The 144179-nt window shown below is 41.1% G+C and overlaps 2 protein-coding genes and 1 long non-coding RNA gene across 8 annotated transcripts; 1 reads left to right on the top strand and 2 right to left on the bottom strand.

Moving 5' to 3' along the window:
• Window positions 1-5141: 5141 nt before the first annotated feature.
• On the bottom strand, window positions 5142-21871 carry LOC311606415 (uncharacterized protein). Of its 4 annotated transcripts, none has more exons than XR_014782343.1 (5): window positions 21404-21871; window positions 9468-9542; window positions 8769-8871; window positions 8045-8335; window positions 5142-5894 (listed from the first exon to the last, which is right to left on the bottom strand). XR_014782343.1 is itself a non-coding variant. In XM_084797735.1 (4 exons), exons 1-4 carry the CDS (start codon window positions 21459-21461, stop codon window positions 8236-8238), a joined length of 336 nt encoding a protein of 111 aa, XP_084653861.1. In that variant the 5' UTR covers window positions 21462-21871; the 3' UTR covers window positions 7526-8235. The 4 variants fall into 4 exon arrangements, 1 of the variants encoding a protein (XP_084653861.1); XR_014782344.1 differs by lacking the exon at window positions 5142-5894 and adding an exon at window positions 7526-8016 and having other exon boundaries at window positions 8138-8335; XR_014782342.1 differs by lacking the exon at window positions 9468-9542.
• A 15909-nt stretch (window positions 21872-37780) lies between these two features.
• On the top strand, window positions 37781-89240 carry MTX2 (metaxin 2). 3 transcript variants are annotated; one of them, XM_084798912.1, is made up of 10 exons: window positions 37781-38005; window positions 60100-60147; window positions 61160-61206; window positions 76530-76602; window positions 81353-81429; window positions 83299-83391; window positions 83822-83860; window positions 84250-84375; window positions 85303-85379; window positions 88821-89240. In XM_084798912.1, exons 1-10 carry the CDS (start codon window positions 37966-37968, stop codon window positions 88990-88992), a joined length of 792 nt encoding a protein of 263 aa, XP_084655038.1. In that variant the 5' UTR covers window positions 37781-37965; the 3' UTR covers window positions 88993-89240. The 3 variants fall into 3 exon arrangements, with proteins under 3 accessions (XP_084655038.1, XP_084655039.1, XP_084655037.1); XM_084798911.1 differs by lacking the exon at window positions 37781-38005 and adding an exon at window positions 38089-38283; XM_084798913.1 differs by lacking the exons at window positions 37781-38005; window positions 83299-83391 and adding an exon at window positions 38084-38283.
• LOC311607227 lies at window positions 65095-72045 on the bottom strand. The gene is made up of 2 exons (XR_014782561.1): window positions 71548-72045; window positions 65095-71513 (listed from the first exon to the last, which is right to left on the bottom strand). It is a non-coding gene; the product is annotated as an uncharacterized lncRNA (long non-coding RNA).
• Window positions 89241-144179: the final 54939 nt, after the last annotated feature.

Consider the following 144179-nt stretch of genomic DNA (forward strand, 5'->3'; position numbering starts at 1 on the left):
TTAACCTTAAAATCCTGTAGTATCCAAGGGAAGGTGCCACAGGAGGTCATCACTGTAGTCTTGGAGACCAGTAGCAGCCTACTCTTTTTCTATTCTGTCCCTTTCTCATCCTACTTCTAATCCATCCCTTTCAGGAACAACCCAGAGGGGCCTTTTTCACGCGGCCAGAAGCATAGGCTCCTTAACAGACTGAGACCCTTTTGCTTGGCTTCTGCTGTTATGTGTGCTAAGAGAAGTTACTAAATCCTGGTCCTGAAGAATAGTGAGCCATGGACTTGAACAGAGGATCTTGTGTAGGCTTCCATTTGAATGACTAATGTGGGAGGTAGCATTGAGATGGCCTCGAATTCTTAAGTGTGGGCTGTATCTAGAAGAGTGTGCATCTACACTACACAATAAGGAGGGGGAGGGGAGACTTATTCTGATGCAGAGATGAGGTAAGGAAGAAATCTTCTGTTGAGACTACCCCGGTTGGCTTTCTCTCATGTGCTTGCTCTGACGAAAACTAGCTGCCTTGGGTTTTGTTTGTTTGTTGTTTTGTTTTGTTTTGTTTTAGAGACAGGGTTTCTCTCTTTTAGCCCTGGCTGTCCCAGAACTCCCTCCGTAGACAAGGCTGGCCTGGAGCTCACAGAGATCTGCCTGCCTCTGCCTCCCTGAGTGCTAGGGCCACCGCCCGGCTCTAGCTGCCTTTTTAAAAAGCTGTCCTATGGAGAGGCCAAGGGACAAGGAATGCAGATAGGCTGCTGGATGAGAGCGAAGGAAGAAATGAGTCCCCTACCTGACAACTACTTAGGAACAGAGTCTAGTCAGTTCTTCCCATGATGCACCTGGGAAGGGACACACCCTAGATCCAGCAGTTGGAAGCTAGGGAGAGCATCAGAGAGTGTTGTCTGTCTGGATTCTACTCACAAGCCTAGGAAAACGCATGCTCATCAACGAAGCATCCAAAGTTTGGGGTAATTTGCTCCATAACTTCAGATAAGCAATACAATGAAAGGGTATTGCAGGACCCTTAGAAAAGAGAGGGCGGGAAGCTCACAGCTCTACCATTTAGCCACAGGCCCCACTTTATTCTTGTGTGCTTTACTTCAGTCTGCACACATTTACACACATTTGTATACTGTTGATATACACAAGGTTAATAAATTTTTGCATCTTATTTTTTTCAGTTAACATTAAGCTATAACATTTGCTATGAAATCTCCATTCTTATGATTCTTACTGGCTGAACAGTATTCTCTCAAGGGAAAGTACTGCAACATAGCTAATTTCTTCTTTATTATTGGACATTTCAGTTGCTTCTTCTTTTATTTGCAATTACAAATAATGCATCCAGCCTCTTTGTTTATGGGCTACTGTCTTTCTTCTCTTTGTTTTATCACCACTTGCATTTCCCCACACTGGTCTCTTCCTTGGGTACATCTCCCAATTGCTGTAATAACTCTTTGAATAACTCTCAGTCGTTGATGGGTGGCAAAATTTGATCACATTGCTCCAGAAGCTATTTTTATTTTCCCTACTTCCCTATTCTTCTTCCTTCCTCCTTCTTTCCTTCCATCCCTTTCCCTCCTTCCTTTTTCTTTTCCCTCTCCCCCTCCCTCTCTTCTCCTCTCCTTCCTTGTACATTTCTTTTACTTGCTATGCAAGACAATTCGGTTTTCGATACAAAATTCCCATCCTTCCATATGTGAAAACGTCAAACTTTTAAAAATTCACCTCTAAGTGCTGGAGCACTGGCTCAGTGGTTAAGAGTGCTCGCTCCCTTGCAGCAGACTGACATTTGGTTTCCATCACTCACATGACAGCTCACAACATCTGTGACTCCAGTTCCAGGGGATCCAATGCCTCTTCTGATCTCCACAGGCTCCTGCATGCACACAACACACAGCACACATACATACACTTAGGCACACACGTCCATATAAATAAATAAATAAACAAACAAACAAATGAATAAAGTTTAAAAATTCATCTTTTGAATAAAAAAATAGTTTAAATGTTTTCTGGCAATGTGAAAATACAGAGAAACAAGATAGACAATATATACCTATAACATTTAATTTATCATTGTATTTAGGTGTGCTTAAAGCAACATATCCCCTCCCCATTTTTTATAGCTGAAATGCTGCTTTTGTTGTTGTTCTTACTGAACTCTAGAAGCTCGTTTTGTTGTGGTAATAATACATAGGATAAGATTTGCTCTTCTGCCCATTTGTAAGAGTATTTTCAGTGAGGTAAGTGCGTGGTTATTGCTATGTCTAGCCTCATCACAGTGCTAGCCTGCTTTTGGATTTGGGAGAGCATTGGGTCAGAGGGTTTGAATCCTGTGCTCTATCCTCAAATTTCAGAATACTATGGTCTGTAAGCATCCAAGTCCTGAAGCTGAGCATGTTTTACAGTCATTGGGAAGACACTCAAGTCACTGTCAGGCTTGAGAGGGAGGGGCAGGGTGGAATGGGAAGGAGAAGGAGGGAGAGACTCTTACAGGGAATATGACCTCATTTCCTTTGGCTAAGCCTCGCCCCTTAAAGGACTCGCTAAATCCCAGTAGCACCACGGGCTGGCCACCAGCATTGAGCATATGGGCCTTCGGGGAGCATTGGAGACCTGAATAAAGCACAGCAACCGCTCTCATCCTCATCATTGCTAGTACCATAATTGCAGTTTTTACGGTTATTCCTCTAATAGTGTGGCTTCTGGTGTTTTATTGTTGCTGTCACATATTGAACTGCAATGAGGTTTTGAACAATCTTTGTGAACAATTTTGCTTTTCAACAAATTGTGATCAAGTTATGAAAGATTTCATTGGGGGCAATTCAGCCTAAAATCAAAAGATTAGCTTTTACGAAGTCAAGCAATAGATGTGACAAACATGGAATTAAAACCACAGAAGTCTTCACTGAACGCCCACGAGGCAGATTTCAATATCAGGTAAATACAGAGAGAAATGAATAATAAGAGAACCAGAGAAGCTCCTTGTTATTAAGCTATTAAGGGAAGTAATTGCAATTTTTCATAAAGAAGGTTAACATACAACAGAGTATCAAATATTCTCTTTATTCTTAGGAGACAGAGGTGAACAGACAAGCAAAGAAGCCTACATGCAGAGAACTGACTGTCCCCAGCACCACACAGCACAAGTGGGACCAGAATTCAGGTCCCAGTTCTGTAACTTGGTTTGTTTGTGATTTCTGTGTTAGCTTGCATAAGGATTAGCTCTACAAGGAAGACCTTAGTGCCCGTGAGGAGAGGTCCTCACATAGACACAAACTCATGAAGACTGCATGGAGTAAGCTCTTCTGGAAATCTCCCTCTTGCCCCTAGGATCCACAGCCACCATTCTGCAGCTGTCTGTCTGTCTGTCTGTCGAAGGAATCCTCACCTGTGGAGACAGCCAGCATCAAAGGCCCCTCACCCTTTAGCTTCCCATTGGCTCGATGAGGGACATTCAAAGGGGAGAGCTGGTAATTAGCTGCCTGTTTTCCTCTCAGAGATGTCATCAGTTGGCTGTGCCATGGCCACAGACCTTGTATACAGCCTTGGTGTCTTCAGATTCCAGTGACTTCTCTATACCCCATGTCTACTGGTGAGTGGAAACAGTCTGAGGGGACTGTAGTACTGTCCCTTGCTAGCGGGCTCACACCAACCCTTTGCCAGCCTCCCCTCAGCTTATTCTATCCGGAGTGTGCTGCTTGCTTTCTGCTGGGGTTCTGACTGACACCCAAGTTCATTGTCAATAAGCAGACCTGGTGACATCTTCCACCATCAGTCTGTAGAGTATTATTATTGTTGTTGTTGTTATTTTGGGTCAAGGTTACAACTGAATCTGGAGCTCACCAATTTGAGCTGACCAGTGAGATTTGGGGGAGATTGTTTGGGCTCCCTCGTCTTCCCTTGTCCATGCAGGAATTATTACAAAGCCTCCCACCACGCTCAGCTTCTTATGTGGGTGCTGGGGATCCGAACTCACGTCCCCAAGCCCTTGCTGTATGTCTGTGTATGTGCAGAGATGCACGCATGCTGTGGCCCAGATGGACAGGACGAAGGACAGCCTTGGGGAGTTGGTCCTCTCCTTCCTCTGGGTCCCAGGGATTGAACTTCACCTTGTGAAACAGGTGCCTTTTCTCTCTGAGCTGTAGTGAGAATTTTGGTGTCTTAGAAAACACAGTTAGGGGCTGGAGAGAGATGGCTCAGAGGTTAAGAGCACCGTCTGCTCTTCCAGAGGTCCCGAGTTCAATTCCCAGCAGCCACATGGTGGCTCACAACCATCTATAATGTGATCTGATGTGCACTGTATACATAATAGATAAACAAATCTTTAAAAAGAAAAGAAAACACAGTTAGGTTACATAAACATGTTTTTGCTTTAATCCCAGGTGTGGAATATGGGGCTGGGGCTGCTCCAGATCTTCCACAGCAGCAGATTATTTGCTTTGTATGTGCTCTGCCGGGATCATGATTCTGCCAGCTGAAGACAGTTTAACTCTGGGGACTCTAGAGAGGGTATTAAAAAAAAAAAAAAGACCAGCGTGCCAAGAGAAGAGGCTGGCTGTTCCTCCTGTTGGTTTCTGCTGCTGCTGGTGGTGGTGGTGGTGGTGGTGGTAGTGATGATTTATCAAGTGGTGGAGAGAAAAGAGACAGGAAGTGGGAGATATCCTTAGGAGATGATTGGATTTTCCCCCAAGGAACTCAATGCCCCTAATCAGGTGTTGGGGAGTTGGAAGGGATTGGGGTGGAGAAGGGTGGTAGATATAAGAATCCAAATAAAATAGATTTTTTAAAGAAGGCAACACTGAGCCATCTTGCCTGTCATTCCTGGCTATTTTAAGGACCTGAAGAGCTCAGCTGTCTCAACCAATATAGTCTGAGATTATTTGGAAATGGTTTATATGGACACCAAGCTAATTTTCAACCTTTGTCAAGCTGGGTGTGCTGGTGTACACATACAATCCTGGCACTAGGGAGTCTGAGGTAGAAAGATCCTCAAAAGCTCAAAGCCCACATGCACCTCATAGGAAGACTCTGGCTCAAGCCACAGAATGAAATCCTAACCTTCTTGGTCTTCTATCGTTTAGTGAAGATAAGTTTTATTGACTGACTGCTTCAGGGCCTTCATGATGGGATCAGCTCTGGGCAAGGGCCTGTGGTGGCCACTTGGTAATAGTATTACCTCTTCCACCTAGAGACCCTCACACCCAAGCTAATCAGCCATATCAATGATTGAATTATAATGACATCGATAAATTTTTTCCAAAACTTTAGTTTTAATGTGGTGAGATCTGTTTCTTTCTAATTAAACTGTGGTATTTGGTGAGATGAACAGGACTGTAAGCCCACTTGGCTGGCTGTGGTGGCACATATCTGTCATCCCAGCACTTAGGAAACGGAGAGAGGAGGTGCCCGAGTCTGAGGCTAGCAGAGGTGCAGTAGTTTGGGTGAGAAATGTAGCTCCATTGTCTTGGACAGCTGGTGGCACTGTTGGGGAGGTCTAGGCGGTGTAGACTTCTCTGAGGAAGTAGGGTCACAGGGCTTTGAGATTAAATCCTTCTGCCACCTCCAGTTTGTCCTCTCTGCTTTGTGCTCCACTGTTGAGATATGATCTCTTAGCTCTCTTCTCTTGCCACCATGCCTGTCACCTACTGCTGTGCTTTCTGGCCACAATGGACACTACCCTTCTGCAGCCGTAAGCCCAAATAAACGTGGTCTTCCATAAGTTGCTTTTGGTCATGGTGTTTTATCACAGCAACAGGAAAAAAACAATAAAGCATTGGGCTGCACAACCAGCTCAAGGTTAGATGAGCTCCACAGTTACGACCCCTGCCTCAGGAATCTATATTGCTCAGCAGTAGAGTACTTGTCTTCCATATGTAAGGCCCTGGGTTCAACTCTCAGCTCTGCAAAACAAAAAGATCATCTAGTGGTGACAGGTTGAAATAAGCCAAATTCTTCTTAGTACACACACACACACACACACACACACACACACACACACACACACACGATCTTCACAGCTATTATGCTACTATTTGCAGCTGCTGTTTTGTTTAAATCATTTTTATCAATAAGATTAATTTTCTGGAATTGTGTAAAACATAATTTTTCTTAAGGACTTGCTAGAAGAAGTAAAGCAGGAGAGACGACTCGATGCTTAAGAGTACTTACTGCTCTTGCAAAGAGCAGTAGGTTTGGCTTCTAGCACTCACATGGTGGCTCCCAACCACCTGTATCCCAGTTCCGGGGATTTTCATGTCCTCCTCTGACCTCTGTGGGTACCAGGCACACATGGTGCACAGACATACATGAAGGTACTCAAAATATACATAATCTAACAAAATAATTAAAAGAGTAAAAAAAAAATAGAAGAGAGATTTATTTGTTCTTAATTATGTGTATGCCCGTGTGAGAATATTTACACACACAGTACTGGTGTCCTCAGAGGCCAGGACCAGGGCATCTGATCCTCTGGAGCTGAAGTTACAGGTGGTAGTGGGCAGCCTGATGTGGGTGCTGGGTACCAAACTTAGGTTCTTCCGAAGAACAGCAAGTGTTCTTAACCACTAAGAGATTGTTTCAGGCCCAATTTTTTTAGGGTATAGAAAAAAGGAAGAAGTATTAAGATTGGATTCACTTAGGCAGTGGACCAAGAATGGATAGTAATGTGTTATTAGTTAAAATTAGATGTGGATGGCTACAGTATATGAGCCAAGATGGAGTTTCAGTTTTCATTCATGTAGAAATCGAGAGGCAGGTAGTAAATTGAAGTCATCAGGGAGCTGGACTCCTGCTATCCTTCTGTTTTTTAATCTTTTGTGCTTCATTTGATGGTTCAAAGTTGCCACTGAAGGTCTAGCTGTCACGACTGCAATTCAGCCAACAAGGAGGAGCGATACCATATGCATATTTTTGTATTACATAAAACCCAGGCCATACTGTAAGCTGAGAAAACGTCAGTTAACGGTTGGCTATCTCTCAGCTAAAAACCCTGAGCACCCGCTGTGAGGCGGAAGGAAAGAGCTGAGGAGCCAGCAGCAACTGGAGCTCACTAGCAGTAAAGAGCACGCAAGCGGCTCCAGAAAACGAGTCCCTCAGAATTTGTCTTCCAACATCGAATGGCTTTAAATACACTTTAAATCATTTTTAGGAACGTTTTTATAATCAGACCAAATGCACGACTCTCAGGAGCCTCGTATCAGGCGCTCATCACGAGTGCTCTTAACATCGGTGCCGGGAATGAAGAGTGAGTGAAAGCAGAAAACAAAGGGCCTGGGAGTGAGGGACAGTGGACTCTGGAGCCCGGCAGCAGCCGACACAGCACGAGCAGAGGCTTTGATCATTGTCAGTGGAGTTCCCCCATATCATAGCTTTGGGACTTGAGGACTTTCATCTTGGTCCGATTTTGCTAAATAGTATCTCCACACTTGGTATTACAAATCAGGAAAGCTGAAATTCAATTCACAAGAGTAACAGCTTCTTTCTTTCTTTCTTTCTTTCTTTCTTTCTTTCTTTCTTTCTTTCTTTCTTTCTTCCTTCTTTAACCAAAGGAGCATTTGCTCTCCCAAATGAGCCAGTTCCAACCCCTTTTTGCTATTTCCTGCAGCAATAACCTATTTGTCCAGTGTTGCTTTAAGTTAACGGTTTGGTTTGCCATTAGGGAGTGATTTATGTCCATGAAAAACAGAGCTTTTCTAGTATGTGTGAAAAGAACCTCCGAAGACCTTTCCCTATGAACAGCCAGCCATCACATTTGGCCCCATGCAAAATTCTCTGACTTCGCCCCCTTGAAGGTGGAGACACTTTCTTTCGCGCTGTCTCTAGCGCATGTCACAGTGGTTCTCATAGACAGAACTGGTGCCCCAAAAGTATTTATTCAGAAATTCCGAAGCTGGCGCATCAGACACAACGTCAGGAAAACTGACAAAAATGAACAGCGGCTTCTGGTTAGCCAGTCATCTCTACTGGCTCTGAGAGTCAGTCCTCAGTCCTCAGTCAGGCGGCACAGGGGAGTCTGGAGCTTTCCTAAGACGTGAGAAGAGAAAATATTTACCGTACTTGACAACAGCTCTGCGGTGTGAGAAATCCACATCTGTGAGCCATAGCGAAGCAGAGGCAGCCCCGCGGCTGGGCCTAAGCATTTTACCACGCCAGCTCGGAGGATGCATCGTCGTTCCTTTTGCTACGTCTGTTGCCAGTTCTGCCCATTTGCCAAAATAAAGATGTTCCCTCGGCAGCCAGACCTCAGCTGCCAGGGCGAACTAATGAGTTCAGGATGGGAGGCAGGGCTTCCTGCAGGAGTCCCTGGACAGACCAGAGCCATACATCAGGCCCCGTGGGGTTCCTGTTTAAGTGGAGAGAAAAGTAACTTACAATTACTAACAGATAAAGTTAATTTTTTTTTCTTCCAGTCTTTCACTTGACTTACAGTGCTTTTTTATGGGTGTGTGTTTTTAAATTCATTGTGTTTTTCATTTTTTAAACTTAAAGCTTCTCTAAGTAAATAAAAAATTGAATTTAAATGGTTGTCATGATTTTTTATCATTCATCTTTACATTGTGAGGCTCCAATTTTAGATGTTAAGTAGAATATTTAACCTGTGTGCAGAATCACTGAAATTATGTAATTTATATTTGCAATACATATATGAATATTTAATTTGCTCTTAAAAGAACTTTGGAGAGAAAAAGAAAATAAAACCTAATAACAGGCTTTTATTTCACCTCTTGGCACATGTGCATCCTGTCCCCTACCTTATAGAAATTATAGATGCTTACCTTGGACACACTTTAAGCCTTGCCTGCTGTCTTGCTGGATATGCATGTAGCACCAGAAATATTATATGCATCTGGGTCTGGCACAGCGGGTCTGTAATCCTAGCTGTTCAGGAGGCAGAAACCGGAGGAGTTCAAGGTCAGCCTAGGCAATTTAGGAAGACTCTAATTCAAATTAAAAGTAAAAAGAGACCTGAGGATGAGGCCCAATGGTAGAACACTTGCCTAGCACGCACAATGCCCTAGGTCTGGTCCCCAGTACAGAAGGAGGGAGGGAGAGAGAGAGGGGGAAGGATGGAGAGAGAGAGAGACAGAGAGAGAGAGAGAGGGAGAGGGAGAGATTGAACACAAATAGCATATAAGCAAGGACTGGTGGATACACTGGTGTTTGTCTACTCACGCACAAGCACCATTCCTTTCTGAAAACTTCACTTCCAAAACACTTCCAAAATGAAACCCCCCAAAACGGCAACCCAACTGTGGCTCTGTCTTGAACCCTGTGTGCCTGAGCAGGTCAGATTCCCAGGAAGCCAGCCCAGAATATGAAACCAAAGTAAATGTGACCTTTCTTACTTTTTCCTCTTCACAAATTTGCAACATCAGTAATCGTTTTAAGCACATGCTGGCAGGGAGCAATAGCAGTCCACTTACAGAGGATTCGAGTTTGGTTCCTAGAACCCAAGATGGGCGGTTCATAATCACCTATAAACTCCACCTTTGTGGGGGTCTCTGTAACTCCTGGCCTCCGGGCACTTGCATGCATATGGTGAGCGCACCCTTAAAATAAAATAAAACATGCTAATAAAATCCGTATTAAAAATAGTATGGTGAGCTAAGGAAACAGCTGAGTTGGCAAAATATCTCTCTAGCATTCTTGAAGACCTGGGTTTGAGCCTTAGCAGCAAATAAATCAGGTGTGGTGGTGCACACCTGTGATCTGACCACTTGAGAGGCAGATGCAGGTGGATTGGAAGCTCAGAAATTCAAGGGCATCCTTTGTTATATAGTGAGCTCAAGGTTAGCCTACACTACAGATGCCCTGTCTAAGACAGAAAGGGGGGCGGGAGGAGGGAGGGAATGGGGCACGGTAAAGTCAGGCTTTCCTACTCCTGTAATCCTATCATTGGGAGTTAGAAACTGTAGTGAGGCTTGGATGAGAATGGCTCCCCGAGGCTCATATGTTTGAATGCTTGGTCCCCAGTGAGTGCAACTGTTTTGGAAGGATTAGGAGGAATGGACTTGTCGAAGGAGGTGTGTTACCAGGGGTGGGCATTGAGCTTTCAAAAACGCATGCCAGGCCTGATGTCTGTCTGTCTGTCTGTCTGTCTGTCTCTGTCTCCCCTCCCCCACCCCCACCGCCTGCTCTTTGTAGATCAGGATGTAGAACTCTTGCTGGGTATGGTGGTGTACACCTTTAATCCCAGCACTAGGGAAGCAGAGGCAGGTGGATCTTTGTGAGTTTGAGGCCAGCCTGGTTTACAGAGTAAGTTCCAGGACAGCCAAGGCTACACACAGAGAAACCCTGTCTCAACAAACAGACAGACAGACAAACAAATAGAAACAGAATTCTCAGCCTTCTGCCTGCCTGCCTGCACACTGCCATGCCCCCTGCCATAATGACCATGGACGGACGCACTGAAGCTGTAAGCCAGCATCCAGTTAAATGCCCTCTCTTAAAAGTCGCCTTGGTTGGGAACTGGAGAGCCGGCTTAGTGGTTAAGAGCATTGCCTGCTTTTCCAGAGGACCTAGGTTCATAGCAGCTCACAACTGTCTGTGATTCCAGTTCCAAGGGATCTGACAGCTCCATACCAATGCACATAAAATAAAACTAAATAAAAAGTAATTTAAAAAAGTTGCCTTGATCATGGTGTCTCTTCACAGCAATAGAACAGGAACTAAGACAGAGACCACCCTGGGCTACATAGTAAGTTGTTCAAGGCCACCCTGAGCAATACAGCCCGAACCAAAATAAGTCAGAATAAAACAAAACACATAGTAGTTGACTGAAGCTTTAGAGGAGTCTGAAATGCTAAAAGAATTATCATGACAGAAGGAACTGCTAGCCAATGTTGAAACTGCTGTGTGGAAAATTAGTGGGTTCAATTTTTAGAAACAGAAACATACCTAGTTTTTGCCACAAACCTTAAAACTTTTGAAAAATGGAGGTTAAAAGTCACAGAAATGTGGTATTAGAAACCTGTCACAGTTTTAATATACTTTGAAAAATCTGTTGCATATGTCTATAGCGTAACTATTTCTACTCCTATCTCAAGCAGACGACACTAGAATAAATAAAGACACTAATCTTGCTTTTTTCTTTTCATGCTCTGAAATTCTGTATTCCTTTGTGGATGCGAGGCAGCGCGGTAATAGCCCCAAAGGAAAATCTATTTAGGCAATTTCAACTTGAAAGGCTTAAATAAACAATGATGAATAAGCTATTAGTTTGCTTTTATTTTAATGTGTCTTTTTTTATATCAGGGTGAAAATTCAGCTTTATTTTCAAATGATCAATAAAAAAAAACCCTACAAGAATGTTAGGGTGATGTGAAAAATCCTGACAAAGGGACTGTGACTAAGCTGTGTACTTCTGGTAAATGTGAGTTGCTATAAAATAAAGATCTATCTTATACTCATCAATAATAGTTTCTAATAAAATGAAACAAAAGTCAGATCATCCTGTGCTTACTCAAATACTCTTTTTAAATGACTGACATGTATGCACATGTGATCAAACATTGCTGAACATACACTCAAGAACGTGAAAATAGGCGGTCAGTGGTGGCACACGCCTTTATTCCCAGCACTCGGGAAACAGAGGTAGCTTGTGAGCTTGAGGCCAGCCTGGTCTACAGAGTGAGTTCCAGGACAGTCAAGGCTACACAGAGAAACTCTGTCTCAAAACATGCAAACAAACAAACAAACAAACAAACAAACAAAATAGAGTGCAGATGTGGTAGCTCTGTGCCTGTGATCCTAGTACTTGAGAAGCTGAGGTAAAAGCAGCCGAAGTTCAAGACTAGCTTCAGCTACATAGTAAGTCTGAGTCTGCCTAGGCTACATGATGCCCTGTCTGGGGTGGGGCTGAAGGGGGGGGGAATACATAAAGTGAGAGAGATCTGGTATTCAGAGCAAGAACTTTTGCTTTTTGCCTTTCTCCAAATTCTGTACTACTTGAACTTTATTTTTCTCTTAACTTCATTTCTTTCTGTTTCTTCTTCTTTGGAGGGGGCATGAATATTATTTTATTTGAATAATTTAAAAGTTTGGCTAATTAACAACTGAGGTCACTCAGAAGGTGTACTGTGATGCTTATAATTCTTGGCTATCAACTCGACCGGAACCTAGAGTCACCCAGGAAGAGAGACTATCATTTGGTCGTTGGTGCAGAGGGCCCACTGTGGGCGGAACCATCCCTAGGCGGGTGGGCTTGGGCTACATGACAGAAGAAGCTGACCATGAGCCTGAAAGCAAGCCAAGAAGCGGTGTTTCTTCACGGCCTCTGCTTCCATTCCCGCCTCCAGGTCTCTATTGGGTTCCTGGCTGTCACTTGTAAGCTGAAATCAAGTCCTTCCAAAGTTGCTTTGGGGCCTGGTATTCATCACGGCAATAGAAAAGCAAGTTAGAGCGTCTGCTGCAAGCTTGTGCCAGTCTGTCCACAGCACATAGAGCAGGTGTGTATGCATCACGCTTGCCTTTTGTTGTTTCAAAGCATTAGAAAATTTTTAATTTGAACTGGCAAGTTCTAGTTGTATATTTATAAGGTATGAGGTAACATGATGGTTTACTGACACAATGTGAAACAGTTAAAGCAAGTTAATTGTCATATCAATCACTTCAAATACAAGTCTTCCTGTGGTGAGGACACGTGAAACTTGTCAGCAGTTCTGAAATGATGATTTGCTCTTTCTGACTATAATCACTATCTTGTGGACTGGCCCTAGAGAAGCCTCGCTCCGCACACCCACCCGAGGCTTAGGTTCTGAGGACGCTCGCTTTGTTCTCCCACCAAGCTTCTCGTTACTCAGGCTGCCCTCTGCCATATAAATGCAACCGTGTTAGGCTTTTTGTTTGTTTGTTTTTGTTTTAAGACAGGGTTCCTCTGTGTAGCTCTGGCTGTCTTGGAACTCACTCTGTAGACCAGGCTGTTTTTGTTGCTTTTGTTTTTTTTTTTTGCTTTTCTTTTTTTTTTAACTAAAGTTTCCTTCACAACTGAAGTTTTCTCTTCATCTCTAACAGTTGTATATATTTATAGGACATAATGTGATAATTCAACATATACTGTATATGATATTCAAAATAATTAGCATTTCCTTCTCTTTCAGTGTCCTTCCCTTCCCTCTCTTCCTCTTCTTCCTTCCTTCCTTCCTTCCTTCCTTCTTCCTTCATCAACACTGGAGATTGAACGCTGGGCTTCATGCATTCCAGGCACATGTTCACCATCGGAGCTACATCCTCTGCTTCCTCTTTATAGTTTTTATTTTGAGGAAGGGTCTTATTAAGTTGCCCAGACCAGCCTTGAACTTGTGATCTTCCTTCCTCAGTCTCCAGAGCAGCTGGTATTACAGGCCTGGGTTGAAACTTTTTTTAAAGGAGAAAACTTAAAACATATGTAAAGGTAGGTACTGAGACTAGTAAAGTGAATCCCCCACATACTTAACAACCAGCTTCAAACAATTATCAATTTATGTTCAGTTTTGCTCTGTTTATACTCCCAAATAATTCCCTACCAAGTGAATCATTATGGAGAAAATACAAGTATATTTTTCATCTAGAAGTATCTTATTACATATTTCTAAATTTTTCTGTTGTTGTTTTTGAGACACAGTCACGCTGCCCTGGAGCTCACTCTGTAGACCAGGCTGGCCCTGAACTCACAGAGATCTACCTGCCTCTGCCTCCCAAGTGCTAGGATTAAAGGGGTGCACCACCATATCTGGCACATATTTCTAGAAAGACTGAAAAATAAGTAGCTATGATGTTATTGCCACATCTTTTTAAAAATAACCACTGCCTTCTTAGTATTGTTACTATAAAGTCATTAGTCAGCCCAAAGCTGGCTAAGAAATGCATTTCTCTGAAAACAGCTGAGTTCTCTAGAGATGATACTCTGCCTTTCTTTCTGGTGGCTGCTGACTTCCTCTTTAGCTTATGTTTTGCTGTCTTAGCCCTTATCGGTTTAAGACCAGATAATTTATCTGTGGCACTTCCTCTCTCTCTCCCTTCAACATTTTAAAATTTTATATTTATGGGTGTTTTGCCTGCCTGCATGCCTGGGCACCACTTACATGCCTGGTGCCCAAGGAGACCAGAAGAGGGTGAGCAATCGCTTGCAACTGGCATTACAGACAATTGTAAGCGGCCATCTAGGCTCTGAGAATCCAACTCCGGTCCGCTCGAAAAGCAGCCAAATGCTCCTAAAGTTCCGAACCATCTCTCTGGTGCCCTTTCTTTATTTCTTGTGGTTTTTATTGTCTTTCTACTGCTGAGCTATATTCCAGCCCTGTAGGATTTTTGCAGCCCAGATTTTGATGCTTAATATGCTTTCTTTCCCCCAGGTTTTCCATAAATTAGTAGGTAGAACACTTAGGTTACACAGCTTCTATTTCGAGGAAAGGCCAGTGCTCAGTACACATCACTCCAGAAGATGCGTTATGCCCACCTCTCTATCCCCACCTTTTCTGCATGTTAATATAGATGGATAGTGTCTTAGGGTTTTTATTGTTGTGAAGAGACACCATGACCAAGGCAACTCTTTTAAAGAACATTTATCTGGGGCTGGCATACAGTTTTAGAGTTTTAGTTCATTATCTCCACAGCGGCAAGCATGGCAGTGTCCAGGAAGATATGCCACTGGGAGAGCTGGGAGTTCTACATCTTGATCTGAAAGCAGCCAGCAGGAGTCTGTCACGCTGGGCATAGCTTGAGCTTATATATGAGACCTCAAATCCCACCACACCTTGCCACACTCCAACAAGGCCACACCCACCCCAACAAGGCCACACCTCCTAAGAGTGCCACTCCCTATGGGCCAAACACTCAAACACATGAGTCTATGGGCGCCAAACTTATTCAAACCACCTCAGATAGCTTAGCATATGTCCACATAACATACTGGAGGTCTGTCCTCACTGGTGCCTTCTCTTCCCTGGGTTTGCACTTCATCAACTAGCGTGCTCCTTATGTTGGGTCTGAGCTGTGTGATGGCTGAGTAGTTCCGTTGATCTTGGCTGGCTTGGCTACAGGATGTCTCAGGATTCTGCTAAGCCCCACACAGCCGACAGCCCCCTCTGGGACAGCCCCTCTCCTCCTGGTCCTCATTCACAACAGGCACATCCAGCCAGGACCATCTGGCGAGCACAGGACTCCAGGAGTCTTCCATATTTAGAGCATCTGAGTCATTATGAGGTTGTTCGTTCTTAGTAAATTCTTCATTAAACTTCCAATTAGTTTTCAGTATGAGATTCAATACAGATACAATGTATGATAGATCTGACCTTTCTGGAGCTATGGCAGTTCATTCTGTCTCTTGTGAAATAGGAGAGGCTTTGTTATTAACGTTTTCTACTCCTTGTACTTACACAGTTTTATAGACTTTCTGACGTGATTAAAGGTCTTTATCATTTTGTTCTTGAGCTTGTCAGTTCAATCCATACCAGAATTCTTTATTTCCCCTAATTTGTCTCATTGGCTCTTTTACTTCCTGCATAATTTTTCTTCTCTTCTTTCTTTTGACAGCCCAAGTGGATTGACAGATGGTTCTGTTTAGCTTGTCTTTTGGGGGTGTTCAGAATAAACCTGGGGGAGTTAGTGTTTGTAAGCTTTTGTGGTATTTTCTTAACAAAGGCACCTTGAAGAGATCAAAGTAGCCATTGACTGAGTTAAGAAAAGGGAAAATAGAGGGATGCCAGGTATGGGCAGATGGAAAAGTTTCTCTGGGATTGCTATAATTTACAGTATATTTTGCTTTTCAAATATACATATGTGTGTATATGTATACACACACACACACACACACACATATATATATTCTCCCTTGGCTTGACTAAACATAATAGTGAATATTTTATTTAACATCTTATATTCTACAAACTATTTAAAAATATTAATTTACCTAATGCTAATAAAATCTTGCAGGCTAGCTTGAGAAGCACTAGATTTAATTTATAGAGGTGAATATGATTAAAGTACATTATACATGTATGGAAATCTCATAATGAAACCCATTATTTTGTACAATGAATGTGTGCTAATAAAAATGTCTAAAAATTTAATTTATCGATGAAAACATGCTAAAATCAAGAAAGTGGTTTTTCTCTGACTAGCGGCAAAGCAGAGGACTAGCTCTACAGCCTAACTCTGTCCTCAGAGAGAGTCCATTACTCCTTAATGAAGAGGAGGCTAGCTCCCACAGGATGCCACATGATAACTTCTGAGGGTTAAACTTCACCCCCAACTTGAGTGGATCTGCAATTGCTTAGTACACACCTCCAGGTTGTCTGTGAGATGCTTCCAGGAAGACTTAACTGAGGCAGGAAGACCGGCTCTGCAGGTGGCCAGCACATACCATAGCCTGGGGTCCTGGCCCTAATAAAAAGAGGGAAAATGGGACTGGAGATATGCTTCTGTGGTTAAGAACACTTGCTGCTCTTTCCGAGAACCCAGGTTCAGTTCCCATCACCCACAGCCAGTCCATTGGGCATCAGGCATGCATATAGTACATGGACATGCATGCAGGCAAAATAGTCATACAGGAAAAATAAGATATTTAAAAAGGAGGAGAGCAGGGAGATGAAGTGTGCACTGCTTCCTGAGTGGGGAGTCAATGAGACCAGACACACTGTGTTCTTGCCTTCCCACACCTTTGGACTGTTTCCTGTCTTAAACCACAAGCCCAAGCAAACCGTTCTTCCCTTAATTGATTCTGCCAGGGATTTTGTCAATAACAAGAAAAGTACTAATATACATCTCCCTCCTCCTCCTCCTTCTTGTTTTTCAATACAGGGTTTCTCTGTGTAGCTGTGGCTATCCTAGACTTAGTCTATAGACCAGGATGGCCTCAAATTCAGAGAGCCACCTGCCTTGCCTCCCGAGTGCTGGGATTAAAGGCGTGCACTACCACCACCCAGTTTAATATGCCTCCATAAGAATAAAATACACAAAGTATTTTGCTTAGGAACTAAAATGTGAAAGCAGTGGATGAATTTTGTTACACAACAGAATGATCTCTAGATGTCAAAGACACAGCAAGTAAAAAGATGTTTTGTTTGTTTGTTTGTTTTTTGTTTTTTTCAGAATGTGGGACACACCTGTGATGGTGAGGGTGCATATGAGCAAAGTACCTGACACGCATGTGTGAAAATGTCATAGTGAAATGCATCATTGTGTGCAATCAATATATATGCTAATTAAAAAAATACCTTCTTGAATATCATTAGCAGTAGCCATGCAAAATGGTTGCCAGCTTTACACTAAGAACTAGAACACTGTCAGCTTAAGGATAGTTCTTCAGTGTTTTAACACTATGCTCAAAATGTTTTCAAAGCCTGCAGAGGGAGAAGAAACGTGTCCTGAGGACTGGTTCTGGAGACGGGATTTCCCTGTGCAGCCCAGGCTGGCTTGAAACTCATAACCCTTTGGATTCAGCCTCGGATAACAGGCATGTCCTGGCTTACAAAATTCCCAGTAACTTAAATTCTAGTTACTTCTCGTTTCTTATTGTGTATATATGCATGATGAAGACGATGACGCATGATGTATGTGCTCACGGACATGGCATGGTGAGCACGTGGAGGTCAGAGAACAAGTTCCTGTAGTCAGTTGTCTCCATCACCTTTCATGGGTCCCAAGGATGGAACTCAGGGTGTCAGGCTTTCATGGCAAGCGTCTTTGCCCACTGACCCATCTTGCTGACCCCACCTAGCAGAGTAACCTCTGTTTTTTAGATTTATTTATTTTATATGTATGAGTGCTTTGTCTGCATGAAAGCTCGTGAGCCATGTTCATGCAGTGCCCATGGAGGTCAGAGGAAGGTGTCGGATCCGCTGAAGCTGGAGTTACGGGCAGATGTGAACACCCACATGGGCTCTGGGAACAGAACGTGAGCAAGAACAGCAAATGCACTTAACCACTAAGCCATCTCACCAGCATCTCTTTCCAGGAACTTTTTAAAGTGGACAGATTTCTTTCCAATTATAGATTCTCAAAAAAGAAAAAGAGATTTATTCATTTTATTCTTAGGTACATGAGTGTTTTGTACATGCTTGCACAGTTACTATGTGCATGCCTGATGTTCAGAGAAGCATCCGGATAGAGTTAAATAAGTTTGTTAGCCACTGTGTGGGGAGAGGGGGAGGGGGAAGGGAGGAAGGAAAGAGGGAGAAGGATAGAGAGAGAGACAGACAGACAGGCAAACAGAGAGAGAGAGAGAGAGAGAGAGAGAGAGAGAAGGAGAGAGAGAGAGAGAGAGACAGAGACAGAGACAGAGACAGAGACAGAGACATAGAGGAAGGGGGGAGAGGGGCAGAAAGGGGGGGGAGGGAGACAGAGGGAGAGAGGGAGAGAGACTCAGAGCAACATCTTTGAGTGGAAGGGCTTCTACTAGGAGTATGCCAACTGTCCTTAAGCACGAGAACAGTAATATATATTGACACAGATATTGTCAGACAAGAAGAAATGACACAGAGCTTGTGAAAAGTTCTCTCGTGATCCTTTCAAGCATCTTGGTAAATCAAAGTCATCTGTTGAGATGAGAAAAGATGAAGGAGATTTGAGGAGAGAGAAGGCACAGAAACAGCACCACTGCATAGACTTCGGAGACGTGTTACTTAAGCAGTGTACTAGGTAGGGTTTCTAGTGCTGTCATAAAACACCATGAGTAAAAGGACCTTGGGAAGGAAAGGCCTTTTTAGCTTACAAATCACAGCTCACACCTCACCACTGAGGGAAGTCAGGGTGACAACTCAAGGCAGGAACCAAAGTGGAGGCCAAGGGGAACTCTGCTTACCAGCTTGCTCTTCCAGGCTTGCTCACCCTGCATTCTCATACACAGAGCCCACCTGCTCGAGGGTGACACCGCCTCTCAGTGGGCTGAACTACCCACATCAATCATTAATCGAGAGAATGCATTGCACGCTTCTCCACGGGCAATCTGATGGAGACATTTTCTCAATTGAGTTTTCTTTTCCCAGATAACTCTAGTTGTGTCAAGTTGACAAAAATCCAACCAGGACAGGTAGTGTACATTTTAATACAGGCTGATAGATGTCCTTTTCCAGGATCTTACCAGATGCGTGTAGTACTCACCAATCATCAAGGAAACTTCTCTTCACAACAGAGACCATTACTGAAAACCATGACCAATCCAAACGCAGAGCTGGGGATCCCAGTCCCAGTGGGTGCACCTACAGAACACTCCCACACCTGAGGCTCGGGGGAACATTGCAGAGGAGGGAGTGAAAAGGCTGCAAGAGGCAGAGGATCAGGGAGTTTGCTGTGAGGTTGTGTCTCCTAGGGACGTCAGAAGCTACAGCCATAGAGTTTCACTGACTTAGTCAAGTCTGAGCTGAGCACGGACAGTAATAAACATGCTACAGTGGCTGGGGAAAGCCCGTGAGACCTCAGCCCGACACAAAGGACCACAGGCAACTAAGAAGAGATGAGAGCTGGGGCGAGAGTCCCCCTGGGGAGGAGAACACCAGCTAGTTATCCAATAGAAGATGGCTATTTCTAAAAACGTACATAGAAGTGACATTACATCGATGGAGAAAAGTGTGTTTACATATTTAGAAATATATATACATACACATACATTATGTAACAATAACTAATGGAAAAAGAGGCTCTAAGCTTGAAAAATAGCAAGGAGGAGTAGACACGAAAGGGTTTGGAGGGAGGAAAGGGGATGTGATGTAAGTATATTTTGATTTTTACAAAATAAAAGGGAGAATTTTTTTAAAGTTCAGAGAATGACAATTGCAGGCCCCAACAGAGGTCTGTGGAAACCATTCATTATGTCTCCTCTTACGTGAAGCTCACTGCGCCCTAAGCGGCAAGGTACTGGTAGCTCCACCACAAAAGGAAGAGTGAGAATCAAAGGGAGAATCTTCTGTGTGTATGAGTGGGTATATGTAACGTATGTATGTGTGTGTGCATGCGTGCATGTGTGTGTGCGTGCATGTGTGCATGTGCGTGTGCGTGTGCATGTGTGTGTGTGTGTGTGTGTGTGTGTGTGTGTGTTTAGAGGCCAACTTTCGGAGTTTTCTTCAATCACTCTATCTTATTTTTGGGTACATGATTTCCCACCAAACCTGGACAGATGGCTGCAGCAGTTCCTTTCAGACAAAGGCTGTGTTGTGCTGCAGTGTTGCAGCCTACGTGGAAATGGAAACAAGCTCTGTGAGCACCTACTGAGCGAAAGGACAAGGCTGAGCATCAGTGTGAAGGGAGGACTGCTGCCTGTACATTGGCTGGGCATCAGTGTGAAGGAAGGACTCCTGCCTCTACATTGGCCGCATCAGCCTCTTCTGCACACATCGGCGTAATTGCTATGATGGGCACCCTCTGGGAAACGCAAAGCTGAAATACCACGTACTCAGAGACAAAATTAAAATTTTATATCTATACTTTAGAAATATGAGTGTTTCACAAATACAAGCCATTAAGATGATTTAGATTTTTACAAAGTAGATGGAACTGTTTTATCAGATTGGTCTCAGAAAGCTCACAGACTGCCAAAACAATAGCGCCGAAAAGGAATTAGGTGCAGACCACTGGGGGAAGCTGTGTATGCTGCCAGCTTGAACTTCTCTTCTGTTCCCACTGAAGCATGTTTTGGAAAATCTATGTATGCATCCTATTGTATAGAGAACTTCAAAAGACTGAAGTGGACCACTGCAGAAACCTCAAAATATTGTCTGGAGAATACTTCACATATTTTCAAAACACATCAGCATAAAACATCTGCACTGTGAGTTAAAGATGCCAAGCGGGTTGCCAGTAAAGGCAGAGTTTAATATTCCCAGATGTTATTATATAGTATCTATGATCTGTTGGCTGAGCAGGGTACGCACATTTGTACATCACAGTATTTTTCCAAAATGTAAATGTAGTCCCTGAAGATATAACAAGAGCAAGGCTGAATAAATTGTTGGGAAAGTAAAATTCATATTGCTTTCTTATTCTTAGCTTAAAATATGGGGGAAGGGAGAAAGCAAGAAAACTAATTTCTCCATTCGATATTGAGCTACTACCTGTAAGAACTCAGAAAACATATGCACATCTAAAATGAGCAACCTTGCCAGACAGTGGTTTCGCAGACCTTTAACCCCAGCGCTGGGAGGCAGAGGCAAGCAGATCTTTGTGGACTCCAGGCTAGCTTGGTCTGCAGAGCAAGTTCCAAGATAGCCAGGGCCACACAGTGAGAGCCTGTCTTAAAAATCTAAAAAACAAACAAGCAAACAGACCAAAAACCTTATGTTTCATGATAATTGATTGAATTCTATATAGAGTGTTTAGAATAAAATAAAGCAAGGTAAATTTACAATATTAAATAAGCCATAACTCCATTGGAAAGTATTTTGGAGGATTTAGTAATTTGTAGCAACTTTGTCCTTGTGAAAGTTGGTAGTATACTTACCTGGCAGGGGAGATACCATGATCACGAAGGTGGTTTTCCCAGGGCGAGGCGTATCCATTGCACTCCGGGATGTGCTGACCCCTGCGATTTCCCCAAATGCGGGAAACTCAACTGCATAATTTGTGGTAGTGGGGGACTGTGTTCGCGCTCTCCCCTGAAAAAAAAAAAAGAAAGTTGGTAGTAAGGACAGAACAGTGCAAATAGTTTAATTTTCATTCTATTAGCAGTATATATATTACTTGTATAAAACATGAGCTTCATTATGACGTTTTTCTACATGTATGCAACATGGTTCAATTATATTCAGTGCTTTCATCCTTTCTTTTAGCACTCCCTTCTTTTTAGCCCTAATAGGTCCTCTTATATTTTCATGTCTTTTTAAAAGAATAAGCTAGGTTTTGCATATAATATCAAACATGTATATCTGAGAATTCCTGCTTGGGAGCCATACTTTGAACCCTGCTTTAATTTGAGGTCTTAGGTTGAGAGTACCACTTTCCCAGTGTTTCCATGTCTACTAGGTCATCTGTGACCTCATGAGTTCTTTAGTCCCGACCAACAATGGGCTGTTAGGTGCCTATTATTTTGCTCCACTGTGTTAGGCAAGAGAGGTACTAAAACATTTAAGGTTTCTCTCCAATCTGAGAAGATGGGCTCAATAGATTAAAATTAATGAGGTAGGTGGATGCACACCCAGAAGGGACCGCGTATTTGAGAAGCCCTTCACAGACAGCACTTGCGAAGGGTGAACAAGGGACAACGGGGACAAGAGCTTGACAGATGGAATAAATGAAGCCACCAGAAATACAGGAGCTGGAGTGCTCAGTGGCCATCTTAGAATAATGAGGAGGGCAGTTTGCTTGGAAAGAACTGTATTATTATTTAATGAGCCTTTAATCCCAAATTGTGTACAGCAGTTTAGCTGTTATTTTAGCGAATGTGGTAGCTATTGTTGCTATATTTAGCCAGCCTTTGGCATATCGGACTATCCAAGTGTTCACAATTACTTCTATTAGCCCTAGGGAAATTACCGACGTGTCCCAGAATGCAACGCAGACACAGGACAATAGGCAGATACTTATTTAGTCTATGTGGTGCACAACTCTGTGGGGTGTCAAGTTGCGTTGGCAAGGTTCTTACTTTAAGGGAAGAAAGTAGTTGCTCTCACACATAGCTGCAGGGGAGCCACAGGATGACTCAGCAGGTAAAAGTGCTTGCTGTGGAACTTGATACCTTGAGACGGATCTCTGGCATCCACACAAGCAGCTCCTACAGCTCGTCCTCTGACCTCCTTACGTGTACATGGCACGTGTGTACCCCAGAACGAAGTAATGAAAAACCAAGTACGATCGTATAGCCAGTTCAGTGCTTTAAAGGAAGCTTCCAGTGACTCATACGCTGAAAAATGGTTTCCATACCCAACATGGGAAAGATTGTCTGGGTACAATGAAGACCCTAAACCTCTGGGGCTGGTCTAGGTCCTTTATCCCCACAGGCTCTGGGACAGTGTTCTTGCTTTTCTTTGCCCTCCACCAACACACCTTTTCCTAGTGTCCCCAAATATACTAAACTTTAAGTGTCAATCTTTCTCTGTCCTCTACAAGTAAATATAAAAGTCGCAGGAAACACTTTGATTGCTACTTCCTTCACATCCGTCCTCCCTACATACCTGTATGCACAACATTCACCAAAACAACAACAATAAACAAACAAACATAATCCCAAACCAAACCATCCCTTGCGGATCCTACCTTGGCAAGTGGTAAACACAGCAGTCACCAGGTCAGATGTTTTGAGCCCTGAGAGGAGGGCACAATGAGGTGAGGTGAGGGGGTGTAAACAGGAGGCAGCTTGGGATAAAGGGCTCCCCTGAAGCTGAGGCATGCGTCTGCCTTACTCACTGCACTTCCATAATGTCTGCTACAGTGCCCAATACTTGGTAATCGCTAGATAAATGCTTGTGATTTGAGCAGAAATTCACCTGAGGATGGGAATGGAAGGCAGAGGAAACACAGGCTGTCCTGCTCTGTCCTTTTCTGCCTTAGTGTTTTGAGACCAGGTCTTTTGGTGAGCCTGGAGAAAGCAGGGCAGTGAGCGAGACACAGGACCTGACAAAGAGTTGGTTAACTGTCAAGATCCAATGAAAAAGGCATGTCTGCAGGATATATATCTCCACACACACACACACACACACACACACACTCACACACACCCCCACATGCACAGGCACACACACATTCACAGACACACACTCATACACACTCACTCACACATACCACACACACTCACTCACACACACACACTCACATGCACTCACACTCTCACACACATACTCACATGCACACACATACACACACATGCACAGGCACACTCTCATACACACACACATACATGCATGCACGGGCACACAAACACACTCACAGAAACACACTAACACACAGTCACTCACATCACACACACACACACACACACACACACACACACACACACACCCACATGCACAGGCACACACACACTCACAGACACACACTCATACACACTCACTCATACATACCACACACACTCACTCACACACACACACTCACATGCACTCACACTCTCACACACATACTCACATGCACACACATACACACACATGTACAGGCACACTCTCATACACACACACACACACATGCATGCACGGGCACACACACACACACTCACAGAAACACACTTACACACAGTCACTCACATCACACACACACACACACACACACACACACAAACACACACACACGAAGACCACCTGCGATGCAGACTAGGCATGTAAAAAGACAGACAACAGTGAAGACAATTTAGGTTTTGAACTATGGGTACCCAGATACCACATATAGAATAACAAGACCAATTCTGCACGCCAGTCCCCATGGGAATGGAATTCCCAATATGCTCTGGGCTTGCTTAGAATTTCCCAGAGCTTGAACAAACTTACAGCCTAAAATTGGAAGGATTTCCACAGGACAGGCACTGGTACAACTACCTATATTTATGTGCCCACTTATTTCTAGACTTCAATGCCTTTCAGCCTTAAAAAATAAAGAGCCTTACATCAGTTTTGGATAATAAAACAATTGTCACCTCTTTAATTTACTACAAAATATCATGCAAAACATTTCTTGCTGTACCGCCACAACTTCTGCGTAAGCGAATGACATTCTCAGGGAACACATTTATGATAAATCCATTCAGCGCTTTGCTACCTGGCTTCCATTGTCACTATAATTTCTTTTAAGGTACTTATGAAGAAAAACACCTTTTCCTTTGCTGATAAAGGAAAGTGGTTTTTCATCTTTGAAAAGGTAATTTTAGTGTTTTTTTTTTTTCAAAGAGTTGTTTTCCCCAAGTTTGGGCTGTTTTGATTTAAAAAGTGGTCTGCTCTGCCCGACCCTGTGTGTCTGCCAAGTTATTGCCCCTTTGCAGGGTCTGTCTAGACAAGCTTTTGCCCCTCTGGAAAGCGCCTGCAGGAAGTGCCTTCCTCCTCAGGTGGACAGGATGCTTCTGAGAACCACAGGGTCTTCCTGACCTCCAGGATCAAGTCTACTGGGAACTGATACTGCCAGCTACGTCAAGATTCCAGCCGGCTCTGGACCTTTGGCTTAGTGGCTGCTGATGCTCTTCCCTGCACCAGCAGGCTCTTTCTTCCCTTCCTCCTGCCTACCTCTGGCTGACTCATCTCAATTTCTGGAGTTAGAAAGAGCCTGGGCTCTGTTAGAAATAGCACTGGAGAGATCTTCTGGCGTTAGCAAGGGCTGTTTCCTGTAAACCCAAAAGGACATTCTTAGCTGCTGTGAAACCTTTGAAGACAGGGAAAAGGCTAAAGAGAACTAGTTTTCTGTTTTCTAAAATTTCTGGAATGTGTTCCAAGATACGTCTCATCTCAAGAAATCTTTTTGGAAGAAAGGGTTGGTTAAGAAGTTTTAGATCAGTTGGTCAAAGAAGTGCCCACGCCTTTGATCCCAGCACTCAGAGTGCACACGAGCCTCGGGGAGTCTGAGGTCAGCCTGGTGTACACAGCTCCAGGCCAGCAAGGGCTACACAGTGAGACCCTGTTCTCCCTTATGCCCTGGGGGGGGGGGAGGAAACAGGACTTGGTGAGAAGGCTCAGGTTCAATTCCCAGCACCTATGTGACAGATCACAACTGCTATAATTACAGATCCAAGGGCTCAGACACCTTTTGGCTTCCACAGGCACTAGCCATGCACCATATGGTGTATAAACATAAATGCAAGAAACAATAACAACACACACACACACACACACACACACACACACACACGGAAATGTGTAGAATTCTGTGTAAGGTTCTTATGCATAGAAAGCCATAATGGAAAGAAGAACAGTAGTAGCCCTGAGAAGCCCTGCAGTTAAGAAATCTATTTAGAGTGGAGGGTGTAGCTCAGTGGTAGAGTATGGATTTAACGTGTGCAAGACCTGAGTTCAATCCCCAGCACCAGAGGAGAAAAAGAAAATAATTTAGGGTCTTCCAAATCTGATTAAAAGAAAAATTTTAGTAGTATTTGCGAGTGTGGGATACGTGAGAGTGCACGCAAGATACAAGTATGTGTGCGGGTTGGAGAACAGCCTGTGGGTGTTGGCCTTCACCTTTCCACCTTGTTCTGAGACGGGCTCTGCTCCTTTCTGGGTGAGCCAGGCTACTGGCCCTTTTGTTTCTGTAGATGCTCCTGTCTCTTCCTCCTACTGCCCTAGTGAGCTGTGATCACTGCTGCTTGCCGACTGAGTCCAGCTTTGATATGGGTTCTAGGTCATCAGCCTTGTGTGACAGGCAAGTGCCTTTACCCACTGAACCGAGTCCCTAAGCCATGCTATTTGAATACTACTACCACCTCCAAGGAAGTAGAACGCGCAGAGTTTCATGCAGAAAAATACTAGCGTCAACTAGTGCCGGCATTGACTATATTCACTTGCTTTGCTGTCACGGAAGTGTTTGCTATCAAGCCCTGTTTTTGTTCCCTGAGCGGTCCTTCCTTAGCTTTTATTTTTCTGATGCTCTGCCTTCTTCCACTCCGTGTTCCTGCCTGGGTATTCTCTACCATTCAGGTTTCATCTCTCTTATTTGTTTCTTTTTCTATTCCTTCATCCTGGGGAATTACATCTTGTTTCTAATTTCGACTATCATCTGTATATGGATTTGAAAAAGTCATCCTTGTGTGCTGGTTACTTTTAATTGTCAATGTTACACAGTTCAGAGTCGCCTGGAGAGAACTTCAGTGAGGTTGTCTCGGTTGGGTCAGCTCGTAGGGGACTGTCTTCATTATGTTAACCTACAGGAAGACCCGGGATAAAAGTGGGTGGCACCATTGTTTGGGTCCTAGACGTAAAGAAACAGGAGAAAGTGAGCTAAGCACATGCCTGCCGCATTCGTGTTCTCTCCGCTTCTGCCTATGGCTGGGGTTCATCCTGTGCCTAGTCCTGTGGCCCTGACGTCCCCCAAATGACGTATGTAGCTGGAACTGTGAGCTACACGAAACCTTTTCTTCCCCTAAGATGCTTTCGTCAGGCATTTTGTCACAAGCGCCAGCACCTTGAGGTCTCTCGTAGATCTAGGTCTGCATTCTAAATCGGCGCTAGACCCTTTGCTCTTGCACTGCTGCTGGCTTCTCAAATTTGACACATTTATGCTTCTCTCTCTACAAAAGACCGCCCCCTTCTGACTCCCCTCAAGGACCTGTTGCTAGGATTTTGAGTTTCTGTAGAAAATGTATTTTTATTAATATTAAGTAAAAGCTTCACTCAAATAGAAACCTGTCTTTTACCATGTTTCATTGGTTGGGACGCTATGAGAAAGAGTCATTTGAAACTCAGCGGTGTCAAGCCTATACAATGTACCGCAGGTACCAGACTGTGGTGGCAGACATGATATCATTTCTAATTCTGCTTTTATCACTAAGAGTCAGTACTATTTGGTCACCAGTCATTTTAAATGTAAAATAAAATGTCAAACATGAATAGTGTTCATATAGATGAACAATAACCACTTTCATCCATAGAAGTTAGAGGAAAAACCCATCTTAGTGGTAATAAAGAAGATTAAATGCTTGGAAGTAAACATAGAAACAAGCACACAAAGCCTAGATGTGAGCATCTTAAAGCACCCTGCCAGGCAGAGGCAGAGACCAGCAAGTGCAAAGTCGTCCTCTGGTCCTCCCGTCAGACAGTCAACATTATAAAGATGCCAGTTCTCCTTAAATCAATTTACAGAGTTAATGCAGTTCCAATAAAAATTCCGAGAGGCTTTTTAAAACAGAGCTATAGAAGTTGATACAAAGTTCACGTGGAAGAATAAACATGCGAGAATAGTCGGGACAACATTGAAAAACAAAAATTACGAGAAGAGAAAGACATTGAAGAAGATAAAATAACTCAGGCAAAAAGGAGAGGGATTTTAAGAAAATAAACATTTATCTACTCACTTGTGCTGAAGATATTCACAGAAGATAAAGCGGAACAGGAGGCCGGTTAGGGCAGGGAGTAGAACGGAGTGGGGGTGGGGACAGCGCACAGCAGGAGTTGGGGTGGGGACAGCGCACAGCAGGAGTTGGGGTGGGGACAGCGCACAGCAGGAGTTGGGGTGGGGAGAACGCACAGCAGGAGTGGGGGGCAATGGTACTTCTGTATCAATCTTTTGGGGTTTTGTTTGGTTTTGTTTTTTAAAAAATAAATCTTAAAAGTTAGCAAATAGAATGAAGGGCATCATTATGGTTTTCAAATATGCATGCCATTATAAATAGCTCTTTTCTGCAACTGGTTCTTAGAACTATGGCAATGAGACACATATCTCCCTGTCTGATAAATAAAAGTAACTTCAGCCAGGATGTGAGGGAAACCAGAGGCAGAATATGAAGGGGAGGAAATGAACTTAAGCATATTAAATGAGCAATATGTAACACCGAAGCAGATAAGGAAAGAAAGCACCAACGTGGAAAATGATACTAAAACTATAAACTGTAAGACAAACCAACACTTATCTTTGCATAGGGTCTGGAGAGATGGCTCAGCAGTTACGAGCGAGGACTGCTCTTGTGGAGGATCCAAGTTCACTTTCCAGCGCCCAAGTTAGCTGGCTACAACAACCTGTTATTATAGCTCCAGGGGATCTGACACCCTCTTCTGGACTCTAGGGAATCTACACACACACACACACACACACACACACACACACACACACACACACACACACAAACATACACAGAGAGAGACAGACACAGAGACAGAGACAGATACACACACATACACAGAGAGACAGAGACAGAGATAGATACACACACACACACACACACAGAGAAAGAGAGAGAGAGAGAGAGAGACAGAGACAGGCAGAGACAGAGACAGAGAGACAGAGACATGCACTGGGTCGGGGTGGGCAGGGGAGGCTTAGCAATAAAGAGCACTGGATACAGAGGACCAACATTTCAGTCCCAGTACCCACATGATGGCTCATAATTGTCTGTAACATCAGTTTTAGGAAATCTGATGCCCTTTTTTGGCCTCTGAGGGGGCACCAGGCATGCACATGATATACAGAATACATGCAAGGGAGGCAGCCCCCTATATATAGTAGATATATCTATCTAGACCCCTAAATACACTCAAAAGACTAATTAGTAAATTAGGAGAGAGTTTTAGTTATCAGTAGTAAGTATGTACTCAAGAATTAAGATAAAAATTATTACAAAAACTTTGATATTAAAGTTTTGATTCATTGTGGTATATTTTTATCTGATTTGCACTTCATGTATTTTCTTAATACAACATAACCTGGGAAAGCTAGCATGCTTACTCTTTTTGTTTTGTTTTCATTTATTTGTTTTTGTTTTTTTCTTCCAAGACAGGGTTTCTCTGTCTAGTCCTGGCTGTCCTGGACTTGCTTTGTAGATCAGGCTGGCTTTGAACTCACAGGGATCCACCCACCTCTGCCTGCCAGAGTGCTGGGGTTACAGGCCTATGAGAATTCATTCCTTCAGATATTCTCTTTACTCATTTCAGCTTCATGATTATTTGCATATTAACATTATTTACATGTACCATATTTTTGTTTTGCTTTATTATTTTTCTTAAATAGTCTCATTATGCAATCTAAACTGGCCTTGAACTCAGTATTCTACTGCCTCAGTCTCCTGAGTACTGGGATTATTAGCCTGACCACTGGTCTGGGCTAACAACTAATTACTCTTATATAGATACCTAAACTGGTTTTCTTTGCTTTGCTTTGTGGGAGTCTGGCTACAAATCCTCTGAAGAAAGCTGAATGAGGAAATTATTCAGAGAGAGTGAATTGTTTTATCTCTCCCTAAGAGAGATAAAGGTCCCCTCTGAGTTTTTTCATATTTTTTTTGTTTTCATGTATTTTATATATTCTATTAATTTTTTGTTTAGCATATAATCAAATGGGTTTCCTCATGGTGCATATGTGTGTGTGCATGTGCGTGTGTGTGTGTGTGTGTGTGTGTATGTGTGTGTGTGTGTATGACTTCTTTTTTGGTTTGTTTGAGGCAAGAGTTTTGGTATATATCCTAGGCTGGTCTTAAATTCAGTCTCTTAAGGCCTAAACTTCCTGGGTACTTACAGCTACATGTGGCTTTGAGGTTTTAAATTCTTCAGCCTTGGCCTGAGCACCTATGGGCTATGAGTGCCCTGCTCCTGTTGTCTGATTGAAGAAGTAGGTCTCTAGTAGCCTGACTGCAGTATTACATAATACCACTTGTATCATAAATACAACTTAAAAAACACCAGAGGCATCAAACAAACAAACCACAGCAGTGGCAGAGTGGTATTTTTACTTAAAATTAGCTTCTTTTTTTTTGTCCTAAAATGTACACAAAACTAAGAAGAAGATCTGGATAGAGTTTGTGTGGACTTGTGTGAGTGACAGCTCAGCAAAGAGAGAAACATCCAGCCACTTAAAAAGATTCCAGAGGGGAAATGGGAGCGATGGCCATGATTCGTCAAGTGGGTCTCTCTATAGCAGTGGCCATGATTGGCAGGTGAGTCCTTTTGAGTTTTTGTATTTTATTTCTGAAAAAGTTTTTTAAAAGGAAAGCTGGCAAGACATCAAAATATTTCACCCTGATCATCTTAAAATGATTTCTTTGGATGGTTTTGAAGAGTTATAGGGTGTGATGTTTTCATTTTATGTAGTAAGGGGGAAAAAAACCGCTAAAGTGTTATCATGAATAGAAGCATGTTGTGCCTTTGAGGGATTGTGAGGTTCGAGGGCTGTGCCCAAGTAAGCTGTTCACTCTCTCTCTCCTCAAAGGCTATGGCTCCTGATGCTCCTTCAGGTCCCTAAAGACATTCTCGGCAAGGCCACGCACTTGGTTCTTAAACACCACATTTCAGAAGGGCGTTTGTATCTTGGAAAGGGTGTTTCACTTGCAAGAGTTGTGTTAGCTTTTGCATCATTGCAACCTCCACCATGTCTTAGGGAACACTGCCTGTAACCTGCATGGGCTCCCATTTTCTCTGGCATTCAATCCACTGCATGGAAATAGCCTATTTGCATCTCCCTCTTTTTTAACTGTACTGTAAGCACCTAGGAAGCAGACACTAAATGCTATTTCCTTTAGTAACTCTAGAATCTGAGGGCCTACCACTGAAATGGGAATGAGTGAGTAAATGAATCTTATGCTCTAACATAGATTTGATTTGAAAAGGAGACAAAGGAAAATGGTGGTGTCCATGTTGTTTGGCATTTTCTTCTGGGTGACAGCTTTACACCAGAGGTGGCCTATTTCTCCATCATGGGGGATTTTCCTCAGAGGGACTCCAAGGGCTCCAGTGTCCTTTCAGATTTTAAAGTCATAGGGTACCTTAGTCGTCATCACCATCCCTTCAGCTTTGTTAATGAGCTTAAAGGTAAAGTGTGACAAGGCGATTAAGAGTTATAATGCACACCAGATCCCTGCCAAAGCAAGAGTGTCTACAACTGGTTTACAAAGCTCGTCAGCTTCTAGATCACCCACTATTCTCCCCTGTTGGTGGGGAGTCTAAATAAGGATTTGTAATCACGAAAGGATGCACTTTGGGTGTTGTTATTTCTGAATATTCTTCTCTTGTTACTAATGTCGAAGTGCATCTCTGCCTCGGGACATGGAGCTGGTCTAAGGTGGGACCTCAGCAACATGATTGATGAGACCTGCATCCATCATGCAAGACTTGGAAGTGGAATGGTCCAAGTCCTTCTCATATTAGTCATCTGCAGGCATATTTTTAAGATCTATTTTTATTTTGGGTTCTCTAAATCTCTTTCTCCCTACTCTACCCCAATCCCTTCCAACACCCCAACACCATGTAGGAGAGAAAGAAGGTTAGTGGGGAGAGGGGGCATAGTTTTCCTTAGCCATTTCCTGTTGTTCAGGGTAGTTGGGTTCCTTGGGGGCAAGTCCAAACCTTGTTTCAGGATAACTCCAACTTCTTGTCAAACTGCATCAACAACAACCAGGAACAGAAGGGAGGAAGTACCAGAAGCCTTCTTCTTTCTTGGAGCTCCTAGCCTCTCTGTGGGTTTGGCTTTTAATCCTACTGACAAAGACCACACCCCTGGATGAGGTAGTTCACAGCTGACAAACATCATGTGCCCTTTCAGGAGGCAACTATTAGCTGAGGACAAACTGGAGCAGCCCTATATCCCACACCTGGGATAAAACAAAAACATGTTTACCTATAAACCAAAACTTCCACAAAAGTCACCTTCAAAGAAATTCTAGCCTGTGTGATATAAAAGGGTTTTGTTTGTTTGTTTGTTTTTTGTTTCTTTTCTTGTGTTTGAGATTGGGTCTTAGTATATAGCTCCACACGGCTTTGAACTTGTAATTGTTCTGCCTCAGCCTCTTGAGTGCTGAGATTACACATGTGTGCTGCCATGTCTGATTAAAATAGTTTTTTTTAAAGTGGCACAAAAATATTGTAGAAAATTTAGAAGAGAGCAAAGAGTTAAAACACCCAAATCTTATCCCCTTCTGTAACAAGACTTTTGAGAGAAAAAAAAAAATCATTGCACTTTTTATAACTATGTCTTTACATAATGAAATTCACAATAAAATGCTTTTTTATTCTGCTGTTTTTGTTTAATATTCTACCATTCTTACTGTTTTCTATGAGGTTATCTGGACTTTATACAGTCTAACTATAGATTTAAGGAGGGTATATCGTTGCTAGCCAGGTCTGTTGTTCTATTGCAGACATCCTTAGCTCTGTTCCTTTTAGTTAATACAATCATCTGAACTCCTCTTCCCCTCTCCTGTGCTAGGGGCTGCAATTAAGGCATCATTACATTTTACAGCTTCCTTTATGGAAGTGAAAAATATTAACGAGCTTAAATGACTCATCTAAGTTCCAAAACAAGTGATAGCCACAGTGTAGCACTCCCTGCATTCCTACTGCGCACAGTGAGTTCTATTGTTTTGGCTGGCCCGCATATTTTCTCCACTTCCCTTATTGTAACAGGCCTCCCCCCTCCCCCCACCTGCTCAGCCGTCCCATCCATTCACTGGGACAAAGTACTAAAAGTGGGAGTGAGCACGTTCCATCGAGGACAAGCGAAGCTCTTCTAGGGTACCTTACAAGTTGGGAGGATGACAAGTTGGTGCTGCTAGCAGCCATTTCTCAATGGAGAAGATGCATTTTTAGATTAAAAAGAAAAAAACTGAACAGAGATGAGGATGGGGGAGGGGGAGGAAGAGACAGAGAGAGGCAGAGAGACAGAGAGAGACAGAGACACAGAGAGAGACAGGTTGCTGGAGCCTCAGCTTCTGCTCCCAACAGGCCTTCATTAATTCTGTGAATTATTGCTTTATCTTTTCCATCACAATGGGACAATGAACTTAAACTTGCTTATGTTTAGGCTTAATTGTGTTTTTATAACTTGCAACTACAGAAATCCTGATTGACATAGCTCCCATGACTGTAGCCATCACTGTCAGCGAATGGTAGTCAGTAAAACAAAAAGACAGTTCCCAATCACAGATTATGAAAGTGAGCCAGAAGACATTTAGAAGAACATGTTGAAAACTTAGCATCTTAATTTATTTTGAAAATCAATTAATATTTGAAAAAAATCTTTGTCCATAACAATCAATCATGTAGCAATTTCTCAAAAAGTAGTCCAATAAGCTTGTTGCTCATGTAATGGGGTGTGGGTCTAAAATAGAAGGTGTTACAGTCACAAAGTAGGGGTGAAAGTATAAACTTGACAGTCTTCATAATTATAGTCCTCAGGTGTTCAAAAAGGTGAGAAAGGAATGAAGGGTTAAGGATGAACTGCCTACATTTCTGGACCCTTTAAACACCTGTGTAAAGCCAGGCGCGGTGGCCACGCCTTTAGTCCTAGCACCTGAGGAGAAGGTTTGAGAACAGCCTGGGATACACAGCAAGCTCGCCTCAACTTAAAGAAGAAAAAGAAAAAGAAAGAAAGAGAAAAATTGCTTGGAGTGGCTTGGCGCTATCTACAGCTTATTGTCTCCTAGCTGTATAACATCCTATTTGGGTTGAATGAACTAGCCATAGTTAAATCTGTTTATAGTGGAAGAGGAGCCTAACTTAGGAAGTCTGGAATTTACTATTTTATTATCAAAGCGATAGAATCCTTTTGAAGGAATCGTGGATAAGTTTTCCCTTGCAGACATCTTTCAAAAATATTTGCATTAAAGTATTAATAGTCTGTCAGAAAAATGAAATGTAGATAAAATGCTCTAATAGTTTAATGTTTACATACATCCATAACAATAACTGAACATTTTTTTACTATGTACTACAGTAACATAAAGTCTAGGTTAGAGTCATGCAACTATCCTATGATGGAATAATTTGGCAAGTAAGTGATTTTATTAGGTCAAACAACAAGACTGCTAATGTTGTGCATTAGTAATTTATTTAAAATAATTGTGTGACTATACTTTTAGTAACATATGGATTTCTCGGCACTTTTCTTTTATAACCTCATTCTTAAAAATTCCAGTGGCTTGTTTTCTTGTATTTCCCTTAATTGTGGTGATCTTAAACAGATCTTCAGTTTTAAATCTGCCAGTTGTTCTAATACAGATGCGTAAGTACATTTTCTCCAGTTGGCTCTTTATTACAAAGAAAGCTTGTTTGTGGGCAGCGTCAGGACATCTGCATCTTATTGGATTTAATTTTTGGTAATAAAGACCTCCCACATTACACATTCTTTTCAGCCTAAATTTGCCTGTGTGGGAAGCAAAAGAACTGTCAGTCAGAGAGAAAAAAGTAAATCCATATGCTGTGGAGGATTCAGCTTCCATGACTACAATAAAAAAAAAAAAGTTGAGTACAGACGGCGCCCTAGCAGATCTCAGTTTTAATTTTTTTTTTTTCAAAAGGCTAGCTGCTGTGGTCTGAATGCTGGTAGCCCTTCAAATTCGAACGTTGAAACTCAATCAGAAATATCATAGTATTTAAGAGAGGGAGGCCTTTGGGAGGGTTCCTTCCTCATGTATGGAATTAAAACCCTTATTAAAAAGGCTTGAGGGAACTTATTAGTCCCCTTCCTCTTCTTCTATCTGAAGGCAGGAGAAGGTACCGTCAATGAGGATCTGTTTCTCTCACCACACATTAGATCCACTGAAGCCTTGATTTTGGATTTCAGAGCTTTGTAAAATGAGCAGGAAATCTGCTTGCTGCTTATAAATCATGCGGTCTAGCCGGGGGTGGCGGTGCACACCTTTAACCCCAGCACTCAGGAGACAGAGGGGGTACAATCTATGAGTTTGAGGCCAGCTTGGTCTGCATAGTTCCAGGACGTCCAGGGCTATGCAGAAAGATGCTGTCTCAAAAGCAAACCAAAGCGAATTACCCAGTCTAAGGCATTTTCTTCTAGGGTCTATGACAGGCTGAGACACTCGCAAAGGTGGGTGTGTCCTAGCTCAGTACTTTAGAGGTATCCCACGTCCCTTGTGTTTGGGGCGGCTTGAATAAAATTATGTGGAAACCGCTCTATTTGTCTCACTCAGGCTCGCTTGTTCCTGCGTATCTCCCCAGTCTCTGGCTCTAGCATTGTTTTCCATTTTGGGGTTCACCTCTACCCATTATACTTATTTATTGGTTTCATAGTCTGGCTGTCAGGACTGTTGTCTACGAACGTTGGGATAGGACTTATGGGATGGAACACTAAATCTGTCCAAATCGACAGACCATAGAATCTGCAGCTGGACAAAGGCAACAAACAGAAGAGGCTAGCCCAACTTGATGTATGTGGCATTAGACTTTCAGGGTTTCAAAGCTATACATAACATTCCCTGTGGAGAGGACAAGAATGGAAAACTTGATTGGCAGGAAGATACTTGGAACAGCTCATTTCTTTGGGTAAATATCAACCATAGGGAGAGGAGAAAATTGGGCCCCGCTCACCCTACTATTGGTGTTTCTTCCCTCAGGGCAAACACAAGCAGCCTACTATCTTCCTTGTGTTTCTGTAAGGCTTTCATCAACCCTGAACTTTGGCTACAGAAAAGATGCTTTTAGAAGTACTTTGTGTATATTCAAATGAACGAGTAAGCTGAAATTTGGCTTAACAAGCTTATTTGCTGTGGAGGGCTACATATATTGCGATGGCCAAGTCTTCAAAACTTTCGACCATCTTATGCTCTTTGAGAAGATGCCTATATCCTAGCCTCTGGTATTTGTGGATGTGGCCTTGTTTGCAAATTGGCTCTTTGCAGATGAAATTTAGAAGAGGTGATTTTTTTTTTTTAAAGACAGAGTAGGCCTTAATTTAACCACTGATGCCTTCATCAGAAGAGGGAATTTGGGTCAAAGACACACAGGGAAAATGTTATGTGATGATGGAAGCAGAGGCTGAATAAAGTCATGGAACGCCACGGAGCACAGGTAATCCTAGAAAAGTTAGGAAGAATGCTTATTTCTACATCCTTGAGAGAAAGCAGAGTCTTGCCAACACTTTCACTTCAGACTTCTAGCTTCCAGAACTAGAGAATAAATACATGTATTGTTTTAATCACCCTGTGTGTGGCAATCTGTCCGGCACCTTAAAGAAAGCAATTCACTACTCAAGTATATGAACAATTAGTCGTAATGGAAGGCCAGAGACCTATGGACATAAAGAAAGGAGACATCCTTTTCTATTCACAGACTTCTTAAGCTATGTGATTTTTTTTTTTTGAGGGCATGGTACTGAGGAAGCTCAGTCTCAAGCATGCTAAGCAAGAGTTTTACCAGTGAGTGAGCTGCTCAGCCCTGACTTTTTCATGTACTGTTAATAAAGTAAGTCAGTCTTTTCCAGGTTGGGGTGATGGATCAATGTGTAAAGCCATTGAGAGACTTTTTTTGGGGGGGCAGAGGGGGATGCCCTAGCTTTTCTGCAAAAGGCAGGCACAGTGGTAAGCCCAGGCTTGAGAGGGAGGTGGGCAGTGACAGGGAGAGCTCTGAGTGTTGTTGGCCAACCTAATTCTTGTGCTCCTGATTCTAAGTGAGAGAGCCTACCTTTTTTTATTTTTAAATTTTATTTATTTATTTTTGAGAGAGCTTATCTTAAGGTGGAGAGTGACTGAAGAGGAACCTAGTCATTGACCAGCGGCCTGCACAAATTGCTGCATGTGTATGCGTGGCCTAGGCTGCCAAGCCTGAGGACGTTGAGAGTTGGATCCCTGGAACCCACATGGGAGGAGAGAACTAAATCCCAATTTGTCACACACACAAAACCTCACCTCTCCGAGCCATTTTCTCATCAGTGAAAGGGGGCTTTGGCTCCCCAAATGACCTCTGAAATCTATTCAAGTGTAACTTCATGCTTCTAATTCTGTAATAGTTATGATTTTTCTTAAGTTGTAACCTGTAATTAAAATTTAAAAAAGATGAGGGTAAGGCGAAAGACTTATGGGATCTGGTGCCCTTCCTTTATTTGTACCCTTTACACTCAGAAACAGGAAATTGAAGTTTTGTTTGTTTGTTTTTTAATTCTCCAAGCTTCATTTTGGGTGCATGGAGTTGAAAGACAAATTACATTTCAGCTCACAAGCCGTTCAAACCTCCTTCTCGCTGGCGCATTTGAATAAATAATTGACACCAATGTCTATCTATGGGCCCCAAACACTTGCAGTTGGTGGAATTGAGGGAATTCGTAGGTTCCTGGCCTCAGCCGTTCTTGAACCTCGTTTCTATCTTGGTTGCTTTCTAGAAAAATGCAACTAAATTCAAAAGCGCCAATGCATGTGTGAACATATGTACCTAGAGATAGTCCACAGAGAAAGAGAGGCCGCTCTTCTAAGGTTCACGCGGGCCCGGAACGCGCGGGGCGGAGCAGCCGGAAGTGCCGGCTGCGCACTGGCAGCGACGCCGGAAGTCCTGGGCAGGCCTGGCGGTAACCTTGTGAGCCTGGCCGCCGCTGCTGAGGTGGGCTCGGCGGGTCCGAGCGTTGGCCCAGCGAGGCTCGTTAGCTGCGCGGGGAGGGGGAGCCGCCAGGGTCGCGCGGGAGGGCGCCGACGGCCGCGGAGCGCAGGCGCGCGCGCGCGCGCAGGGCTTCGCAGCCGACATGTCTCTGGTGGCGGAAGCGTTCGTCTCCCAGATCGCAGGTAGCCCGCGTGGGCGCGGACGGGGCGGGTGGAAGTGGGGAGGGGGGGGAGAGGCGCGCGGCAGCGGCGGGGAGCCGCGTGGGAAGAGGGCTGGAGTTGGCCTGCAGCCGTGGATCGAGGGGTGCTGAGCCTCACAGCTCGGGTGGAGGCGTCCATGGAGGCTTGGCCTCACTTTCCGGATGTGGAAACTGAGGACACATGGCCAAGGTCACCCTGCAGGGACAGAGTCCTGGCCGCACTCCCTCCGCGGCGCTTTGTTCCTGTACCCGGCGGTTTGGGTGTGTGGCGGAGCCCCCCCCCCCTTACCCCCCTCCACGGTTGGGATTGAGGTGGGGGCGTGGCCACAGGCCCATCTCCCTCCACCCCCACCCCAAGGCTTCTGTGGGAGTGGGGCAGCCACTCAGGGCGTGGGCTCCTCAAGTTTAAGGTGCCTGTCACTGTCGTTTACCCTGTCGCCTTGTTGTTGACGGGCCACCGAAATTCTTTCTTCTCCAGTCCATTTGCAAAATCTGTAGGATTCTTTGAACTAGTCTTAATTTGCATGGAGTTTAAAGAAAGTAAACACCTTTGACTTGACTGGTACATGGACTTATACTATTTCCTTTTTCTTATTGAGGTTTTTATATTGGTGAAAGTGACTATGGTAGGGAAAGTGCAGGGTTTAGGTTAGTGGAATGAGTGTTTACTCCAGAAGTGTTTTCAACATTAGTACAGTAAGGAGACTGTCCTTAGGCTAAACAGGTACATTTGAGGAAAAGTAGTATTTTGGAAATGAAAAGTATAATGTGTTGTACACTTTGCCAACTGCTTTTCACTGTATTGAGTTTGTGTGAGCATAGATTTCTTTTTTCCTTTAAAATACCATTTTATATGAGTAAGAGGGAGAAACTTCCCGTAGATTGTAAGCGACATGAAAGGTACCCTTGCTTTGTTCCCGGCTGTATCCTAGGACCTGTCAGTTGGCTCTCTCTTTTTTTTTTTTTTCTTTTTTTTTATTAATTTATTCTTGTTACATCGCAATGGTTATCCCATCCCTTGTATCCTCCCATTCTTCCCTCCCAGTTGGCTCTCTTTAACTACTCATGACTTGAGCAAGTGAATATCACGGAGCTTTCAAGTAATGATTATTTCTGATTTTACCACTGAGGTTGAAAATGTCAGGCCAGTGTAAGTGACTGATAGTGTGTTATAAATCATTTCACAGTATATGCTCAGATCCCGATGTGTGATTTCTTGTCAACAAGGAAACAGTGGATGTTATACAATAAACTTTTGATAAGTTCGGAATTGCACCTCAGTTAGTGAAGTTTACAACTTTCCAGGAAGTTTATATGTTGTCTTAGCTATTTGTAGTGATCTGTTATGGTGGGAGGAAGCCTTTAAAGAGAGAGAATTCAGTAAGTAGTATTGGAACAGCTCCAAAGTCAACATACTGCATGAATAAATTCTAGGTGTGTTAAAGAATTAAATATAACATAACTAATTTATAATAAGATAACGAGACTATTACAAGGAAAAATAGAGGATATTATTTTAATAATATTGGGTAGCGTAGGGATTTGTAAGCAAAACACAGAGTGTACACTCCATAATAGAAAAAAAAGGGCAGTTGGTTGTATAAGAATATTGAAAGCCTTTGATGTTCAAAGACACCATGAACAGCTGGGTGTGGGGCTCTCACATGTAATTACAAGCACATGGGAGGCTGAGACAAGAGGACTGCAGGCCTGAGGCTAGCCAGCTTGGGCTTCGTGTTTATATCGAGAACATGTTTCAAGCAAGACAAACAACAGCAACAACAATAAAACTCCCACCATAAATAAATTAATATGTATTACTAAGAAAAACATTCAATTAGGAAAAGAAAACCTTCCAAAAGAAAGTTAAAGAATCTACAGTATTTCATAAAAGAAGTACAAGTACACAGTGAACAGGTGAAAGCATGTGCTCCATGAATAACTGATAATTTTTCTAGTTGGTTAGGCAGAAGTGGATATAATTTCTAGTATTGCTAGGGCCTTAGAGAATAGAGAAACTTCACGTCCTAGCTTTTAGTCAGTGTAAATTAGGCTCCCCCTCTATTACTAAAACGTTATAGTTTAACCCACAAATCATCTGTTAGTGCATTTATCTGATAGAAATTTGAGGACCAATTCTTCAAAGAACTATAGAATAATCTTCATTATAGCATTATTTCTGATAGTAAAAAAATAAGAATGCCCCAGATGTATATCAGATTTTCATATATCAATCCAACAGTTTCATTTCAGTACCTGAAATAAATGAATTGTCAGAGAGATATGAATACTCCTTTGTTAGCACTATCCATAATAGCCAAGATATGGAAGCAACTAGGTGTCTGTCAGCAGATGAATGGATCAAAAGATGGGCATATCTATGAAACGAATACTATACAGCTTTAACAAGAAGGTAGTTCTTTAATTCATGATGACATGGATAGAGAGAGAAGACCTGTGTTAAGTGAACAGAGTGACAAATATGGTCTGCTCTCACTTTCATGCTGAATGAAGTTAATCTTGTAGAAACAGGATAGACAAGGATTCCCAGAGGCTGGGGTGGTGGGCAGTGGGGAGAGGTGGGAAGGAGAGATGTTGATCAGAGGGCACAGCCTTTCTTTAGACTCAAGGAGAACATTTTTTGTAAAGGTTTCTTTTTCTTCTTGGTGACGACAGTTGGTAGTCATGTTGCCTTCCTTAGATTTCTATTGCTGTGGTAGAGGCCATGGCCAAAAGCAACTTGGGAAGGGAGGGTGTGTTTCAGCTACAGTTGATAGTCTATCCTGGAGGGAAGTCAGGGCAGGAACTCAAGCAGAGATCATGGAGGACCACTGCTTACTGCCTTGATGTTCCCTCTAGCTTTCTCACTCATCTTTCTTATACCCCCAACCCAGGACCACCTGCCCAGGGGTGACATACCACCCACAGAGACCGGGCCCTCAGGTAGCCATCATTAATAAAGGAAATGCCCCACAGGCCAGTTTGAGGAAAGATTTTTTTTTTCTTGCAGTTGAGATTTCCTCTTCCATGATATACCTAGGTTTCTGAAAACTTGTCAGAAACCAACCAGCACAAATGTATATTTCAAAATAACCAAAGGGATAGATTTCTAATGTTATCACAAAAAAACTTAATGATTTCATGGGCATCTTAAGTAGCTTGCTTTAATCTTTATACAATATGTACCTATATTAAAAACATTGCATTTGCCATTTCAAAAAGCAAATTTACTTCTGACATGGTGATAAACACTTGCATAGTAGCAGGCAGAAGGCAGAGGCAGGAGGATTGGCAGTTCTAGGCTAGTCTGGGTTATATAGAGAGATCCTGTCTTTAGGGCAAAAAAAGAAAAAGGGAAAAAAGAAAGAAAGAAAGAAAGAAAAGTAAAATGAATTTATAAAAGCAGTGGGTATACTTGGGTGTTTACAGATAATGAAATTTAAGAGCTGTCTATATGTTAGCTTGCTAGCTAGAATTATATTAAGTAAAAGGTTATAGTATAATATATATCCTGTATGAACTTAGTAAATAAATTCTTTATGGACACGTATGTGGTTACATAAAGAAAAACTTTTAGATGAATTCAATTTAATTCTCCTTACGAGTTTCAGGAAAACAAAAAGTGTTGATAGAGGGTGGAGGAACTGTGTTTCTAGTTTATTTCAATTACTGTAGTGAGCCTATTTTACTTTTGTAATTTAAATGAGTATAAAATTTCAAATTAAAGATTATACTTAGTCAAAGAACTGAAAAGAAAATAATCTCGGTTTGACCTTGCTTGACCTTTAAGTGATTTATAAATGCAACTCAGATCTAACAGTTATCCACAGAATTCTGTTCTGGTTTTATTTCATCATTCTTGGAGGAGATTAACGTGTACGGTAGAGAGATGTATTTATATAGTCCTTTTATAACTATGAAGTTTTTGTAATTGAGAACTGCACGTTTTAACAGACGTGATATTTGGTTATTCTTCCTTCCCGTGGACATGAGCTAGCACACTTTTTGGTATTTCTCTTGGAAACATTCAAGGCATGTGGCATCTGTCTGTGATGATTCTGCAGCCCCTTCTCTGAGAGACAGATTTGTAAAGGACATGTTTTTGTAAGCTGCTGTAGTATGGATATGCAGTGTTCCCCAAAGACCCATGCTATGCAAAGTTTTGATCCCTTCTGTGGTGTTGGGAACTGGTAGAAACATTAAGAGGTGGTGATTATGCGACCTTCTTCTCTTTTGCTATGTGTCCTCACCATGAAGCGAACAGTTTTGTTTTGATGTACCTGCTTCAGCACAGGTCCAAAGCAGTGAGTTTGTCCTACTGTAAATCCAAAACTCCCAAACTAAGGGAAAGTAAACCTTTCTTCTTTATAAGTTGATTGTTTCAGGTATTTTGTTAGAGTCATGGAAAGCTTACTGCTAGAGAAGCTTTCTTTGAATTGCAGTTTAAGTGATCGCTTTTGTCTCTTTACTAGTGCTGTATCTTCTGTGCACAGTTCCCATGCTTACTCATTAGTGTGACTTTCTCTGTCTCCACAACTCTTAACTTTTTCCCGAGGTTTTGTTGATTCTTACTTGGTTTAGTAGTCTGTAAATTAGCTATTTTTTTGGGATTCCGGTCTCTTTCGCCTCCTAAAATAATCTTTACACTACAAGTCTTAGTGGGATTGTTAACTTTTAAAATTTTAATTTTCTTAAAATATTTGTTGTGACTTCTCTAGTTTCACCACCTTCCTTGGTTTCCCAGTCAGTAGGGCTGAGTGGGTTAAACGTCTCTCTGGAACTAAGCCCAAGTCTATCCCTGGAGCTTCATTTCTTGTCATTCCCTTTTCTGAACCGCTAGCCTTCCTAAACGATGTGTAATGTCCATCCTTAGCAATGCTCCTGTCTGCTTGAAGTGTGCACTCAAACAACTCGTCTTTCTTCTTAAGACTCAACACTATTTGAATGTGTGTGTCTCTGACATTTTCCCTTGTCAAGTGAGATTCTTTTAAAAAAATATAGTAATGATCCATGGTCATTATAGAAAATGAAGATAATACAGAAAGGAATAAAGTGAAAAATTACTCGACAGCCTACTACCAAAATTAAGGCTTTAAAATCCCATCTCATATTCAAAACTTTGCTCAGCAAATCTATCATTTCTTTCTCTCAAATTAAAACTACAGGCATAGATAATATAGAGGGTGCATTTCTTTTGTCATATGATGTAATGGGATCTCGTCTCATGTCTATGATGAAATTATGTGGTGTCATATTTGAATTGTTGTACAGTATTGCGTTGTAGTAAAGGAACCATAATTTACATGTAAAATCATATTTTGATGGGTTTTTAGGTTTTGTTTGTTTTTTGTTTTGTTTTTGAGAAAGGGTTTCACTATGTAACCTTGTCTGTTGGCCTAGATCTTGCTATGTAGACCAGGCTGGCCTGCTTCTGCCTCTTGAGTGCTGGGGTTTTAAAGATATTGTATCAATCAGTATAAATGAAAGATTGGAGACAGTAGAGCTCTCTCTACACAGTAATACCCACGTCAGCTCACGCTCCTATTGTATGGCTAGCCAAGCAAATTGGAAACGGACAGTCAGGACAAGGGCTTTTAGGAGGAAGAGAAAACATTTTGGGACCAGATGCTGTTGGTAGTGTGTGATCTCAGGGAGGACTTAGTCCCTCTTTTAAAGGACTTTGAAGTTCTTGAGCCAGATTACCCAGCATAATCTTTTAAAAAGTCATATAATTCTGAGTTTTAATTAGGTCAATTGACTCCTTCACACCAGCGCCTACATGAGTATTAGGATGACCGGGGAAGGTGCTTTTGCGTGCCTCATGGGAGCTGTTGGTCTGTTTGGCAAGTCAGTTTGGTCGAGTTGATGTGTGCCAAAGTCATTGAAGCTGTATATGTGATTTTTCTCTTTGCCGTGGTGCTTGAATTTGTGGGATAAATTTTTGTAAGGTGTAAGAAGAATTTGGATTACTCTTACCCAAGTAATATGAAAAGGATAATAAATTATGACTTTGAATGAACATTTTGGTTGTTTAGATTATTATAAGCTCTATTTAGAATTTTAAAAGGATAAAAACATGGTCTTGGATATTAAGTCATCTAAAACATTTTTTAAAATTTTTTTTATTTTATAGGCACTGTTTTGCCTGCATGTATATTTGTGTGATGGTGTTGGAACCCCTAGGACTGGAGTTACAGACAGTTATGAGCTGTCATGTGGGTACTGAGAATTGAACCCAGGTTCTCTGAAAGATCAACCAGTGTTCTTAACCACCGAGCCATCTCTCCAACTCCCTAAAAAAATTACAAATAATCTCTGTATTTTAAATTTTCTTTGCTTTTTTTAAAAGGAAAAATTCATCTTTATTGTTATTATAATACAAATGCCAAGGATATAGAGAAACTTGATTTTTCCCTCATGAAGGATAGAATTGTGACAGCAGACAGCCCATCTCCATGTGGCTCTTGGACAATTGGTACTCTAGGGTTCCTCCAAGGTCCATCATGCAAAACTTGTCCTGGATCCCAGGTGGCATGCTCCTGAGCCTTGCTTTCTTACCGGCCCTTTCTCAGGCTTTCCTTTGCTGCAGGCACACTCATGCTCTGCCGAGCACCCTCCTTGTGAGCACATGAAGGTACTAGGGTTCTTGGAAAATAGTCTCCATCTCCTGCACTTGTCACTGTATAAAGTGGAACTGGATTTAGTGCCTGCTAGGCTAGTGCTTTGGAGCCTCAGCCAGAGGGAGTGCTGGCTTTTCTGGGTCCAGCTCCTGGTCCCTCTGGTCACTTTTAGGACCCCAGTTGTTGTCAGGGCTCACCTGGCTCCCCTGCTCCAGGGTGTTCTGTTGGTTCTGTCATGCAGACTTTGAGCTTCCTCACAGAGGTCACCACCTACTGCCCCCAGCCCCCCAGAAGATAGGAAAAGTCACCATTGTCATTGTGGAGGTGTTCCATGGCTGCTCATCTTCAGAAGCCTAGAGACCTGTACTTTGCTGGGGTCCTTGGCCGCAGCCTTGCCCTGAGAGCTTTCAGTAAATTAGGGCCAAAGGGCTCAATACCTCCTATGCTTTTTTAATGGCAAGCTTTCCTAATAAAGAAGTTTCTGGATTGTTTATTTACTTATTTATAGTTAGTTGAGCACAAATATGTCTCTCAATGTAAGTATCTTGAAAATAAGTGGAATTACAACAAGCATATCTTAGTTGAGAATGCAGCTGAGCAGTAAGACATTTACCTGTCATGTGGGTGACTCAGGGTTCCATCCCCAGCATCACACACAGACACACAGACACAGACACAGACACATACACACACACACACACACACACACACACACACACACACACACACACCCCATATTTTAAAATGTTTTTGTATTGATAATAAAGTATGCTTTGTTCTGTTTTTCCTCACATTAGTACAGGACAGTGTATATTTTCATTATACCAAGAAAGGTTCTAAAGGCTGAAATAAATGGGAAAATAGAGGCTAAAAGAATCTTGTAATATTGGTAGGGGTGTAGTATATCCCAGGGAAAGAGCATTTTCATATGTACCTGAGTTTGATACTCAGTACCACTAAAAGAGTGTGCTTTGTTTTGTTTTGAAGGGACAGTGATGCTACTGTTGAAATGTTGAGTACTCAAAGTATTTAATGTTTAAAACTACAGCAATGATTGAGAAATGCATTAATATTTTAAATGTGCTGAGGACAATACGTTCAATTTTTTTCCTTTTGAAAATAAAATCTTTTCTTAGTTGTTTTTACTCGGTGTTCTGAGGATTTCCCAGTAGCATTGAGGAAGGCACCAAAGAATTACTGAGAAGTTATTGAACTGGCCTACACATTTCAGATAATCTTTTTTTTCCATTATCAGTCATATGGACAGTATTATATTATGGGTCTTATCATGTTAGTAATGTGAAGTTGATATTGAAGGGGCAGGTGGTGAAGCCAAACAGACAAAATAAGGTTATACTTCAGACAGATGCAATGTATAGTTGATTGACAGGAGCATAGCCTGCTATTTGATCCTACTGTATTCATGAATTTATTGCAAATAAGATTCTTAAAGGCAGTGCTTTGCTCCCTTTGAAAACTTTAATATGATGCTAAGATTCTTTGAAGGGCATGTTTACTGAAATAGTCTGCAGTTGAGGCATAATGTCAATTTTAAGTTCTATTATACTTTGATAGTCATCTCCTCTCTCTAAGATATGTGTGGAATGGGAGCCAGTGCCTTGAGTATGTTAGTAAATACTCTACTGCTCAGCTCTACTCACAGCTACATGACTTTTAATGATTTAGCTTAAAAGATTTTGGTGATGAATACCCTGTAAAGTATGTCAGTATTATCTCTGTGAATTTTTTGAGTTATTAATGTTAGCTTAAGCTTTCCATAGTTGAGTGAAAATTGAAAGAAAACATCATCAAACTTTGTAACATTTTTCAAACATTTAAAAATATCTTGAGAAGTAGTTATTAGATAGACTGAAGATACCAAATAGATAAGATATTGAAAATTCAGACTTTTCATTTTTTTAAAAGACAAGTTATAATATTCAGTAAATTTAGCTAAACTCATTTATATGTAGAAGAGAAGTATTCGCCTTGCCAGTAAGAAAAATGTGTGCTTTAATTTTTTATTGCTTTGTAAATGACCCTCTATTCTTGAACTCTTATTTTTGTATAGTCTATAAATGAATCATGGTTTTGAACTTTTTTACATCAGTAATAAAAATGAAATTTGATGGCTTAGTAATGAAGGCTCTTTTCATAAAAACAATCATTTTGTCATGACAATTTCCATTAACTGTAACTGTTAGCAAAACAGAAGCCATAAAATGCATTTCATTGTGTGTTTTGGTGCTAATTGTATTATTTTTATCACTAAGAGCTTTTCTAAGCCACAGAAATTTCTTTATAACTAATCTGCACTTACATTAAAAAAAAGATTTTCAGTTTGTATTTAATTGAATACAACATTCTGAGATATAATAGAATTTCTTTTATGTATATTTTATTATGTGGTCAACCTAAGCATTGACTAAAACTTCATGGAAATAAATTTTATCATCTGTTTAGCATTGAGAGGCCATCATTACTGGCTGCTGACTAATAATTTGACCATTTGTTATCTTCCTTTGCTTATTAGTCTTTGTGTAAGATGTTTTGTGCCTGGGAACATAGCCCTGTAGAATGCTTGTCTAGCATTATGCTTTCCTAGCATGCCTGAGGCCCTGGGTTCAGTTCTCAGCACCACAGAAACCAAAACCAAGCAAACAAAAGCTTATGGAAATCTTGAACTATAAGTAATGTTTCTGATTTGCATGTTTTATTAGAGGGTTATTATGTTGTCATTGTTATTGCTATTATCATTTATCAATTAAAGACACTGATTTGGCTAGTGATGATAAGTAGTTATAATAAGTTATAATATGTTAACTATTTAACTTTTTTTCTCTTCTGTTGGAATTGTGACTTATTCTTTATATATTTTCCTTTGTATTAGGGTTCTACAGAGGAGGACAGTCAGTAGGGCATAGGAATAGACATGAATATGTGGGAGGGACTGTCTCACACAGGCCGTCTATACCCTGAAGACCTTGGGATGCTGGTAGTGGGCTCAGTCCAAATGTGAAGTTTTGAGAACCAGGGAAGCTGATGTTTCAGTTCAAGAGTGAAGACCCAAGAGAACCCAGGAAGCGGCAGCTGTCGTTAGGTCCCAAGAGTCCACAGGTTATGGTTCTGGTGTCCTGGGGCAGGAGGCAAGGACTCTGTTTAGGGAGGAAAGGGAGCAGGTAAGAGAAGGGAGGAGGGAGGAACATGAAGTCTCTTCTATATTGTGTGGTGAGGGGAATGTTCATTTCATGTTATGTTTTATAGTCCATCATCAGTGGAAATAAAGGAAAAAACTCAAGGTGGAACCTGGAGGCAGGCAGTGATGCAGAGATCATGGAGGAATGCTGTTGGCTTGTGACCCCACAGATAGAAGGGTCCCTAATGGTCAGGTGTTGAGTGGGAGAACTGGGGATGAGAAGGTAAAGAAGAAAGCTGGGACAAGGACGTCTTGTTTTTTTGTGGGTTTGTTTGACACCCACAAATAACACCTTAATAGTTTTCTCAACAGCCCTTGATCCAAACAAGTTGACACCTAAAATTAAATCATTATACTCTCCTAAAAGATTTTTATTTCTTCTGGTCCCTTAACTAACTGAGGAAGTAGTCCTTTACTAGGCTCTTGGGGGAAACAGCTTCACAGACACACCCACAAATAACACCTTAATAGTTTTCTCAATCTGGTGGCTTATTTAAGTTTATTAAGAAATGCAGTATCGTGTATACTGTTTATAGGGAAGAAGTGAGCTGAAGTCAGAAGAAAGCTAAATAAACAATGTTGGCATAGAGAACACAGGATGCTCAGACACAGCTGCCTTAGGGCTGATAACCATGGCCCTCAGGTGGGGAAAAACCTGGATTCCTGCCCCAGACTAGACCTTGCCAAGTTTGCCCTGGGCAAGAACACAGAGATGAAATTCCATTTGTCCTTTTATCTGGGACTCTGAGAAGCCTTGGGTGGGACTGGCTCCCAACAGGCTTGTTCCTAATGGCTTCCTCAGTCTGTACCACCCGCAGTAGGCTTGGCCTTCATGTCAAAATTTTTATTTCTTCTGGTCCCTTAACTAACTGAGGAAGTAGTCCTTTACTAGGCTCTTGGGGGAAACAGCTTCACAGACACACCCACAAATAACACCTTAATAGTTTTCTCAACAGCCCTTGATCCAAACAAGTTGACACCTAAAATTAAATCATTATACTCTCCTAAAAGATTTCTTTATTCTGCCATGTGTTTGTGTTTTAGAAATTATGGACTACAGATTAAAGACAAATATTTATATTTCAATGTACTGTTTTAGATTATCTTTGTGCCATAGATAATTGAGTTTAGTGGTCTGCCTGTAGACAAATATTTGAGTTATATTAGATGAATTGGATCAGTCGGATTTTGTTTTTCTTTTTGAAGAATATAGCAACTGCTATGCATATCAGCTTTCTCTGTCCGTCTCTCTGTCTCTGTCTCTGTGTCTGTCTGTCTGTCTGTCTCTCGTCTGTGTGTGTGTGTGTGTGTGTGTGTGTGTGTGTGTGTGTGTGTTTGTACTAGACTTCCGTTGTCTCAATGATTGCTGTTCACCTTATTAGCTGAGTCAGGGCTTTTCTCAGTCTAACCAAAGTTCACCAATAATGGCTAGTCTGGCCATCCAGCTTGCTTCGGGGACTCCCTGTCTATGCCTCCCATGTGATGGGAACTAGACTACTTAATGTAATTCATCTACTTTTATTCTTTCTACAGTCTTAGAAGAAATTTATTGTTTTCTCTTTTACAGCAAAATAATGAAGTACGGCAAGGTTAAGCAACTTGGTCAAGGTTACTCAGCCAATAAAATTGTAGAATTGGGAGAATCTACATGACTTCAAGACCTAAACTTTGTCTACACCACCTGTTTTCACTTACTGTGCTGTAAATGGTTGCTAGCCCCTCTTGGTTTCTTTCCTTCCACCCTACCTATTCAATAAAATTAGATTCTAGAGTACATGGCAATTTTATATTCATATTTGCCTTATTAAAGCCACTTGTATGTTTTAGGCATTTAATAGCTTGTTCATTTAAATGGCTTTAATACTATTTGGGGGAGGGGGCTCAGAATTTCAACATATCACTAAAGTATGCTTTACTACAAAGCTTTTAGTCATATCAACAAATACTTACTTGAGTTAAGTAGAGTAAGGTGGTCAAAAATCTTTTTGAATTAATCTATATAGATCCTCAATATTATCTGAGCTAAATGAATGAAAGAGATGAAAGGAATATCTTATTTTAAGTGCCATCTATGTCTCGAGGACATTCTTTTTATGTGTATATTATATGCATTAAGTAAACAAAAATGATAAGACCTGCAAAATTAACTTTCTGAAATGAATGCTATATACAGTTTATGTATTCATGCAGTTACACATCACAAACAACAAAGGCTGTGATACCAATCAATAGGTTTTTTATTCCCAAGGACTTAAGAAACTTGTAATCAAGGCTGTAACTCTAAGAAACTTTCAGAGTCACAAACCTTTTTCCTTTCTTTTCTTTTTGAGACAGAGTCACATGTAGTCCAGGCTGGCCTTGAACTTGCTATGAAGCCAAAGATGACTCTGAACTTGTGATTCAGCTAGTCTTACGTCCTGAGTGCTGGGATTATAGAATCTGATTTATAGGATGGTGGAGGTTGAGCCCAGTTTTTTGTGCACACCAGGCAAGCACTCTAATAATTGATGGTACATTTCAAGCCGCACAGAACCCTTATTGGAAGCCCTTGTTTGAATCTTTTAGTCCTTAATCTTTGTATTTTCACTTCCTTTCAGTGAGTTCTAAAATGCCTTACCTCTATGCTGCACAATATCACCTACCTGTGTTTTAGGTTTATGAAAATAACAACATGACTCCTGTATTTCTCCTTTTTAAAAATATGAGCCATTTTTTTGGCCTGAACTGATATCTCAAACTGTTGAGGTGCTGGGAGAATTTTTAAAAATTTATTTTTATTTTGATTATATGTGTCTAGGGGGTATAAGCATGTGAGTGCTGGTGTCTTTGGAGGCTAGAAGAGGTGAGTGTGAGCTCCAACATGGGTGCTGGCATCTGAACTTTGGTCCTCTGCAAGAGCAGTATGTACTTTTAACGACAAAACCATCTCCTCAGGCTACACACAAGATCTCTGTGCAGCCTTGCCTGCCCCTAGACTTGCTCTGTAGGCCAGGCTGGTCTCGAACTCACAGAGATCTACCTGCCTCTGCCTTCCGAGTGCTGGAATTACAGGTATGCGCCACCACGCCCAGCTGGAAGAGTGGGTTTAAACTCCAGTTGTGCGAAGTTGTAAAGGCTTTAAACACCTCTTTAACTGTACCTTGGGACATTGTTTAATCGTCTTGTGATTATTAGCTGGGATATGTTGTTGCTTTTTTTCTGTGGCTTCAAGGCTGAATTAATGCTGAATTTAATACCTAAAACAGCAATCCTACATTCCCATTATACTTTAAGTCTAATTATCTTAAAAACCCATTTAATTACATTTGCCTAAAAGATGGTAGGTTTTAAACTTAGTGTATTTGTTGGTATCACTGAGGTCATCAGTCTGGTGTCTTATCAAATTAACAAATTTATTTCTTGTTTTCCTGGTGTTGTGCAGTAACTTTTGATTGTTCAAGATCTGCCAAGTGCTTGTTTGGACTTTTTGTTACATTGCTAGTATTTGCATTTACGCCTTTGGCAGGAAGTTGTGTGAAGTTGTCTGATTTTGGGATAGACTGACTGCACTTGTGTCTTACTCCTTTTTTGTAGCACTGTCTAAGTCGTGATGCTGGGTGGAAGGAATGACAGCTATGAGCTTTTAGAATACAGTTGCCTAAGGATAAACTGAGTTTGACTTCATTAGTGCACAGATGATAGGTTTGTGTAGAGTTATTATAGCATTAATCAATTTGATGGATTGGAAAAATGACAGAATTGAAGCAGCATGTAATATTAGTGCCTATTATTCTACAAATTATGTCTTCACCTATGTTCATATGCCAGAGGAGTCATGTTGCACATTAGAAATGCAGAATTAAAAAAGAGAGAGAGAGAAAGAAAGAAACCAATAACAGAAAGCACCTCTTTCCATGGTCCGTGTCTTGGACCTTGGAATCTAAACGTTTTTATTAGATGACCACGTTCGTAGTGTGAGTACCCTGAGTGAATGGGATGGACGGATCATCTGCCACCAGAATGACTTATCATTTAAATTGACATTGAGGACACTACAAGTAATATGGAAATTATTTAATATGGATTTATTTTCTACCAGTCATTTTAATAATATTATAATAGACTACTTGTAAGGAATATTGTGTTTAGGATTATATTTATTGATAAACTTAAGGATAGCTTAAATACAATTAAAATAATGTTGAACAAATACTTAATGTTTTGGTTGTTAGTTTATTATTTATATTGCTAGCAATTTTTACATTGCTTTATAGCTTGTTTTGTTTGTTTGTTTGAGTTTCTCTGTGTAGCCATGCCTGTCCTGGAACTCACTCTGTAGACTGGACTGGGACTGGCTTTGAGCTCAAGGATATCCCCCTGCCTCTGCCTCCAGAGTGCTGAGATTAAAGATGTGTACCACCTCTGTCCAGCTTGTTTCATGACTTTTAAAAATTTAAGACTTGAAAATTTTTCTTTTTAAATTAAGAGTTCTCTTCTTAAGTTAATTTAAAATTTAAAACTTTAAATCTTTGTTTTCATTAAGATAGCGCCTGTATGTCACCTGGGCAAGCCTGGTACAGTGCTATAATTATAGGGTGTGCCACTTGCCTTGTGCTATCCCTTCTTAATTTTGTTTTGTCTTCCTCACGGTATTCCTCACGATAAATATATACAGGAATAGAGAAAGGTCTAGTTTGAAAAGTTTTAGGAATATGCAGTTGCATAAAAATAACCCTTCTTTATTCCCTAAAGACTAAAACTTAGAGCCATCCATTTTTGTTCTTGGTAAAGAGAGTACATAGGAAATAATCAAGACATTGACTAGGGAAAAATAGAAAGTTGGTAAAGGACTGACTAGCTTTTCTTTTTCTTTCTTTTTTTCTTTGAGACAGGGTTTCTCTGTATAGCCTTAGCTGTCCTGGGCTTGCTTTGTGGACCAGGCTGGCTTCACAGGATCCGCCTGCCTCTGCCTCCCTGAGTGCTGGGGTTACAGGCGTGCACCACAGCACCTGGCTTTGACTAGCTTTTAAAGAGCATTAACTTAGAGTGCTCTGATTTATTTCTAGTTCTTTCTTTATGTTTACAAAAATAAGAATAGTTTTCTTCCTTAGGAAAATAATAAACGTGAGTATATATTTACGTGACTACTGTTAGAATAGCAAAATCCATTAAGATTTACTTTATTTTATGTAGATTCGTATTTTGCGTGCAGGTATGTCTGTGCACTATGTGTGTGTGCCTAGTGCCTACAGAAGTCAAGAAGAAGGCATTGGGTTCCTCAGAATTAGAGTTGCAGCCATGGTAGTGAACTACCATGTGTGTACTGTGAATGGAACCACAGGCCTATGCAAGAGTAACCAGTGCTCTAACCACTTAGCCATCTCTCCAGCCCCCGGTAATTCTAATTTTTAAAATGTGAATTAGAGTGAGCCGCTAAGAGTGTTTTTGTTTTAGCATAAAAAATATAGAGCTTTTGTTTGTTTGTTTTCTGGGCTTGGGTTTTCAAGAGACAGATTTCTTTGTGTAGCCCTGGCTGTCTTGGAACTTACTATGTAGATGAGGCTGGCCTTGAACTGAGAGATCCACCTGCCTCTGACTCCCGAGTGCTAGGATTAAAGGTGTGCACCACCACCGACCAGCTATACTAGTTTTTTAATCTTAGAAAAAAAAAATCATCACTGTTTTATTCCCCTCCCATGTGTGTGTGTGTATGTGTGAGTGATACCACAGCATATGTGGAAAGATCAGAAAATAGCCATAGGAGTTGGTTCTTTCCTTACACCTGTGTTTCCTGGGGATTAAATTAAGGTCAGCCTTTACCTACTGAACCATATAGTAATTTCTTCTCTTAGAATTAACTTTTCCAAAAGCAGGCCGTGTGTGTGTCTGGGCGCGTGCACGCGTGTGTGCACATGGAGGCCATTGGTTGACATCAGTTACTTTCTAGTTTATTTTTGAGGCAAGGTCTCTTACTGAACCTAGAGTTTGGGGTTTGGCTCACCGGCCGGCAAGCAAGCCCTAGGAATCTCTTGTCTGCCTCTCCAGCATTATGATTACAAGCACGTGCTGCAGTAACAAGCTTTTTAAATAGCTGCTGGGTGTCAAACTCGCCCTCATTCTTGAATGGCAAGCACTTTACCAACTGAGCCATTTCTCTACCTGCCAAAGTAGGTAGTTTTATTTTGGAATTCTTACAACAAATAGATTAGCTTGAAATGGTAACTAGACAACAAATTAAAACTTGAGAAATTCAAATTTAATATTTTGGCAAGTATTAAAACTACTGTGATTAGTTTGAAGCAATTAAAGAGTCCAAGATTTTAAGAACTAACTTCAAGACTGTAGAAAAAAAAAATGTATCTAAGAGTTTATTCCTTAGGAAACTAGAGATACAGTACTGACCTAACAGTGTGACAGTGTAGAAAATAATGTATTACACAAGACAAATACAAACTGTACAGACAGTTCCTATAAAAGAGAAATTAGTATAATTATAAAAGCCTTCTTGATGGAAGGGACATTGACTCTGAAACTGTTTGAATATTTGGTAGTGAAAATACTGCAGGGAAACACTTTGAGCGAATTCAGAAAAGTACGCGAGTGTGAGGTGTTCTGGAAAACTTTGACACGTTCTAGTTGGACAGAAGGAAAGGGTCTTGCTGTTAAGTGGGTTGGTATCCAGGGACCCCATTCTCTACTAATTCATGTATGTTCCTCCCTCAGCCTTTTTATGATCAAAAAACCTGATTCCCCCCCCCCCCCCACCGGAAAGAGGACTCCTTCTTGTTCAGGAACACATGACTATCTGGGATCCATGGTGACACTTGAAATAAGTAGTTAACTAGAGCAACATTCTGCCATGTGGGTTAGAGTGTGCATCTCGTACTATGCAAGACAGCCCTTTGATGTACAGAGGAAAATACCTGCAAATTAGCCATGCATTTCTTACCCAGATAGAAACCCTAAAACTGAACATTCCTATTTGGCATTTTATATTAACTATGGCGTTCTTATCAGTTCCTTTGTTACTGTGATGAATTCCTGTGAACAGATAAAGCAGAAAGGATCTATTTATGGTTTCCGAGGTTTCCAAGCCTGGTAAGCTGGCCCATTGCTGTGGGCTTGAGGCAAAGCAGTCATTTTGTAGAACACAGGGCAAAGTGAGCTACTCACTTGCTGGTTACTAGGTGGACAGGGTCAGGAAGGATGGCCTTCAGAGGCATACCCCCAACGATGGACTACCTCTCACCAGGTCTTACCTCCTAAAGTTTCTTGAATTTCCTGTAACAGTTTCAGCTGGCCACCAAACCTTTTAACACATGAGCTTGTGTGGGCATTGCATGTTCAAATTATAACAATCAGATATTAATGTTAGACTTCTAAGCCTCATAGTGAATGCCCAAACGCTAAACATGCTATCTCACTGTCAATGCTTTCTGCATCCTGTGACTTTAACTTAGGGTTCATTATTTTAAAATCTTACATCCCCATTAGTGCAGTATTTCAGCATGCAAGCCCAAATAGATTTAGCAGTCATGGTGTTGATTCCTTTAATAGATATTAGACACAAAAACTTTACACTAAAAGTGAAAGTAGAAAGACTTTAAAAAAGTAAGCTGAAATTAGAGATCCAACTTTTTTCAGGCAACTTGTAATATTTTTAGACTTATGTTGTGTGGGCCTGAAATTATCTGGGGAAACTTTTTAAAAAATTTATTATGTTTCTTTTTAAAACATATACATTTATATTATTACACATGAATAAAATAAACTACATACAGCAGGAAGAACCACGAGACAATCAGAAATGATATAAATGTTACATTCATAGTGATTTGGCTATTTGTATTTGGCAAACTTGAAGTAAACATCTTTCCTATCTTATTGGGTCTAAATTTCTGAATGAAGATCGATATCTATCATATCTCTATTCACTTAAAATATCTATCTAGACCTAAAAACATCTTAACCCCTAACCTACTAAGCTTAATAGAAAGACTAAACTATCTGGTAAACTTGAAAAAAAAAATGTTTTTGTACAAGGTATAGTTTCTATGTCTTCCCTGCAGCACTCTTAGTATAAGATGACACAGAATAATAATAAAAGAAATGGTAATAATAAAACCCAAAATTTATCTAGCCAGCATTTTTGTGTGTGTGTGTACTAAGTACTAAGGATGACATGAATTCTCGACTCACAGTTTATTTTCTTCTTGGAGACATAACTAAACACTCAGATTGTAAAACTATTGCCTGTGATAAGTGGCATAAAGGGTGTCTGTGTAGGGAGTGTTTGAGTAGTTTAGGGCAACCAATAAAGACTGTGGGGAGAAGCTCATCTGCAACATTTGAGGGTGTTGGACAGAAGGAAATATTGCAGCAAGGAGTGTAAAGTGGAGATGAGGCTCTTGCTCACGGACTGTAAAGACACCAGCACTGGGACAGCAGAACACTGTTATAGGTCCTTCCTGAGTGCTGCCTCTGTTCAGCTGCGTAAGTTATGTCCAGACTCTGCCTGAGCAAGTGATGTTTGAGTTGAGATTTGATGACACAAGAGGAGGGAAAGATCATTCTAAATAGAGGAAATAGCACAGAAGAGTTTTGGGGCAGGAGAAATTGTGGTGCATTATAGGTGGAATGCAGTGGGGAGGACCCGGGAGGAGGGTGTGTGTGTGTGTGTGTGTGTGTGTGTGTGTGTGTGTGTGTGTGTGTGTGTGTGTGTGTGTGTGAGAGAGAGAGAGAGAGAGAGAGAGAGAGAGAGAGAGAGAGAGAGAGAGGGTGGGGGGAGGGTGGGGGTGGGGGTGGGGTGAGTTTTCTAAGGTCAAGATGTGGGATGCTGTGTAACTCTTGGTATGGTTTAGGCATAAGTAACTTGTGTCCTGACAGTATTGGACAATCCTTTCACCTAATTTCCATTGCTTACCAATCCTCTTTTAAGAAACTAATTCAGTTTTACCTTTTCTAGTTATTCTGAGGCTGCTTTTTCTCTAAGGATATTTGAAATGGCCTTTCATATTACAAAGCGCTTTAGTAGTGGAAGTTGAAAGTTCATAGGGCTAAGTGATATGAAACGTTATTTACTATTGGAAGTAGTTTTGTGGTCTAAGACATTTTCAAATCAACTGAAGGACAGTTAGTTAAAAACAAAAAAATGTTTTATTGTTTTAAAAATAACTTAAAGAATGCTATAGGTATAATAAGTTTTTATTGTTATCACTATACTTTAAAAATGTTCACCTCCCTTTATTTGACATATAACTCAGGGGCAAGTGGTGGAGTGGGAATTGACTTGCTTGACAATGGAAAAGAGAAAAACAGAAAAAGTAGTCTTTTTAGATTGCATCTTTTGTCCAGTGTTTACAATAAAAGGCTTTAATTAATGCTATTCACAGCAAGAAGTAGCCTTTGTATTTTGCCATATGTGGGTGATACTTGTTTATGATTCTTGGATTTACTTATATCAGGGCTCTCTACCTTTCCTATTGTTGTGACCCTTTAATGCACTTTCTCATGTTGTGGTGACCCCCCAGCCATAAAATTATTTTGTTATTACTTCATAACTGTAATTTTGCTACTGTTATGAATCGTAATGTAAATATTTGCTATGCAGTGGGGTTGCTTGACCTCCAGGGGTTGTGACCCAATACACAGAACCACTGCTTATTAGTTAAGAGCTAATTTTCTAGAAGGACACCTCCATAGATCATTTATACCACCCAACATGGGGTTTTCACTTTTAGCAAACTTACAGAATAGCACTAGTGATTAGTTTTCCCACATCATACTTTAGATATAATTATTTAAACTAGGTCGCATAGACTGTGCTCACGTTAATGGTGTTTGTGCTCAGGGGTGAGTTAGATAGCTGGTCATTTTCTACATGCAGTTCTTATCTACTGATGCATGACGCTGGAATTCCCATCTGCTAAAATAAAGTGGCTACATAGGTTTCATCAATCTACTTGACTTCCTTTATAAAATTGATATGTTCTATTGGTGAAGAAGGTATTAAATGTTTTTGTAGATTTCTTCCTGGAATTTATTTTCAAAAACTTATGAGTTGAAATATAATTTATATATTGCACCAAGCTAAACATTAGCCCCCTCTACCCTAGTTTTCAGCTGTAGATCTTTCATATAAGAGTCTTTAGTATTTATAGGCAACTTACTTGCAGTTAGGTGGTATGTTGCAAAATTTCCATTGCTTTTATATAGGTATATACTCTATTGGATTAGAGCTGGAGAATCTATCATAGTGGAGTGTGCATGTGTGCGTGCACGTATGTGTTTGTGTGTGTGTGTGTGTGCACACGCACATTGATTGGTTGGTTGAGTTTGAACCCAGTACTTTCTGTATGCTTGGTGAACCCTCTGCCTGAACTACTGGAATTACTGACACTTGAATTAATGTTCACATTATAGTCATAGTGTAAACTAATAGAGTAACAAGTATGGTATGCAAGGCATATGGTACATGGCGGCTCACACAGAGGTGTAGGACACATCTTTTCCCTCAAGTACTGAGTTTTAATGTTTATTATTTGGAATTTTATAAATATTATATGTGTGCTTTATTGTTAACAAAGTTTATATGATGCATAAAATTAAATATTTGATGATTAAGGATCTTATAATATAAGCGAGTCTCGTTGTGCTACTTAGAGAAGTAAATGGCACATGTGTGTTGGCCACACAATTTATCCTAAAAGGTTACTTTTGAGTAATTTGCTAATGGCAGCTTATTTTTGTTTCCTTGGCTTTTAAGAATTATATTATGCTGGTTAATTGGTTTTTTATTGAAGTTTTACTTTGTTAAAATGTTAGTAGTAAAATAATTAGTCTTTCCCCCATTTTTTGGTATGTGTGTTGAAGTCCAGTAGCCTTTACATATATGTATAATATTGTAGCTAACGGTATAGAACATTATTTATGGTCCATTATTTGCTTGATGATTTCTTAGTATTATCGCTGTCAACTTAATGTATATTAATTAGGTCAAATGTAACATTTGCAACTTTGATAATATTATGATTTTTATTTTGATTCTAAACTATAAGAAATTTAGGAGGTTTCTTTTACCTGTTGCCTCTTAAATGATCCACCTTAAAAATGCTTTGCATATGTAAATTTAAAAAAATAAACTGTAGCTACATAGCAAACATGACTTGTTGCTGTGTCAGAGACTGGCTTAGCATAAATACAGTTAAAATCTCAATTGTTGCCAGGCGGTGGTGGCGCACAACTTTAATCACAGCACTCGGGAGGCAGAGGCAGGAGGATCTCTGTGAGTTCGAGGCCAGCCTGGTCTACAAAGTAAGTCCAGGACAGCCAAGGCTACACAGAGAAACCCTGTCTCCAAAAACAAAAACAAAACTCAATTATTAACTACCACAGCCTACTTTCTTTCTTAGAAGAATCATCGTTAGGGTTGGTATTAGGATTGGTTTTTTGTTTTGTTTGTTTTGGTATTCTGTGTTCTGTTAATGGCACCATTGCTTCTTAAGCACAGTTGGCTAGACGCTGTTAAAAGTTGAGTGCTTCCTCAGCACTAGTAGACTGTGGGATTCTCTTTGTAGCCGCAGTCTTCTGTAGATGGGAGAGTAAGGGTCAAGGTCAAGCCCTAGGGTCAAGGTCGAGCCCTGTATCAGCCTTACAGTGAGCTTCCCTGACTTGCTTTCACATTGTGATGCTTACTGCTTATAGTGCCCCTTGGCTGTTGGTTCTTGTAGCATGGCAGTCCTGCAGGCAAGACAGTGGATTCTTTCATATTCATATTGTGTTTTTAAAAAATGGTTTTTTTAAAATACTACCTTTTAAAAAGCGAAAGTAGTAAGGCTATTAAGAGATATGTTTGGTTCTTTGACTTAATGTGTGAAATTTTATTGAAAGGCCTACAATAAAATGTCCAGTACATTATTGTGCTATCTTTTCTTTTGGTACTAAATAGAATAATAGTAGTTTTTGAATGTATGAAACAATATTTTGTATATAGCTGATTTAAGGAAGCTAACTTAATTTTTTAAATTGTCTTTTAATTTGGCAAGATGTCTTCCTTTTTTTTTTTTTTTAACAAAAATCTTATTACCACACAATAAAGAAAACATTTAAAATAGTCTAACCTTTGTATACAGGTTATCATATAATCTAACGTAGTATAATTCATTGCTGTAGTTAAGTGTCACCTTAACAGTAGACTTTAAATACTGTACATACTGCTGAGCTTGACTGATTATTGATTCGCTTTTGCCCATGTGCCTAATTATCATTGCCTTGTTTCTGCAGCTACAGAACCTTGGCCTGAAAATGCGACCTTATATCAACAACTGAGAGGTAGGTTCTTATTCACAATTAAAAATGGCTTTGTATCAAAATACGCGAATAACCAACAAAAACTCCCAAACTAAGCCAAATCAGCTGACCAACCAAATAAATAGGTGAACTCTGCAACCCCCAAATATACTAATATAATTTTCTGCAACAAGAGTGTAAAACACAAAGAAGGGATTCCCTTGTATAATTTGTCTACGAGGTTTTGCCTAAACTCGTGTCTGCTAGTTAAACCAACTATTCCTCTCCTCTGCGGCCTTCGTTTATTATCGACTCATTGCATTGGCTGCTGTAGGCAGTGTAAACTGATGCGGCTGCAGGAGCACTTGGCAGGTTTACTGCACCAGTAGCTGAGACAGCAGATTTTTGAAGTCCCGTGGTAAAGTGGGCTCTCTGTAAGAAGGAACTGTTAAAATGTGTGGGCTAGGATGGTCCAGGCTCCCTTTAGCAGCTCTTCATATATCATCAGGCCACATTATGGACCCCATTTGGGGCTCAGCAGCCTGCTACAGTTGTCAGAAGACTGCAAAGTAATGAAGACTAATAGGCAGCAGCCCCGTCTTCTAAGCATGGAATTTTTATTGCAGCGAACTTGTCATCTTTCTTTTGTGTGACAGACCTAGACACACTGTGCAATATTAACTGTAAGCTGGTTTATGTGGTTGTGAATGCTTTTACTTTTAACTAGAGAGATTTGAACAGATGCTATTTTGCTTCACTTTAATGAAAAGAAAAATATTTTTTAAAAATTTTAAAATGAATGTGTTTTAAATAAGCAATTTTAATTGCTAATAAAATGAGATAAATGGTCAAATAAATTTTAGAACAACCCTATTTTATCATTATTTATACATGGCAATAAAATAAAAACTATTAAACAGATGCATTATTGATACAAAGTTTCATTATTTCTTTAGTGTAGATTTTTTTAAAAAAAGCTTTAAAATACTATAAATCTATTTTGTTTACTTAGCATTTAAACTTTGGACTCAGACCTTTCATTATGTTTCCACAGGGGAGCAAATTTTGCTTTCTGACAATGCAGCGTCTCTTGCTGTGCAGGTAAATATGTAAATAATGTAAATCTGTTCTTTGTGCTGGAGGATGTAGATCATTTTGAGTTGCAGTCCATCCCCCACAGAATGTCTGATGCTGTATGTTTAGAGTTGTTCTGTGTGATTACCATGTCAGTATAATCTTACTCTTCTGTGAAGTATAATTTTATACGGTATTTTCAGTTGTCAGTACATAAAATAAACTTCATTATTCATTCCTTTAAGCAAAATTACTTTTAAGTGGTAGACACATTCTGTCTACAGTTGTTTTGCTTTTGGTTAGATATGATAGTTTTTTATTTGGGGTGATGATTTCACTTACAGACTGAAAATTATTTTCTAACTTATTTGTAAAGAGTTAACCACTATGTATTTTAGTGGCCATTCTGCTCATTGTCCACATGCTTACCTCAACTCTACCTGTCAGTCTTGATGCAGATAGGTTCTTTTTAGCTACTCCTTATATATTTACTGATTCCATGTGCATTTATTAGTCCCAGTCCACTTACTGAATGCAATGGCTTTTTAAGGTGTATGTTATAGTTGTGTACTCCAAAAACCGTTTTTGGCAGAGTAAACTTGCAATTGCACGGTGGAATACATGGAGATTTGTCTATTTGGAAAAAAAATGTGCCTATAGGTTGTAAAATTACAGTTGCATAAACATTTTACATGTTTAGCTGCTGAGGTACTTAGTTTATGAGCGTGAATCGCAAAGACTTACAGTGAAGCATGTAAAAGGAACCTGTAGACATGTGACATTTGTTGGAGGTAAGACTGTGAGCTCCTGGGAGACAAAGAAAGGGGAGGAGAGAAAGTATTTATCACGCTTTTGTCACAGTGGAAGCATAAGGCTAAGCATTTAATTCTAGGTGATCTCATTTATATTTTTTATTTAATTTGTTAACCTCTGGGTTTAATACAAGCATCCAGTACTGTCATTCAGCATGGCTGCAGATAGTACTGCATTCAGCATGGCTGCAGATAGTACTGCATTCAGCATGGCTGCAGACAGGACTGCATTCAGTTCATCTTTAAGGCAGAAAAGATGGGAAGAAATCTGCTTGGACAATAATTTATTAGTTGGTGGATCTATTATGTTTCTTTTATAAATGTTTTATATTTTTTTACCAAGAGTATAAATTGTAATTTTTGTCTTTATTTTGTCTCTAAATGCTATTTAACTAATTATTATTTTTATCTTAACTTTTGATAAGCAAATTTTCAGTTATGTGCAATATATATAGACTATAGAAGCTTTTGTTATTCTCTTCTCTTCAGTGAGATAAATGGAATTCAAGTGTCATACATAAACATATAAGTTATATATGTATGTATGTATGTATGTGTGTGTGTGTATATATGTAACATAGTCGGCCTGGAGTAAGTGATGCATACAGTAGATGTATATTTGTATGAATGGCTTGCTAGTGTGGTGAAGCAATCTTGCCTGATAAGCAGTGAAAATAAATTATTTGCTGTGTGTAAAATAATATTTTCAATCTTTGTATCTTTGAAAAGACAGCTTCAGGCCATAGTGAATATTTTTGTTGAAGCACCGTTTCTTGACCCCTTTTAATTGTCATTTGGGAGACAGCTCTTTCAGGATTCAACAAAGCTAATTAACATTTTTTTTTTCTCCAGAAAATCTTCTAGTGCATGTGGTGAAAGAAAAAAAAAATATACTCAGGCTATTCTGTATGTGATTTCAATAGGTTTACTCCTTACTGAAGCCATCTAAGGATCTCTTGCAAAGAGTCCTTAAAATGGAATATTGCTGTAGGGAGTACTGCAGGAGTTAATTTTGAACAAATAGGAAAGTATTTTGGGTAGGAACAGAATAATGATTCTCAGCTAGGGAGAGTTTGGCTCCTTGAAGACATGGCAGTGGGTAAGCATGTTGTGTTGCCAGAGCTGTTGGAGGGTTGCCACTGGGTATCCCTATTGGGTAGACACCTGGGATGCTGCTCACTCCTCCACAGGGTCAAGGCCAGCTCTCTACAGTGAGCTCTTCAACTCCAAGTGTAAATGATGTCAGGTTTGAGTAGCCAAAGGCAAGGTGGTTTAACCAGTTTCTTTTGTACAAAGCAAAATATTAGACTATCACTATTTTAAAAATTGATATTTAAGTTTTTCCTGGAAGGAAAGGAAAAAACCCAACTTGGTGTATATTACTATATCTATGGTTCCTATTAATTTGTTTTCTCACCATAATTTCTCAAATCACAGTTGAAACTGAAAATAACACCAAAAAAGGCCTTTGAAAAATAATTGAGTTTTACTTAACCATTTCAATTTTTTATCCTACATATGTCACTTAGATGATAAATTAACCAGCATATATTAAAAATTCTTGGTCTTCTTCAATATTCTTTGGCTTGACAGCTGATAGTAGCCATGACTATAAATGTGACTTTTCCACATATCTGATGTAAACTTTATGGAGTAATTTTCTTCTGTATAGAGGAGCAGCATCTGTTTAGAAGAACCAGCTAAAGGCTTCATGTTTGATGTATAAAACTGATCAAAACAATGTGACAAGTACTCATAAACTGTATATTTTCTAGAAGATACAAGCTATCAAACATTCGACATTTTAATAGTCTGCCAATTACGCCATCAGGAAATTCAAATTTTACTTATCATACAGGCTGGTGTTTATTATATTCTAGGAGCTAAGCGCTTGGCTATTTTTAATGAAAGGCACCTTTATGACTTCAGTTGAAAAGAAAATGGCTTCCCTCTTGGTGATTATTTCCTCTATGGTTTGCTTTCTTTGTATCATTTATCTACAAGTATAGGCTTACCTGAGTGCTGATTGGTCATAATGTAATCTTGATTGCTGACTGTAGTAAAATGCTAGGCTGATACATTTTCATAAGCTCAATGTTTGTGTTACATTATATTTACACATACATAGAGACCCTTCCCACTTTAAAATGCTGCTGCTTTGAGGGCCTTAGGCTTATATCGATTGGTAAGATAACCTGATAATTCTCTGTTACTATTGTCTCTTATACCCCAAACTTAAACCAAGTTCCTGGTAGATAATACAGTGCTAGCCACTAAGTAACTCAGAAGTTTCTAGTAGCCTCATTGAAAATGTAGTTAATTTTAATTATGTTTTACTTAGTACAGTATATCAAACTATTATGTAATGAATACACAGTTTACTTTTTCATATTAAAGTCAAAGTCTGAGATATACAGTTAAAGAGCATCTCAGTGTCTGCTAGCTGTACTAAATATGTTCAGACCGTCAAGAGCCATAGGCAGCTGTTGGCTCTTGTATTAGACAGTGCTAGTTTAGAGTACAATATGAATAAATACATATGGACTCTTGAGCTTTTTGAAAATAAAAATGCTTTTATAAAAAAAAAAAAACGGCTGGTCATGGCATTACATTTATTCCTTTAATCCCAGTACTTAGGAGGCAGAGACAGGCATATTTTGTGTGTGTGTGCACGCACACATGCGTTTAAGGCCAATCTGATCTACATAATGAGTTCCAATATTACCAGGGCTACCTAAAAAAGACCTGCTCTCAACAACAACAGCATACAAAAAAGTTCTGTCTACGCTGTTTCAGTCAGACTCTGTTCCCTTTTGTCACAAAGTCCACAAAGGGAAAGGAGAAGTTTATCTCTGCTCCAGAACAGTATATCTTAAGAACTCTTTGTTTCAAGTGTCTTCCCCTGTGAAGTAGACTTACAGTAGATATTGTCCCATTGGCTCATGGGAATAGAATGTATTGACATAGTTGTAGCATTTAGAAATACTTGGAGTATTGTAAATATGTAGTAGATTCGATTATTTCCTTCTGTCCTGATTCTTGGCAGAAATACATTTAATCAATTTCAGTAATATGATTAGAAGCTTGAAGGGTTGATAATACCTTTAAAAACCACCACTTGGAATAAAAATTATAGGTAAGTTTTAAGGAGGACATTTTTATATTCACACGAACACTAATAATTTTATAACCACATTAAATATAGGATTTTGTTCTTTGGGAATACCATGCATGGATTTTGACCATGTGTATTCCCTCCTACTCCTTCCCCAACTACTCCCAGATGCAGCCCCTGTCCCTGTCCTCTCCCAACCCTGTGTCCCTTTTTCTTCTTTTTTACCCACCAAGTCCAGTTTCTGCTGCCGAAATCATGGGTATGAAGCTATCCACCGAAATGTGTATTACCATGATTTCATACTATGCCTAAAAGTGTTAATATTCAATGGGTAAACCTAATGTTATCTAAGAATATTAAAGATTTGCTTTAAAATGCAGTGTTAAATATGTTTGTGCGTAATCAGCTCTATTGAGAGCTTTCATGTAGAATATTATGGTCTGTCCTCACCACAACCAGTGCAAGGCGCTACTGTTACTCTAGTTTTTAAGATGTGGGGCTAGTACGAGCTCTGGCTACTCTTCAGAGGACCCAGGTTCAGTTCCCAGCATCCACATGGCAGCTCACATGGCCATTACTCCAGTTCCAGGCATCACATGGTAGACAGACATACATGCAAAACACCCATACACATGAAAAAAATTAAAAAATAGATCAAACGTGGCACACACATATACTGTATTTTTCATACCATAAGATGCACTTTTCCCCCCAAAAAATGTGTGTGTGTGTGTGTGTGTGTGTGTGTGAATTAGGGTGCGCCTTATGGTCCGATTGTTGTTTCTACTGCTTTTCTTGTTTTACTGCTCTAAAAACTGGGTGGGTCTTATGGTCAAGTGCGTCTTATAGTCCAAAAAATGTGGTAATCCCAGCATTTTGGAGACTGCGATAGAAGGATCACAGATTCAAGACCAGCCATGGCTAGATGAGTTTCAGGCCAGCCTAGGCTACACAGTGAGGTCCAGTTTTAAAACAACAACAAAGCCAGAAAACACAAAACAAAACGTTGTGGAAATCTTTAAAGTTCAGAGATAGTCTTTCTAAATATACAGAGCCCGTTAATTATGGAGGAAAACAGGAAGCAGTGCTGTTGGTTGAGTTTTGTGTATGGGTAACACTGTGCTGAACATCTCATTTTTATTAACTTAGTCTTTCTATGAGGCCAGTACTGTGTGCGTTACATGTCAAAACAACCCTCTCCCATAGCAGTCCCGTGGAAATGGTACTATTACAATTTCTCCTTCCCCACAGAGGAGAGCAGTTAAGGCAGAGAGGTTCAACTGTTTGCCCAATAATATGTGAACTTTTAATCATATGTTATTTCTCATATTCCCCAGCACACTGTGGTATGAAAGAAACATGTCTCAGTTTTTGGAATTTGAAAATGAAATAAAAGCATTCTTATATTATTATTAAGCTTGGTAGGTGGTGTGGAACCTGAAGCCTCAGCTGGAGTCCAAAGCCTTGAAGCTTTCCCTGGAGCAGTTCTCTCTTGGAGCATCTCTTGATGTGTTGCAATCAACAGCCAAAACAATCCCACTTCCTCTCTCCCGAGCCTCTTGTTTTGGGCTCATATATATATATATATATGATGTTTTCAGCTGGCAACATCCAAGCTCCGCCAGGAAGTGGCTCATATCCTGCTCTCTCACAAGTCTGTTCCCCATCCCACACTTGGGATCAACACAAAAACATGTTTATCTCTCCTACAGTAGTGGATAAGAAATTCTTTTGAAAAATAGTAATAGTACTAGAAGATGTTGAACGGAGAATTAATACCTGTTTTGACTTCAAGCATTTATACACTTGTTTGTGAATATCACATACACACACACACACACACACACACACACACACACACACACATACACACACACATACACACACAAACACACACACACACACACACACACACACACACATACACACACACACACAATACTAGTTTCTACTGGGGTTTAGAAATAATATCATTTAATATATGTGAAGCCAATTTAAACAACTTGGCTTTTCTTTTTTATATATCTGAAAAATTGGATTTTTTTAAGCATCACTAGCTGATGATCATTATTAGAATACTACATTAAAAAGTAACATTTTTACATTAAGAATGACATTAAGCTCAGACTAAAAAGAACATTTATGTTTCAGTTAATCTTTTTATTTTCCTTGTTTCTTGTGAGTAAAAATTCTAAAAATGAAAAAAAAGATAACAAAAGTTATTTTCTTTCTATTGATTATATTACATGGCCAAAAATGAACCATTTTATAGGCATCATTAATGGTGTGACCACTAACATGTCAAATGGGCTCATATATACTTAAACTGACCCTTGCTTTTCCCTTATTAGCAAATGAAGCTTTGTAGGTGGAGGTATATATTAGTGGTTAAATGGTAATATTCTAGTGTAACCTTTGGAGGAAAGGGGTAAGGAGTACCTTTTTCCTTTGTATTCCAAGTCAGTTGTTGGATTGGAGAATGTGTAACAATAGCACCTTGTCAGGTCATTTTGATGGCCACAGTAGACAGCTTACCTGTAGAATTGTAGGTGAAATAATCTTGAGTATTTAGCTGAGTAACATACATTTTTGTTGTAGCAATTGTTACACGCAATATGAAGTGCTAGCTTAAACATGATCTGAAAACTAGTAGAGTGCTCTCAGTTGATATGTCTTAATAGAGAATGAAGTATTTTGTGGAAAATATTTAATAAAGCTGGCTTATAGATAAAATATAATTTAAAGATTTTAAAAGTTTGTCCTTGACAGTTTGATTATACTCTGTAATGTGAGGCTTTTGTCTTTACTTTGAGAGTTAAGAGAGGACAATAAGAACTCAGTAACAGCCATCCTCAGTGTTCTAACATGAGTAAGACGGGGGTGCAGATGTTTGCATGATATTGTTGAACTTAAGTTTAAATTCTTGAGATTTATTGTTTTACATTGCATTAATTAGGTCATGATGGTAAGTTACACTTACAGCACCTGGCATGAGTTATGAAGTATAAATATAAAGTATGAATAAGCATAAAATAAGATGTTTATAAAATAAAACTGAACTTAGATTGTAAGCAGAACGTAACAGAGTCAAACCATCTCAGTATTCATGCTGGTTCTCCAGCACGTGAGGGTGTGACGTCTGTAAACAGCTGAGCTCCTCTTGTAGGCTTTGTACTCATGAAGTACTGCATATGCAAAACAGAGTAGGTGGCTAAGTTATCGTTGTCAGTAATTTGTGAATTAGGTTATACCAGCTAGTATTTTCTAGCATAATACTTACTTAACTTACTGAAAGCCCATGGTCCTGTAGGTTTCTGAGAAATTCCAAGTGAGTATCATCACTTTTTTGTTTGTTCCTAACAAGCAGAATAGCGAGGTTGTAGGTAAATAGCCAGCTCTGTGTTAGATTCTGTTGCAGCTAAATAAAACAATAAAGACACAGTTGTAAGAGGACTCTCTATTATTTTTAGTAGAAAGATGCTAGCATTCTTCATTATTGGATGTATAGCCTCAGCATAATCAATCTAGCAGTATTATATTTGAGCTGAAAACACACTTAAATTTGAGACCATATACTATCCTGTGTGAGTGAAACATCTTTCATACAGTTCTAAGATGAAATTACCCTTGAATGAATAGCATCTTCATTTATCTTCAAACCTCTCCTGTGCTTTTAGTGAATCTACTCTTTCAACATTCCACAAGAATTACATTATACTGTTATACCAGAGTACCTCTGCAGTGTGAAATAGATTGGTTTAGAAAATGAACTTGGCTTTGCTATAAATTACATTCACAGGTACAAAGGAATTTGTTATTTTGTTTAAAATAGTCACAAATATAATTACGGTCTTAATTTATGTTAAACTACAAATAGAGCTATTACTGTAACTGTATTAGGAACTTAATATGTCTTTTTAAGAATGATACCTAACACTTCTCATTTGTAACCTTAGGTACATTATTTCGTTATTATGGGGTGTGCAGCTGTTTGATATAAAATGAATTATTTTGTGGATAGATTTGTTCATAGTTTTTAATTTTAAAACATCTATCTTCGGTAAGATGGAAAATAATTCTTCTATTGTCACCACAGATTTTCCTTTGTGTTCTGGTGAAACAGGATAGGAATTAAAATTCAGGATCATTTTAATTTTGTGCCCTGTAAGTGGTATTGCGTGCTTGAGAATAAGCCTTATTGAATTCTCACGTAAAATGTTCAGATGTAATTATGATGCGAATAGAGTCTTTGTCCTCAGGTGGAAGCTGTGCAGGCTATGTACCTATCCAGACGGCGATCAGGGTTGTTAATGTGCTCTGTGTGATATAACAAGCTGTAGGAAGTTTTTAACGGTCTTAAAATTTGATTAACGAACATTCTTTAAATTTTTGAATTATTTTAACATTTTATTGGCACTTGGCTGATTTACTGTACTGCTGATAAGTAATTAATGAGAATATTATGTGTTTAACTTGTAAGACAAATATTAATATATCTTCAAGTAAAGAAGAGGAAAGAAGCTAGTTAGTGCGCCTGTTCACTCGTAAACATCCAGTTTTGTTACACAATTTCTTAACTAAAATGAAGTGAGTAATTATATATCTCTACCATCTTTTTAGCTTACAAAAATTAGATTCTTTTGCTACTATTATTTTTTCAGTTTGGACTATAAAAAAAACTTTACATCACTCTTCATAGAGCTTAGGAAAAACCTTGTTTTCCCTTCACTCTAAGTCTTGAGTGAGGGCCAGCTGTGCTGTTGGTGTTGTTAGGTTTTTGGTGAACAAGAATTATTCTTTCTCTACATTTCACTGCTTTATACTTATTTTGCTTAATTTTCCCTTAACGGTTTGTTTTCATTTATATGTAATTCTAATAGGCAAAGCCTGTATCTCTTTCTAGTCTGATTTTGGTTGCTTTTAATAAATAATCTCATTTTTTCCCAAGCTCTCAGATATTGATGTATGTAAGGTTGAGTGACGTATTCCAGGAATAGCTTTCCTGGGAATGTGTGCTAAGGAAGACGCTCTTCTCTGATGTAACTTGGCTTTATGTGTGCTCTTGAATGCCATTTTCATGCTTTGCTAACAAATTTGCTTCATGTGAACAGTTTTTGCTTATTGAGTTATGCTTTTTGATTACCAATTCAAATAGGTAAATTGAATTCCTATTAGTTTATAAAACCAGTGTCTGTTTATTGATATGTATAAGTATTGATTTTGTAAAATACTACTTACTAAGAAGTGAGTTTACTTTAAAGCACTGAGTTTTGGATCCACAGAATTAAAAAACAACAACAACAAAAAGCTAATCCTTACTGTAGCTAGCCATTGCTTTTCAAGAACTTAATTTTATGCTAAGGATGGGTAGAAAAGACAGTCATGGTCTGCAGGTACTGACAGACTTACAGTCTGAAGGGAGAGGTCTTTTTTCTGTATGATTTTGATAAATTGTAAAGTAAAAGCTTATGTCAGTACCATGTATATATTTCCTTGCAACTTTGTTGTGTGTTGAAATAAATCATTATGTTCTTCCTCTGGCGTGTTTCTGATACTGTAAGAACAAGCTGTACCCAGAATCGCTTCTGCCAAGGCGTCCCTGATGCCAAGATCTGCATCTTTGACTTTGGACAAAAGGAGGCAAAAGTTGATGAAATCCCACTTTGTGGCCACTTGAAGCTCTCGAGACCGCCTGTAGTTGTGCCCACAGATACACAGTGAAGAGTTGTAGCTAGGATGGCGTTCACATTCGAGTGAGGCCCCACCTTTTCCATGTCATCTGAATCAACAAGATGTTGTCCTGTGCTGGGGCTGACGGGCTCCAGGCAGGTACTCGAGCTGCCTTTGGGAATCCCAGTGCACAGTGCCTGGGTTTACACTGGCCAGGTCATCGTGTCCATCCACACCAAGCTGCTGAATAAGGAGCATGTGACTGAGGGTCTGTGTAGAGCCAAGTTCAAGTTCTCTGGCTGACAAGATACACATCTCACAGAAGTGGAGCTTCATCAGATTTAATGCAGATGGGTTTGAAGACATGGTCCCCGAGGAGCCACCCATTCCTCATAGCATGAAGTACATCTCTAATAGTGGTCCCCTAGACAAGAGGCAGGCCCTGCTTCCTGATGGTTTCTATAGTGCTCTTCTGTACCCTTCCAACTGATGTTCAGTAGTAAATCTCACATCCAGTCAAAAAGAAAAATTCGGTATTTATCTTCTTTCAAAAAATAATTTATGTTCTTTTACTTATCCCTTTAGTATCTAGTTAAAGATTTTTATTTCAGTCCACAAATTCGCTTTTTTATATGAAAATGTAATTACAGTATATAATATTTTCTTTTTTTATAAGTAGATGCCTAAATAATATGTGGGGTCTGCTTTCTTTTGAAGAGCCAAAATAAATAGTCTCCCTTCTCAGGTGGATAAACAAGTTACTATCACCACCACCACCACTGTAATGCCTTGTGTTTGCTGAAGTACTCTGGCAAGATGGTAGATAAAGGAACCTGCCTAGCTAATTGTTTTATTCTAGAAGTTAGAAATTTATGGATTCAAGGAACTTCCAAGCTGATACCGTCCCTAAGATTCACACAATATGCCCTCTCACTGAGAGCTATCTGCTGCTCTACCCTTGCTGTTTTACTGACCATAAGTGTAGGGGTTCTCACTTTCCTGGTATATGCGCAGGCCAGTCTTTCTCCTTAGGCAGCTTCCTTTGAGATCCATTAGATTCTGCTGAGGAACTTAACCTGAGGGTGTTAAGGAGTTGGAGAGCGATGGCTGGAGGGCTTAGACAAGATGTAAAATCACTCTTAACAGTGCTAGAAACAGCAATCAAGGCAGCACTCACTACCTTTATGCAAAGGTCACGTCTAAGGAAGGCTTGCTTTGGCTGACTACTTCCACCATGAACCTTTTCTCACCATTTTTCGGAACTTAGTAATGCCCTTAAAAGTTTTTTTTTTTTTTTAACAGTTGAATCAAAGGTCATTTGATGTCTAAAGGTTTTTAATGTTGTAAATTTTATATCTTTATCTATATACCTATATAGATATCTCTATCTAACTTCTGTTAAAAATCATTAGATTAAATTATTTTCTGGAAATGGATTTTTGGTTTTAAATTTAATTTTACTGATTTCCCCACCCCCTGTATTTCCTTCTGGAATATTATTAGTATATTTGGTAATAAAGACTTGAAATGTGATGTACATATTATTTGGGATGCTTCTGAGCCATCTCTTCAGCTCAAGTAGGTTGTCTTTATAATATTGAGTCCAGTCACTTTCAGGTGATGTCGGCCTCTTGTGCCTCATTCTCTTTTATGTACTGGCTACCATTGTACTAACCCATGCTATGCAGTAGACCTCCAGCAAACATCACCCCATCCCACAGAAGTTTAGACCTTAGACACAAGTGCCTCTTGAACATGGAGAAAGGACCAGGTATCCTGAGAAAATGATGTGAATTTTTATACAATGTTATTAAGCTTAAATTTGACTTGCATAGCAACCTGTCACTAGTACTTGCCATATTGAACAGCCTGGTAATAAAACCCTGGGATAGGAGATCTGAGGGAATTGCTTCATGTTGCTCTTCTTTGGAGTTGTTAAGTGTCCGATGAAGAGTGGGAGGTGTACTTACCCTAAACTCATTGTTATAACCAAGACTCCACTCTTCTCATTTAGGAATAAAAATGAATATTCTTACTTCAGATCAAAACCAAAATGTGTTTTAGTTGATGTTTCATGACTAGTATTTGGAGTAGTGTTGTGTTTTAAGACTGAAAATAGAAATGAGGGCCTAGAAAAGAGGCCTTGGTGGTCAAGAGCTCATACTGTTCTTTTAGTTAAGTTCTTAGTCTTGGATGAATCACAATTGTCTGTGACTGAAGTTCTAGTGCGATGCGCAGCCCCTGAACTCTATGGGCACCCACATACGTGTGCATCCTTCCCTCCCCGCATACACTTAAAAATGCTAAAAAAAAAAAAAAGTGAAAGGTGAAAATACTATTTGAACTTCAGTTTCTTTCTATCTTTCAAATAGATACTAGTTAAGTCAGAGTTTCCTTTTGCTTTGAAGTTTTTACATTATTGAAATAATCATGGTAATGCTTTGGTTTTATATTTTTAATATTTGGATGAAAGTGCTGTGTAATATCAAACTTCTTTATGAATTCCAGATGAATTCAGAAATTACTTCTGAACCAGTGATGAAGGGTAAATGTATCAATGCTACAAAAGTAACCTTGGCCTAACAAGAATCATACCCTCAGTGGAGGTCTCCTGTGCATTGCGTGCTGTTAAATTGATCAAAATTAATTCAGTTTTTAAAAAATAAATAAATATGAAATTTTGGGTTGAAGTATGGGTTTAATTGTACTTCAGTATAATTCTGCTTCTTAAAAAAAGAAAACTAAAGTTCTATGGACTATTAATTGATAATAATTATACTATAGATGTAGTATAATTTCATACCATATGTACCATTTTGTATGGTATTAATGATTATTAATTAACAGTTAAATATTATTTAGGCCTTTGATGAAAAGGACTAAATTCTTTCAAACTCTTGCGTCATTGAAGGCCTTAGTACCCCCTAGACTTTGATTCTCAACAAATGACTTTGCTTCATATTTTACAATTAATTTGAGTACCATCCCATTTTCTTGTTTTTGTGTGAGTGCATGTGCATGGAGATCAGAGGGTGATGTCAGTTGTCTTCCTCCCGCACTTTCCGCTTTGAGACGGTGTCAGTGTATAGTAATTCTGGCAAGCCTGAGGTGTCTTATGCAGGCCAGGCCAGCCCTAAACTCGAGATGCCTCTGCATCTTGAGTGCATGACTTAAGATGATGACCATTGTAGCCAGCTTCACCTTTTTGAGGTGAAGTCTGTCACTGAACCTGAAACTCAGTGTGTGGCTAGACCAGCTGGCCAGTAAGCTCAAGGGCTCTAGTTTTCCTTCTCGTCCTACCCTGGGGTGGGGTCACCCTCTGTGCTTGGCTTTTTATGTGGATGCTAGGGATCCAAACTCAGGCTCTCAAGTTTGAGCTGAACATTTACTGACTGAGCTGTTTCCTCAGCCTCTTTCTTTTCACTTTTCTTTAAACCAGTTGCAGTCGTCATCAGGGATCCCTGCCTCCTTTGTAGTACAGGGTAGAAAGGGTCCAGTTCCCAGACATGTTCCCTTCCACCCGATTATATGTCCTCTATATTGTCTCTTCATAGACGCTCTCTGGCTGTTTGTCTGTTTCTTCTGATTATGTTTAGTTTCATTGAATGTGTGCCATTTGTAGAGGTAGAGATGGAAACCAGGGCCTTGCACTTACACCTGCTGCTAGGACTTCATTGGAGGAAAGGGGAGAGCATGGGTGGCTGAGGGCAGGGCAGGTAACAGCATCGGCTGCGGTAGATGCTCAGCTGCTTCAGTTGCTGCTCTCAAGTAACACTGCAGGTTAGCAACCCTGGATGCTTAGCATCAAATGCACACTATTACAAGTTAGTTGTAGGGAAATTGAAGGAGATTGTGGGGAGGCTGGGGTGGGGTGGGGTGGGGAGTAAAGATAGTCTTTGGCATTCTAAGATAGCTCTTTTGCTTGAGGAGGTCAGATGTACGTAAGTTACAAAATAATGTAGTAGTCGGGCTGTGAGTGAAGGGGGGAATTTCTTTTTAGAGGGAAGCGTTTCTACATTTCTAGAGGACTAGAATTTAATTCATATACTTATAAAACAGAAAGCCCTATTTTTTTGAGACAGGGTTTTGTAGTGTAGCCCAGGCTGGCCTGGAACTTGGTTTTACTTTTTCTTACTTAGTTTTCCAGGTGGGCAGGTGGGATTTTTGTATAGGATGCTGTTCGTGTTCAGTACTGTTACTACTTAATGAGTTAAGGCTGACTTCTCAATCCAAAATGGAAAAGGGATCACAGGAATCAACTCTTAGGAGAAATTTGTGCTGGGTCTGAGCAGACTGTTCTATTCATAATCTCAGTGTATAAGAAATAATAGCCTTGTAAATTAAGTAATACATGGTAACTCACATTTGACTATTTTTATTATAGTTTCATCAACTTGTGAAAATAGAAAAAAAGGGGGGTTCCTCTTGTAATTTATGTGTGGGAGTTAGAACTACAGTAACTTATGACTTCCCAGTGAGTGAACTGTTTTGTAGAAAGAACGTCAGAAAAGTGTAAGAGGAAAAGAGGAAGTCAGAAATCATGAAAGAGAACACGGGGAGCAAGTGCAGTGTTACAAGGAAGGATAAACACAGCAGAATTCACTGGTGTCCTAAAGACATTTAAACATGAATAACTGTGTACGTAATGCAGTTTTGTATACGTGTTTTTTGTTTGGTTGGTTTTGAGACGGTCTTACTGTGTAGCCCTGGCTGTCCTAGAACTCACTATGTATAGACCAGGCTGGCCTTGAACTCAGAGATCTGCCTGCCTTCTGAGTGCTGAGACTAAAGGTGTGTGCCAACATACTTAGCTTATAACTTCTTCCTTCATCATAAATGATTCGAAAGCATAAGCTTTAAAAACAGTTGTTTAGCATTCCACTTTTGGGTGATTTACCTACTTTATTGTTAAGATACTTAATTTCTTACAAAATTTTTCTTTGTATAAACCAAGTGAAAATAATTTGTCCCCTTAAAATTTTTATTTAATTGTGTGTGTGTGTGTGTGTGTGTGAGAGAGAGAGAGAGAGAGAGAGAGAGAGAGAGAGAGAGAGAGAGAGACAGACAGACAGACAGACAGACAGACAGACAGACACTGACTATGAATGAGAATGTCACTGTATGTATGGAAGTCAGAGAACAATTTTTGGGATTCCAATCTTTTCACCCCTGGATGTGGATTCTGGGGATCAAACTCAAATTACTTGGCTTGGTGGCTAGCCCCTCTGTTCACTGGATTATCTCACTAACTCCCAGTTTTAAATCTTAAATGATGAATTAGTTAACATAGACACCATGTATCAGGATTTTGAGTATTACTGGAAAGAACACTGAAATAGCAGAATGACATTTTGAATTTTCCAATAACATGGGGAAGGTGGTGATCCTGCATGAATTAAAAATTAAACCATCAATATCTTAATAAAAATTTGACACTAGTTATCCGTTAAAGAAAGTTAAAGCAATCTGTAATTGCTTACTTACATAAAGTAATAGAAAATGGGAATAACATTTTTCTTAAGTATATATAATTGTTTTAAGTTCTATATTTTGACTAATGACTTAGTCTTTTTTTTTTTCTTTCTTTCTTTTAAGTAAAATGATAGTTTGTTTGGAAACTTTAAACTGGCTCATCATTTTCCTGTGGAGTATTGCTGTACGGACTATTAAGTTTAGGAAAGGGATGAACGAAGACTACTCTTTAAATGTGCATGTGTTTTTATTAAAATTATTATATTTCTCTTTATTTGCAGGCCTTTTTGCAAATGTGTAATCTGCCTGTCAAAGTGGTGTGTAGGGCAAATGCAGAATATATGTCTCCATCTGGTAAGCGTGTGTTTTCTGTTAATACTGTTCGTTTGTTATTTGATACTAAGGATTGAAACAAAGGCGTGGGCATGCTGGCTAGTACTTTACCACTGCCCTTATTTCTAGCCCCTGATATTAAAATCCTTAGTTTTTGTTTTTTCTCTTTGAAGAATTATTTTCCCATTGTTTCTTAAAGTAGCAGTTATAAACTTAATCCTGAAGACATGTATACTTACTTAGGTGTCTAACTGGAATGTTAAGGACATGTGCGATGTTAGATTTCCTCAGTCTTATTTATAGGGCTTTTCTAATCAGAAAACAAAATTTAATATTAAAGAATCTGTTTATTATTCAACATACCTAAGTTATGTTTCCTATTTAACAGGTAGAAGAAAGCTCAATAAATAATGAAATTGTCTCTAGGTCTTAGTTAAAGTTAATCACTGAAATGATTTTTTCGAACTTTCTTTTTTCTAGTGTTTAAAGTATTTTATTAAAGCTTCACTTTTACTCTTGTATCTGTGTGTTATATGCTAGTAGGTTTAATGATCAGGATGGTCTTTCTGTGTGTTACATGCCTGTAGATTTAAGTGATCAGGATGATCTTGTGTGTTATATGTCAGTAGATTTAACTAGTGTTAAATAGGATTTAGATAATTTTGGGAAGAAAATGTAATGCCACAAAGCTAATTAAATGTTAAATATAATGTCACAGATTATCTTAAGTATGGTTTTGCTGGAGCAGTACTAATACAGAGTCACTCCTTTATGAATAACTGATTGTGTATAATTGATTAGTATAAGTATGCTATATTGCTCCCCCCTCCCCCCCCCCCCCCCCCAGTTGAATTTTATTTTTTTGTTTGGGCTTCTTGAGACAGAGTTTCTCTGTGCAACAGATCTAGCTGTCCTGGAACTCACAGAGATCCACCTGCCTCTGCCTCCCAAGTGCTGGGATTAAAGGCATGTGCCACCATGCCCTGTTGCTATATTGCTTTTTATACATAGAAAAATCTGTCAGTCCCTTCATTTTAATATAGTGATTATTTAAAAATTACTTGTGCTTATCAATTTCTTTTCATCTTACTTTTAGTCCTTTCTACTAAGATATTTATACTTCATCTTGTTTCAAATTAGTATTTCCTTTATCATGGTTTGGAGTTACGAGAGCAAAACTTAAAAAAAAAGTCTGCCTGCTTGATATTTAATTTTATTTTTCTTTTTGTAAAGAGACAAGTGCTCACTCACTGTTTTATTTAGGGTTTCTGTTGCTGTGAAGAGACACCATGACCACAGCAACTCTTATAAAGGAAAACATTTAATTGGGCTGGCTTACCATTCACAGGTTTAGTTAATTATCATCATGGTAGGAAACATGGTGGCACTCAGGCAGACATGGTGCTGTAGAGATAATTGAAAGTTTTACACCTGGATCAGCAAGCAGCAGGAAGAGAGAGTGACACTGGGCTTGGCTTGAGCATCTAAAACCTCAAAGCCCACCCACAGTGACACACTTCCTCCAATAAGGCCACACTTACTCCAGCAAGGCCACACCTCCTAATAGTGCCATTCCCTGTGAGACTTTGAGTGCCATTTTCATTCAGACCACACACTCACTATACATCTTAGCTGCCTTGGTGTTCTCTATGTAGACCAGGCTGGCCATGAACTCACAGATAGCCATTTGCCTCCTGAATGCTTGGATTAAAGGCGTGCACCACCACACTCAGTTTATAATGGACTTTTAAAGCAGAGAACATAGGATAGTTAGAAGACTCTTTGGCTAAACTTTAGGAAGTCGTTAATCTTGTTACTTTGTCCAGTTATTAACTATTTCCTTGGGGAGTTTTACTTGTCTTAGAACTTCAGTGAGTTCGGATGTTAATTGAGATATTCAGATTAGGTGCCATTTAAGTTTCTATCTAACATTCTCTGAATATACAAACTTACTGGACAACATGTTATGGCTTTCTTTAGAAAAAAAAGAAAGAATTGGGGCTACAGAGATGACTCAGTACTTAACTGTGCACATATGAGGCCCAGAGTTCAGATCCCCAACACCCACACAAAAAGCTGGCTATGCCAGCACCTGCTTGCAGTCCCAGGCATAGGAAACAGGCAAGCCAGTCCAGCTAATTCTGAGCTCTAAGTTTGGTGATTGTTTCAAAATCTAAATAAGATGGATACTGATAGAAGAATGATAGGGGCGCTGATGGCAACTTTTGGCCTCTGCACATTTGTGCTTGCATGAGTGGATGCACTGGTACACATGTGTGCATGTACACACACACAAACACAGTGCACACTAGAACACATGGGCACATGCAGACACAGAAACACAGACATGGACAGAAAAAGAAAAAAAAATCTGGAGTGACTTCTGTCTAAAATGAGAAAATAAAAACAACAACACAGTTCAACCTTTGGGGCTGAGGATTGTGTCACTGCAGTTTTCCTGATACCTACAGTACAGACTGCACATCGACTGTAGTTACACTAGTGAGAGAGGAGGACCATTCACTTCTCATCTGTTGCTTTAATCATTTATTCTATTTCTTTATTAGGCACATGTGCATATCCAGTTGACTAGCCACATTATTTCCCTGCTTTATTAGTACAAATGCTTAACTTATGTGTGTGGGTGGTAGGTGTGGGGGTTACATGTAGAGCCCAGAAGGTGGAATATATTCCTTTGTGGCTCTCCACCGTTTTGTTGGCTTACTTTCTTCTGAAACAGGATCTCTCTGAACCAGTAGTTTACCATTTGGTGAGCCCCGCTGAGCAGCCACCTGGGGTCTTTGCGACTCTCTCTTAGCGCTGGGTCGCAGTGCTCTTGGCCTTTCATGAGAGTCCTTGGGATCTGCGCACAGAGCCTCATTATGCTAGTGCAGCAGGCCCTTAGTCTGCACTCCAGCCCCACTGTAATATGTTTGCAGGAAAACAAAGTACCCCCTCTAAGAACTTGAAATGAATTATTGAAAAAGAGAAATATTCTGCTTCTAAAATTGTTATTCTTCATGGGGCTGAAGAGATGACTCTGGTTAAGAACTTGTACACTTCTCAAAGAGGACCCGAGTTCAGATCCCAGCACCCATTTCCTGTGGATCACAATCACCTGGAACACCAGTTCCTATTCCTTTGTCTTCTATGGGTACTGACACACACACACACACACACACACACACACACACACACACACACACACACACACTCACACACACACACACCAAATAATAAAAAACTTAAACGTCACAGTTTGTAATATTCATTAGTCTAGGCATGAAACAGTTTTTTTTTTTCTTCAAAATTTCAGATGACCTGTATTTGCCCTAATAAAGATATAGCCCAGTGTTTTTCCAATTTAGATTCTGTCTCTGTCTCTGTCTCGCTCTCTCTTGGCTACCTATAAAACAGTAGAAACAATACACCATTGGTGATAGGGAAATGCCTTCCAAACATATCTAGTGAGTGTCTGTTCCAAAGGCTTGCCTTGTTTCTGTAGTGTTATCCCATAGATGTCGATGAAGGTTTTATTGGTGCCAGGCACCTCATCCGTTCCCCGCAGGCTGACTGAGCCAGAGAGAAGTGGACCCCCTGAACAGTGGCAGGAGAAAGCCTGCTGTTAGGGTGAACTCTGCTTGAACTAAATCTGACAGCAGCTTCTACCCTTTCACATTTGGAGTGGACTAACTTGCTACTTAGAGGCTTCTCCCCTTTATCGCTAATAACTGTATTAAGCATTAATGTTTATTAAAGTGGACTATTATTCTCTACTGGGGCATTTACTTAAAGACGCCAGTTTTCTCTTTCCCTCACTCCCCGCACTGAGATGTGAACCTAAGGCCTCATGCGTTATGGTCAAACACTGGCTGGAAGCTGAGCCATCTCCCTTGCGTTACCATTTTCATAAGCTTACTCTTTCGTTCTTTTTTCCCTCATGTACTGGGAACATGACTCAGACTAGCATACCCTCTAAGGCGGTCAATTCTTTCTGTCAAAGACATGTATTAATGTGCTAAAAATACGATTTCAGTGGTGTCAGATGGAAAATTAGAAATCATAAGAGAAATCTTTTGAAAACTACCTTTCCCAGCACCTAGGAGTCAGAGGCAGGTGGGTCTCTGGGAGTTTGAGGCTAGTATAATCTACACAGTACATTCCAGGTCAGCCAAGACTACATAGTGAGATCCTTTTTTCAAAAAAGAAAGAAAAAAAGTACTTTTCTATATAGATTGAGATTTTTGCACTGTACCCTGATGAGAAATTCCATTTACATTTCTTTGAAAGTTTTAAGCGATCTTGAGCTAGTGTTCTGACTTGATCCATGTAATTTGAATATTACTGTAGTGTTGGGCTCTGAAATGAGAACATGACAACCTGTTGATATTAGCCACACAGGAATTCTCGATGAACCTACTTGCTCCTTTTTATTCTCCCTGTCTGCTTTTTAGTTGTTTTTGAATTTTGCGAAAGAGTTTTACTTTCAAGGGTGTTCTTGACCTTAGAATTCTCATGCCTCAGCCCCCTGCGTTCTTGGATTATAGGAGCTTGGCTCTTTTGTTTTAAAATTTATTGGCAATTATTGCTTAAAATGTTTAGACTTCAGCAGATAGATGCTTCTGGCTATACTTTGGGAAAGTATTTTATAATAATGTTTTAATAAAGTAATAAAACATTTTGAGTTCCTTATTAATTTTTATTTTTACTATCACAAACTTTAATTTATTGAAGCTGTTTTCTCACATTGTCTCCTTCCTTCTCCCAACAGGAAAAGTACCTTTTATTCATGTGGGAAATCAAGTAGTGTCAGAACTTGGTCCAATAGTCCAATTCGTTAAAGCCAAGGTAATGAAAAGAATAATAAATGCGTTTGACCACAGCCACTTTTAAGTGAGTTTTTCATATTCTCTAGTGTGTCTTAACATTTTCATTGATTTTAACCTAGCTTTATAAAATGCTGATGTAAATTATTAGAAAATATTTCTAAACTATAAGTTGGGTGTTTTTTCATAATATAAATCAATAGCAAAGATGTAGGTTGATTTTTTTTTTTTAATGGCAGATAATTTTCTAAAAGAGGGTAGTGAGAATTTCTGTCATAAATGGAGCTTTTAAATTCTTATTTAAGATCTGATCGATCTTTGAGAAGGGAGATTTAGGATATGTTTTGAAGTTGAAAGTATTAAGTTACCTACTTGAGTAGTTCTTTTCATTTGTTTAGTTCAGATTTTAACCATTAAAAAGCATTTTCATTAATATTTAGGGAAACGTTCTTCCTGACTTTTACCTAGATAGAAAACCAGGTCATACTATTATCTCCTATTTTAGCCTTTAAAATTACAAACATATTTAAAAATGATTCTATAGTTATGACTTACATAGTACACATCTTAAAAATTGTTACATGGTTTTCTGTTGTGTTGTATGCATTATATAGTTTCCAAATTGGCATTTGGATATTGACCCTTTAATTTGCTATTTATGAGTATTAAAGTAAATTTTCTTCTGCATAAACCTCTATATACTTGTTACATTAAGATAAATTCCTAATGGTGGCATGTGCCTTTAATCCCAGCACTTAGATGTTAGAGTCAGGCAGGTCTCTGACTTTGAGGCCAGCTTAGTCTACATAGTGAGTTTAGACCAGCCAGGTCTACATGTCTCAAGCAAACCAAACAGAAAGATAAATAAATGCCTGTAACTGTTACTGGGCTGCTTTGGCATATGCTATAGAGCAGATTGCCAGATTGAGCTAAAGGCCATACCGTTTTATGTCTTTCTTCATTTCTGCAGTGAGAGTTTGGACATCATGTCTTTCCCCTTGTAAGGTCTTCACTAACACTGGCTTTTCTTTTCTTTTTTCCCCCCTTTGACTGTTTTTTCCTTTTTTTTTTTATTAATTCATTCATATTACATCTCAATAGTTATCCCATCCCTTGTATCCTCCCATTCCTCCCTCCCTCCTGCTTTCCCTCTACTCCCCTTCCCTATGACTGTGACTGAGGGGGACTTCCTCCCCCTGTATATGCTCATAGGGTATCAAGTCTCTTCTTGGTAGCCTGCTATCCTTCCTCTGAGTGCCACCAGGCCTTCCCATCGAGGGAACGTGGTCAAATATGAGGCACCAGAGTTCATGTGAAAGTCAGTCTCCACTCTCCACTCAACTGTGGAGAATGTCCTGTCCATTGGCTAGGCCTGGGTAAGGGTTTGACTATTTTTAAAGTAGCACATGTTTTGACATATCTTTTGTTTTTTTAGATTAATGCCTGAAAAATACAGGGCTTACTACTGACCATTTTGTTTTCTCTTTTATGAAATAATTCATCCTATAATTTTTGTCTATTGAAAATACATTTATATAATGACAAATTAATACTATTTAGTAGTGATTGACTATTAGGCATAATTTTTTTTTCAAGATAGGATTTCTCCGTGTAGCCTTGGCTATCGTGGACTTGCTTGGGCCAGGCTGGCTTTGAACTCACAGATCCACATGCTTCTGCCTCCCTGAGTGCTGAGGTTAAAGGCGTGCTCCTCCACCATCACCCAGCTTAGGTATACTTTTATACACAATAATTTTGTTTTTAAAAGCGTTTTTGAAATTAACCCATTGGACATTTACATATATTATATTATGTGTTATAATAGTAAGATAACTGAAAGCTTTTGTGTATTTAATATGATGCTCTTTAAAAAATTTTAAATTCCCTTTAGGGACATTCTCTTAGTGATGGGTTGGATGAAGTCCAAAAAGCGGAAATGAAAGCTTACATGGAGTTAGTCAACAACATGCTCTTGACTGCAGAGGTATAAGATTGTAAGACTTGAAATAAATATAATCTTGTAGAATCTGTATTCTCATACAAAACTTCCTCATAGGCTACCTAACACCATTGAGAGGTGGGACTCAGCCTGGGATGACCATCTGAATTGTTTGATCATTATTTGGAAACACATTTCTTGATATTTTCAGTTCTAGTTTTTCTGCTTGTATCCTTGCCTACTCACTGTTTGACTTTAGCTGTTTGACGTTTATTTTAATAATACTATAAAATAATGGTTTAGACATATAGTCTGTAAAAAAGAATTTGATAATTCTGTGTAGTGAATTAGTCAAGAAGAAAAAAACTTACTTGATTCATAAAGTTGGCTTATTAGGAATTACTGTGGCAAGAAATACCTTTGGCCTTTTCTTTTCAGTGTGTTAAGGTTTCAGTGACTGTTGTTTTGTTCCTAGCTGTATCTGCAGTGGTGTGATGAAGCTACAGTAGGGGAGGTGAGTGGTTATGCAGCATTTGTCTTAATTAAAATTTAATGAGAAAACACTTCTGCTCAGAATCCCAAGCCCCTGCTCATAAATGAAACATTGTGGTTTATACCATTAGTGATACAGTTTTTCACTTACTTTAATTTTGCTTGCACATACATTTTAGGGGAGCTATGTGTCATTGTTTGATAGAACTGGTTGTAAAGTACATAAAGTTTATATATTTTTAAAGGGAATGGTTTAAAATTTTAATTTTTTATATTGTAAGCTATATATTGTTGTTTTTTCAGATTGCTTTATGTGTGCTCTCTGGAAGTACATACTTTTTAGGATTCTATTTATAAAAATGCATCATCTTTAAGAAGGATCCTGCATCTCACAAAGTCTTTTTGCTTTAGATCACTCATGCTAGGTACGGCTCTCCTTACCCTTGGCCTCTGAACCACATTTTGGCCTATCAGAAGCAGTGGGAAGTCAAACGTAAAATGAAAGCTATAGGATGGGGTAACAAGACTCTGGACCAGGTCAGTACAGATTGAAGTGTGAAAAAGCTTCAATTTCAGGGCATTAAAAATGATATTACTTTACAGAAATAATGTCAATGTAATGTTGTAACATAAACAGCCAAGTACTTGCTGTTTTTCTCTCTTGTGATGCAGCTGTATTTCTTTTATGAAATGCTTATTTGCCTATATAAATAAAAATTTTCTGAAATCGTACTACCTCAGAATTCCTTCTCCTCATGTGGAGAATATTTTTCTAGGTGCCTTAGTAATCTTGTCCTCAAATAGGATCATATTATGTTTGCTATTCTATAACTTGATTTTTTTTTCTTCCTCTAAGCAGTATATTATGGGAATCTTTTATGTCAGTAAATAAATCAGCATCAGAGCTTTAAAAACTTTATTAAGTACAGTACTTAATATATCTGGGGTCTTGAGGGAGAGGGAGTCTTAAGTTTACTAAGGTAACAACAATTTTTTTTTAATGTAAATTTTCAAAGTCATGAGGTTGTATGTGCCAAGGCCACCTCTGATTCTAGCCAGCCATCTTACTGCTGTGTGCTGTAAGAGGGTTTAGCAAGTGACTGACTGGGTAGAGTAAGTGAGATGAGGCTGCAGCAGCTTTCAGCATGTCCCACCCCACCCTTTCAAATGTGAGAAAAATCTTTGAATATGTGGACTCAGGAAAACAGTGTTTACAGAGTATGATTTTGAGAGAAAAACTTTCTTATTGAACAATGATCCTTATCAGTAATTTAAATGTACTTATATTCAATGGTCTTTTATTCTCAAATTCCCATTAATATCAAAAGCATTATTTATGTCATGTGGTCTTAAAAAGTTAAATTGAGTCTGTTTTTGTCATAAGCTATGATATAAATAGTCTTACATACTTTTTACTGTTTTGCTAATTTGGATATTTTTCTTTTTGGTTCACTACCTGTGCAGGTCTTAGAAGATGTAGACCAGTGCTGTCAAGCCCTTTCCCAAAGACTGGGAACACAGCCATACTTCTTCAATAAGCAGTAAGATGTGTGATTATTGTGATGTCTTTGCTTTATATGGAGGTTACACATGACATTTATCGGAAAGGTGGTATTTTCTTCAAGAAGTACTTCTAACTCTGCTCTTCTTGCTCTGCACAGTAAAGGGCTCCTTCCCTTGGTGTCATGTTAATGGTGTCGGGAGCTTTTTCTCCACAGGTTTTATTCCCAAGCAGCAGGATTCATTACAAGACTCACACGCACATGCACGCACACACACACACACACACACACACACACACACACACACACACACTTATCCCTTCTTGGCTATCAGGCAGAGGGCTAGCTCTGGGGGACTACGCTCTCTAAAATCCAGTCCTTGTCACTGAGCTCTCTTCAGGTCAGTCTTGTATATCAATCAATTTTTCTGTGATTTCACAAAGATTTTGATAGACATAGTTCAAGGTGCTATGAGAAATACAAAATATTAAAATCTTAAACTTTGAAGTTAAAACAATGAGTATGCAGCTAACACAGCCTCAGTCTGTAGTGAATGATGCTTGAGGACCAGGGCTATCATTAAGGACAAGGAATAGAATACTGTCATGTGGACCAGAACTGTTTATCCTTTAAAAGTTATGAAAATATTCTTAAATACAGACATTAAGGAGTATAGACATAATATATATTATATGTATATAAATTGAGTAATTCATGTTCTAGTAAGATTGAAAAAATCTAACATTTATATAATTCCTGATTATATCATGGTTCTTCTTGCTATAGGTAGTGTATTGTATATATGTATAATATTAATGTATATGTAAAAATAATTTAAAAAAACAAAAGATTTAAAAAAAATCAATGCTAATGTGAGCAAAGATTTTCTTTTATTAAAAATTATAATTTTAATGTATTGAAAGTAGTTGTCAGCTGGGGAAAGTCTCACACATCTGTAATCCCACACTCAGGAGGCAGAGGCAGGTGGATCTGTCTACAAAGGGAGTCCAGGACAGCCAAGGCTACACAGAGAAACCCTGTCTGAAAAACTTTAAAAAAAAAAAAAAAAAAAGGAAAGGAAAGGAAATTAGTTGTCAAATCTGTTAATCCAGTATAAAATGAGTTTCAATTAATATTTCAATCTTAGTACCTTTCTTAAAAAATGCTATCTTTGTATTGGCTTATTATTAAAAAATATGTTTTTAGGTTGATAATTTTTTTCTTTTCATGTGTTTTTCTGTGTGTGGTGTGCAGTCATGTGTGTGAGCGTGTGTGAGTGTGTGTGTGTGTGTGTGTGTAAGCCTGAGGCTGCCGTGAGGAGCCTTGCTCTTCTGCTTTATGCTTTTGAGGTAGGGTCTCTTACAGTCCAATCCAGAGCTTGGTGACAGGGTTCTTCCTCTCACTACCCAGCTTGCGGAGGGGTTCTCTCTGTCTTCTGAGCTGGGGTCTCAGGGGAGCACCGTGCCCACCCATCACTTACATATGCACTGGAGTCTAAATTCTCTTGTTTATATAGGATGTGCTTTAACCGCTGAGCGCTCTCCTGCCCCCAGGACAATTTTTTTAATTAAAAAAATCGACTTTTTAAATGTATGTGCATGCTTGCTTGGTTGGTATCCAGTTCCCGCAGAACACTGAATCCCATAGAGCTGGAATTAAGGGCAGTTTGGGGCTGTGCTGTGGGTGCTGGGAACCAAAACTAGGTCCTTTAAAAGAACAGCTAGTGCTCTAAACCACTAAGCCATCTCTTTAGTTCCAGTAGTTTAAAAAGTTTATTTTATTTTAAATTCTGTGTATATGACTGGGTGTGTGCACGTGAGTGCGAGTTCTCACGGAGGCAGCGCCCTGGAGTTGGAGTTAACAGGTGATTCTGAGTTGTGACATGGGTGCTGGTAGCTAAGCATCAGTCCACCACAAGAGCAGGCTGGCCCTGGTTGGTAACACCCATATCATAATCCAAAAAGACCCCCTTTAAGCACAAGAATGGAAATATTTATTTTTTTCTTCATAGTACAACAAAAGAAATTTAAGAGCAAGTACATGATGGTCTTGGCATGATTCAGTAATATAGTGTAGAAGTGCGGAGTAAAGTTTTGAAAATATTTTTACATGTATGTGTGCGTGCAGGGGTCCTGCATGTATGGTGACACATGTGAAGGTCAAAGCACAGCTTTTGGGAGTTGATCCTCTTTGTTTACAATGTGAGGCCCAGGGACTGAGTTTGTATTATCAGGCATGTAGCCAGCACCTTTACTTGCTGAGCCATCTCTCTGGCACAAGTGCAGTTTTTGTTGTTTTGTCCTTGTCTTTCATAAAAGTTGCAGAATCAGTCAAGTCATTGTTGACTTCATTCAGAGCTTTCATTTGTATGTAAAGAATGCCCAGCCATACAGAAAGTGAAGGATGATTGACACTAAGCCTGGATTAAGAAAACAAGTTCCCACTTGCAGGATCTCTCTTTTTAAGAAATGTGTTAGGGAAGTGGGAAAGTTGGTATCTATATAACTTCTAGTGGAGTGCCTTAACCCTACCTTTACCCACTTCGTGTCCTTGGTTCTTGGTAAGGAACTGCTTGTTTATGGACTCTTCATTTATGATGAAAAAATGATGGAAAAAAAGGGCACTTGTGATTTAAAAAGAAAAAAATGTCACCTTTTTGACTACTGCCTTAGACATGACCACAGTTTGCACATTTTATTTTAAGCTAGGAGTATGCTGTATAGCCCAAGATCACCTTGATATTACAGTCTTACTGACTGGGCCTGAGGAGGGCACTTACAGGCGTGTACCAGGTTGTGTGCCTCACTTCATGTAGTTCTCCATCGTTACATCAGAAGAGGGAAGGAAGCAAGAGGAAGTGAATAACTACTGTTAGAAAAAAAGATCCCACATTTTGCAGGATGCTTTTTCTTTCCTTCATTTATTCAGCAAATCCTGGAGGTCACAGGTACTGTAATAAAAACTGGGGACATAACATTTCAGGCAGTGCTGCCTTTAAAACTTACAAATCCTGGTGAGGAAAAAGAGTTCAGTAAATGCAGTTTTAGAGTGGTATAAGAGTCACATCACCTTTTTATTGATGTAATGAGTGCACGGAGAGCCTGTTGTGTGTTGTATGTTCCATATATTAGAATATGTATTTTTTTCTAGCATAGTTTCTGGCACACTGGCAACCTACTGTATTTATTTGATGGTTAAAATAGTGAATACAGCTATTTAAGTCATACTTCCAAAACAAGTCACACAACTATCAACTCATAGTTTTCTTTTCTCATTTTCTAAAATGGGGAAGAAAGAAAGGAAGGAAGGAAGGAAGGAAGGAAGGAAGGAAGAAACCAAACCTCTATCAAGTTGTAATAGGACTTATTTCTGTGACTTTTTTCTTTTAAATTGATGAATAATTTTTTATGTAAATAAGATGTTTTCTAACATAAAAATGAGTTTCCTCTCATGCTTCTTTCATCTTTACATTTATTTTAGACCTACTGAACTTGACGCTCTGGTTTTTGGCCATTTGTACACCATTCTTACCACACAGTTGACCAGTGATGAACTTTGTGAGAAGGTGAAACACTACAGCAACCTCCTTGCTTTCTGTAGAAGAATTGAGCAGCGCTATTTTGAAGACCAGGGTAAAGGCAGGTTATCTTAGAGTTGGATGTCAATTAGTTATTTCAAAAATCTTGCTTTTGAAATATGTGTTACTTGAACAATATGATAGCAGTTTCTGAATTTCAAAACCAAAAACACTGTTTTTTGAAACCTCAAAAAATTGCATAATGTCATGTTCTTTGTATTTTGTGTCCACCTTCATTTTGAATTGTTTGATTTGTTACCTTATATTCTATATCTTGACATTTTGTTTCTTTATGAGCACATAAAAATAAACCTTAAGCAGCTGTGGTTGTGTCATTTACTTTGATCTTTTTGGCTCTTCACTGAACTGAGTACATGTGGAACAGACAATTCTTTAAAGAAAGCAACTGATGAGTGGCCACTGAGACTCCTAAGTGCAGGGTAAGACTGACCACGGGAAAGTGTTATTTTAAAATGTACACTGAGGAAGGTAGGTGATGGTAGGTTATCCAGTGAGGCACAGACTGAACATGCTTCACACCTAAATTGAATTAAACACTGTTTCGTTAGGGCAGGGATGGCTTGAATGAAGTATTTTATGGAGACCATCTTGAAAGTGAATTTTTATTTTTGGTGAAGGGAGCGTAGTTTTCATAGGAATATTGATGGGAATTTATATGTAAGCTCTAAGGATTCTATATCGTCTCAGATTTTCCAGTGTTTTCTGTCCCATTACACTTAGGTATGTAAGGAATCGGATGTAAATCTGTTATTAATATGTTGACAGTGATAGTTATTTGGTACTGCCTTTTTATTTTTTACCAAGCATTTCTATCTCACTCTTCACAGAACACTTAGCAGTAATTATTATCTCCAGTTTACAAGATACAAAATAGAGACACAAACAATAGTTTTTAAAAATGTTCATACTTGTAAACATATATTTTAGTCACATCTATCCCCCACTACCCCCAGTAGCTCCTAGGAAGTTTTCACAACCTAAGTCAAACTGCTCGTGTGTGTGTGTGTGTGTGTGTGTGTGTGTGTGTGTGTGTGTGTGTGTGTGTGTGTGTTGATCCACTGTTGGTTGTGTGCACCTACCAATGACTTCCCCTTCCCCAAAGAAAGTGCCTCTCCCTTCCTCAGTAGCCATCATGGCCATCAGCTTCTCAGCAAGCGTGGTATTGAGAGGAGCCCTTCTCCAAGCTGATACAGGCTTTCTCACTATTATCTCCAAGTTAACACCTTTCCCCGCTTTGAGACAGGGTTTCTCTGTAGACCAGGCTACCCTCAAACTCAGAGATCTGCCTGCCTCTGCCTCTTGAGTGCTTGGATTAAAAGATGTGTTCCACTACTGCCAGGCTGCAGGCTAAAAAAAAAAAAAATAAATAACCCAGAGACTCTGTCCTGGAACTCACAGAGACTTGTCTGCTTCTGTCCCTTGAGTGCTGGGATTACAAGTGTTTCCCACCACTTCAGTTTTAATTGTTGTTTGCGTGAGTCCTTGTCTGCTTGTTTGTATGTATGCCAAATGTACACCTGGTACCCCCAGAGGCCAGATCCACTGGAACTGAAGTCACACACAGTTACAAGCTGCGTGTCAGTACTGGGATCGAAACTTGAGAGCAGTGACTACTCTGAATCCAGCCACTGAAGTGCTTTGTTTAATTCATTCAACAGACAGCGCAGGTTGTGTAAAGTAAGCACTCTGGAGAGGGCAGCCTGGGGCATTTACATCAAAATGAATCCATCGGTGGGCCAGTCTGCTGTTAGTGCTTTAAATGCAGAAGGACGTGGTTTTGGAGGACAATGGGAATTTATTTTGATTCTGCTGTTTATAAGGTATACACATTTATCAAACTGCATTTTATTGTATGTAAATTATAGCCCAGTAAAGTTTATTTAAATAAGTTGGATAATGCTTCTGTTCTCTAAATCATAGAAAATAGATTTTCCTTTAAAAGTTACTGGCTTTGAGGGGTAGTCCGGGCTGAGTGCTGAGACTCTTGAGGATTGTTGAGTACTGGTTTACACTTGGTTATTTGTCCAGGTCTTCTGTTTCCGCCTAATACAAGAAAAGATCTGTGCTAAGTCAGCTGTAGACTGAGGCTGCTCACTTTTTGTTGGGCTTTTCAATACCTGGCTAATGAGGAAGGGTGTTCTTGTTTTAAATGGCTTCTTTTTTCACTTCAGGTTCTGGTTAAACCTGACACCCAACCCGGCTTTCAGTCCCCCGTTCTGTGTCCTTGCCTCTTAAACCACTCACAGTTTTGAAGTGATTTGGTGCTGTGTCACACATTGCCTTAGTTAACACAAAGCGTTTTTAGATGAAGAGGTACGTAAGCTGTGATCCTTGAGAATGTCCGCTTGTGTTCATGCACCTCTATCCAAGCTGTTAGGCTCTGTTGTTAGTGCTCATCATCTCTGTAGCCAGCAGTCCCAAACTCAGTCAGAAGGTAATGAGGAGGGTGAGGCAGACGGGCTAGCCGTGGGAGCTGTGCTGTGTTAGGGTTCATCTGTGTAAAGGCATTAAAATCAAAAGAAAGGTGAAACTGCTGCTCTGCCAAGCATAGCTGTAGGCCATACTCAACTGATTGACTCCCTTCAAGAACCTATTGACTCGACTTGGGACTAAAACTGGGAAGTGCCAGTGGGCATCGTGGTATATGCTTTTACTCCCAACACTTAGAGACAGAGGCAGACAGATCTGTTAGTGCAAGGCCACCCTGGTCTACATAGTGTGTGTCAGGACATCCAGGGTTAGTCGGTGAAACCCATCTCAAAAACAAAACAAAAGAACCCATGTAAGGAGTGTGCTGAGGCAAGGGAGCTTTGTCTGCCTGACTTAGGGCCACTGGTTGTGTCTAGTGCTAAGTGATAGTGATAAAGTTGATGGCTTCCTGTGGCTTTGGTTGCTGGCCATTGTGAACAGAGTTCCTTTTTGCCAGTAGCAAATGGCAAAAAAGGGGTTGCTGTGGGTTGGAGCGAAACTGCATTTGTGCACAATTGCAGTATTTCAGAAGTAACGAGAGGATGCGTGTAGCTCCCAAATGACCCGTGACAGTGTCTGATACTTGGGTAAGGATTCCATTTTCTCATTTATTATTTGGTCAGTCACCCATTTACTATGTATTTAAATGCAGGCAGGAGTGAGTCGGTTTCTGTTCTCTGAAGGTACTTAGAACTTAGTGTTAGGAGCAAGAAAACCCAGCGCTGGGGCTGCAAAGGCGAATATTGCTGAGATGGGCTTAATGAAGCCTCGGCGGATCAGCTGGGCTGTTGGCAAACGCCTCATTTCCTGTGGCTGTCCCCTCACAAGTGGAGCAGAGCGTCCACACTTCTCACAATTATCACCCACTTGCTCTGCAGGTCTCAGGGTTTTGTTTTTTTGTTTTTTTGTTTTTTTGTTTTCCGTGCTTTAGTCAGGTTGAAGGATTCATGGTATTAATCACGAGTGAAGTTGTTATTTATCACCTGCTGGGTGAGAAATAATAATTTTGGCACTAGTGGGGCAGCAGGCCAGAGGTACCAAATTAAGTAAAACATCTAAACACTAGCAAGGATCATTTCTCTGATTAATGAATTGTTACAAAGAAAAGGCGCTACTCATTATCTGGTCTTACCCATACAAAGTGGGGCATGTAAGAAAAAAAGACCAGCTTGCTTAGGCCAGTTTTTGTTTGTTTCATTACTTTCCCCTCTTATTTTCTCTACAGAATTGTGCTGCAGTCGCACCATCTTTTTGTTTGTTTGTTTTCTTTGTTGCCAAAGCACAGAAATTGGAAAATGACTTGTTTTAATATTATGTTAGAAAATATTAAAATGGTTATTGAAACCATGGTGTTTTGTTTGTTTGTTTGTTTGTTTTTTGAGACAGTGTCTCACTGTGTATCCTTGCTTGACCTACACCTCTATGTAGACCAGGCTGGCCTTAAACTCACAGAATCCACTTGCCTTTACTGAGATTAAAGGCATGCACCACCACAGCCAGCCTGAAGCAATGGTTTTTATAACTTATTTAAAGTGATTTTGAAATATGATAGGTGAATCACCTTTAAAGTGTTTAGTGGTCTCAGATACATAGAAATCACCCCAATCCCCCATTACTGGGAATTGCAGGCAAGTTCTCGCCCACTCACCTATTCTTTCAGCTTGCTTTTTCATTTTTATTTTGAGATGGTCTCAAGAAGTTGCACAGGATGGCCTTGAACTCTCTGGGGAGCCCAGGCTGAATTTGAACTTAAGATCCTCCTTCCTCAGACCCTGCATAGCTGGGGTTACAAGCATGTGCCACCAAGCCCAGCTAAATTGAACTGTTACCTAAAAATGCTAGCATGTTGACTGTTTCTGCTGAGTGCTGTTGATGAAGGGCTTACTTAGAAGAAGGGGTCTGTTTTCATTTGTGGGTCTTTTTCTTTGGCAGTTTCAAAGTAGGAAAGTGTGTTTCACTCTGAATCCTCAAGAAATGTTTACATTTTATAGCGACATCAAGAACTTTCCATTCATGATGGGAATAACAAGTACTGGGCTTATCCTGCCTTATATAACTAAACAAGTCAAAGGAAATATATGAGATGAAGGTTTCAGGGATGGAACAAGGTTCAGGACAGTGGTCCTTGCCGAAGGGGGAAGCAAAGAGAACCCTCTCACGGCCCTGGCTGCTGCTTAAAGAGCGTACCCATGCTACCCAGAGAAGGTGAGAGCCTAAGCAGAGGCCAGCAGTCTCCCTGAGTTGAGAATTCCTAAAGCGGAGTGCTGGAGGGAAGACCCCGCATAGAGAACTCTGGCGTCTGTAGGCTTTATGGTTGTCTACCAAGTGTTGGCTATACCGGGCATATAGAGAAACCGCCTCGGATCCAGCAAGGACCACTGGGCTACAAACAGCACAACAATCTTGCTCGTACAGAAGGCCACACAGGGTTTGAGTTCCTGCTAGTGAGAGCAGAAAGGCCACCTCTACATGGCGTAGTCGGTTCAGAAGGTCGTTGCATACCTTAGTGTTCCAGGTGGATGCAGTCCTGAGTTAATGTGTGTTATTGACATATGTCAAGGACCCCAATGCTTCAGACCCATTGGGTGGCAGTCTTCCCAAGGTCAGGTCAAGAGGAATGGCGACGCTGCTTTCTGGTCCAATACAGATGCTACTAACGATGAACCATGCGTGCGTCCAGAAGCTATCAGCCACAGTTTTCCCTCCCCAGGCAACTGCAGCCTGAGACTGGTCCCCTGCAGATCTCCACTGGTTTAGCTAGTCTCTCAGTTTCCCAGTTGCTGTTAGTGTGTCTCCATCAGAACTCCCAGCCCACCCAACCCCATCCTTCTGTAAATGTGTCTATTGTTTCTTCATTCCCCAGCATTCTAGGTCAGTTCCTAAGCTGTGCAGGTCATGGCAGGTACAGGCAAATTAGGCCTCTACTAATTGCTGTCCTGACTCACTAAACAAAGCTTAGGAAAAATTTGTAAGAAAAGAGTAGATTCCAAGTAACATTTTAAAACAAAGCCTTGAATTAGTTAGAGAACACAAAATCTCTAGTACTCAGTAATGTAAAATTCAATGTCTGGAATCTAATGAGGAAAACAAAAACAAAATAGAAACAACCAAGGTCTACAAGGAAATGGGAGAAAAATCAACTGGTAGAACTAGGCCTAGAAATGGCATCTGTAAAGAATTAGGCAAGGGAGTGCATTGATCATACTGCATATGCTTGGGAACATAAGTGGGGAGTACTGTTCAAACATGCATTATAGACACAGGACTTTGAAAGTGTGCTAAGGACTGGATATAAAGAAAGCAGGATTATACAGTTTGCTTTTCAGAAAATGTATGTCAATAAGTATTAAAGGTCTTGAAAAAATTGTATTTTCAAATGAGAAGAAAATAATCCTGAATGACAGCTCCAACTGCTAAACTTCAATGTTGCATTAGAAATTACCTTGTGATTTTTATATCATATGTATATATGTGTGTGTGTGTATTTATCAGAATAAACAATGTTCTTTTTTTTGTATTTTGTCAAAGCTTTATAATGCACTTGATAATTACTGTAGATTAAGAACACATTTCAGCTTCCTGTTGTCATTAACAATAAAGAAAATTATCTCCATGCACCCCTAATCAGAATGCAATGTATCAAATGAGAACTTTACTTCTGAAATAGTCCAGGCAAAAGAGTGACTTTATTTTAAGCTCCTTTGACAATGATTAATACGGAGGATTATATATAGTACTCAAAGTAACTAACTTTTAAAAATGTGCCGGATGAAGTGTAGTCAAGGATATCTGTATTTAGGCCCCTGCCAGAATGAATGCCGCCCATTAACAAAGCTCAGCCAGTGCTTCTAAAAGCTGAAAACTGAACCGCCTCGTGATCCATTTACATGTTTCTGGGCTTAGAAATACTGTGTACAACAGAGACACTGCTCATCTGTGTTTGCCCCAGCACTGTTACCAAGGGCTGAGTTACAGAATCAGCAGGGACGCATGATAGACAGGTGTGGTGCATGTGCAGTGCAGGATGACTCAGCTGTAAACAAGGAAAAAAATCATGCTGTGGGAAACCGGATTGAAGACCACCCTGTTCAAATAAGGCAGACTCAGAATACAAATGCCATTTTCTCTCATCTGTGGAATGTGGGGGCAGGGAGACGTACAGCAGAAGGGAGACTTTTAGGGGTAAAGCTGGGAATCGGGGAGAGTGGGGTTCAGCAGGAAGTGAAGAGCTAATGTGATCAAAGCACTGAAGGTGCGAGTTTAAAAATGTAGCAGTAGTGCCCGTCATCTTACCCAGTTAATAGACACACTAGGAAGAAGCTAGGAAGGAAAAAATGAAACTAAATGAATTGAATTCAAACAAATACTTATTGTCTTTTATATTGTATTTGTTGAATTTTGAAAGACAGGCAAAACCAGACAGCTCCTGTTCTCAAGAACTTTGAATCTATACATGTAGATAAGACAAAAATGGGCCCAGGTAGTTCAATGGTAGAACACTTCTACGTATGCTTAGGACCCTGAGCTTGGTTCCCAGCACCAATGAATGAATGAAGGGATGAATGAATGAATGAAGAATGAATGAATGAATGAAAAAGTTTATTTTAAAGATGAAAATGTTTAAAAAACTAAATGAAAGTGCGAAATTTAGGAAAGGCTATATACCACAGATAGTGTCAAAAACCAGATGTGCTCCTGAAAAAGATCATGACATTTAATGGAGTGGCTGGAGGAAGCTTCGTGGAGGAAGCCAGATGGCAAAAGATGTAAATTAGAAGACGACAATGCAAAAAGTGACAGCAAATGCCATGATAGCGAAAGCAGTGTGGTTGACTCAAAGTTTCTCTGAAACAGTCATGGAAGATGAATTTAGAAGTGTTAAATTGAATTGGATCACAAATGGCCTTAAGTAATTTAGACATTTAGGAAATACACGTTCATTTTAGATGCACCTGTGCATGGATGCTGCACTGGACTGAGTCTGACTTCTGCTCCTGGCTCCAGTTGGTAAGCAGCGCAGATATGGACTCAAGACAGCTCACTCCCTCTGAGTCTGAGCTTCCTCTTTACAGGGTGGAAATCTTAACTGATTCCATCCTCCTCGCTATGTAGGTGTAAAAGTCAAATGTGGATGATGAAGTGCTCCAAAAACTGAAGTGTTACTTTTATCGGAGAAAACAGTATGATGATTTGATTGGCTATTGAGCAGGTTGATCAGGAAGTGATGTACAGTATGCCAGCTATCTCTCTCTCTCTCTCTCTCTCTCTCTCTCTCTCTCTCTCTCTCTCTCTCTCTCTCTCTCTCTCTCTCTCTCTCACACACACACACACACACACACACACACCAAACACACAGTCATTTTATTAAGCTTATGTAGCAAGTACCTGAATTGCTAAAATGGTAAAGAAAAAAGGCACAGAAGGGCCAGTTCTGGGGAAAATCCGGAAGGAAAGGCTAACAGGGACGATAGGTCATTGGAAGGTCATTGGATGTGTTTAAGTAAAAGTAGGGTCCAGAGCCTCAGTGTTAGAAAAACGAAAGGCATTCTTAAGAGATTAGGAGTTGGAAGACCAGTTTTGAGTGTGTCGAGTTGGTCATGCAGCAGGAAATCTGCACTAGACAGCTTTAAACAGCACTGATTTTCACAGTCCAATAAAGCTGCCCAGAGATCTTCTGCAACATAACAGATACTCGGTAACCATGTGCTTGGTATTTAAGGCCATAAGAGAACAAAGGCCCTGGGAACGGGGGAGCCTTGACTGTGCTCATTTTATAACGTGGAAATTGAATTTGTCAGAATAAGCTCCTAGGGGGTTGCTGGCCACATCTTATAAACTCCTGAAATGTAATTTCACAAAATCCATCACGCTCATTTTCCTCCTAATTTTATTGTTAACATATGTATGCTTTGTTTTCCCTGTTTTGCCATTAATTGAAAGAGTAGCAGGTAATCACAAGTGGCAAATATTGATGGAAAATTTGTTTACTGCCTTAAAAAAAAAAGTACCGTTAATTGAACTCAGTGCTTTATGTGTGCCAGACGTTCTCCCGTCTAGCCACAGCCTCGCCCATTGCCTGGTATTTTCATTTGTGAGTGTTTAATTTCTGGAATTTATGTGGAAACACCACCGAGACACGGTTGATGGCTCTGGATCCCAAAGCATACCTGGTCTCATGTGTGATGTTTGCTTTTTAGAATATGTAAGTGGTCCAGGACAGCCAAGGCTAACACGGAGAGACCCTGTCTCAGAAAAACAACAACAACAACAACAACAAAAACAAAAAAAAAACAAAAAAAGAATACATAAGTGGGCTTTTTAAAATTAAGGTTTTTGGGGGACAGTTGTGCATGCATACATAGTGTGTTGCTTACTCTTCTCCCCCTACCTTGTCTTCACTCTCCCATCCTTCTGATCTCTGCGTCTTCCCTATAGATGCCTCTCTTTACATTCGTGCCTTTTTGTTTTCTTTTGTGACCCTCTGTGTGACTGAAGCCACCCATGGGAGTCTGGTGGGCTTACTGTGTACAACTAAAAGCAATGGCTGTTTCTCCCCTAGACTCCACCTATAGATTAGCAGGGAGGGCTGAGGTCCCATGAGCCGCTCCTCACCCACAAGTGGCTGCTGACAGGCCTGGAGTCACGCAGTGTCGGCAACTGAAGCTGCTGGCGTGATCATATTCGCAATGGCTGTGCTGTGCTCTGAAGGTGGCATTTCGCATCTTCCTTCCCTATCTATTGGCTCTTACATTTCCCTCAACATTCCCTGAGCAGCACCCTAGAGGAGGTGGCATGGATGTCCTGTTCAGGACAACCTTTAAGCAGGTTGAACACCCATAAAGCTGTTGGGGACGGGCTACATAGCCAATGTTCAGCCATCTTGTCAGAACCTATTTCTTCAGAAGTCTGCCATCCACCAGAAACTAGCTGACCTTGTCGTAGGTCAGCAGTTAGACACCTGTTGGGGTTTATTGTGGGGACTGGTCATTCCAGACCCCTGAGCTACTCCTTTTCCGGTGGGACTACTGATAAGATCAGATTAAAGGCCAGCTGCCTGCGAGCAGCAGTTCCGGGAGCTTTTTCCTGACTAACCAGATCCTTCACGACTTTCCTGGAATTTCTCTCCTGCAATTAGCAGCTGTAAAGGTAGATACCTACCTGATGGTGCATTCCAGAGTTAGGTATCCATAGCAACCCTTGCTTACGCAAATACCCATGCCTCTGTGCCTAAATAAACTCTGTAAAAACTCTCAATAAATGGGGTTTGATCAGAATGCAAACTTGCCCCCTTCTTCATGTCTAGTGCTGTCTCCATACAGGAAACTTTTCCTCCCGAGCGTTAGTCGAACCCCGGCAGGCTGGGGCATAAAGTGTGCGTGTTTACCATCATCCACTGTCTCCATCCATAGCTGGAGGGGCCAGTTTTGATTTAGAATTAGAGACTTAGACCAATCTTCAAAATACATATTTGGAAGCTTTTAAAGTCTTCATATGTGCTGTGGTAGAGGATGAGAATTAAATGCCACACATCTTCATCTAGGGAGTTTGTGTCCATGAATTTTATAGTGAAACAACCCCATCTGCTTCTGATGGATTTACGTTCCACCCATAAAAGGATTTTGTGGACATTACTTGGTGTTCCAAGCAGAATCCTTTGGGACGGTCATTAAAATTCTTAGTTATCCTCCGTTATCACTCCCTCTTCCACCCTGATAAAGATGGAGAATAATAATGTGAGAGAGAAAAACATCGTCCTCTGTTTAATTCAATGTCTGGGTTTAAAAGGGAAAAAATGTTCCTTATAAGGAAAAATAAAACTTGCAATCTCAAAAGTGTCAATGTATTTAAATTTTAAAAATTTGTGTGTGTGTGTGTGTGTGTGTGTGTGTGTGTGTGTGTGTGTGTGAGCATGTATTTGATGCATGGTATGTAGTGTGTGCATGTGTATACACATGTGTATAAGAAAACTCTGTTGATGCCTTCCTAGAACTACAGTGATCTGCAGAGGTTGTGCACTGTTGTGGCACTTTGTAGGAAAGAGCCCAGGTCTATAGTAATAGCAAGTCCTTAAAATGAATTGCATCTGCTAGTTGCAGCGGTAACTCACTCTGTTTACAACCGGTGATAACAAATATGCTGTGTATAGTCCCTTCCCAAAGAACAGAATGCAGGTCCTTTCTAAGGCATTTGGCACAGCAGTCAAGCAGGGCCAACAAAGCTTTCCTCTTTATCAAAATATATTTATTCCAGTTTTCAAATTGCTGTTTTTGAGTCCTACATCTCTACCCACACTAATTTCTGTGGGTCAGACTTTGACCCTGATTGGAACGAAATCTAGAGTCAGATATTCACAGTGGAACGCTTCCACCTCCCTGCGTGTCAGAAGCCATATTGCTGCAAATGCCTCACGCACCTAGGAGTGCGGCCTGTGGAACTGATGAGGTGAGAGCGCGGCACAGCGGCACGGGCCTGGTAATCACAGGACTGAGGAAACACATACATCATCTGCCACCCAGGTTGGCATTTCAAGTAAAAAACCTTCACACTGTGTAAGGTGTTGGACAAATGATGGCCATATGCATGTTTGTCTGGGTGCAGATGGCTCTGTGTTCTCAGAGAGGAGAAAGCTGAGCTCGGCTCTTTTTGCAGGCAGTTTAATATTGGTGACACAGTTTATGTCCTCTGCAAAAACAATAATGGAACGGAAGGTGACATAAATTATTTGCAAATCGTTTGACATATGCAGGGCATTGTCCTTGCAATAATCACCATCAGTCTGTCAGTTTAAGATATGAACCATGCCACTGCCATTTTATGTCACTGTGTTAAAGCTTTCACATGCTGTAATTTTACAGATTTGTTCTGTGGGGATCCACAGCAACACAAATCATATTGGATTGTGTTTAGTCATGTACTGTATCATGCACACTGCTTAGATAAAAACAAAAGCACACATTCCATAGGATGGGGGTCTTGAGGCAGTCTCTTCCATTTCCTATCTTTGTAAGGTGGTGCCCGGATAAAATTCCCCGTCGATACCATCACTCAACTTTAGTTCCTTCCTCAAGTTAGTGAGGTTATTTATGTTAGCTTTCTAACTACCAAGCTATCCAGACTGTGCAGAATTGAAAATGGTTTATCACAAGGGTATTTCTTAACTGTGTTTTCTAATAAATTCACAGAGTTAGTTTGCAAGTATCCAATGATGTGTTGTAACCTCCATTAATTTCCTACATGGCATTATTACACATTTTTTTTCAGCCCAAGAATATAACTGCAAATGGTGGTTAAATAGCAGGCTGTGTTGTCTGTGTCTCTATTGTATGAGCTTAATGCCACATGTCATGTTTTACTTATTGAACAGTCAATGGCAATTGGTGTTGAGAACTGCATTTTACAGTGTAACCATACGGAGCAAATTTTGAAATGTATGAGTCGTTGCTGTATCACACAGACTTGGACCAATTGATAAATGGCCTTTAGAGGGAGTTTCTCAATTTCCCACAGTTTATAAGAAAACTATAAATTCCAAAACATGGCACTCGGAATTCGAGTACAAAATTTTCAAGAGAAATATGATTTGTTTTATTTGGCAAAGTTACCTCCACTCTGTTATATCAACAAAGCTGCATCTGCTGCCTCTCATTACGTGGCCCTTAAAAAAGATTTATTGCATTTCCATCTTTGAAATAATATTTATTCGTATGGCAGGTAGCCACGATCAGTACGCTATCATAATTATCGCTGTTCTGATAAGTGCACTGAGACACGCATTTACAGACAAATTGTTTTAACCTGTCTTAAATGGTGCACTTAAATGGTACGTTGGGGCATTTGACATTAAGTTTAGATGACTTCAGAAAATCTTTATAGTAGCATTAAATTGGAGTATACCTGGCACTCAGGAAAAAAATTAAACAAACAAACAAACAAATCTAACATTGACGAAGATGCCAATACAATCAAGCATTATATTTAAAGGACTAAATGTGAAGATAGGATTGTTTTTATTGTCTTCCAACAAACTTAACTAACCCATTATTTTGTGAGTTGCTGCCAGCGCTGCACTTATGTGTTTATCCTTCCATTGAGCCTGTCCAGCCAGATGCCCAGTCCATATCTCCAACTCTACGTGCTCTTCACGAGCCTGTCCTCATATTAGTTTCCCCAACTCAGTGACCTTATCACACACACCAGTGCTCCCTGCTGTACCAGGACTGTCACGCTGACAGGTCTATGCTGTAGGCAATTCTGTCCAGTTCCATTAGTTTGCTCGGTCTTTGGACCATTTTGGGTACAAGATGCTCCGTAAACATTGGTTGAATGGAATCAGTTATAATTTTAGCTACTTGTCCTTCATCTCAGCACTGTAATGCATTATCCTCAGTACTGTAATGCACTATGCTCAGTACTGTAATGCACTATGCTCAGTACTGTAATGCACTATGCTCAGTACTGTAATGTACTATGCTCAGTACTGTAATGTACTATCCTCAGTACTGTAATGCACTGTCCTCAGTACTGTAATGCACTATCCTTAGTACTGTAATGCACTATCTTCAGTACTGTAATGCTGAGCAGTTGCTCTGAACTCACCACCTTGTCTTCTTTTCACTGGCCTCCTCTGCATCAGACCCACGCCCTCCCTCTGCTGGTGCTCACTAAGTCGTCCTTTTAGGAGATGCCCATCCAGCCCCCTGGTTTTAGCTGCGTGCGTGCCTCCTGGGTGTCCATGCACTGTGCTCTCCTTTCTGTCCTAAGCACTCAAAATGCTCTTATTTCTCACCAGCAGGACTTTCCAAATATTATCTTCATGCTAACATTTGGAACATTAATTTTAGTTGTGATTTTTTTGTTTATTTGTTTGAGTCAGGGTCCCTTTATATAGTCCTGGCTGTCCTGGGTCTTTGTATGTTGAAGGAGAGATAAACCTGTTTTTTTAGGATCCCAAGTGTGGGATTGGAATGGAACCTGTGAGAGAACAGGTGAGGTTAATCCACTAGAAGACTGACTACCTCATGCGGGAGCTTGAATGTTGCCAGCTGAAAAGATCCCATGAACAGACTCTGGGAGGAGATATATAAATGAGCCAGAACTGGGGGCGGCGCTTTTTGGAGGCTTGGGAGAGTTTTGGCTGTTCATTGCTGCACTTCGAGGCGCTCCTAGAGAAAACCGCTCGAGGGAAGGCTTCGGGGCTCCGGCTCCTGCTGAGGTTCTGGGTTCTGGTTACTCCAGGTTCCAGCAGAAGAAATCCTGCTGATTGTGCCAGGAGAATCGCTCCTCGGAGCTGATATCCTTACAGTTTTGTTATTGTGTCTATTAATCCTCATTTCCTATTGTTTTGGTTAGTTGGGTTATAAGTGACGTATGCTCGGTCACTAAGTTGTTAATAAAATATATTGGTTAAGAAAATTGAGCATACAGTATGTAGGCCAGGCTAGCCTCGAATTCACAGAGATTTTATTTGCCTCTCCTCCCAAGTGCTGTGCTAACGGTAGGCACCACCATGCTGTATGTTAGTAATAATTCTTAAAGCTGTGCCTTTCACAAACTCTGACTTCTTGACACCTACTTGTAGCTCTTATATGTCCAGGTCTGGATTTCTCCTTTTCTGTCAATTGTTTCACATAGTAAGTACTTAAAAATTCATTATGAAAAAACATGAAACACACCCAAGCACACAGAGGGTGGTGTAGTGACTTCTTGTCCTCATCATCTGGCCTCAGCAATAACAGCTCTGAGGACAACATACGGCCTCAAGACAACTACCCCTGTGCTCCTCCGTTTTGAGAGAGATATGAGATGATAAACATATTAAAATAAAGTATATATTTAATAAGAACTCTTTGGAGGCCTTAAGAAACATCACGATGGCAAAATTACCTTACTCTCTTTTAATATGCAATATGGGTTTCTTGGTTGTCTCATAAATGTAGTTTTGAAATTGTATTTGTTCAGGCTGGGCATGGTGGGGCTTTTAATCCTAGCTCTGTGGAGGCAGAGGAAGTGGATCTCTGTGAGTTCAAGGCCAGCCTGGTCTATGTAGCGCGTTCTAGGATGGCTAGGACCGTATAGAGAGACGCTATATAAAACAAACCAAAACCAAAACAAAACAACAAAAAAATATTGTATATGTGCAAATAAAACCTTAATAAGGACCATACTTTTCTATCAGGTTGCTTTAAAATTTGAGAACTTTAAAAATTGGAATTTAGTTGTTGGGATGATAGACGTGTGTCCTCTTGCCTTCTCTGCAGTTTGGGTTTGCTGATGGTGTCTACTTTCCATTCACTCAATAGATAATTTCCAATTAGTGATTTGTTTCCATTGTATAGCTCAAAAGCACATCTTTTTCATGAGTGGATTTTTCACAGAATTACCAAGAATACTAGAATTAAGAAGTGTTTTGGTGCTGGGCAGTGGTGGCGCACACCATTAATCCCAGCACTCGGGAGGCAGAGGCAGGCGGATCACTGTGAGTTTGAGGCCAGCCTGGTCTACAAAGCGAGTCTAGGACAGCCAAGGCTACACAGAGAAATCTTGTCTCTAAAAATCAAAAAAAAAAAAAAAAAAAAAAAAAAAAAACCCAAAAAAAAAAAAGTGTTTTGGTTCAATCCTTGTATTTATTATCCCAAAGAGAGTGAGAATTGTCCTGGTTTTGGCCAGAAGGCATTTCTTCAGGGTGGTTGATTTTAAGTCTTTTTGACTGACTGACTGATATTTGGTAATTTTTATCATAGACATTCTTATTTCTTTCCCGAACTTGGTGTCAGGACCCTGAAAATTTGCAGGCTTTTGTTTTGTTTTTTGGTTTTTTTCCGTGGGAATTGCTGTGTCCCGAGAGGTCTGGACTCGGCCTGACTAAGGGGGGCGAGAGAGTGAAGAAAGAACAGACAGACGGATGCACACATAGAAAAGCTGGGTGCACTCTGGAGGCCGATACCAGCTTCCTCCACACCCACCTAGAGCCGCAGCATGCTTGTTCCGTACAGCACCAGGGCAGGGGACAGCTAGTCTGGGCAGAAGGTGTCAGGTGTTTGTAGAGGAGCAGTCCCAGGCTGTAAACAGGCAGGGAGAGGAAGCTGCAGTTGCTCGCCTTTGCACGATGGCCAATTATTCAAAACATAGGAACTTGCTTGCGAAGACTGGCAACATTCACACTCAGAGCAGAAGAAGGCTTCGCTATGCTGAGCCTGACCCGTATAGCGAAGGCTTCGCCGTTCCCTTGGGGCTGAGGCATTGGTCCTTGACACGGCCGAGCCTACATCAACAATGCACATCCATCCAGGGCTATGTTTAACATAGTCCCTGAGCTTCCTCAGCTCCCGGCAGCTACGTAGAGTCCAGGGAAGCTCTTGGCGGGTACGTAGAGGTCCAGGTTCAGAGGCTCGTTGCTGCTGAGGTTTCCCGCTCTTTCTAGGTACATAGCCGTGCTTCCACAGGCAAACAAAACACGAGCATCTACGGAGAAGTATAGCTTGTCCTGAATCCAACCTCTGGGGGTCTGTTTCCCTCCTCCTCTGCATTCTACCATAGGAAAAAATAGTTTTTCCATAAAAGATGTATATGTATGTGTGTGTATATATATATGTGTGTGTGTATGTATGTATGTATGTATGTATGTATGTATGTATGTATGTATGTATGTATTTCCCAGAGAAGGTTTCTTTATATTGTCCAGCCTGTCCTTGAACTTCTGGGCTCACTTCATCCTCCTGCATCAGCATAGTATCTATGGTTACCACTTCTCGTGCTACTGTGTCCTGTCCTGTTTTTTGTTTTGGGGTTTCTTTTTCTTTGTGTGTGTGTGTGTGGCATTGGACTCAGGGCCTTCTCCATATTAGGTAAGGGCTCTACCGCTGACCCACATGCATGACCCTCCCCTTATACTCATATCTTTGCTAATATACTTTTGGCATATGCTCCTAGCTGTGAGATATATGTGAGTTGAACAACGTGTGTCATTTTTGCTGGCAAACTCCCTATGAATACTCTAATTTTGTGTGAATGTTAACAGTGTTCTTGCTTCTCCTCAATAGCAAAATATGTTTCTTAACTCGGACTTCTTAAAGTTTTTCCATTCAAGACCTCTGTCACTCACGAGATGTTTACATGACCCCGGGGTAGAGAGCCTATAAGGTAGGTATACCAAACACACCAAATATTTGCTCATGATAAATCAAAAGGAAAATCATTTTTAAACAATGTTTTAGTATACATAGTACCTCATGATTTATTAAAGATGAAGGTAAATTTGCACAGTAATGAGGCTATTTGCTTGTTTATTTCTCTTGAAATCTTGCCTGGATATTTGGTTTTGCACGATGGAGGAACTCTTTGGTTTCTTTCAGAGGTCTGTGTTATTTTGATTTTATAACCAATGTCAACAACTCCACTTTTTCATAAATATGTAGGTAAATATGCTAGAAGTATGTTTAGGACCATTTCAGAAACTGTTAGGAACTCTGTCCCAGTCCCAAGTCTAAGTAAAACTCATCAACAACTCAAACAGCACTTTACAAGCCAAGCTTTCTAGCACAGTACAACCCCAATATGGATTGACTTTGTACACGCTGAGGAATCACAGTAGGAAGGTGCTAAAAGACTGTCCCATAGTCAAGCCTAATGAGTTTATAAGAACAGAAAAGTTTACCTGCCCTCAGAGCACTGTGGCTCACAATGCCCTGTGGCCTCGGCTCTGAGCCTAAGTGCTTGGGGCGGTGTCTGTTGCTGTGTTGTGGTTTGGTGTCATGGGCAGTACGAAGCACTCGTGCTGTTTGTCTACACAGCCTGCGGTGAGGTGAGGTACAGTCTAGCCTCTCGTGCTTTGGAGTTTGGGTTAAGTCTTTGGTTTTTTGCATCTTCAGAAACACTTTACTGTTTCCACAGTTTTTGTGATTTTTCACATTCAGTTAAGTGACCCATATCACATAGAGCCCATGAGCTCTAATGATTTGATTTTTATATATCGCATAGGTAAGAAACAGTACCTCCGTTTAATTTTAGAAAAAATTGTATTGTCATGTAATTTACATTTTTAAAATGTGGATTTTAAGTGTACAATATTTGGGGTTTATAGAAATATCTACAACTGTGTGACTGTCACCCAAATCATCACATACAGCATTTCCTTCATCCCACTGTGTCTTTACAAAAGACAGGCAATTAGGGAATAAACCTGTGAAAGACACCCAAAGTCACTGCCGGTGTGAAAATGTAAAGGCAATCCACAACAAACCCTGATGCTCACAGGTGGAAGATGGGAAAACCACATGTGTTGATTTGGGCAACTTGAATCTCAGCTCCGTGGGGGAAGGGGGTGCCTCCGCGTTGTCTAATTGAAACAAACTTGTCTTCTATTTTTGTTACATTTTTAAAAGTAGTTTAAAGTGGAAAGACGAGTCTCTCAGAAGCAAGAAACCCTTTTCTCCCTGTCCTTGCAATTTTCACTGCCTTTATTATGAGTTTGGGTATTTTCCCAGATGGCTAAGGACAATTTGCCTTTCTTTTGTTAGCCTGTTTTCTGTGATCTTATTGGATACTGTCTCTCTCTTTCTCTTCCTTTTCCTGTTTCTCTATATGTGCGTGTATACTACATGTACATATAATTTATGAACACATGTTTATGTATGTGTGTAAATATAAAGATATTAATGATATTAACTCTATGAAATAAGTTTCTAATTTCACACTGTATTTGTGTCTTTATTTTCAGATAACTGTTTACTATGGAGAAGCTAGTTCACATACATATACATGTAATATAAAAACTTATTAACTAAACCAGCCCAAAGTGTGGAGGGAGCCATCCCATCTTCATCTGGTTCTTGTGTAGCTTCATTAAAAAAAAAAAAAAGACAAAATCTTTTACTTGGCACAAGTTCTGGTATATGATATGAAAAATGCATCTAGTTTTGTCTTTCTGACATATAACTCTCCAGGCAACCCAATGCTTCTTATTAAGAAGTCAATTTTCCCTCACTGATTTAAATATTTATTAAATACTAAATTTGAAATGTTTATTAAACACCAAATTTCTTCCATGCAATTGAGTCTAACTGAGGCGTTCTTAAGAGTTTTACTGTTCTCATTAGTGTACCAAGATGATGCCATTTGCTATTTGAGACTTTGCTAGTTAACTCTTTGTTTTCCTGACTATTACTGGTTTGTTTGTTTTGTCAAATTAACTCCATAGCCTACTTGCTTAACTGTAGACAAGAGTGGAAGGCACAGGCAGTAAGGCACCGGCAGTGGGCTATAGAGAAAAGTCCTGTTTGAGGAGCATTGTGAAGGTTAATTTTTCTGAAGCAGGTGTTGCCCACGGAGGGGTAACTAGGATAAAGGTCATTTGGGAAGCCGGTCTCTGACTGCTACATTAACCTTGGCGCTTCTCCTAGCAATCAAGGAAGACCTGGAGAACAGAAACCGAATATAACAACAAAAGAAATAACAGTGTATTTTTTTTTTTTAGTTACTTGCTTTACATCTCAATTGTAGCCCCTTCTTTCCTCTCCTCCTGATCCCTCCCTCCCTCCCTCCCTCATCCCCCTATACCCCCTCCCTGGCCCTTCAGAAAATGGGAGACACTCCCCCTCCCCTTAAACCCGCACCAGCATTTTGAGTCTCATCAGGAGTGTGTACTTCCTCTTTCACAGGGTCCTGGCAAGGTAGCCAGACCAGGGTGAAGTGATCGAAAGGTATGCAACTGCGACCATGTCATAGACAGCCCCATCCCCTTTCTGGGGGACCCACATGGAAGCTAAGCTGCCCATTGGGGACATATATATATATATATATATATATATATATATATATATATATATATGATCTAGGTCCAGTCCATGCTTGGTCCTTCAGTCTCCGTAAGGCCCCATGGGCCCAGGTTAGTTGGGACTGTTGGTCTTGTGGAGCTCCTGTCCCTTCCAGTTCATTCCATCTGTCCCCAACTCTTCTACAAGGCTCCCTACACTCTGCCTAGTGTTTGTGAGTCCCGGTTTCTGTTTCTATCTATTGCTGGTCAGAGCCTCTCAGAGGGTGGGAAGGTGAACTTGTTCAACCACTTTGGAAGTCAATCTGGTTGTTTCTCAGAAAATTGGGTATAGTTCTACCTCAAGACCCAGCTATACCACTCCTGGGCATATATCCGAAAGATGCTCACCCACACAACAAGAATATTTGCTCAACTATGTTCATATCAGATCTATTCGTAATAGCTAGAAACTGGAAACAACCTAGATGTCCCTTAAGCGAAGAATGGATAAAGAAACTGTGGTATGTTTACACAATGGAATACTACTCGGCTATTAAAAGAACAAGGAAATCTTGACATTTGCAGGCAAATGGATGAAACTAGAAAAGATCATCCTGAGTGAGGTAACCCCCACACACGGAGTACGTACTCACTCATAAGTGGATATCAGCCATATAGTACAGGACAACCACCCTACAATTCATAATGGTGTTTTTTATTGCTTCTGTGCTAGCTTAACTCTGTGTGTCCCCCCGCAGTTTCTAAAGAAGTTGACCTGCCCTGATTTCAGTATGTCCCATCACATTAAAAGGACAGGATTGAGTGGGACGTGGTGGTGCATGCTTGTAATCCCAGCACTCAGGGAAGCAGAGGCAGGCAGATCTCTGTGAGTTCGTGGTGAGCCTGGTCTACAAAGCAGGTCCAGGACAGTCAAAGCTACACAGAGAGACCCTGTCTCAAAAACACACACACACACACAAAAAAGAAAAGATTGTCCGATGCCCTTCAGATATAAGACTCATCTGGTCTAGTCTTAGATGGGTGCACTGAACGGCTGGCCACTGCAGTGGTGGTCCGCTCTGCACCATCAGCCCTTAGAGTCGTTGGGAGAATCACTATGTGTTAGTGAAGTCTGAGCCTTTGGAATTAATCAGATCTGGGTTCAAGTCTTAGCACTAATGCTCCCTAGTTTTGTAACTTCTGGGAAGTCAGCTTCCTCATTTGCAGTGAGCACCCTATTGCTTATCTCATAGACATCCGGCTGTTTAACTATTATGCACTATTGCCTCCTTATCCGCTTGTATCTGTTAGTGTTATCCACCTCACAGTGCATCCAGAATGGCCACTGTGATCTTGGCTTTCTCAACACTGTATTGTTGAAGTACCTTTCTCTTAATTTATAGGTCACTCTATTTAGAGTTAGAATGCTGCAGAGTAAGGAGTGTGTTTATTTATTTGAGAGAATGGTATTAGAAACAAATCTGGGGAAGAGAACGGGCCAGACCCTTGCTTCTTTTGTGGGAGAGTCGGCTGGAAATGTTGACTCAATCCTAAAATGGTGGCTTCCTGAAGATGCACAGAGCTCCTTCCTGGGTCCAGAGAAACCCTCCGCCGGGTGGAGACCTCAGAGCTGGGGTCTCGAGCCGTGTCAGAGGCTGATCTCAGTTTCCTGCGTTTCAAGTGATATAAACCCATCCGAGGTGAGGAAGTGAAAGCCAAAATGCTAACATGTTTTCTTAGGGACCGTGTGAACCTTTGCCAAGTAGATCCTGTTGGCCCCTCCTGGCACCCTCCATGCTTTGGCATCGCCAGGCTGTGAGGAAAATAGTTTTGGCGAAGTCCTCTTGCTTTTAGATAAACACGGAGGCGGCGGGGTGGGGTAGGGGGCTGGTGTCTAAGTTAAGGATTTAAGCTTCAGGTTTTCTTAGGAGCAGTTTCTGAGCGCCTGATGAAATAATGAAAAATAGTAGGATTCTGTGAATTAAATGAAGAAGAAGAAGAAGAAGAAAAAGAAGAAGAAGAAGAAGAAGAAGAAGAAGAAGAAGAAGAAGAAGAAGAAGAAAAAGACCCTGAGAATGCACAAGAAATATAATAGGTGTAAACTTCCTCCAAGACATCCTGTGAGTTTGGAAATAAGTTACGCGACTGTGATCTTGAGTTACATGGAACTTTCACTCCAAACTAACTCTGTAACTGTAACTGGGCAGCTGCCCAGTTGGAGGTGTTTTATGACTTTATCTATGAAAATTACATATTCTGCGTTAGGCCAAAATATTGGTAGTTTTATTGTTACCTTCCAAAAAGGAAACCGAGTTCCGATCGCTGCGGTGTTCAGTGTCTTTCTGAGATGTGCCCTTTTGTGAGGAGTAGAGGCCTAATGCACATTTATGCCGACATATCAAACCCTGTCGCGCCTCGCTTGACCGGCAAGTAAGACGCGACCACCGGTTCTTCTCCTAAGTAGCTTTATTCAGGCCTTTCTTCTTCGCTTCGGTGAAAAATCCCCCCAAGCCACGCCCCTCACATTCATTTATAGCACTCAAACAGCCAATCACACCAAGACACGTCTCACGCTCTGATAGGCTCGCGAGCAGCAGGCCTTTTTCAAATAAGGGGTTGTTTAAATCGAAACGGCTCCGGCTGCATGCCGGGCGCCCTGTGGAGGCGGGGGTCCACAAAGGGCTCCGTGGCTCTCCACAGTTCCTCCTTTTTGTTTTATTAGCGCTGACACAACAGGTGAGAGTAGAGGTCTGATCTCCAGGAGGACACTGATGTATAACAGCCCACAATCTAAGCCCTCCACCAGATTGAGTGCTGAACCCGTCCTGTTGAATGGACATTGATGTACAACAGTACTCAGCCAAAGCTGTTCACTTGGCTCAGCACTGGACCTGTCCAGTACCTTTTTTTCTGGAGGTGGGGTCTGGGGTACCAACCCACATGCAATCAGACTTGCTCCCCAGGAGGCCATTAACTGCAAACAATGTACCTCCTGTGCAGTGCTCTGCCTCGCACCCTGAGCTTGACGAGGTGATCAATTCTTCAGGACCGCCAACCACACTTGTGGAGATTGCCCCGCCTCAACTGCTGCAAATGCCTGAGCCATCATAACTTGAGTACGCATCTGAGACACACACAAATGACAAATACACCAAAAGCATACCACACATACTGCAAACATCAAGAACTCCAAGGCTCCTATCCCTGCCCACTCTTCCAGGTGGTTCATCGCTGCCGCCATCCATGAAGAGAAGCTCGTGGCAAGGGACAGGTCCCCTCGCATGGAATTAACAGCTGCAATCACAACATGCAAGTGGTTGAGTGCCTGCTCGAGAATGGCTGACCAATTTCCCTGGAGTTGATCTGATAAAAACTTAGACAGATTAGCGGCTTGGGTATAATTTTCATGAACCATCATAACTACCATTATATAGGATGAACAAAAAGGGGGGCCAATTTGCTTTTCCAAGGGTACAAAGGGCAATTCTAATCTAGCATTTGAGGTAAATAAACAGGGAAAAGCTTGCGCATCATGTCGAATCGGCATCAGCTTCGGGAAAACTGACAGTATCCCCCATTGGGGTTCCCGACTATGAATGCGCGGGAGGAGGGTTATCATCCACAGGATCCACAGGAAGATCATCTCCATGGCACCTACGGACGAGACGTTCTGGAACCCACACCGGGTCGGTTGCTGTCCGGGGAAAAACACAAACAGATCCTCTCGCCCACGCCAGGATTGGATCTGGGCCGTGCCATACACCAGTCAAGACATCCTTCCATTTCACCAAACCTTGTCCACAAGGCACAGTGGAGGAATGGCGATCAGCAGAGGATCGTCCGTCTATATCCAGATTTAAAAAATTTAAAGTAAATAGGGCTAAAGCTATTCTTTCTTTCGGGGTGCGGCCATTGCCTATTCCCCCTTTTTGTTTTATTAAGCATTCCTTTAAGGTCCTGTGAGTGCGTTCAATTATTCCCTGTCCTTGAGGATTGTATGGCAATCCATGTTTTAATGTCACTTCCATATGTTCACAAAAGGAAGCAAAAGATGCTGCTGTGTAAGCAGGACCATTGTCTGTTTTTAGTTGTTGTGGTTTCCCCCATGCAGCCCATGCCTCAAGGCAGTGGGTCATCACATGGGAAGCCTTTTCTCCTGTCAAGGGAGAAGCAAAAATGATACCTGAGCAAGTATCCACTGATACATGCACATATTTTAATTTTCCAAATTCTGCAAAATGAGTTACATCCATTTGCCAAACTTGTAACGGCCGAAGCCCACGAGGATTTACCCCGTAGGACGGAGGATGGTGATGGATAACACATTGTGGGCACCGAAGCACCACTTCTCGAGCATTCGCTCGGGTTATGTGAAATTTAGCCTGTAAGGTCCGGGCATTAACATGAAACTTAGAATGAAATTCTTTTGCTAACTCCAAGCTAGAGGCCATGAAGGCAAATTGCATGCGGGTGCATTGATCAACTATATCATTACCAGTAGACAGAGGACCAGGAAGACCTGTATGAGCTCGAATGTGCTGTACAAAAAAGGGTTTATGTCTCTCCTTGATTATTGTCTGCAATTCTTTGACTATTTCAAAAATGGGACTCCTATCACTGATATTCCCCGCTACTTCCAGGGTCTTTACTAGATTCACAACATAATTAGAATCAGAGATTAAATTAAAGGGTTCCGGATGTCTTTTGAAAACTTCTAAAACAATTTGCAACTCAATTCGTTGAGGTGATGTAGGATGGAATTGTATGAGGATTGGTTTTTGACCTTCAACTAAGAAAACCCCACAACCGGTCTTTGATCCATCTGTAAAGATATTAACAGCTCCACTAATGGGCTGGGATCGAGTAATTTTTGGAAACACTACTGGATGTACCTTAAAGAAGGTCATCAATGGATGTTTAGGATAATGATTGTCAAAATACCCATCATAACTAGTTTTTAAAATAGCCCATTCATCAACTGTTGCAAATAAAACTTGAAGTTGGTGACTATCATAAGGGACAATAATTCTTTCAGGGACCATACCGAAGAATTGTAAACTCTGTTTTAGGCCTTCCATGGCTAATTTTGCAATAGCTGTGGGATAATGATCTATAGTTTTTGCAGGAGAACATTTTGGGTGGATCCATAATAAAGGTCCATCTTGCCATAGAATTCCTGTAGGTTGGTCTGATGTTTGTAAAATGCACATTTGAATGAGAATTCCTTCTTTTATTCTATTTAGGCAAGCTTTCTGCAATTCCTGATTAACTTTATTTAATGCCTTTCGTGCTTCTTCATTTAATTGTCGAGGGGAATTCAAATCACTGTCCCCCGCTAAAATTGCAAATAATGGCTTTAAGATATAATTTGGAATCTTTAAATAAGGTCTAATCCAATTAATATCACCTAACAATTTCTGAAAATCATTTAAAGTGTGTAGGCAATCCAGGCGTAACTCCAATTTTTGGGGGCAAACTTGTCTTGGTAGAATCTTTGCTCCTAAATAACTCACTATGGTGTCTTGTTGTACCTTCTCAGGGGCTATAGACAATCCCCTTCGTCGCAGCAATTGGTCTAGTTCAGAGAAAGCTGTATGCAAAAGGGTTTCATCATTGTGTGCCAGAAGGATGTCATCCATATAATGGATACATCTTAATTTGGGGTATTTTTTCCTCAATGGCTCAATAGCTTGTCCTACATAAAGCTGACACATCGTAGGGCTATTAGCCATACCTTGTGGCAACACTACCCATTCATATCTCTGGTCTGGCTTTTCATGATTACAAGAAGGAACTGTGAAAGCAAAACGTTCCCAATCCCTTTCATTTAAAGGAATGGAAAAAAAGCAGTCTTCGATATCAATAACAATTATGGGCCAATTCTGAGGCAGGGTAGAAAGTAGCGGGAGTCCACGCTGAATTGGTCCCATCACTTGCATTTGCTCATTAATAATTCTTAAATCATGCAACAGCCTCCATTTTCCAGACTTCTTTTTTAATAACGAAAATGGGGGTATTCCAGGGTGACACAGAAGGTTGAATATGTCCTAAGCTAAGCTGTTCCTGAACAAGGGTTGTGGCTGCCTGTAATTTCTCTGAGGAAAGTGGCCACTGGGGAACCCATACAGGGTCCTCAGTCTTCCATGTAATGGGAGTCCCCTCCCCAGCGGCCCCTAAGAAAAACCCAAACCCTCTTTCCCTTGTTTTTGTTTTGGCTCTATAGGAGAATGCCGTCCCTGGAGATATTTTCCTAGGCCAAAACTGGGATGATAACCCATATGGTTCATTATTCCCTGTGATTCTTTTGAGTATTCATTAGTTAGTCTAAAGCCCAAGTCTTGTAATAAATCTCTTCCCCATAGGGTGACCGGCAGGTCAAGGACATAGGGCTGAATTTCTCCAACATGACCCTCCTGATCCTGCCATTTTAGCAATCTGGAACTCATGTCAGGGGCTTTGGCATATCCCAGTCCTTGCAAGATCTGTGAAGAAATTTGAAAGGGCCAAGCAGTAGGCCAGTCCTTTTTGGCAATAATACTGCGGTCGGCTCCAGTATCTAGCAACCCTGAAATTCTTTTACCCTCCACTAACAGGTCCAAAATCGGTCTCTTATCCAATTGCAAAGAGAGGAAAGTTAAATCAACTCCACTGGACCCAAAACCTTTCTTTCCTCTCTCTTGTTTAGCTGATGGAAAATTAGTATGTAGACTAGGGAGAATCACCAATTGTGCTATGCGATCGCCTGGTGATATGGCCACAATACCGCGAGGTGAGGAAACCATAATCTTAACAGTACCATAATAATCGGGGTCAATGATGCCTGGATGCACTATTAACCCTCGGAGAGCAGTGGAGGATCTCCCAATCAAGAGCCCCACTGTTTGAGGCTTCAGGGGTCCTTTGAAGTCAGTCTCTATTAATTGGACACCCATTTGGGGAGTTAACACCAGTCTGGTGGTGGAACGGAGGTCCAACCCTGCGGAACCCGAAGTGGCTCTCCGTGGTTCTTGGGACAACGGAGAGATGGCCACCTCTCCTCCTCCCAGCTTTCCTGGTTCCCATTGTCCATGGCCCCATATATTTGCGGGCCCTGGGGACGTGGGCCCCGCTGTCCGTTTTTTGAACGAGCTCCACCATAGCCAGGTGTCAAATGCTGACCGTTAATATCTTTCACCGATCTACACTCATTTGCCCAGTGGTTCCCCTTTTTGCATTTGGGGCACAAACTTGGTTGTCTCGGTTGAATGTTTCCTCCCCCTCCCTGTCCACTTCCTCTCTCAGGACATTGTCTTTTTAAATGTCCATGTTTGCCACACTTGAAACAAGTGCCAGGGGGAGCAGACTTCCTTCCTCTTGAGAGCTGTACTACTGCAGTGGCCAGTCCAGTATTAGTCAAAGGCCCGCCCAGTTCTCGACAAACTTTCATCCAGACTTCTATCCCTTTGCCCTTATAAGGAGTGATGGCAGCACGGCATTCCTTCGTGCATTGCTCATACACTAGCTGCTTAACCAGGGGCATGGCGACATCTGGGTCCCCGAAGATTCTCCCTGCTGCCTCAACCATGCGGGCGACGAAATCAGAAAACGGTTCTGTGGTACCTTGCATGATCTTAGTCAGGTTCCCACTTACCTCCCCTTTATTGGGTAAGGCCTTCCATGCCCTAATGGCAATTTGGTTAATCTGCTCATACACTTGCATTGGATACCCCGTCTGTTGATTTGCAAATCGGCCCTGTCCTAGAAGCATGTCCCTGTCCCAGGCTGGATTTCCTGCCGCAGCGTTAGCGGCGGCCTGTTCAGTGGCAAATTCTATTACAAAGGCCTTAAAATCAAGGTATTGACCAGGAGTGAGGCAGGCCTTGGCAAGGCTACCCCAATCCGTGGGCGTCATGCAGTGTCTGCTCAGTGCTTCAACCTGCACCACTGTGAAGGAAGCCGAAACGCCATAGGCACGTACCGACTCGGCAAGGGACTTCACAATTTTGAACTCTAGGGGCTCGTGGTAGCGCTGTCCCTGAGCATCCTGGAACACTGGAAAACCCAAGGCACCAGCTCTAACGTCCCTCCAAACTTGCGGGCAGAGAGACCGAGCGCTTGCAGTTGCCTCTGGCCCAGGATTAGGAATGTTCACTTCCTCCTTTGGCAAATTCCCCTTTTTAAATGGAGTCAGGTCTGGATACAAGGTGGACCTCTCCATTTTTTCTGCTAATTCCTCAATATCTTCTTCCAAGTCTGAACTGTCGCTTGATGTGTCCCCTTTCTCTGACCTCAAAGACCTTTCTTCTTTGAGCTGCTCTAAGGCCCGTTTCCCTACTTCCAGAGCCTGTGAGCATCTGGTATCCTCCAAGCAACTGCGTACCAGCCTCCATATAGGTCTTATACCTCTTTTCAGATCGCCTTGTTCCCAGGCGAAGTCTAGATCTCTACCTAACTTGTCCCAGCTCGAGGAGGCTAGTTTACCCGATTCAGCAAACCACGGGGCTACGGTATCACATTCTGATAAAAAGGTTTCCAAAGTTTTACTCTTTAATTTGATTCCCTTTGATTTTAACAGCTCTTGAAGAGCGGCGAAAACTGGATGAGACTGTGACGCACCCATATTTTCACTTATTGGCTCCCTCCCGGAGACCTAAGAATTAGCTCCCTCCCGGAGACCTAAGAATTAGCTCCCTCCCGGAGACCTAAGAATTAGCTCCCTTCCGGAGACCTAAGGATAGCCTCCCTCCCGAGGACTTTCCCCTTCCCCAGGGGTTGTAAGCTCCACTTACCAGGAACTTACCCGCCAGCAATCCCTGACCACTTGGAGTTCTGAACTTGACGGTGGGGGAGTCGGTTCCCCGTACGGGCCACCACTTGTCGCGCCTCGCTTGACCGGCAAGTAAGACGCGACCACCGGTTCTTCTCCTAAGTAGCTTTATTCAGGCCTTTCTTCTTCGCTTCGGTGAAAAATCCCCCCAAGCCACGCCCCTCACATTCATTTATAGCACTCAAACAGCCAATCACACCAAGACACGTCTCACGCTCTGATAGGCTCGCGAGCAGCAGGCCTTTTTCAAATAAGGGGTTGTTTAAATCGAAACGGCTCCGGCTGCATGCTGGGCGCCCTGTGGAGGCGGGGGTCCACAAAGGGCTCCATGGCTCTCCACAAAACCCCACACAGCGGATGAGACCACGCCAAGTCTGCGGCTTCTCAGTCTGAGGGCCTCATCAGCAACTTCTTTCTTTCCCTTTGTTAAACAAGCAGATGTTTGAATTTAATTCTCGTCTGTGCAGTCCCACTAGCAGTGCACATCAAATCCCACAGAGGTGACCTTGCCGCTTTGCACGGGCTACTCCAAGATGCAACGGCTTTGCTTCCCGTGAAGTCAGGGGAATTTAACAAAGGCAAACGCATAACAGCACACGTAGGACCCACTGCAGCAGAGCGACTGAGGCTTCCCCTCTGAGAGGGGCCTAGTGCTGGCTTCAGCAGTGGCAGCAAGCAAATAGATAAATTAGCTCAAATTCAGTTGCTTATCTCTGAATTCAGGCACAGACACTGGTGGAGAGCTGATAGCGTTGCTGGAGTACCAGATGCCCAGTTCAATCTGAATTTCAGATAAAGAATGAATATAGACTTAATATACGCATGGCCCAGGTATTACACAAAACGCACTACTCAAAATTACATAACCATTCACATGAAATTAAATTTTAACTTATATTCTGTGTATTTCTCTCTCTCTCTCTCTTTTTAATGGTTTTCTTATTGAAAAAAGCTTGCTTTGAAAATTAGGTCTTTGAGAATGTCATATAATGCATTTTGATTATATACAATCTAATTTCTCCTAACTCCCAGAATAAAGTAGAAATTTTGTTATAACTTGACAAATTATATATATATATATGTGTGTGTGTGTGTGTGTGTGTGTGTATGTGTGCGTGTGCGCATAAATATGGAGTAAAAGTGACATCATGCTTTATAGAGTGGAATGATTCAATCAAGATAATTAGTATATCCTTAATCTCCAGATTTTAAAGAAAACTAAGCTTTCAAAATTTTGAGCTGCACATTATTGAAAACTAGAAAAATCCATTGTAGTAAAATAGATCTCTAAAAACATCAAACGTCAGTCTGAAGATGTTCTTGTGTTACTTGCTACATTTGGTGTCTTGGTTGGGCTCTTTGAAGGATAACTTTCTAACACTACTATGTTTAATTATCTATGCAGTTCAGCGCAAAAGTGTGTGTAAGGTCAGTGTACACCCGTGTGTTCACTTTGTCTTTGTAGATGCTGGTCTGTAGGTTAGAAGTGCTAGTGGAGCTTACCTGTGCAGCTCTAGGACCCGCAGGACAAGGAAGTAAGATGGGCCATTTTGAGACTGAAACCACCCCTGGCTCTTGGCCTTTTTGTCACCCACAGTTCACCTCCACCTCCTATGTTCTGGCTCAGCTAAAGACCTGGCATCCCACCTCGCCTCCAGCAGGTCACGATAAGAGCAAGATTCCAAGGCCAAATGCAACACTTGGCTTTTGTTAAATATTTCACAACTACTGAGGTTTTTTGTACCCAGAGGTTCTCTTTATTGAATTTTGATGTCCAATTCTGTCTATTTCAAAGGAGCTGAATTCCCTCATACAAAGACTCAATTTGAAACTTGTTGTAAAGCGTTCTCCCCCTTATGCGTGGGCAGCCAGGGCCACCAGCAATGGCATTGTTCTCCCGTGCTGCTCCCATTGTAACGAGCATACGAGCCAGATCTTCAGATCTGGCACAACCCTAATTGAAAGAAGCATTTCGGCTCTATTATTCAGTGGATTGAAGAGAAAATAGGGCTTTAACATTTGATGTGTGCTAGGGTTCACAGACACGCAAGACGAACAAGTATGTTTGGCTCATAATTTATTTTGAAAAAGGTCTTATACTATAAAATGTGAAATAATGAAAAGAGCTCGCTCTCTATGATTCAGCTGACATTTTCACTGGAGAGCTATCCTCTTTTCTAAATAAGAGACCAATCCTTGATGGTACGGAGAGCTAGAAGTGACAGAGTGAGCATATCTTAACCCCGGGCCATCATCCGACTAGGAGAATTCTGTTATTAGAAGTCCAAACGCTCACCAAGTGAGGACACTATGTGTCTCCTCAGGAGTGTCTCTATTCAGGGATGGCTTCTTTCCTCACATGAACATAAAATTCAGAGAGGTCACTTGTAAATAGGAAGATGATTCTGGTCTGGCCCTGATCACTGGTAACTTTTATTAAGTTGTAAACACGATTCCCACAACAGATGCGCTTTTGTTTAGCATGTGAGTTGTCATATGTCACTGAGTGATTTGTGATCTTTTCTCTTTTTTGTTGAAGGAGTTTATAGTGGTGAAGTGACCAAAAAAATCAAGATGTACAATTATATCCAGACTGATATAAATCGTATCCTCGTTTTTAACCTTAGGAGTTTTTCACAGGCTCGAGAGTTGGTTGTGCTTCTGAGACAGTCAACTGAGCTCTTGCTTGGCCCACATCCACTAATTATAAACTATTGAAATGGAAGTGCATTTTTGAAGTGTCTATGCACCATAGTCATTAAGCTGCATATGCCTTCCAGATGCTGGCTAACTTATGCAAATCCCAGGAAAAGCATTTTCCGTCTTTGGAACTTACAATGGTCCCTAGGATGCTGAAACGCCATAATTTTATTGATTCTGACTTTAAGTATTTCAAATACCACCGCACTGAAACTTAGTAAGACAATTCCTACCCTCTAGATAGGATTTTGAAAGCTCTCTGATGTTCTGGGAGATGGTGTCTAATATGGCCGTCATGGACAGGGAAATCTATTTGACTGGTAGGTGGGAGTCATACCTTGTATGGGGGAACCATGCCTTGTAAGGGAGGCTGCCTCACAGCAGCAAAGTCCTGGATGAGTAAAAGACAGAATGGAGCACACATCTCAGGCCTTCCCCCGGCTGTTTATGATGGAGAGAGCCTAGGGAAGAATGCGGGCTTGTGGAAGGCCATTTGGAGGCGGGGAAGGAGGGCAGCGGGGGCTGGAGCTACCTCGTGCTACCTCCTTGATCATTTATGGGTTGCCAAGTAAGTTTTAAACCATTCCAGCCCCCCATGGTGATGAGAGAGAGAGAGAGAGAGAGAGAGAGAGAGAGAGAGAGAGAGAGAGAGACAGAGAGACAGAGAGACAGAGAAAGACAGAGACAGAGATAGAGACACAGAGAGACAGAGAGAGAGACAGACAGAGACAGACAGAGAGACAGAGATAGACAGACAGACAGACAGACACACACACACAGAAAGAGAGAGAGAGAGAGATGGATAGATAGATAGATAGATAGATAGATAGATAGATAGATAGATATGGAGAGAGAGACAGAGACAGAGACACAGAGACACAGAGAGACACAGAGAGACACAGAGAGACAGACACAGAGAGACAGAGACATACAGAGAGACAGAGACATACAGAGAGACAGAGACAGAGACAGACAGAGAGAGAGACAGACAGAGACAGACAGAGAGACAGAGAGAGAGAGACAGACAGACACACACACACAGAAAGAGAGAGAGAGATGGATATATATATATATATCCATATATATCCATATATATATATATATATATATATATATATATATATATATATATATATATATAGAGAGAGAGAGAGAGAGAGAGAGAGAGAGAGAGAGAGATCTTGAATGGATTTCTTCCTGTGGCTAGAAACAGCCCAGGGAGTGATTTTGAAGGAGGCTGAAGTTTTGTATGGTCAATTCCTTATAACGCTGAACTGGACACCATCAAGTACTGAAGGGACTTTTTTGGTTTCCATATCCTAATGAGGTCTGGGCTAATCCCATTGCTATATGATGGTCCGTATTGTTGGTTTGATGAGTGCTGCCAGGCAACGGGGTCCAAGCTGTGTGGGGAGGGATTGCGGGTTGGCATGGGCCAGTGTGGTCAGCGAGTGAGAGAACTGTGCAGTTAATACCATTGACCCTAGGAGCTTCCAGCATCTGCTCTTAGAGGCATGTGTCACATACTTGCTAAAGCATAAGAAACATCTAGGACATGTGTTAAAGTGTGGCTCCCTCACTTTCTCTTGGAAAGGATGATGGAGGAAGCCGATAGGAGAGTAAGGTGGAAAGACTGCGGAGTAGGATGAGGCCTGGGTTTTTGTTTTTAATAAATGTCTTAGTTACTGTTCTGCCACTGTGAGGAGAGTCCTTGACCAAGGAGACTTATGAAAGAAAGCATTTAACTGGGGGCTTGCTTACAGTTTCAGAGGGTGAGTCCGTGGCCATCATGGCCGGGCGGGTGTAGAGGCAGGCGGGAAGGCGCTAGAGGCGTGGCTGAGAGTTCATATCCAACCTGAATGTTCCAGGCAGGGAGAGAGAGAGACTGCAGGCAGGAACTGAAGCACAGGCCATGCAGGGGTGCTGTTTACTGGCTAGCTCTCTTGGTTTGTTCAGCTGCTTTTTAAAATACAACTCAGGGTATCTGGGGATGGCATCACCCACAGTGTGTTGGGATCAATTCCTCACCTTATGCCCTCTCTTCCTAGATGACTCCAGCTTAGTATCAAGTTGACAAACAAACAAGAGAGAAAACTAGCCAATATAACATTCTTCTTTTTGACCAAGCAACAGGCTTTTAAAGACAGAACAAAGAAATAATATCAGTAGCCATTTGGATATGAATGCTTGCTGTGGAATTAAAAATTATTAAATAGAATTATTAAAATAGAAAGAAAGAATATAAAAGTATATAATTGGCATTTATCCCAAATAATAATATTTTAGAAACTATACCTTGAAAAGAAATACTTTCAGAATGTAAATGAAAACATCTACTAAGAACATATCTACCAACTCCAGCCAAAGTCCCTACAATGACACACTACCTCCCAGTGCACTGGGACAGCCACTTTTCTGAATGGCATCTCCTGCCATCTTCCCTTTAGCTGCTTGGATTTAGCCAGATACACCTTTGCCTGTGCCCTGCTCCCTCAGCTTCAGCTCTTTTCCCCTTCTCTCTCTCTCCTCACGTATCTTCTTGTCAGACTTACTTCTTGTCTACTCCTTTAGCCCCCAGTGCCCAGGCCCTGCGAGGTCCTCCTTAGCTCCCTCACTGCCTTCACTGTTGTCTGAAGGCCCCATCATTTCCAGTGTGCTCTGCTTTTCAATGTCCATCTTCTTCACTGCCACATTGTTAGCATTTAGACCAGAATCTGGTAATTGGCTTGGTTATCAATCAATAGTAATTTAATCTATGCTCTATACTACCTTAAAAACTACATTATTATATGAAAATGGATAACATGGAAGATTTAAAAAGCTTACTACATTTTAGGCAATTTCACCATTGAGATGTAAAAATCTTTCGTGAAATATTTAAATCTAGTATAACTAAGACCCTTTAGATGATAGGATAATACTCATCCTAATTATAGCAGAAATTGGAAGCAAGGTGCTCAACAATATGATGTTACTTTTTTAGTGTATATGGGTGTTTGGCCTGCATCTATGTCCGGTGCCTGGTGCCTGCAGAGCCTAGAAAAGGGTGTCTGTCTGATTCCTTGAATATGGGGTTACAGATAATTGTGAGCCACCATGTGGGTACTAGGAATCAAACTCATTTCCTCTGGAAAACCAGCAAGTATTCTAAACTTCTGAGCTATAGTTGTATATTTTATTCCTACACACTTACAAAAAATAATACAGCCACACATTGGGATGCCCTAGGTGTTTTTTCCAGTACCTCTCACAGACACCAGAATCACTTAAGCTTAAGCTCCTTGTATAACATGATGCGGTATTTGCCCATAACCTTCACATTCTCCTGTATATGCTAAATCACCTTTAGATTACTTACAATGCAATGTACATCCGCTGTAAATAGCTATTATGCTGCGTTGTTAAAAGTGTTAACGGGAAAAGGTCTGTGCTGACTAATTTTTTTCTGAGTATTTTCGCTGTGGATCCTGTAGGTACAGAGGGATGCCTGTATTGCTACGGGAAAATGCTCCTGATGTTTTCATAATTTTAAGACACAAGCATACAAAAAATATTCTTCTCACTTCATCGTAGAGGATTGGGAAGAACTGGAAAGAAATATATGAAGGTATTAATAAAACCAAGAAGTGAATGGTTTAAGTAAACTGCAAGGTCACACAGCTGCTGAGTGGAGGAGCCCAGTGGCGTCTAGGTCAGCTAACTCCATATCTGTAGGACACCTAACTGTCCTTAGACTCTCACGAGGGTCTCTGCCTCTAACCCATGCCCTCCTGCAGCTATGCCAAGGGGCTATACTTCTGGAATCCCAGCAACCAGCCCATGTGCCAGCTTGCCTCTGTCTATTATAACTTTGAAGTATATCATTTCCTTAGTCTAATATCTTGGTGCTCAGTGGGTATAAATCAGTTTTAGTGGGAAGATAATGCTGGACAGCAAGCAGTACCCTGTGTACTTTCTCCAACAGTGAGTTTACCAGCTTTGAATTGATTTTCACTTTTTCTGTTCAAGGCCTGGGACCTGGTGTTGAACAGTGTAGAAGGGGTTCAGCTAAAAAGTAGATACCTTTCAACTCAAGTCAGCTGCCAGGTTATTTGCATGTTAGTTAATACCTTAGGCAACTTTTCCACTAGGGTATCTACTTGTTTGATGCCAAGGTCAGATAAAATATCTTCCAGAAAAATCATCAAGGGTAAAAATGTCTTTGGATACTTAACCTACTTAGTGCCAGGCTCCGGCTCTCCACCGGACTTTATAATCTCACAGAAGTAGCTTACGAAATGGTCACCATTTGGTCTCCTGTTTCCTTAGACAGCTACCTCAGTCCCCAAGATGTCCTGTTTATAAACAGTCATCCAAGAGGCCAAGGAGCAGCCGAGCCTTGTGATGGATTACCCACAGCAGGCTGGCTCCGCCTATTGCTCTTGCTGGCTCTAATTAAAAGATGACTAAGTCAGGGGTCTGAGGCAGGGACCACAATAAGACAGCAGTCCCCGAAATAGCAAAGGAAAATGGATGTCTTTGAGTGATTGCGTGATGTCTGGATTAATGGTCAGGAAATGAACGATTATCTCACACTTAACAGCTAGGCTGCTTTGTAAAGCTTGTGGTGGGCTCAGAGCTATATACTTGAACTTGGGGGAAATTGAAGAGAAAAGTTTGCTCAATAATTGCTTGGCTGGGTAAATGCATATCCAAGCAAGGCTTAAACTAAGGGAAACATCACTTTCTGTTACTGCTGTTTTAGTATTGATGCTTCTAAAATAAGCTGCTTTATGATGCTCATTTTGTAGACCCATGTAGTCTCCAGCCAGTTGTTGACTGGAAGAATCAACTTTCATTGCTCTGCCTCTGCTCCTGACTTACAATAATGTTAGTTGGTATTTGAATAACCGCTCTTCTGTTGAGTCAAAGCTTCTCCCCCCCCCCCACCCCCGCTTTTCGTTAATGGAGTCTCAGAGCGCTCCAATTTGGCAGTGACAGGCATCCTTATTTTTCTGTGGCTGATTGGTTCAGCAGGTTAAAGCATCACTCAAAAAGAGGCCAGGGTCCAGCATTTGATTCCCTTGTGGGGGTGAGCTCTCTAGGCCGCTCGCCTCACCTCAGCCGCCATCTTGTAATGGTGTTCATTCATCACAGGCAGAAATGGGAGGAAGGGCGAGGGAGGATTAGAGCAAATCCATCATTGCTACTGGAAGCCCAGCTGATTATGCCCACCTCCCAGCCTTGGGGGCAGGAGGAGGTTGGGTGTCTCTATGCAAACAATAGCATTATATATGGTTAGAGAAGCTGACGACCAGACTGACTACATTTTGCTATATTAACAAAACAAAATGAAACAAACAAGCAAACAAACAAAAACAAACCCTCCACACTCTTTAATAAACAACTAACACTATTTTTCTTACCTCTCAGTCAGTTTGAATTTCTTAGACATATTATAAAAATGCTAGCCGGTCTTTAGCCTGAATCAGCCATGGGTGCCTATTTATTTCTTGAACTATAATTTGTTCTAAAAGCCACCTCAAGTTTCGTATTGCACAGACAGACATCAAATAAAGTCTTTCTCACATATGTCTTCTCACAAAGAGTGGCCTACCTTAGGGACTCACCAGGAATAAAAGAGTAAAAAAATCCTGGACCATCACACACTTTAGGAAGCTGATGTTTTAGCTCATCAGGCCTAGCTTTATGTTTGCAGGATAGCTATTCTTAGTGTCGCTGGCCTTCCTTTTGAGAATTTCTTTGACTGTGGCTAATACCGGCATTTCTGCTTTCTCTCTACTTACTATTTAATTTTGCTCCAACTGGTATTGCTTCTGAGAAGCCCTACTGCTCTTGTCTTGCACACTGTCCTGTCAGGCACCCTGAGGCCCCTCGGGGGCTCAACTGTCCCCTACCCCAGACATCTCACAGCTACTCCAGCTCTTGGGCCAGCTCTCTGTGGAGCTGAGAAGACCCAGCCTGTGTTCCACACCATCCAACCACATGCTGTATTCTCTGCTACCTGCCTTTTGTTAGCCTGAGCTGAGTTGCCCAGCAGCAGCAGCCGGGTCTGCAAATGCCATTTATGTGCTCTGATGGGAGCCATTTGGCGCAATGTTCCAAAGTGTTCTGTGTGCAGATAACCAGGGAGGCTCTAGTTACAAGACAAACAGTCTTTGTCTTGCACCTCTGACTTACTTCCTATTGATGAGTGGCCTCCAGGCTTAGGCTCATCTGTTCCTACTTTGCCTACCATCCATCGCCATCCGCGTTCTGGAAGGAAATACCCAGTCCCCCTGGTTTGACGATGCTGCAACAAGATTGCTTGGCTCAAAATGATAGCTTTATCACTTTTAGCTCTGTGATGTTAGACTAGTTACTTAACCTCTCCGACCTTCACTTTTTTTTTTTATTCTATCAAATGAAATACTGCTAGATAAAACAGATTTGTAGTGAGGATTTATTCAGCTGGTTAATATGCTAAAATTCCACAGGGATAAAGCTAAGAGAGGAGCTTGTTCCTTCTCATCTTCACCCTGACTGTCTTGGGAATCAGGAGCTCAGAGCTTCCCGTATTTTCAGCCCTTAGGTGCAAGAGTAGGGCTGGTATATAGTCCACACCCTGGACCTGAAGGGTTATCAGGAACCTCTTACCTCAGGCTGCCCAGAAGCAGGACCCAGTGGGTCATGAGGGTTCTTGGGCACATGGTCTGAGAGGTGTGAGACATGTTAAACATCAATCTCTCTGAGTTAAGTGTGTTTTGTCTCTGAGACACCAAGAGCTGTTTTCAGAAGAAAAGAACCAAGATAATCCGAGAGAAACTCTAGAAGAAGAAAAAAATCTACAAAATACAGGAAGACAGAAACAATAGGCATTTTTGAAAGCATTTAGTATTTAACACTTAGTATTTTAACTGTATGTGTGCCCTATTGAATCTTTGATGTTGTTGTTGGCTTTTCCAGACAGGGTTTCTCTGTGTAGCCCTGGCTGTCCTGGAACTCTCTCTGTAGTGATTGGCTTTGGACTCAGAGATTCCCCCTGCCTCTGTCTCCAGAATGCTGGCATTAAAGGCGTTGCCATCAGGGCCTGGCTGACCTTTTGAATCTTTAATCTTAACTATCACACATAAAACAGAGCAAGGATAGATGTAGCAAGAGAAAAACAGGCCATAACCTGGGCCTTTACCATGTCTGTGTTGCCCACGGAGCCTGCAAAAGCCTTCTGGTCAGTGTACCATCACATTTCCTGTTTGCTTGAAAGCTTCTTGTGGGGTATAAGGAAGCCACCATGTGCATTTGTGTGGTTTTGCTTTGTTTTGAGACAGGGGCTTACTGTGTCCCTCTGGCTGGCCTGGAACTTGCTATTTAGATCAGGCTGGCCTTGAACTCACAGATCTGCTGCCTCTGTCTCCCAAATGCTGAAATAAAAAGAGTGTGCCATCATGCCCAGATAAACTGGGTATATTTCAAAAAAATATTTTGAAATGGTCCATATACTCCAATGCTGTTTCTAAATTATGAAAGCTCACGATGATATTCCAGATATCCACAGGCCCCAGGCTCTCTTTCTCTCAGTTATTATAACTATAGTACCTGCCCAACGCCTTGCCAGCAGGGCCTCTTAATAAACATTGAGTGCACTAAGATAGTGTTCAAGCAAATGCGTCATCTGCTGTGTCCTCCGCTGGGCAGGATAATGGGCTGCTTTCTTCTTCTTCTTCTTCTTCTTCTTCTTCTTCTTCTTCTTCTTCTTCTTCTTCTTCTTCTTCTCCTCCTCCTCCTCCTCCTCCTCCTCCTCTTCTTCTTCTTCCTCCTCCTCCTCTTCCTCTTCCTCCTTCTTCCTCTTCTGTTTGTGCTTCAGACAGTGAGAAATAGGTCAATAATCATTGATTTGGGGCACATTATCATAATTGGTTCTCTTTTTACTCATGTGCTTATCAATTTGGTATTGTTTTAGAACGTGATGTGTTAAGACCTTACTGCCTAACACAAAAGGTCATATTTTAACAACGACCTATATCTAATACATACTTTCCCCTCACTCATCTCTCAAGCCCTCATCCTGTCATCTGTGCTGAGAAATCTCTAGGCCCGGGGTCCTCAACCTTGCTAATGCCGTGACCCTTTAACACAGTTCCTCATGCGGTGTGGACCCCCAACCACAAAATTATTTTGTTGTTACTTCATAACTGTAATTTTGTTACTGTTGTGAATCGTAATGTAAATAGCTGTGGTTTTCGATCTTACCCCTCCTCGCCGTGAAAGAGTCATTCAATTCCCCAAATTGAGAACCTCTGTTCTAGACCCTTCTCGAAACAATCCATTAGCAGTTCGGAGACAGTCTATGTGTTGTTCTGGCCTCATGTGACCCTGTTTAGCTCAGTGTAAAGGACTTGGCAGGCCTGCCGCGAGAGGGTAGGGAGGGAGAAATTTATTTCTACTGAAAACATAACAACCTACTTCCAGAGTACAGAAGTAAGCGCGTGGTTTCGACAGCGGTAACTTATGGGCCTTTTCAGACCAAGATTCCAAAAATGTGCTTGAAGACGAATCACGAGGCTGGGGTCTTTTAGCTTCGTTGATGAGTTCCTGAGGTGGCTTCTGTGCTTCTGTCTGAAGTATGGCTGCTCTCTCTCTAAGCTTCACCCACTGTCCTGGAACCATCTATGTGGGTGGGGACTCACCTCTTGCATCTTCTGGTCTCTCGCCACTTAGACCTGTGCTTCATACAGTTCAGAGCAGTGTTTCAGAGCTCATGCGTGTATGACTGCCGATGCTGTTGCTGGAACTAGGCCACACACCGTGGTGCGTTTTTCCCTTAGCGCATCGTGGTCACGTGGTCAGCTTTCCACTTCCACACTTTCCGGCTATCATTGGCTTTGCTTTCTCTGCCCCTCTATCTGTTTTTCCCACAGTCTCCAATGCTCTCAGTATGATCACCACCACGAGCATCCTTGACATGCTGTCCCCTCTCATCCTCAGCATTCTCCTCTTTAGAAATCTCTCTCCTGGGCCCTGGACTTTCTTGCCGCATCGATCCTTCATTTTCTTGAAGCATTTATAGTCCTTTTTATTTTGCTTTGTTTTTCTGTTGGGGGTGGGGGGTTGGGGGCAAGCCGATAGACAAGGTTCCTAAAGAAAAAAGGGTGGAGTCGGGAATTACTTTTATTCCCTGCAGCTATTAGGATGGCTCTGTCCACCCTGGCCCCGAAGGGTGGCTTGCTTGCAGCCTTACAAACCCAACATCATTTCCAGTGCTTCATTGAGTTCCGGCTCCCGGTGTCGCCTTTGAGAAGGCAAATATTCATATTCACCTGGTGTCCGGCCTGCCCGTTGGAGAATTATTAGGACTTTCCTCTTCATTTCCGGTAGTCTAAAATTTCCAGATGGGGACATTTTTCATTAATTATGCTAGGCTCTTAAAGGCTGCTCATGCTTCAGATGCGTAGACTTCCATTCGAAAGTCGTTCTTATTATTTAGTTGATAATTTTCTCCCAACTATTTTCTCTTCTCTTTCTTTTGCTATTTGATACTCTAAGTTGACCCCTCCCATTTCCTCGTGCTTTTTTTTATTTATTTTTTAACTGTCTGTCTATTGCTTATATTTTCTCCCTGAGTTTTTCTTTTGACTATCAGTTTTCTTTCCTACAAGATTTTCCTTGCTGGCTTCCTGTACACCCCCCCTACCCCTCTTTCTACACAAGGTTTCTCTGTGTAGCCTTGGCAATCCTGGACTCGCTTTGTAGGCCAGGCTGGCCTCGAACTCGCAGAGATACACCTGCCTTTGCCTCCCGAGTGCTGGGATTAAAGGTGTGAGCCACCACCGCCCAGCTTTCCTGTTCCCTTTTTATATTTTATTTGGTGAGCACAAGCTTTCCTCATCTCCTGCTGAGGATGTTAACTGTATCATTGGATTTTGTCTTCTAGCCTCTGTGTGGTGTCTTCCTTCAACAACTCCACATTACACAGAGCCTTCAGCTTAGGTCTCACTCTTCAGAATGAGAATTGTCCTTAGAACTCTAGGACCTTTGCTATAGGTTTAAAAGCAAAAGCCGTACTAAAAATTATTTGTGATAAACTTTATCTTCTAAATAGGACTTATCTTTGGTTTTCTAATATGTTTGATAAACTATTCAGACAACTGTAGGAACAGAAATTCATTTACAATTATACCTCCTAAAAAGATTCATTATTGAAAAAAACGAGTCATGTGTTTATGCTCTGAACATACATTTATGGAAACAATTCCATTATAAAATAGAATGTTTGAAATCTGTCATTCCCGACTATTGCTAGGCCATTGATATCTTTTCGCATGAATATACGTATTGTGCATTTTTGAATGGCTGGCATATGTATTTAGCCCCAAAACAGAGACTTAGGACTTGTCAGTGTCAGTACTAACAGTCAGACCGCATGAGGCCTCATTTGTCCACCTTTGTCTGCCTGCTTGATTGCTCTCTTAGGAAGAAGTTTTAAAAACAAGTTTTCTGGGAAAATAAAGCAAAGAAATAAAAAGATTCAAGAACAGAAAATGTCTCTGCCTTGAACCGGTGCTGAGCTGGTCTCAGCCACAGGGGCCGTGTCTCCTTGCAGAGTGCAGAACAGGCAGACTGAGAGACCGGCCGCAGTTTCACCCCTCTCTCAGCCTGTGGCTAGGCTGGCCGAGGCCCAGGTTTATTGTCTAAGGGATTTATTTGTCTTGGATTGATTTGACTGAGTCCCACAACTCAGGTATATTTATTCATATAGGAGATAGATAGATGATAGCTAGGTAGATGACAGATAGCAGTGAATATACTTTATCTTACATGTACATTGCATAAAGCAAACCAAAAAATTAGAGATTATCTAAGTGAAAAATTAAAATTTTCTGCCTATACCGACATGAATCATTTCTGCTTTGAAATCCACTGGTCTGGAATCAAGGGTCGCATTGCATCTGCAAAATGACAGGTTCTAGAATTGCCTTACTAGTAAGTGAATCACGCACAGGAGAAACAGACGTTTCTTTCCCCTTTCTCGGCACCCACCTAAACCTTTCTGTGTGGCAGGTCACCGGTCTCTCGTGGAAAGTCCCTCAACTGGGTTCTGCTCCCAGAAAGACGACTCTCTCCCACGTTGCATGAAAACATTGTACAGACAGTTTTCACATTCTGAGTCCGGGATCTGACATGGCTCTTTCAGATTAGTTGCAGATGCCCTTCCCACACCCTCCTGCGCCGACTCCAGTAACTGGATGCGCTGTAATTTAAAGGGACACTTCTCAGGCCATTGAGCTTCAATACAGTTTAATGCCTTTGGGCTGTGGGGCTTGAATTCATCGAGAGGCCTGAATAAATGTTTTTAAATAAACTGTGAATCACAGCACACATTCTTTTGCTTTGCTGCAAGTTTGTTTTTTGGCTTTGTGTTCAAGTAAAAAACTTGCTCAAGTTTAAAAAAAAAAAAAAACTTGCTGCAAATGTCCCAGTGGATGGCCCAGCCCTGTCTTGGCTTCGTCTGACCAAGTCTCAGAAGCTTGGCTTGTTCTAGTGGGAGGAGTGCAGTGACCCTGGCTGCTTCCTGCTTGCAATTTTCAGATAGTCCCAGATGACCAGTTTGCGTTCTAGGCCAGAGTAACTCTTTTGCAGAATGAATAATATTTTTCTTAAGCGCTTTTAAGTTGCCATTCATGGCCCATTTTTAAAATGATTTAATGAGTGGAAATATGCTGTTTATAAGTCCCCCAGTGCATATTTTTTTAAATGGCTGAATGAGTTGCTGTGTTTACACACGTTTACTACAATGGCCAAGGGAGATGTTACAATGGTCAGAAATCCCTTAAGATGATATGTGCAGAAAAATCCTATCTGCCTGGTTATTTCTTTAAGCATCCAAGTTCTCTTAATAGTCAACTCACTTGAACTTGTAGACCGTTGGCCTCGCTTTTAAATGGGGAGATTATGGCTTCCAGATATGCAAGTGGCCTGCTCTGGTAAAAGCCAGAGGCAGAGGCTAATCAGGAACACTTCAGCTTTTACAACATCTGGCTAATGTGCAGCCCGAAAGTGAGATAAGGACTGGGCTCACACAGCTAGACTGAAGAGCACTTTGCCAAGAAAACCAGGAGCAGGCAGAGGAAGGGAACTTGGAGCTCACGCTATTGTAACTCCGGGGACGCAGCCAGTCATGAACAGTGGGCGCGCTAACTGTGTATTTCTTTATTTGTTAACCAGATCCCTAAATGATTTCTTATTAAGTAGAACCCTGCCAGCTGTGTGAGTTATTGTGTATGGTTTAAGGAAATAAAACCACATTGATTTAAAATATTCTCTAATTCAGATAAGACTAAATTAAGGCGCAGTGCAGTATTGTGTGTCATTTTTCATGTAGAAGAAAATGCTAGCTTCTGAATGTCTTAATTTGAAAAATTAGCTCTACTTATGAATGTGTTGTTATCTAATCTTTCTGGGGTTCTGAATACTTTCATTCTGCAAAATTAACAACCATTCTGGTTTTAAGTGGGGAATTGGGTTTAAAAAAATCATTTTCCACAAAGAGGAAAATTTAACTTTATTTTTAAAAACAGTGTGTCTGCATGAGCCATCTGTTAGGAAGTAAGAGGCTGAAAGGAAATTCAACTGAAAACTCAATTATCTAATAAGGCTGTGTCATATCATAGTTAGTGTTCTGTTGCTGTGAAGAGGCACCATGATCAAGGCAACTTATCGGAGAAAACATTTAATTACGAGCTCGCATACAGTTTCAGAGGGTTAGCACATTATCAGGGCTGGAGCCATGGCAGCTGGAGAAATTGCTGAAAAATTTATATCCTGTTTTGCACGCAGGGAGGGAGACAGTGGGCCTGGGCAATGGCTTTTGAGAAGTCGAAGCCCATATCCAGTGACATACTTGTTCCAACAAGGACACGCCTCCTAATCCTTCCCAAACAGTTCAACTAACTGGGGACCAAGCATTCCAACACGTGAGCCTCTAAGAGGCCAGTCTCCTTCAAACTTCCACAATTGCCCTGTTAATCTAATTAGGCTTTTGAGATTATAATATAATCACAATGCCCCTCCTCACCTTTCCTTCCTCCATTGCATGTATTCCACCTTTCAAATTCATGACCTCTTTTTTCATCAGTTGTCGACCCCCCCCCCCACACATCTAAATATATAAATACACCCTGCTTACCCTCCCATGTATGTTTGCAGGGCTGACAGTTTGGTGCTGGATAATCAATTGATGTGCTCTTCCCTGAGGAAGATGGTTATTTATCCTACTCTCAGCATCCTTAGTTGCCTGTAGGGCCTTTTGTTTGTTTGCTTGTTTGGTTTGTGCTTTTCCTGTGTGTGTGTCTGCGTGTGTGTGTGTGTGTGTGTGTGTGTGTGTGTGTGTGTGTGTGTGTGTGTGTAGGATTGAGGCTGTGGGCATTTCCTCCAAACATCGTTGTTATTCGTGTTCAATGCACATTTAGGCAGTCATGTTGGCGAGACTTTATGGGTGTAGCTTCTGACACTTCTATGAGATACAGTTTCACAGCAAACTCCCCGGTGCTCTGGCCAGCTTTCTACACCCTCTTCCTTGGTGACCTCAGAGTCTTAGGTGGGCGGCTTGTACTGTAGACATATATCTACTAGGACTGGGCTTCACAACTCCGCAGTTTGATTGGTTGTGCTTTTCTGTAATGGCCTCTGCCTGTTACCAAGAGAAGTGTCCTTGACGAGGGGGTGAGGCCTACATGTACCTGCGGGTCTAAGGACAAGTATTTAGAACAGGATCAGGGATTGTGCTGGTTTAGTAAAGGGATGGTTGTGGGTTCTTCTCCAAGACCCATGACTTCATTAGCTGTGGGTAGTTGGCTAGGCTTCTAGCACCAGACATGGCTTCCCTCTTGTCCCTTAAGCAGATCTCAAGGCCAGCTAAAGAGCTGTTGTGCCTCTACTTCACCTCAGGGCATCTTGTCCCTTGAGTGGCTGTTGTGATGCATGGGCATCATAGCAGAGTGGAACTGTTGGTCACCTCCCTCCTTCAGAAGCCTTGCACAGTGCCTTCTGGTACCATGAACACTGGTCCCCAGGAGGAGGCTTTTTTTTTTTAGGTCAATTCCAGCTCAAAGGTCTCTGTGCCCTTTGTCTGAAGTATATAGTGTCTTCAGCAATAGGAACTGACCTTCTGTCTTGGGGGGCAGGTGGAACTGAGGGCAACAGCTATAGCATGTATGATTTGAGAGTCTCTTGGACAGCCCTGACCAACAATTCAAAAGAAGGCTTCTCATGTGGGGGTTTTTTGTCAGGGGGTCTTTGGCTCTTAGAGGGAGCATTGTTAGTTAGCTCAGATGAGAAAATTTCATTTAAACTATATCGTCATATTTATAGACTGACTTACATATATTATAGGGGTTTTAGGGTTAGTGGTTAATAGTATGATTCTTTGTGACCTTTTCATCCATCCTTACTGTTGTTTTGCCCTCCTCACCTTCTGTATTTATCTCCCTTCCCCCTCCCTAGTCAGCACCTCCCCTGATGAGATCACGGGTACCCTGTTATTCTCTGCTCCTGGTGCTCCTCCACCAGCCGCCTGCAGTTACTGTGGGTCATACACTCTCCTCTGAAGATTCAGGTCTCAGACAGATGAGAGAACATACAATGTTTGTCTTTCTGGGTCTGGCTTACCTCTCTCAGTATGTATATTGTGGTTTTACATGTTAGCATTAGCATTCTATATTCTGTTTAGCTGGGCTGTCTAGGAAAAATCCAAATCTTTTGAATATATATATTTGAATATATATATATATATATATATATATATATATATATATATATATATATATATATATATAAAATTTTTAAACACTGATTGATTGAGTGAGTGTGTGGAGGTCAGAGAACAACTTTCAGGGGTTGTTTTTTTTTTTTTCCCCCCTTCGACCATGTGGATTCTAGGAATTGAACTCAGGTTGTTGGGTTTGGTAGCAAGGACCTTCACCTCCTAAGCCATTTTTCTGGCCATGAATGAGCCCTTCCCACATCCCCCCATGAACAAACTTAAAAACCATGTTTCTTGGAGTTGGAGAGAAGGCTCAGCTGTTCAGAGAACTGGCTGCTTCTTCAGGGGACCCAGGTTTGATTCTCAGTGCCCACTCGGAAGCCTAAACAGCCTCCTCTAACTCTAGCCCCAGGGGATCTGATGCCCTCTTCTGGCCTTTGGGAATACTGTACACACATGGTGCATATACATATGTGCAGACAAAACAGCCATACACTTTAAAACAAAATAAAAAAAAAAAAAAGAGAGAGAGAGAAAACCAAATACTTCCTTGTTGCCAAGAAGCCTATCATTCTGAAGAAAGAAAGACATCCACCTCAGCATTACTTAGCGAAAAGGGGAGCCAGCAATATCACAAGTTGGGCTGATACCCCCAAATAAAAATGAAAAAGAAATTAAATCACTATTTGACTTGAGTTTAAAATTCATTTATTATTATTTTAAATGTACAACTGCCATTTGATCTTTTAAAACACTTTTTATTTCTATGTATTTATTACTTGTGTGTGTGTGTGTGTGTGTGTGTGTGTTAGTGAGTAGGGAGGATACATGTTTGTGAGCATGTATATAGAGACTAGAGGACAACCTGGGATGTCATCCTAAAAAAGACCCGGTTTGCCCGTGATACAGGGTCTACCATTGACCTGAGTCTTAGAGTTCTAGCGACCCTGGCTGGCCACTGAGCCTCAAGGTCATCATGTCCCATCTCCCTGGGGCTGTACAGCACGATACAAGCATTTTGTGTGTGTGTCGAGGGGCGGGGGGGGGGGCGGGTTCTGCGGATCAAACTCACTCTTCTTACTTTACCAACTGAACTATCTCCCCAGCCCTGGTGAGTTATTTCAACAAATCTTTTGACCCAAATTAATCCAAGTTATCAGATCCAGCTCACCAAAGATTATGCATTATAAAGGGAATTATAAGGGACACTGCACAGGCCAGTCATGAAAAAACTCAGAATTTTTTTTTTGAAGAGTTAAAGTTTTGGATTACTAAGTGCTTAAAATAGAAATTTCTTTCTCAATATTATTTTAAGTTATTTTTATATTTATCATATATAATGTATAATTATATATAAATTATTCATTTTATATGTATGAGTATTTTGAGTGCATGTATGTATATACACCACATGTATGTCTGGTGCAGGAAGAAGCCAGGAATGGCATTAGATCCCCTGGAACTGGAGTTATAGATGGTTGTGAGGCACCACAACCTGGGTCCTGGGACTCGAACCTGGGTCCTCTGGAAGAGCAACAGGTGCTTTAAACAACCCTGTAGTCCTCACCCTCTTTTTTTTTTTTAATGGGGGAACTATAGTACTGCAGTGCACTTCAAAAGCAGAGAACAACAAGGAATTGACTGAGGGTAGGGGCTGTCGCTGATCAGCCTTCAGATACATAAGCCCGTCTGTGGCTTTCTGTGTCAAAACCCATTTCCTTGGCTCCTTGAGAAGTAGTTATTTTCACCCAGCCAATCCCATTTCCTGTGCAGTGGTAATAGCACAATGAAATGTTATCAGGTGCCCTGGTAATGTATAGTCATCAATGAAATCTAACAAGGATACATTTTATAAGAAAATCAATAAAAGAAAATGATTATATTGTTGACTGGAGCCAGCATGCAGAAATGAAAAATAGAGAGGAAAATATCGCTTTGCATCGGACAGGGTTTCAGTGCATATAACGGGCTGCGATTGTCTCTTCAAAGTTATTAGGTATCTAGAAAAACAACAGCCAGCAAAGGGATAAAAATATTTCAGCCCCTTTAGGTGTCAAAAACAACCTTAAAGCCACTATTTCATTCCTAATCTATTGTTTGAATAAAGTGCCATTTCCTGCCCCACTGAATGTTTACGTGGTTAAGTTGACAGGAGAGGGGAGCCACAGTTTGGAGCTAGGATCACACATGGGAAATGTTACTCAAATAGTGAACTGAAAAAGAAAATCAGTGCCTCTGGGAAGCGGTGGTGTACACCTTCAGTCCCAGCTCTCGAGAGGCAGAGACAGGTAGATCTCTTAGTTTAAGGGCAGCCTGGTATACAGAGGAGGTTCCAGGACAGCCAGGGCTACACAGAGAAACTCTTTTTTGAGAAACCAAAAAAGAAACGAAGGAAGGAAGGAAGGAAGGAGGGAGGGAGGGAGGGAGGGAAAGAAAAGAAAAGAAACAGTGAAGGTGTCCATCAGATACACACTGGGAAGAAATGAGACATAAAGTTTTGAACTTCTGATGGCTGGAGATCTTTTACTTGGACATCTGTGCGCTGTGGTTTTGGATATAAGAATGGATGTAATAAAAGTGTTTTTGGGAAGGAGAGGTTGATGTGTGTTATCAAAAGGAATAGAAAACATGATTTTAAAGTATACTTAGCCCAATCAAGACTACCTTAAAAGTTACTTTTCAAGGCTGTGTCCTCATAACTTTTCTCAGCCACCTCCTCCTGTTCTGAAAAGTGCACTCACTTAGGGCTGGGCAGTTTGAAGTCATTTTTTATCATCACATTTGAGATGTTCATTTGGTTTCACATTTGAGATGTTCATTTGGTTTTGTAATTTTATTTGCTCCTAAAATATTCATTCATTTTGCTTTGTCTGTTCTCTTATATTTAATCCTTTAATTTTATTCTTTCTATTTTAAAGGTATATGATTTTAGTCTTTTAATGTTTGTATTTGTTTTTTTTTGTTGTTGTTGTTTTGTTTTCTGAGTCACCGTCTCATGTTGCCCAGGCTGGCCTTGAACTCACTAAGTGTCAGAGGATAGCCGTGAACTCCTAAGCATCCTGTCTCCATCTTCCAGGTCCTAGGATTACAATGGTACACCACCACGGCAGGCTACTGTGTAAAGTTTTAAAAGGCAAATTATTCCAAAAGTTCCTCTCGGCTCTCTTCAATGCAACTACTTTACATTTAAACACACGAACTCTACAATGTTGTGATCACTTTTTAACATACCCTGAAATGCTCTCTGGCCCTCACAGCTAAACTGTGGGGGCAGGAGGTCCTTTTCTCTACTGATTCTTTGTTGTTGTTTCTTTCTTTCTTTTTTTTAACTGCGTATTCTTCTGCCTTTGCTCCAGTCTGTCCCCAGGTCTGTGACAGAGATGCACATCTTTTCTGAGCTACACCCCTTTTCTCAGCCCACATAGGACCTTGTGGCATCTGCTGGCCCCTAGGCTGGCTGCTCATTTGCCAACCTGCCAGCCCCCTTTACAAGCATCTTTAAGATTCTCTTTGCCTTTCTTCACAGGGTTCTGGATCCCTCTCTGGATCTCTTTCTTGTCTGAGCCATACATTCTTTTGGGTACTAAGTCTCTGTTCAATCAGCTTTCCAACAAAAGATACAAAAAAGAATTCTGTATTTGCATTCGCTAGACTTTATATCTCATTCTTATAGGGGATCATTAGATTGGCGGAGAAGAGAACCTTAGTTTGCAGATTACCCCAACACACACACACACACACACACACACTTGTTTTGCAGGCATCGTTCTATTGTTCCCCAGCTTCTGATCTGACATGAAGATTTCTGATGTCTTCCTGTGCACAGGTTCCTTTCCTCTGTGACCAAAGCTGCCTCTGCATCCCTTGGTTTCCAGAGTTGTGGAATCTCGTGATTCTGAGCTCTCAGGTCACGCTCTTCCCTTTCTGTGGTGAGTGGGAAGAGTGCTTTTGCTGAGGAAGCACCTAGTTTTTTGGGTTTTGTTTTGTTTTGTTTTTTTGTACTCTCTCTGCCCCGTGCTCCCCATACTCCTCTCCCCCCTCTCCCGCCTCTCCTCCTCCCCCTCCCTCTCCTCCTCCTCCTTCTCTCTCTCTCATTGATAAGTTAGACTTTCTAGGTCATCTAAACATTTCACTCCAGTTCTCTTCATGATCATATCCAAATATTTCTTAGAATTCTCTTCAATATTCTCTTCTGATCATTCTACCACGTTTCATTTCTAAGATCATGATTTCTATGACTTCTTTACTGTTCCTAAAATTTTTAAAAGACTTTGCTCATTTTTTTTTCAGTCCTTACTTTGTTTCTGTTTGCCAAGTCTAATTACTTCTTTCTCACCTCCAGCCTTCCTTTCTCTCCTTCTTGCGTTCCTCTTCCCTGTTTCTTTCCTTCTCTTTCATGTTTGTGGTATTTTCTCGATGTCTAGTGAGTCATTACTGTCTGTCTGTGAGAGTGAGTCTCTGCCATGTCCTGGATGCTGAGTGTGTGTGTGTGTGTGTGTGTGTGTGTGTGTGTGTGTGTGTAGGGGGAGTGTGTGCCTCTGCTGTGTCTACCTCTCCAAGGTCCCACCAGTTTTCGTATTAGGTGACCTAAGTCCATGATTTCACATGAGGGACCAGCCAAGCTGTTTGCAATTCCTGGTTTTAGCACAGTTAGTTTTCTCAGAGAGGAATCTTGCCTGGCAGCCATAAGCCAGGCTCCCACTTTCTTGGTGTTCAGGGAGGGAAGGGCATTGCTCATGTGGAGACTCTTTCCTTATCCTCAAATCCATACAAATCAGGTGTCTCCAATCCCCCACGTTTTTCTGGGTTCTGCACTATGGTTTTATCTGCCCCCGCAGTTCCTCCCTGCTGGCTTCAGTTCCTGTTCCCTGACTCTGCCCAGATAGCTACGGTCTGACTGAGTTCATGGCTCTTTCTTTCTTTTACCCTTTACTTTGTTGTTGTTGTTGCTGCTGCTGCTGCTCCTCCTCCTCCTCACACTATGGGAGCTTGAACCTGCAGCTCATGCATTCTGGAAATCCTTCGCCTTCCTTTTAACTTTTATTTTGTGTCAGGATCTTCCTAAATTGCCCAGGACACTCTTGTACTTCAACTACTTGGGGGCTGGGGAGCGGGGTTTGGGGTTTGGGGCGGGGGAGAGGCACCGAATCTCTTGTAACCTAAGTTGGTCTCAAACTCACTGTGTAACTGAAGTGGTCCTTGAACTTTTGATCCTCCTGCCTCCACCTTTCCAATGGTTTCATTTCGGGTATGTGCTGCTGTACCTGGCTTACATTCACATCTCTATCTGTACTAAAGGAGGGGGGACTGGGGTGGAGCAATTAAAGCCTGGGGGTGACTTTAAGGAGGCCTTTATTCTCAGGTAGGCTACTGGAGACACCAGTTGCCCACACTTGCCTCTTGACTGTCATTCTGGTGACAGTGTCTCCATGCCCACTCTGGCTTTAGCCCCGTTCCCTTCACCATCCTCCCTCATTTTCCATCTCATTCTGGTCTTTGTCAAAAGCTCCAGCAGTCTCTCCAGGAGGCTCATTTATCTTTTCTGGCTCCCTGATATTTCAATTCACAGTTGTATCTATTTTCCCTCCAAAGTATGCCTTTTATCTGTCCTGTCCTTTTCATGTTGATTCTGGCTTCCCTCCCCAGGGGCTTTAAACTCTGAGATTCCTTATACACTCTTTTCATCACTTATCACCTAAAAAAAATCTTCCGTGTCTATTCCCAGATAGTGAAATCTGAAAGACCTCCTGTACCGACACAACTGCCTGCTACTTCACCTTCAACAAGTTCATCTCTTCCAAGGTTCAAACGATCCTTCTCGAAGCTTCGTGTCACTCTTCATTCCTTTGCAGACTTGTCTGTCTCACCTCCCCTTTTCTTCCAGTTTCTATGGTGCTACTGACTTGTATGACTCCATGCCTCCCAGCCAGCTCCAACTCACTGGTCCCAAACGAAGTGCATCTCCTCTCATTCAGAGCCCAGGTCTCTTACTCCAGCCTCCAGCAGCAGCATTCTACTCTTCAAGCTCGATGGGTGTCTCTCCCTTCCCTGCCCTAGTATAGTGTGGAGCTCCGGCTCAAAGTTCTATTGCTTCTCCCTGTTGATGTATCTTGTGTTTGTATGCCTTCATCCTCTTCAAGACAGCCAGCTCCTGAAAGGCGGGTGCTCCTTCAATATACTTCATGACAAACTAAAGAAATCAAAGATTATCAAGTTCCCTTTGAGAAGATGAATTTCTCTAACACTTTACACAATACTTCTTCATGGAGAAAAGCTAGATTCTCTCTCTCTCTCTCTCTTTCCCTTCCTCTCTCCCCTTCCTGTCTTCCCCGACTCTTTGGCATTTTGAGACAGGATCTTGCTGTGTATCCCAGGCTGACTTTGAACTCTACATAGCTCAGACTGGTCTCAAACTCTCCAATCTCCCACCTCAGGTTCCCAAGTATATATTAATTAAAAGATGTCTTTTTAGAAGGAGAGAAAGTTGAAAGATTATTCTAATCCCATACTGAGATAGTCTATTTTTTGCAGACAGAGAGACTGTTTTGAAACGAGTGCTGATATTGCCTGTAACTCTGAACTCTAGATATTTAAGAGCACTGCTAGTTGCGATGATTACCATACAACCTCCCCCCCCCCCCCCCGTGATGCTTTTACTCTGTATGTTTATATGGAAAGCCAATGTCCTCATTGCTGGGACACTGTGTGTCTTCAAATTAACTCCCTTCTGATGGAAATAGGAGAGATCCCTATTACTTTATGAACAATGTATAGCACACATTTGAAATGATGACCTTATCTTTTAAAGGTATGCATGGTGTAAACAATCAAGAAGCTTTAGAAACACCAGCAAACTCAAGTCTCTAGAATACACATCTACCAGGGGAATTTCTCCAGAGCCCATCACTGCTTTGCAGCCCCCTCTCTCCAACTGCTCCTTCTCTGTTGTGAATGTCTAGGGGTTCACCACAAATAAAGAGAGGGCAGAAAGCCAAGAGAGAGCAAGTAACAGTCACAACGGCTCTCTGGTAAAATTTCAGTCTTTCCAAAATGGGCCATTTGTTCAATGTGTTCCAAACTTTTCCAGTAGTAAGGCTCAGCAAATTACCGGTTATTTGAGAAGAATTCCAATTAGGAAATGTTAAGTAGGGTTCAGTTAGTGCATCTCTGAGAACGAGGTGTGGATTTAGAATCAAATGAGCTTTCCAGATTGATAGTCTCTTGGTGGGGAGGAAGACCACAGGCATCCGCACGTTTCTTGATCGACAGGGTCTGGACTCAATCCTGCTCCATTGCTTAGTGAGGTCTTACAGTTTTTATGGCACTGACTCCATCAATCATTGTATTGCTTTTCTATTGTTGTGATAAATAAAATCCATGTTTGAAAGCAATTTAAGGAAGAAAAGGTTTGCTTTGGCTTACGGTTCCGAAGGTGGAGTCCATCAGGGCGAGGGAGGCGTATCAGCACACAGCTGAAGCTGTCATTTCAATAGCACACAGGCAGCAGAGAGAGCAGCTTGGAGCGGAGGGGAGGCTATAAACTCTGAAACGCTGCCCAGTGATGTACTTCCTCTGAAAAGGTTGGCATCACATGGCTCAGCTGTGAAAGTGAGAAAGATGAGAGTGGCCCCTAGCTCATGTGAGCTTTAAAAGAATGAAGACTTACCCTGTCTCAAAAAAAAAAAAAAAAAAAAAAAAAAAAAAAAAAAAAAAGGACTTGGCTAGGTGTTGGGCCCATACTTTTAATGCCAGCACTTAGGACACGGAGCAGAGGGATCTCTGTAAATTTGAGGTCCGCTTGGTCTACATGGAGAGTTCCAGGTTACCCAGAGCTGCATAATGAGACTGTCTTAAAAAAAAAAAGGCAAGAAAACACAAACTTGGGTTGGACAGGCTAGGGAGGCCTAGCAGGTTCTTCATCCGTTGCAGCTGGGCGGAAAAAGCACATCTTGAACTGTGAGGACCCCAGAGTACTCAGAAAAATCGATCGACGCTCCGAAGTCCTCTTTTTTCCATGTAGAAGTGCTGTGCTTGTACCAAGCTTCCTTCTGCGGGATCCTCTTGGTTCTTACTAGTAACTACAAGGCCGCGATTTTTCACGCTGCTGTTTCTGTCTCCTGGGGTCCCCACGAGTATCTTGTTTTCACGTTGGGCAGGCTGTGATGGGAAACAGGGAACCGGGGAGAGTATTCAGCTCCTCTCTGGGCTGTGCCCACTTGGGCGTGTGGAGCATTTCTAATGCCACTCAGTGCTGAGTACTTGGCTCTTTATTTCTAAGAACGCTGTTCTCAGGTACTCAGCTTTGAAGGATCTCCGAGAGTTCTACTACTGGTCTGGGAGTAAGGATGTGGTCTACGGACCTCTCTGATTTATGGGACCCTTCCCTTGGCTTGTTCAGCGGGGAGTCACTTGCCAGCTACTCAAACAGAAATATGACTCCTGGTGGTGATAAACACGCGGAGAAAAAGGCATGAAATGTAACTGAGAAAAGAATTGGAAGAGAAAGATCACATTTAATTCACTGTGTTATGCTGGGCCTCTCTCCCCCACGAGATGGTGGAGCCCTTCTGTGGTGGCAGATACAAAGATATGGGGCCCTAGAGCACCACACGTAGGTGGATCAGGCACTTCATAGAGGCGTCCTCAGCTTGCCTCTGAAGGGTTGATTCATTGGGAGATATAGATCACGTGAACTGGACCGCTCTCCCTTTCCAAGCTAATTTTCTCTTTTCTTTTTTTCCTTTTTTTCCCCTGTTCCCTCCCCCCCCCCCCGAATTTAGTTGAGAGTAGCCATGGGTTTGAATTGAAAGACATGTTATCCGAACTGCTGTTTGCCTGAAAGAAATGAGATCTGAACCGATAACTCAGATTAGTTGCAGCGGTTATCTAAGCACCAGATCAAGGGCCACTTTTAGATTAGACCAGGCATGCAAAGATTGAATCGATTTTTCCCATTCCTTTAATCAGTGCTTCTACAAGCCTTTCCGGGCCAGCAGCATTGCTTCACCTTGGAACCTGCTAGGAGCACACATTCCTGGCCTCCACACCAGATCTCCTAAATCAGGGATTCTGGGGGGCCCGTTAATCCATGGGGTCTCTCTCCCACCCTCAGCAACTGAGTTTCCCACTATTTGTTCATTTTAGCCACTCACAGAAGCATGCATAGGAAAAAGTACAAGACTCAGTCAGCTCTCAAATCTCGCTCTCTTGGGAGCCATGTCTTTGTTTTTGTTTTTGTTTTTGTTTGTTCTCGCTCTTCTTCTGCTTATTTTCCTTAGCCATGTATTTTGAAACAATAATGTATCTGTAACAACAGCAAATAGCAACATGTTCAGGGAGATCTTGTACTCCCTCGATCATGTCTCTTGGTGCTACCAATGTGCAGAGCTCAGCACCCAGCTGGGCTAGAAGCTGCTATTGTACAGCTGACTGAGGTTTCATGAGTTTTGAGCATATTCAAATGTGGCTGAACATGGGTGGGACTTGTCACCAACTGCTAATCGAGACCCCAAATTCTTCTGTTACCACCAGGTTCCCCATGGCTCTCTCTGTATTTGTCCCACTCACTTCTTGTCCTCGCCCAGCCTTAACTGTGGATGTCACTAACATGTGCTTCATCTCTATAAACTTACAAATTTATTGTTTCAAAACATTGTGAAGGTATTTTAATATGGATATCTCTATGAATGTTTTGCCTGCATGTATGTATAACATGCGCATGCTTGGTACCTGCAGAGGCCAGAGGACTGTATAGAATCCCCTCTCACTATAGTTATAGG

This window comes from Acomys minous (genome assembly GCF_964271855.1).
Source record: "Acomys minous genome assembly, chromosome: 10".
Lineage (NCBI taxonomy): Eukaryota > Metazoa > Chordata > Mammalia > Rodentia > Muridae > Acomys > Acomys minous.

Bases quoted from the DNA above. Each gene is read 5' to 3' on its own strand.
- LOC311606415 (XM_084797735.1), bottom strand. From the start codon at position 21,461: ATGGATACGCCTCGCCCTGGGAAAACCACCTTCGTGATCATGGTATCT. The intron at 9,543-21,403 runs GTAAGTATACTA...TTTTATTTTAAG, and splicing joins CATGGTATCTCCCCTGCCAG to GGTGCGCTCACCATATGCAT. The intron at 8,336-8,768 runs GTAAGCATCTAT...CCACTTAAACAG, and splicing joins AGGCTTAAAGTGTGTCCAAG to GAACCCCACGGGGCCTGATG.
- MTX2 (XM_084798911.1), top strand. From the start codon at position 38,160: ATGGAGGCTTGGCCTCACTTTCCGGATGTGGAAACTGAGGACACATGG. The intron at 83,392-83,821 runs GTATAAGATTGT...TTTTGTTCCTAG, and splicing joins ACATGCTCTTGACTGCAGAG to CTGTATCTGCAGTGGTGTGA. The intron at 83,861-84,249 runs GTGAGTGGTTAT...TTTTTGCTTTAG, and splicing joins ATGAAGCTACAGTAGGGGAG to ATCACTCATGCTAGGTACGG.